Below are 114,208 nucleotides of genomic sequence, written 5' to 3'. Positions count from 1 at the left end.
TGTTAAAAAAAAATTTTGTTGGAGTGTAGTTGATTTACAATGCTGTGTTAGTTTCAAGTGTACAGCAAAAACATCAAGTTATACATATACATATACCCACTCTTCTTTAGATTCTTTTCCCATATAGGTCATTACAGGGTATTGAGTAGAGTTCCCTGTGCTACACAGTAGCTCCTTACTAATTATCTATTTTATACATAGTAGTGTGTATATATCAATCCCAATCTCCCAGTTTATCCCTCCCCCCCATTACCCCCTGGTAACCGTAAGTTTGTTTTCTACATCTGTGACTCTATTTCTGTTTTGTAGATAAGTTCATTTGTACCTTTTTCTTAGATTCCACATATAAGCCATATCATATGATGTCTTTCTCTGTCTGACTTACTTCACTCAGTATGACAGTCTTTAGGTCCATCCATGTCAACAGCATATTTTTATGGCACAAAAAGTGGGGAAAAAAAGGCCCAGCTCAAACCTCATCCTTTTATTGGTTGGCAAAATCTCCACAAACTCCAAAGGGAGTTTCATAGAGAATAGGAAAGCCTGACCAAAAGTACCTGGGTTTGGTCAGTTCCCCAAACAGGACAGGTACCCCAGGGATTATGATGTTTGTTTTTTTTTAATTGAAATATAGTTGACATAGAATATTATGTTAGTTTCAGGTATACTACATAGTGGTTTGACATTTGCATATATTATGAAATGGGGGTTGTGTTCTTTTATGGAATTATTCACTTGGCTTAGTTATTTGTTTCCCAAATACAGATTTTATGAAAGTCATTTTAAGTGTAAAAAAACAAAGCCTTCAAATTATACATTTGAGAAATGAAATAACAAAGGACTCAAAATGCTGTGCAAATGTGTGAGGCTCAGATTTAATGCTGGAGGCCTAGACACTTCCTCCTCACATATGTCTCACTTAGCGATTTTGTCACCCATTTTGGCGGCATCAGGTGTCCTTCCAGAAATGAGCATAAGTAGCCCTTAAGAGGGCACAGAAATGTGTTAAAGGAACGTGAACTACTCCAGGAGCGGGAAAAGAGTGAAGGTGAGCCTTTCCCAACATGAGGAGAAGAGCCACCTTCTGAGAAGAGAGGATTTAACCAGGGACCAGAATTTCTCCTCTGGCGAGAACCCGGGTGCTCTTAGGTCACACGCCTTGAACTCCATCCCCTGGAGTGGGCCAAGCGGGCTCACAAAGCACGTCCCATGAACATCCTTCTCTGATAGGCCACCAAGAAGAACCGGACTCAGAGAAAAGTTCTTTCAGTGAAGGAGAACTTTCTCCTAAGATGTTTGAACCATCGTTAATGAATAGCATTCAAGCTCAAATACACCATCCTCACAGCGACTGCGGTAGTAGCTTTATGTGGTACTTTCTGTGTTACAGCCAGGGTTCACTGTAACATAAGCACAGGCCTCATACCTTGGTAGCTTGAGAATTTCAAATCATACTTGCAAACTTTGTCAAACTGTAAAATTTTTTCTCTGTCATCTTCCTGTTTCACAGGTTTGCTCCATTTCCAGGTGTGGATTTGGGAGAGGCAAAAATCAGATCTGATGTCCCCTGAGCCCTAAATCATACCCTGTGTGGGCTTTAGTATCAGACTATTCCAGAAAACTTCAAACGTTAGTGGACATGCCACATTGCACCAGGGAAATGCCATACATTCTGAAGAGTAATGAATGGTTCCATATGGCCTTGATTTCTTTAAGTACCACATCAATGTTTTATAGTAATTTGTATTTAAAATTCCAATCACTAGGCATTTAAAATAGATTTTCTGGGGCTTCCCTGGTGGCGCATTGGTGGAGAGTCCACCTGCCGATGCAGGGGACATGGGTTCGTGCCCCGGTCCGGGAAGATCCCACGTGCCACACAGCGGCTGGGCCCGTGAGCCATGGCCGCTGAGCCTGCGCGTCTGGAGCCTGTGCTCCGCAACGGGAGAGGCCGCAACAGTGACAGGCCCGTGTACTGCTAAATAAATAAATAAATAAATAAAATTTAAAAAAATTAAAAACAAATAATAAATAGATTTTCTACCAAGTGGACATGGACACATGCTCACTTCACAAGTTTTCCCAAGATGAGAAGTGGAGTAGATGGACCACTTACCAAGCCCAATGCCATCTGCTGCAGGCCGGTCACTGGCAGCATTGCACTAAGTCTGCTTTCATGTCTTCCTTTCCCTTAGAAGTGATTTGTTGGATCTTACAATAGAATATTGAAAAAGTAATCACAAACTGAGTTCTTACTGCTGACTTTCAAAAGCAGAGTTGAGTACTACTTTCCTTCGTTCAGTAAGCAATAACCTATGAAGTGTTCAGCCTGGACCCTGTGTCTTCAAGGGGCTTGTGCCTCAACATCTAGTTGGGGAGAAAAAATTAAAAATAAGAAAGAAGTACTTTGATTTCAAATCCACTCAGCTTTTTAAACTTTTAACCTAAATTGCAATACTCAGGTTTTTTTTTTTAGTAGACTCTTTTTCCTTGTTTATATTTTCAAACTTCTCTTTTATTTCTTGAAATACATTAAGCACACTTATTTTCTGCATCTGCTTATTCCCAATACCCCAAATCTCCGTGTGTCTGACGCTACTTTTTGTCTCTGTCTGCTCTTACTCATGGGGGCTTTTGCTTTCGTGTGTGTTTTGTGTTTTCTGATTGTGAGCTTTTGTTCCTGCAACTTTATCTGCATCCTTAGCAGTGTAGGTTCAAGATATTCCTTCAGAGAGGTGTTGTGTTTGTTTCTGCCGGTTGTTGGGAGCACCCAAAACTTGAACTCATTAAGATTTTTAAATTCTGTGGTATCATGAATTTGGGTCACAATCTTACATGTAGACCACACCATAGTTATGAGCTCTCAAGGAAGGTTTAGACATTTTTTCTAAATTCATCCAGCACCAGGATCAAGACAACCAAACTGTAGGGGGTCCTCTTCTGCATAGCAGGTCAGTTTCACATTCATCTTCACTTTGGCTCTCTGGAGTCCCAGTTTTATGGAGAGTTTCTTTTTTTAATACATAAATTTTTAGTTTGTATGAAATTATTATTTTTTCCCAGCTTTACTGAGATATAATTGACCTACAAGATTGTGTAAGTTTAAGGTATATATGGTTTGATATACATATATATTGTGAAATGATTGCCACAATAAGGTTAATTAACATATACGTTACCTCACATAGTTACTTGTTTTTTGTATGTGGTGAGAATATTTAAGATCTACTCTCTTAGCAACTTTCACGTATACAACAGTATTGTTAACTATAGTCACCAAAACTTATTCATTTTATAATTAAAGTTTATACCCTTTGACCAACGTCTTCCCATTTCCCCCATTCTCCAGCCTATGGCAACCACCAATCTACTTTCAGTTTCTGTGAGTTTGGCTTTCTTAGTTTACACTTGTAAGTGAGATCATACAGCCTTTTTCTGTCTGACTTATTTCACTTAGCATAATACCCTCAAGGTACATCCATGTTTTCACAAATGGCAGGATTTCCTTTTTTATGGCTGAGGAATATTCCATTACATATATACACCACATCTTCTTTCCCCATGACAGATACTTGGGTTGTTTCCATGTCTTGGCTATTATGAATGGATGTGGGGGTACAGATATCTTTTTGAGATGATTTCATTTCTCTTGGATATATACCCAGAAGTGAGATTGCTGGATCCTATGGTAATTCTGTTTTTAATTTTTTGAGGAACTTCCATACTCTTTTTCCGTAGTGGTTGTATCAGTTTACATTGGGACAGATTCTTATTTTGCTCATGATCTTGTGCAGGCGTGAGGCTTTATCTTCTGTCTCTCAGCCCCTGCACCTTGGCAGTGTGAAAACTCATGATACTATTGTTTGACAGATTTTCTATGAGCTTGCTCACTTCCCAGGGGTCCCACTTTAACTTTGTTTTTGGTTTCCGTGGTTTTCTTGCCAGCTCAATGATTCATTTAAAAAAATATTTTAAAATCTTATCCAGCTTTAGTTTTCATCAAGAGGTTTGTTCTGGGTATCTACCCACCATGTTAAATTGAAGTACTATAAAAACAAGGTTAGCAATGTATAATCAATTGCTAAGCAGAGCTGAGGTACAGTTTCTCAAGTGTTTCTGTTGCCTTCACTTTTTATTCAGAACCCATCTCTGTCCTCAGAATACTAGACAGTGGCTGAGAAGAGTAGAGATAATGGTGTGCTGGCAAACTGGCTCTCAGAAAGAAAAACAGAAGACTTGGTTATTAGCATTTGCCATTTCTGGGGGCTGAATATTTCCACAGCAGTCTACTTCAAGCTACCAGTTTGATTCACTAAACAAAGAGTTGGGAAGAGATGTACACAGTTGTTTCTCACACACTGGAATGAACCACCTCTAGCAGAGGTAGAAGATGCAAGACAGGGTGGCTGAATCAAGTGCCTAGAGATCAGTCAGGACTCATAAGTGAGGGAGGAGGGCCTGATAAGGAAAAGGGGAACTGGAGAGCATGTACCAGCTCATTGTTGCCCTGTGAGTATGGTGTCAGTGTTACCAGATCTGATTTTTCAAGGAGAGTTAGAAATCTAGCATTTAGGTGACATCTCCTTTCTAAATGTTGGCAATTGACTCAGAAACTTTAAAAACATATGAGAGAGCCCAAAAACAACCTGAGGGGGGCAGGTTTGGCCAGATAACCACCAGCTATTGTCTGGTTGGGTTAGTGCTTGGGGTTATGCTTGCTTGTCTAGTTCTGTCCTCTCTAGGCCAAATGGCCCACATAAAGAACTGCTGTTGGAGAGGCAGTGCAGGGTTGGGGGAAGTGCACATGCCATGGATTCAGACAGACCTCAGTTCAAGTCCTGGGCCTGCTGCTTACTGTGTGATCTCAGGGAAAATCCTGTAAAATGAGGGGGATGGTCCCTGCTTGAGTAGGTTGTTCTAAAGATAAACTGAGATGTTACATGTAGGAAACCTACCCAATTAGTCATAGCTGAGGGCAAACACTGGAGTGTGCAGAAGAAAGACCTCTAGCTCACTCTTCTCAACCTTCCCTGCCTTGGAATCACACGGCAAACATTTAAAAAAATATCAGTGCTGGAACCTACTCTTAAAGATTCTCATTTGGTTGGTCCAAGAAGGAGCCTGGGCATCATTATTTTAAAAAGTGCCCCCTCCTCCTCAGAGTCTAATCCTAAATGCTTTAGATTCATAATTTCATTTCACCCAACCCTTCCAACAATCCTAGATGGTATTCTTCTCATTTTATGAATGAAGAACTGAGGCTCAATGGTTAAATAACAGCCCAAGGTCATATAGCTTGTAGGTGAGGGGATCAGACTTAACCTCAGAGCTTCAATTCTTAAACCCCATTCCATTTAGCACTACTCTATTACATATAGTCTTTGTGAGGATTAAATTAAACACTGCCAATAAAACGCTTAGTTCAGGACCTGGAGCATATTAAGTGACAAAGGTTAGCTGTCATCATTACCTCCTAACACCGAAACAGAGAATACTTCCCACGTTCTCTGGTCTATGCAATTCCATCTCAGGTAAATCTTCACCCGTTTTTGGATCCTCCACCTTTTTTTCTCCCTGAAAGCACACATACTTGCCCTCCAGATGAACCACAGGACAGTCACTGTAATGACCTGGGGGAGGCTCTGCCAGGGTATGTCACATCTGAAGGGGGAAAAGGGAGGGGGAGAGGACAGGAGCTCCAGACTCTTGGAGAGGGTGGTGATGAAACCTGCCTGGGTTGATGCCCCAGAGGACAAGACAAAGCTCAGGCTCTTTGATACATAGTGTTCAATAAATATGTTTTCCAGGGGAGTAGTTTGCTGAGGAGTGGGGGAGCAGAAGAAGGACTAATGAGGGTGTCAGACAAAGGATGGGGAGCATCTATAGACCTGAATATTGGGGATCCTTCTCTCCTTTCAGCTAGGTCATACATTTGCTTGGAGGCTATATTGTGTTTGTGTTTCCTGTCTTCATTAGTGAGATGGACATAGAAGCCAATCCAAGAGGGACATGAGCGCCTTGCTCACAGGCAGCGTGCTCAGTCCCTGGTGTTTGGGCTGGGTCAGAGGGAGTATCCAGCTGACCTAGGTGCAAGGAGGACTGTGCAAGGACCCAGATGCTAGTGGTGACCCCTCAGAGGAAAGCCTTGGCATCTACCACCAATACCACCACAATTCGATGTTTGAATTGGTGACTTTACTTAGCTTATATTTTTTTGAATTTTATTTTATTTTATTTTTATACAGCAGGTTCTTATTAGTTATCTATTTTATACATATTAGTGTATACATGTCAATCCCAATCTCCTAATTCATCCCACCACCTGCCCCCACCCCGCTTTCCCCACTTGGTGTCCATACATTTATTCTCTACATCCTTGTCTCTATTTCTGCCTTGCAAACTGGTTCATCTATACCATTTTTCAAGATTCCACACATGTGTTAATATATGATATTTGTTTTTCTCTTTCTGACTTACTTCACTCTGTATGACAGTCTCTAGGTTCATCCACATCTCTACAAATGACCTAATATCGTTCCTTTTTATGGCTGGGTGTATTGCATTGTATATATGTATCTTCTTCTTTTTCCATTCGTCTGTCGATGGGCATTTAGGTTGCTTCCATGACCTAACTATTGTAAATAGTGCTGCAACATTGGGTGTAGGTGTCTTTTTGAATTATGGTTTTCTCTGGGTATATGCCCAGTAGTGGTATTGCTGGGTCATATGGTAGTTCTATTTTTGGTTTTTTAAGGAACCTCCATACTGATCTCCATAGTAGCTGTAGCAATTTACATTCCCACCAACAGTGCAAGAGGGTTCCCTTTTCTCCACACCCTCTCCAGGATTTATTGTTTGTAGATTTTCTGATGATGCCCATTGTAACCAGTGTGAGGTGATACCTCACTGTAGTTTTGAGTTGCATTTCTCTAATGATTAATGATGTTGAACATTCTTCCATGTGTTTGTTGGCAATCTGTATATCTTCTTTGGAGAAATGTCTATTTAGGTCTTCTGCCCATTTTTGGATTGGGTTGTTTGGTTTTTTGATATTGAGCTGCATGAGCTGCTTGTAAATCTTGGAGATTAATCCTTTGTCAGTTACTTCATTTGTAAATATTTTCTCCCATTCTGAGGGTTCTCTTTTCATCATGTTTATGGTTTCCTTTGCTGTGCAAAAGCTTTTGGTTTCATTAGGTCCCATTTGTTTATTTTTGTTTTTATTTCCATTTCTCTAGGAGGTGGATCAAAAAGGATCTTGCTGTGATGTATGTCATAGAGTGTTCTGCCTATGTTTTCCTCTAAGAGTTTGATAGTGTCTGGCCTTACATCTAGGTCTTTAAACCATTTTGAGTTTATTTTTGTGTATGGTGTTAGGGAGTGTTGTAATTTCATTCTTTTACATGTAGCTGTCCAGTTTTCCCAGCACCACTTATTGAAGAGGCTGTCTTTTCTCCATTGTATATTCTTGCCTCCTTTATCAAATATAAAGTGACCATAGGTGCGTGGGTTTACCTCTGGGCTTTCTATCCTGTTCCATTGATCTATATTTCTGTTTTTGTGCCAATACCATATTGGCAAAAAAGTCTCTTTCAGACTTTTTGTTGTTGGTATATAGGAATGCCAGAGACTTCTGTGCATTAAGTTTGTATCCTGCAACCTTACCATATTCATTGATTAGTTCTAGTAGTTTTCTGGTGGCATCTTTAGGATTTTCTATGTATAGTATCATGTCATCGGCGAACAGTGACAGTTTTACTTCTTTTCCAATTTGTATTCCTTTTTTTCTTTTTCTTCTCTGATTGCTGTGGCTAGGTCTTCCAAAATTATGTTGAAAAAGAGTGGCGAGAGTGGACATCCTTGTCTTGTTCCTGATCTTAGTGGAAATGCTTTCAGTTTTTCACCATTGAGTATGATGCTTGCTGTGGGTTTGTCATAGAGGGAACCTACCTCAACATAATAAAGGCCATATCTGCTCTTAACTTTATGATTTCTTTCCTTCTACTAACTTTGGGTTTTGTTTGTTCTTCTTTCTCTAGTTCCTGTAGGTGTAAGGTTAGATTGTTTATTTGAGATTTTTCTTGTTTCTTGAGGTAGGATTGCATTGCTACAAACTTCCCTCTTAGAACTGCTTTTGCTGCATCCCATAGGTTTTGGATCGTCATGTTTCATTGTCGTTTGTCTCTAGGTATTTTTTGATTTCCTCTTTGATTTCTTCAGTGATCTCTTGGCTATTTAGTAATGTATTGTTTAGCCTCCATGTGTTTGTGTTTTTTACGTTTTTTTCCTTGTAATTTATTTCTAGTCTCATAGCATTGTGGTCAGAAAAGATGCTTGATATGATTTCAATTTTCTTTAATTTACCGAGACTTGATTTGTGATCCAAAATGTGATCTATCCTGGAGAATGTTCCGTGTGCACTTGAGAAGAAAGTGTAATCTGCTCTTTTTGGATTGAATGTCCTATAAATATCAATTAAATCTATCTGGTCTATTGTGTCATTTAAAGCTTGTGTTTCCTTATTAATTTTCTCTCTGGATGATCTGTCCATTGGTGTAAGTGAGGTGTTAAAGTCCTCCACTATTATTGTGTTACTGTCGATTTCCTCTTTTATAGCTGTTAGCAGTTGCCTTATGTATTGAGGTGCTCCTATGTTGGGTGCATATATATTTATAATTGTTATATCTTCTTCTTGGATTGATCCCTTGATCATTATGTAGTGTCCTTCCTTGTCTCTTGTAATATTCTTTATTTTAAAGTCTATTTTATCTGATATGAGTATTGCTGCTCAAGCTTTCTTTGATTTCCATATGCATGGAATATCATTTTCCATCCTCTCATTTTCAGTCTGTATGTGTCCCTAGGTCAGAATTGGGTCTCTTGTAGACAGCATATATATGGGTCTTGTTTTTGTATCCATTCAGCAAGCCTGTGTCTTTTGGTTTGAGCATTTTATCCATTTACATTTAAGGTAATTATCAATATGTATGTTCTTAATACCGTTTTCTTAATTTTGGGGGTTTGTTTTTGTAGGTCCTTTTCTTCTCTTGTGTTTACCACTTAGAAAAGTTCCTTTAGCATTTGTTGTAGAGCTGGTTTGGTGGTGAATTCTTTTAGCTTTTGCTTGTCTGTAAAGCTTTTGATTTTTCCGTCAAATCTGAATGAGATCCTTGCCGGATAGAGTAATCTTGGTTGTAGGTTCTTCCCTTTCATCACTTTAAATATATCATGGCACTCCCTTGTGGCTTGTAGAGTTTCTGCTGAGAAATCATCTGTTAACCTTATGGGAGTTCCCTTGTATGTTATTTGTCATTTTTCCATTGTTGTGTTTAATAATTTTTCTTTGTCTTGAATTTTTGTCAGTTTGATTACTATGTGTCTCGGCCTTTTTCTCCTTGCATTTATCCTGCCTGGGTCTCTCTGTGCTTCCTGGACTTGGGTGGCTAATTCCTTTCTCATGTTAGGGAAGTTTTCGACTATAATCTCTTCAAATATTTTCCTCGGGTCCTTCCTCTCTCTCTTCTCCTTGTGGGACCCCTATAATGCGAATGTTGGTGCATTTAATGTTGTCTCAGAGGTCTCTTAGGCTATCTTCATTTCTTTTCATTCTTTTTTCTTTGTCTGTTCCATGGCAGTGAATTCCACCATTCTGTCTTCCAGGTCACTTATCCATTCTTCTGCCTCAGTTATTCTGGTATTGATTCCTTCTAGTGTAGTTTTCATTTCAGTTATTGTATGGTTCATCTCTGTTTGTTTGTTCTTTAATTCTTCTAGGTGTTTGTTCTTTAATTCTTCTAGGTGTTTGGTTTTTTTTTTTTAAAGGAGGAGGCCATTTATTTATTTATTTTTGACTGTGTTGGGTCTTCGTTGCTGTGCGCTGGCTTTGTCTAGTTACGACGAGCTGGGGCTACTCTTCGTTGAGGTGCGTGGGCTTCTCATTGCGGTGCCTTCTTTCATTGCGGAGCACAGGCACTAGGTACAAGGGCTTCAGTAGTTGTGGTGTGCGGGCTCAGTAGTTATGGCACATGGGCTTTGTTGCTCCGTGACATATGGGATCTTCCTGGACCAAGGCTCGAACTCATGTTCCCTGCATTGGCAGGCGGATTCTTAACTACTGCGCCACCAGGGAAGTCCCTAGGTCTTTGTTAAAGATTTCTTGCATCTTCTCGAACTCTGGCTCCATTCTTTTTCTGAGGTCCTGGATCATCTTCACTATCATTATTCTGAATTCTTTTTCTGGAAGGTTGCCTATCTCCACTTCATTTAGTTGTTTTTCTGGGGTTTAAGCTTGTTCCTTCACCTGGTGCATAGTCCTCTGCCTTTTCATTCTGTCTATCTTTCTGTGAATGTGGGTTTCGTTCCACTGGCTGCAGGATTGTAGTTCTTCTTTTTCTGCTGTCTGCCCTCTGGTGGATGAAGCTCTCTGAGAGGCTTGTGCAAGCTTCTGGATGGGAGGGACTGGTGGTGGGTAGAGCTGGGTGTTGCTCTGGTGGGCAGAGCTCAGTAAAACTTTGTTTGTCTGCTGATGGGTGGGGCTGAGTTCCCTCGAGTTGGTTGTTTGGCCTGAGGCAACCCAGCAGTGGAGGCTACAGGCTCTTTGGTGGGGCTAATGGCAGACTCCAGGAGGACTCACACCAAGGGGTACTTCCCAGAACTTCTGCTGCCAGTGTTGTTTTCCCCGCGGTGAGCCACAGCCACCACCCACCTCTGCAGGAGACCCTCCAACACTAGTAGGTAGGTCTGGTTCAGTCTCCTACAGGGTCACTGCTCCTTCCCCTGGGTCCCGATGTGCACACTACTTTGTGTGTGCCCTCCAAGAGTGGAGTCTCTGTTTCACCCAGTCCTGTCAAAGTCCTGCAATCAAATCCCGCTAGCCTTCAAAGTCTGATTCTCTGGGAATTCCTCCTCCTGTTGCCAGACCCCCAGGTTGGGAAGCCTGACGTGGGGCTCAGAATCTTCACTCCAGTGGGTGGATTTCTGTGCTATAAGTGTTCTCCAGTTTGTGAGTCACCCACCCAGCGGTTATGGGATTTGATTTTATTGTGATTGTGCCCCTCCTGCTGTCTCATTGCAGCTTCTCGTTTGTCTTTGGATGTTGGGTATCTTTTTTTGGTGAGTTCCAGTGTCTTCCTGTCAATGATTGTTCAGCATCTAGTTGTGATTCCAGTGCTCTAACATGGCACTGCTTCTGATCAAAGAAATAATTTCATATTCCAGAGGCTGGGAAGTCCAAGATCAAGTTTCCAATAGGATTTGGTTTCTGGTGAGAGCTCTTTTCCTGGCTTGCAGATAGCCACCTTCTCACTGTGTCCTCACATAGTGGAGAGAAAGATATCTAATGTCTCTTCCTGTTTTATAAGGATAACAGTTTTAGCAGATTACTTAGCTTATTCAAGTAAAAATTTTAAAAAAATGTTTGTTCCTCCAGTGATTGAATTTACAAAATGGAGTGGACAGTTGCCACCTTAAATCATTGTAGAAATAAACACGGTATGATAAGTAGGGAAAATTTTGTTAAAAAATTCTACTGCAAAGGTAATGCTGGCACTCTTTCCTAATCAACAACCATAACTTATTCAGATTTCCTATACTAAACACTTGGGTGAAGAAATGAAGGACCAAGGAAGCCTTCAAGAAGAAAGCAAAGGTCAAAGCATTTTCAGGCTAAAAGGAAACAATCACTCTGAGTTTTCAAAGGCTTGCTTATAGGGACACATTACAAGTGTTAATTCTTTGGGTAAGATTCACATTTACCAGACTGAATGTTTATAGTCACTGCCATTTGAAGTTTTGATCCTCAACTCATTAGAAAATTACCCAACACTGTATGTATGACCTCTTGTATTTGTCTTGTACTGCTTTTAAGCTCTTGAAATACTGAACTCTTAAACGTTTCATCCCCCTAAGACTGTAAAGCTTTTGGAGGGAAAGAGCTTTATTATGTCCCTACCCCTGTTAATCACCAAGAGGGTCACAATGAGCTCAATTAATCTACTGAATCTTTTAACTCTTCCATTTTTTTTGGAATGCCCTTGGGATATGCATTCTGTAAATGGACACTCAACATGTTTATAGTGAAAATATAATGGCTGAGAGCCTGGCCAGTGTAAACACATTCTTTCTATGTCTTAATGACAAAGGATTGCTTAGATTTAGAGAAGAAAAAGGGTGATTTCTTTTACAGTGTGTTAAAGTATTAAAAAGAAGCAACTGAAAGTTCTTTGGATTTTATGCTCTACCACAGTGCAAAGCCCTGGGTAATCTGGCCTCCTGTTTCTTCGTGCAAAGCAGAAAACCAGACTCAGGGTAATTAATTCTACCCAGCCTTGGGCACTTGAAGCTGAGCGCTGCGATCGTACATCATCTTCCACACTGCCACCTTATAAACGAAATGCAAACTCTGGGCTTCTCAGTGGGACAGGCACACAACGAGAGGAGAGGGGCCGCACGCAGAGGGGTCAAGCCCAGGAAGCAAAGACCTCTACCCCAGACCTCCCCTTCCGCAGACAACCGAAGTAGAAAGGCAGATGTACGTGGGCAGAGATGTGTGCCCAAGAGACGGGCACAGATGGACCGGGGACATTCGTAGCAAGGGAGCTGGGACACAAACCACGAAGGGTGATGAGAATCCACCTCGTGGACGGTATTTTGTGCCAATGAGTGTGTGAACGTGTGAACTCTACTCCGGAACGGGTGGCCGCGGAGCCCGGCCTGGCGCGGCCTCCAGGGCGAAAAGAAAGAGGTGGCTTTGTTCCCGGGATGTGAATAAGGGAGCCGAGGCCGAGCTTACAAAAGGCAGCGTTCCGCGGCGAGAACACTTGTCTCGGTAGGGGCTTGGACAGCGCGCGAAACTCGCAATCAGGCTCCCAGCCGGAGCGGCCGGCTGCACAAGTGCCCGCAGTGGGGACAGCCTTGTTGGCCCCTGAGCTTCGCTCGTAGAGGCCGTGGCGCGGGCCCCGCCGCGTCCCCCAGCCGGCGCGGGCGGCCCCACGCGCCCGCCACTCCGCTGAGCTGCCAGCACAACATTCCGTTTAAAAATAACACCCACGTGCGCTGGTAAACAAGCGCGCGCTGCTGCTGGTGCCGCGCGCCCAGGGCGAGCCTGTGAGGCGCGCCCGCGCGCGCGCGCCCGCCCTCCTCCCGCACGTGTCTGCCGGCTCCGCCCGAGTTGCGCTAGCGCGGCCCAGTCTCCGCCCCTTCGGCGGGCCGCTCACCGCCCAGGAGCCCCGAGACCAGCCGCTGCCGGGCCCTAGCGCCCCCCGTATTACCAGGCGTGCCCCGCAGAATGCTCTCCAACTTTCCTCCCCTGATGCCACCTCATCGCGGCTGGACACATCGTCTCAGGTCTGCTCCTTCCCTCCCCTCCCCGGTCTTCTCACGTCCCTCTCCTTTTAACTCTCCCTCCCATCAGCGTGCGGAGGATTGCCTTCTGGTTCGCCCTCTCTCTATCCTCTCCTCCTTCCTTCCTTCGAATTTTACTCGATTGTTTATTATTTGTTGGGGGGCGGAGGCGGGGGGCGGAGAGGGGCGTCTGGGGCCTGGTGACGGGTGGCCGCGGCCAGTCAGCGCGCGGTGTGGCTTGACGAGTAAGCGGCGCGGCTTGACGAGTAAGCGGCGCAGCGAATGGCGACGCGGCGCAGAGATCCCGGGTCACGCGCTTGTGGATACAATGACATCATCTGTTTGTACGCGTCGAACTAGCTTGGTGCAGGGGCGGGGCCTCGCGTCACTTGAGTGACGGGTCCTACGCAAAGCCCGGAGCCTGGATTCGGCCGGGTGGGCGGATTCCTGGGTACGCTGGGTTGGACCTTTTTGTGTACAGGGTTGTTGCGGAGTCCGCTTTGGACTCCAAGATATTTCCAGTGACTTGGAAGGATTTGGGGGGTGGGGGCGGGGAAAGATATTTATAAACCAAAGCGGATAGAATTTTGGTGTGCGTGTCGCATGTCTTGCATTCTTAGTGCACAAATGAACGACTTTGGGTACTGATCGTAGGATAAGGACTTGTGAAGATATTTTTCTAAACCTAAAGGAGTAGCTTTCTTTTAAAAAGTAAAAAATGCACAATTAGGTGTTTCGCCGTCATTTTAAAATTAGACTCATTATTTCCCATTCATAGTTGTTCAGAATTTGTTCTTGCATTTAGGAATGTGGAATAATCTGCTTTTCTCCCGAGTTACACTTCTCCCCTCGTTTGCCGTGAAATTCACGAAAAGTGAAACACGATTGCGGTCAAGCGTCCTAGGTTAGTGCAAACCTCTTGGTGCCTGATCAAATCTGAGGGCATCGGTTTATCGAAGTCCTGAGGGCACCAACATCTTCGCTTGCCAGTATTTTCACGCTGAGGTAACCCTTGCCATCTACGGTCAGCATCTTATCTCGGGTGTTACCTGGGTGTCGGGTTCTAATGGGGAACCGGACACCAGGGCGGGCGCAGAGCCTGGCGAAGCGACGCGCTAGCTGGGGACCCCCGGTGCCAGGCGCCCTGCTCCGAGTCAGGGAGGCCACGCGACTGCGCTGGTGGAGGGTTTGGGGCTCTGCGGCCCCCCCACTTCTCCTGGGCCAGCGCCGCGCTTTGTTGTCGTTGAGGCTCGCGGGAGAGAGAGGAGGAGCCCGGCGGGGACCGCTGCTGGAGCCTGCGGAGTCCCGGCCCCCGGCGCGCGGCCTCACACCCAAGCCAGCGGCTCCGCGGGGCCGGGTCGCGCAGGCGCGCGCGCGCACACACACACACGCGCGCACACACACGCACACCAGCACACCCGGGCCCGCCGCCCAGCCCTCCCCCTGGGCGGGGACCCGCCCGCCCGCCGTCAGCTTAGGTTGAGGCACCCTGCGTGTGTCTATAACTTTGTGCTGCTGCCGCGGCCGCCCTGCTCGTGGAAGGGAGGAGGAGGAATGTGGAAGGCAGCAGCGCGCAGGCTGACAGGCGGTTCTTCAGGCGGGCTGCGGCGGCTGCTGGAGCGCCTCTTCTTGGCCGAGGTTGCGCGCCCCCTCCTCGCCCTGCCCCGGCCCCGCGCGGGATTGTGAGTCCTCCCCCCTCGTTCCTGAAGAGAAGGAACCCAGGTAGGCGCCGGAGCTGTGCAGCGGGTCGGCCGCCTTCCCGGTGACTCCGGATCTGCTTCTGAGCTGGGCCAGGCGCTTCCCTTTTCCCTCCCCGTGACTCGGTGTGCGCGCCGCTCTTCTCTCCCGCTAGTGTTTTTAAAGGACTTGAGTGAAGGGGGAAACTGTCAAGATGGCAGCAGCGGGAGCCAGGAGGTGATGAACGTGCTGGTCCGGGTTTTCTGGCGGCCCGGGAGACTTGGTGCTTCCCGACCTGTTGGAAGATTGACGTTCCGACTTGCCCCCTCCTCTCGCTCTTACAGGGAAGGGGGTGGAGTACACGACGCCCGCGGGAAAATAAACCACACAAACCCCCAAAGTGGCCGTTGCTGCTCGGCTCGACCCTTTGCAAATACCCGCTGAGCTGCTTGCCCCCCTTCTTCTCTCTTTCCTTTTTTTCTGGAAGTGACAAGAGCCCGTTTGCTCTCGGACCCACGTTCACCCTCTCAGCCCGCGGGCGAAGAGGGGAGAAGGGAGCTGCCCGCGCCTTCCCCGGGCTTGGGCCCTCCGTTAGGAGGGGGGGTGGCAGGGGGGCGCGGAGGCGGCAGGGCCAGGGACTGGGAGAAGAGCCGAAGACGCCACAGACTTTGGCGGCGTCGCCGCGGGAAGCACTTGAGCGGGCTGGAGCGAAACATAAACAAACGCACGCCCGCCCAGACTCGGGCTCTGACCACGGCTGGGCTGCGCCCGCTCGGGCTGCTGCCCGCTTTAAAGGCGCGGCCCGCGCCCCTCCCCCTTCTTCCCCGCCCCTCCCCCTTCTTCCCCGCCCCGCCACCTAGCCCAGGAGAGACCTGCAGCTTCCGCGGCGGCGGCGGGGGGAGTGGGGAGTGCCCCGTGAGAGCCCGTCCATTCGCTCCAGTCTCCCCAGCGGCCTGGTAGGGGGGCCGCGTCTGCTGCGCCAGGTCCGCGGGACGCACGTCTCCAGGTCTGCCTGTTCCTGGGAGGCGGGCGCGGTGCGATCGGGAAGCGGTGGCCGCGGCGGCGGCGGGCGAGGACTGGGCTGCAGCCCGGGATAACCAACTCTCCTTCTCTCTTCTCTCGTGCTTCCCCAGGCGGCGGCAGTAGCGGCGACGGCGGCGCCCGGGAGCCCGAGTCTTCGCGGCGCCCCCGTCCCTCCCCCGCCGCACCCCGCCCCGGCGCGAGAGGAGAGCGCGAGAGCCCGAGCCGCGGGCGGGCGGGCGGCGAAGATGGCAGAGGCGCCGGCCTCCCCGGCCCCGCTCTCTCCGCTCGAAGTGGAGCTGGACCCGGAGTTCGAGCCCCAAAGCCGGCCGCGCTCCTGTACGTGGCCCCTGCAGAGGCCGGAGCTCCAGGGGAGCCCGGCCAAGCCCTCGGGGGAGGCGGCCGCTGACTCCATGATCCCCGAGGAGGAGGACGATGAAGACGACGAGGACGGCGGCGGTAGGGCCGGCTCGGCCATGGCGATCGGCGGCGGCGCGGGCGGCCCGCTGGGCTCAGGGCTGCTCCTGGAGGACTCGGCTCGGCTGCTAGCTCCGGGAGGGCAGGACCCCGGGTCCGGGCCAGCCCCCGCGGCGGGCGCGCTGAGCGGGGGGACGCAGACGCCGCTGCAGCCTCAGCAGACACTGCCACCGCCGCAGCCGGGGGCGGCTGGGGGCTCCGGGCAGCCGAGGAAATGCTCGTCGCGACGGAACGCCTGGGGGAACCTGTCATACGCTGACCTGATCACTCGCGCCATCGAGAGCTCCCCGGACAAACGTCTCACTCTGTCCCAGATCTACGAGTGGATGGTGCGCTGCGTGCCCTACTTCAAGGATAAGGGCGACAGCAACAGCTCTGCCGGCTGGAAGGTGCGTACTCACCTGGGGCGGGCGGCCAGACCCGCCGGGCCTCCTGCGCATTGCGAGATGTGCCTTCGATTCGTCGGAGCGCGCCTGCGGGCGCCGGGGAAAGGGGTTGGCAGGGAGAGCCTCCGCTGTGAGGCTTTGGGGGTTCTGTGTGACCCGGGAGGAGGGGAACCTGGGGATGGCTGCGCAGGCGGCGGGAGGGGGAGAGGAGGCTCCTGGGGAAGCCTCGGGCATGGCCAGGTGAGGAGAGGGCGCGAGGGACGCTGGCGAGGGAAGGACAGACGAACAGGAGTGCATTTGCCGGATTCCTGGGTCATCGCAGAGGAGGTAGGTCCTCGGCCAACTTTGGAGTCGATTTCCCGGTAGTGGGTGCACGCGAGGCCGCTGCGGGTGGAGTGAGGGGACGTGTTTGGGAATCGGTGCCCGGAGGTGAGGTTGGATGTGTGGTTTCCAGTAGGTCGCAGGAGCGTGGTGTGTTGTGACTAGCTGGATGAGAACCCTTGTGTCCAAGTTTCGGGGTTGTGGGTGTTAATTAATTCCCACAGGCACATCGATCCCATGACAAAAAGCAGTGGTTGTAAACCTTTTCTTGGCCGGTTCTCTTTCCTTGCCTGTGTTGACACCTTTATTCCTCAGAGATGTCTCAACAGCAAACCTGCCTCGGAGTAGCCTCTGAGATGATTTGGGACCTGGAACGGGCCAGCCCTGCCACCTCGACAGGGACTAGCTGCACCTGCTGCTTCCCCTCTGAGGCCTGGACTCTGGCCCTGTCTGAGGCAGGGGATCCAGGTGTGGAGGACCGGGGCCTGGCGCTTTACTTAAGCCTTTGGGAGGGAGGTTTGCTGGCAGGGCTGGACTGTAATGGCTTCTACCTATTATTATAAGTGAACCCGAAGAGAGGCTCTCTACTGCTCCTTTTCTGCCTCTTGGGGCACTGGACACGTGGTAGGGAGAGAGGTGTGGAAAGGCCTATGATGTAATGACTTCCTGCAGTTGGGCATCCAAAGAGATTAACTCCTGTCCCCCTGCGGGGCTGCTGATACCCAGCTGCTTTGCTCTTGCACCTCATCTTCCTGGTCCCGTCTGCTAAGATATGAATGTGTACCAGGCAAAAGAGAGCCCTGTGCCTTGTGCAGTTGGAGATACATATATCGTTTGTCAGTTGCTTCTATTAACAAGTTAGCTTTTTTTAAATTTTATTTTAATTAAAGAGGTAGTTGCTTTCTCCTTCTGTCCTTTCCTTCGTTGTCTTTGGGGAGCCCTGTACTTCCTGGGTTCCAGTGGGTGTGTAAAATAAGAATAACTTGACCTTAGGCGGAGAACTGAAACACTGTAGAAGACTCAGTGTACGAAAAAGCTAAAGAATTTAGTGTTATTAACTTTTAATTTGCTTTAAAAAAATCTTGCAAAGTGCCTTTAAAAATTATTTTTATGGCTAGTATTGGGAAGGGCTTGTTTAGATACTTTAAAAGCAAAATGTGTGCTTTGATATTATTCCACAGATGTAGCTCATCCTTGAACAAATGCTGATATTATGAATCTTACATTTGATTTAATTTTATTGCTTTGCCAAGGGATATGAGTTGTGTGATATGAGAGATATTTATGAAACAGATGAGAGTTCTGTTTCAAAACAGTGCTAATGTGATACCTTTAAAAATTGAGTTTCCAAGTGGATGGTGAGGGTTAATCTCAAGGTTCAGTGTTAGGAAAGGGTGAATTTATGGGATCTAAGAAGATGGATTTTGGGGGGTGGTGGGATATTTTCCAAATTTCTCACACTTGAAATTTAGTTCTGCATATTTTGAATTTGGCAGAAAATCTGTTAGTTAAAAGTTAGCTTTAAGTTAGTTTAAAACTTAACATAGGAAGGGTTTTTACCTTTCTTATTATTTTTAAGATTATGAAAGTAATTTAAACTCCACAAATAATGTTTCTTGCATTGTGTTTATAGTTGAAGATAATACCAGTTTATAGTATTTGAATTTTTTATAGTATCTGAATTTAAGATTTATGTGAGAAAGTGGTATTACCAAAAGTAGCCATGAGTTGAGACTGGATTAATTATGTTTTCATGTAGCTTGCAAGATTTGCAATAGAGATTTTGGACCTAGTCATAAACTTTGTGGTTTTCTGTCCTATTTTTGGTCTCATGGTTTCTTTTTTCCTTCTCTGTTATCTCATCTTTCTTTAACTAAAATTCTATTAAATATTGTGAATTGAAACTGCCCAGCCCTAATATGTTTAATACAGGGCACATATTCTATGAGTATTTTTACTTGAAAATTTTACACCAATTCTGTTTCGGAGTATCACACAAAAACTAATCCTTGAAGACTATAGGGATATAATTTAGTTGAAGAATTTTTGTAAGATGACCTTTATCAAAAGATGCAGCCATGCAGGAACTTCCAAATCTTTGATGATGGAGAATGCCCTTTGAAACTGGGGCTGCTGGTTTCACATTCCGATTATGACTAATAGCCAAGCTTTTTTGTGCTTGTGGTTTAGTGGGGGGTGGAAGAAGAGGGACAAGGGAGAAGTCAGGAGCTAATTGTGACCCATTTCCATGCATCCGAGTTTCAGGAGTTGATTTCTATCATGATTATTCATTTTGGAAGCATGCATGTGCATTTAAACCACACTACTTTCATTCTGAGTTATGCATGCAGGTTTCTAACTTCTAAAAATGTCTAGAATTCAGGTTAACCTCTCCTAGTCATGTGTGCACATAGGCATAATATGCAGGGTCTAGGCCTTACTTCTTTTGTAGCTTTTTGGGCTATTGTATTATGGGATCTTTTATCCAGAATTATCACTCTTAAGATCGTAGACTGAATTAGAAAAGAGGCCTTAGCGATCAGAATTGAGACCAGTGGCTCAAAATCCTGGTTGCATGTTAGAATTACCTGGGAGCTTTTAAAAAATACCGGTGCCCAGAGAACCTGATTTAACTGGGCTGATGTGTGGGCATTGGTTGGTGGGGTTGTTTTATTTTTATTTTGAAGTTTCTCAGGTGATGTTAATGTACAGCCAGGATGAGGTTTGCAGATCTCCTTCAACCCCCTTATTTTATAGGTGAAGAACTTGATTCTTCAAGTTAACGACTTTTCTAAGGTCACACAGCTAGTTAGTACGGAGGTAGTTAGTAGCCGTGGTTCTAGAGATTTTTCACACTGTTTTTCTCTTTAAATTGATCCTTTTTAAAGGTTATTTATTAAATACTGAGTAGTCTTATGTAATTAGAAGTTGTTTTCCTGAAAAGCATATTTGCCTCTCAATCTAAAAAATCTTGGTTATTGTTTCAACATCGGAAGATGGATGATGATTGATGGAGGCTGAGTGAGTGCACAGTGTTTTGAAAGCTGTCTGGTGCCTATCAGGATGGGTACTTAGGAACTATGAAGTGACAAAGGAGGCAAAAAAGAGAGCATTTTAACAAAAGGAGGAAGCTCTTGGTTAACTGAAGTTTGTCGGATGCAAACTGTGCCAGGGAGAAAGGTGATGGCTATCTTGCAGGTTCCCTTACTTCGGGCATGAAAGTAGAAATGAATAATCAGATGTGGTTAAGAGGGGAAAAGGTTACCTTTCCTTTAATTCAGATTCAGCTTACTTGCATGGCACCTGTAATTGAGCTGGTGAGTTATCTGTTTCCACCTGTCTCAGGCAGACCTCTAGGACTCCAGGGTTTACCTGGTAAGGCCCATTTATTACTGATTCTCCTACACACGTCCACACATCTGTGGTTCCCGTGGGTCAGGGCACAGTCACGTTAGGCAGCCATGAGTTTCTGTGGTGGTTCCTACAATTTCATAAACGTAAGATACTGTGTGAGGACTTCGGCTGCTGCTGCAGAGGATGGTTCTTCAAGAGACCGAGTCTTCCTTCATGTGAGAATGTGTCCTCTCACCAATACTTCCCAAGGTTGAAAGATGAGGGCTGACCTGCCACATAAAGCTTGCTCACGTCCTCACTGTTCTAGCTTTTTAGATGAACGCACCCAGTTCCTTTTCAACATACTGTGTTTAAAAAATGTTATTTTAACTGCAACTTTGACGTTTAAAAATATTTTTAACAATTTCAAAATGACAGACTCATAATAATTCCATTTTGGCCTCTAATTTTGACCTCAGTCACCTTTTGGAGTAAAGGGCCAGTTACGATCATGCCATGTATGAGGCATCTGTCTTCAGCTTGGCCCCTGTTGCTAAAATGCTGTTTTGTAATTTCCTTTGGCAGTACTGTCTTCGTCAGTGATTCTCAACTAACATACTTCCTCTTTCTACAGCAGCAGTACACCAGGGGGACTGTTTTTCTTCTTTTTCAAAGCTGTGTCATCGACCTGTGAGGTGAAGAAATTGGCCCTTTTAGACTTTGATCGGTGAGCCCCGTGTAGCAGAGAGACTCTTTTAAAAAGAAGCTGTTTGTTTTGATATGTTTATCTCCTTCTTCGAAAATGAAATGAAACTATGCAGACTTATTTTTAGGAGTTTTTAGGAGGGTTCTATTTTAAGAGAGTGACACCGTAGAAGAACATCTTGTAGTTAAACTTTTTAATACTCGTGATGCTTACTTAAAACCTGCAAGGTACTTTTATTTGGAAAATTAATGAAGAAGCCCTTGTCCCACTAAAAAGTCATTTACTTGGTTTGCAAAAAGTTTAGCAGATACCATTCATCCAAGGATCTTTATAAAAATGCAAAGATAAGACTTTCTAGGCCAGTGCCTTCTGGGGAGGTACCCAAATTACCCATTGCTGATCAGATTCCAGATTCCCTGGGCTGGAGAGAATATGGGAATTTGTTTTGTTTTCGTGCTCATTCATCTTGTCTGTGAGGAACAGACTTGCTCCTATTTTTGACTCCTCATTTTTCTCCTCACCGTTTCCTGTATCACAAATGGAGGAGCCCTGAAGACCACTTTGGCTTTTTGCTGCTATAGAAGGAGCTGGCGATGACACATATGTAGGTGGGTTAGTATCAGTGGATGATACAGCTGGCGTACAGTAAGCGAGTGAAAGATTGGAAAGAGAAAACCTTTTTACCCGTTTGCATTTCATGCCGTTTGATTCATTCAGCAAGTATGTATCAACGGCATACAGTGTGCAGGGCGTTCTGCCCGGCCCAGGGATGTAGTGGTAGCACAAGGCAGATAAGGTTCCAGTTCATAGGAGTTTGTGTTCTCTTGGGGGAAGACAGAAAATAAACATGCAAATCTGTGCTCTGTAGACTTGTCCCTTCTCTTTGCCTTTTTTCCCCTCTGTACTTCTACTTTCCTTAGTGCTTCGGCTCTCTGCAGAGAAGTTACCAGCAAACAGAAAAGTCGAGGTTGAGATCTGGCTTGGAGCCGGCTGCTCGCTCTCTGCAGATCATCTTCAGCGTGCTTTGGAGATGCAAGACCGCTGCCATGTGGCTCCTGCAGTTTGGGTCTGTTTGGGAGAAGCTGGGGCCTTCCCAGGCCCACCCGGATTAGAGCATGCCTGTGGCCCTGGGCTAATCTGGGGTCCCCAATTCTGTCTCGTGGGGCTGTGGTATAGGACCGGCCTCTCGGAGTGGATGTGGAGCCTTGATGTAGTCGAATCATCTGTATTGCTTCTTGCCTCCAATTCAGAACTAAACGAAGTCTTAAAAATCATGTAACTACTTCATTTTGCAAGTGAGGAAACAGGCCAGGAGCATGTGAGGGACTGCCTCAGGGACCCACAGCTAGCAGGGGTGGAGTTAAGAGTGTCTGTGTGAGCTGAACCCAGGGCACTAGCGTTCTGTAATATCTGTTACTAACCATTGTGGTTTCACAGCTGTTCTAGTCATCTCCATTTCTGCAAACTCTTACTTCATTTTCTCTCGTCTGCTTCCCCTCCCCCATCCTCTAGGCTGGCTGGCAGGACCGTAGCTGTGTTTCTCTTTTTGCATTCTGCATCAGCACTCTCCGCTCACCTTTCTGGAAAAACCTACTCTCTCAACCCCACCCTACCCTGCCCACCCTCTGACTCCTGTCTGTTCCTTTTGCCATTTTTCTGTGACTCCTGTGTATTCTCAACTACAGTGTAAAAGCCTTGAAAGCAAGGAAGGTGTCTAACAGACAAAAGCATTTCTGATGCTGGGATCTGCTCTTGGGATCATTTTGCCCTCAGCCCATGAGCCTAGCCTTGCTCTGGGATAGTAACATTGAAAGGGGATGACGTGACTCAGGAGTGGGGTGACGTCATGTGTAGAATCTTTTGGATACTTGTAGCTATGAAGGTGGCCCAGACCTCCTAGCGTTGGTGTCGATATGATGTAGTGTAATTATGAAATGATGCTCTGCTATCTAAGGCATTTCTTGTAGTGTCTTATTTCTGCAGTTCTAGCGTAGAGGTCCTTGAAAACTTCATCAGTGGCAGTCACTACCCATCACAGAAACTGAGGGAAACCTGATCTTCGGATGACTTTTCCTTAAGAGAAGGTTGAAATCAAGTCTTCCCTCTGTGTGTGGACCCCGCTTTATGCGGCATCAATATGACTGTCTAGAAAGAGTCACCATGGCATTGTTCAGCCTAAAATGTACATACTTGCCCACTACAGGAGCAGAGCTGTGGTGTAAAACTAAGTTGTCCATAATGTTCTGCATTTGGGGGTATAAATCCTAGATGTACTTGAAGTTTTTTATTTATGGATTGGAAAACAGAAGTCACATATGAAGGAAGAAGAGATACCGAGCAGTCTGAGCTGGACCTTTCCAGGGCTAGTCTGCAGCTCTTCCGAAGTAGTTTTCTGAATAGGTGGTTCAGATAGTGATTATCATAGAAGATCCCAATTCTGATCGCATCACTGCCCAGACAGGCTCAGCATCTAACCATTTTATTCTTGACTGAACAACTTTCATTTCCCAGTATTGCAGTTTCCCCAGTTGGAAAAAGAAGTATAATAGCAAGCATCTGTAGAATATTGTGTTGTATCACTCCTTCCTGGTAAAACACAAATGTATAATTAGAGTATGTTTCAAGCTGGGCCTTTTTCTTTTCACCCAAGAGTGTGCATTTTCACTTGGACCTTTTTTTTTGTGGTTTAATCTTGAGGCTTTTTCTCTGGAGTGTGTTAGTCCCTACTATGGGATAACATTGCAGAGTGAAGTAGGCTAAGTTCTCTGGTGGCCTGTGGTACCTGCACTCATTTGCTACTTCTATAATTGTCTGTGGTGAAGAAGCCAGGTTATCTTCTGGGGGCTCACTACGCCGGGGTGTCCAGATGCACCCCTGGCCTGCAGTGGAGAGGTGAGCTTAGAGCAAGGCAAGCTGTGGCGTGCTTGTGGGGCAAAGCCAAGGTCGGAGGTGGCCCCTGCCACACGCAGATAAGCGACTGCCTTAGCTTTCCTCTGGAGTGAACCCGTAATAAACCCAACAGATGCCTTTGGCAGTTTTCAGTATGTGTTTTGTAATTTCTTATTTATTTCTTTGAAGACTTCTGTGTGTGTATGTGTGGGAGAATCCACATCATATTTTTCCTTGTGTTTGGATGTCTAGTGAAATTAATAACTTGGCTCCTGAAACCATTGAGAATTTTCTTTAAATTTAGAGCCAGCAGAGGGAGTACCCAAGTCTTCAAACTGATCTCAAGGTTTTTTCCCCCCACATAGCTAAAATAATACCTTGGTTAAAAACAACAAAAAAAAGAACTCTAAAGTGCTTCCGTGTAGGCTTATGTCATTGTTAGAAAAGGATAATTTGGAGGAGGGAGTGTTTAAAAACCCAAGGTAACTTTTTTAAAAGGAAACTTTGGTCTTCTAAGACCCATGGTCCAATTCTCATCCCCAAATAGTTAAATGAAAGCGTTTTTAACTGAAAAATGTCTTCCCCTGGCTTACATCTTTTTGCTGCTCCACTCTTGATAATATATGTGAATGTTCATCTGTACCTGATACCAAACTTCCCAGTATGTCAAGTGTCTGGGTCAGTGGATGGTTCTGTGTTTTAGTGCTCTTTTGATTGAGACTTTTGATATTTTCCGAGATTTCATTTTCCTGTGGGTGAGAGAAAGGCAAAAGCTACATTATTCCCAGTTCATATTTAGTAGTTATGGATCCACTGGAGATGATAACTTTGACATTTTTATCATCTAAAGTTCTGTAGTTCTGTGAAGCTGTAATTTGTCATCTCCCTCCACTTTGCCCCGTATTTTGGTGGTGGTGGTTTATTTTCATTTGGCAGCTGTACTGGGTTGAATAATATCCGCCCCCCCCAATTCATGTCCACCTGGAACCTCAGAATGTAACCTTGTTTGGAAATAGCGTCTTTCCGGGGGTAGTTAGTTAAATTAAGATGAGGTCATATTGGATTAGTGTGGGCCCTGAATCCAATGACTTGTATCCTTATGAGGAGAAGAGAGGACGTGGTAGATGCAGAGAAGGCTGCACGAAGGCTGAGGCAAAGGTTGGAGCAATGCAGTTACAAGCCAGGGAGCATCAGACTGCTGGGAGATACCAGACGCTAGGCAGAGGCCAGGAAGGATCCTCGCCTGGAGTCTTCAGAGGGAGCACGGTGCCGCCCATACCTTGATTTTGGACTTCTAACCTCCAGCACTGTAAGAGAATAAGTTTTTGTTGTTTGAAGCCGCTCGCTCTAGGAAACAAACATAGGAGCACAGGGGTGGAAGAGAGGGACAGGAAGGGTTGTAGATAGAAGAGAAGAATAAAAACGTTTTATTTTATTTTTTTAAATTGAGATGTAACTGACATACAATATTATTAGGGTCAGGTGTACAACATAACGATTTGGTATTTATATGTGTTGCAAAATGATCATCACCGTAAGTCTAGTTAACATTTCTTTTTCTTGTAATGAAAACTTTTAAGATTTACTATCTTAGCAACTTTCAGGTATACAAATATTAACTACAGTCACCATGCTGTATATTAAATCCCCAGGACTTACTTATTTTATAACTGGAAATTTGTATCTTTTGACCCCCTTCACATATTTTGCCCACCCCCCCAAAAAAAAGGTTTTATTGAGATTAAAATTAAAATGTTAATCATTGATAGGCTACTTTCTGGTAATTTAAATTTCTTCTTTCTTCATCCTGCTTTGAGGCACAGAAGGGAGGCATGAATTTCCCTGATTTCCCAGTGAGAACTGCTACAACTCGTCCCTCCCTCCCTCCCGCTTAGCCTGTACTCTGGGCTCCCTCCCTAACCCTCCCACTCTCCTTACTCAATTTCTACTTTTTGGCCTCTTTCGTGAAGCTGGTGGAATGGCTGTGCTTGTGGAGTATGGACTTGAGGTTTACTCTAAGGCCCTGAGGTCTGGCTGAGCCATTTGGTCTAGGACCGTCAGTCTTTAAGGGCAGGGAGCAGCCTGGGTCCTCAGCGAAAGGAGAGTGAGTTTTGAAGAATTCTCTCTTCCCTGTCCCAGTCAGGCTTGAGAAGATGGAGCCCCATCAGTTTCACTGCCATCCATGGTGGCAGTAAGGCCAATCCAGAATCCCTCTGGAGTCCCCTCAGCTCCTCCTATGCTTGGTTCAAGGCCTTTCAGAGTCTCAACACACTTGAGCCTTAAGGCTCTCGTCCCCTCTGTATACATTTATGTCCACAAAACCCAACAATTCCGGTGGAGCCTAGAACATAGAGTGGTTGTCCTCATCCAAGTAGCAGCAGGTATTTTCTAGGTACCTTGTAGGTGTTTGGGCTGAATTATTCAGAAGTATTTAAGAATCAGAATTGCATCTGTTTTTTTCTCATATTTCAAAATGATAATTTTGGGAAAGGGAGCCAGGGTTATAAGTCAACTGGAAGCACAGTTTTGTTTTTACAGTAAAAAGAGGAGTTGACACAAGATATTCTGAAGCCTAGTTATAATAATAATAGTAGTAGTAACTGTGATTTATTGAACACTTACTATGTGCCAGTCAGCTAGGTTTTTTACATTGAATATTGATCCTACGTGATAGTCATTTAAATATAAATCCCAATTTAAAGGCAAGAAAATGGTTCAGAGAGGTTTCAGTAAATTGCTTGGGATTCAAACCCAGGTTTCTTTGAACTTGTGCCTTTTCTAGTATGTTCTGCTGCCTCCTGAGTGTGGGTGGGACTTTCGGTAGGGGTGAGACAGCAGTAAAATTAAATAGCTCCCATTTTGTAAGTTGCTGCTGTGTGCCACATTCTTTATATATATTACCATCAATCCCATTATTAATCTTTCAGAATACTGTCTTGAATGTTTATCTTCCGAACTGTGGCTGACTCAGGGTAACTAGCACGTCTCTGTGTTGTTGGGGGAGTGGACGGAGACCCATGATTTAGGCTCCTGCCTCTGATTTTGCATGAGCTAATAATTTTAAGAATCCAGACAGTGCCTGGGCTTTTAGTGGGGGAGTTTGATTTGGGGATTCTCATTTCTGTTTGGACACTGCCTTGTGTAACCATGGTTTTCTGTGGGTCAGATAAATAGTGTATTAGTATTGAGAACTAACAGAGTGATACATGGTGTGTGGAAATCCTTTGGGTTGGGCTTTTGTCTCTGAGAAATTTCTGCCTTGGTAGAACAGAATATCTCTGTTTCTGTAGGCTTTGGGTAGGTAGGTGGATGGAGGTAATACCACCAAGAAAAATGGATTTCAGGAGAAAAAAAGAAAACATTTATAAGAAGTTTCTGGCAGAAGTGTGGTTGCTGAGTCAGATCTCATAATTAAAGGTATTAAGCATATTTTGTGAGGTGGTCGACCCTTTGCAATGCAGTTACTAACGGGTTTAAAGGCAGGTACTAAGACAGAAACAGAAAATGCTGCATAATGCAAGTGGCTGGCCAGGTTAAAGCGTTTATCTTATTAAGGAGCTTACTGCTTTTGTCTTCAAGGTAAAATATGTATGAGTAGGACCTAAAATGATGCTTTTAATTGGCCGTAGGAATGTAGCACCCATGCCCCCTGAGATAAAATATGGCTTGCAGAACACTAATCCCATGTGTGTGTTGGAAAAAATTTTAGAACTCTCAGTTTCACAGTAAAGATAGGTGAGTAGTGTCTGGACAGTGTCCAGAAGATAGACTGAAAACCCGTGATAAACGTGGAGCAGGCAGAATGGCTCTGCCTGATAGCTGAGCACAGCCAGGGTGTGGGGGAGGGTGACAGGGCCAGAGGCAGCTGCGCAGAAGGCGGCCTTGGCCTCTGTGGACTTTTAAAGGCACAACTCTGGATATAGGCCTGAAGTTGAAGCAGGGCATAAAATTATATCCAGTACAACTTGTTAGATGTCTCCTTGAAAATTGGTACTACATTAAAAAGATCAAGTGGAGAGTTAAGCCATTGATTCGCATAAATCAGATCTCAAAACTGCCTTTTTTCCTAAAGTGTCCTAATAATTAATTTCAAAAATGATAGTTCTTTCATCATAAATTATCTAGATAATTGCCTTGGTTCCATATTTCACATTAAGCTTGTCTGAGTGATGTTTAAGGCCTCCTGCTCACCTTCCTGTCCTTTCTCTTTTCATTTTTAGTTTACTTAATATTTTTTTTAAAAACTCAGTATAGTTTTTTTTCTAATGCTGTAAGGTTTTCATAAAGTAAAAACACTTTCTCTAGATCTCTCTATTAGAACTTCTTGTTGGTAAATTCCTTAAAAAAATTCTACTTATGGGGATATATGTATTTCACTTCGTTATAAAGCAGAAACTAACACACCATTGTAAAGCAATTATACTCCAATAAAGATGTTAAAAAAATTCTACCTAATTTAAAAACTCCGTTTTGCTGCATATTTCTTCTAGAATTTTTACCTTATATGATCGCTGTTCTGGGGCTTCGTGGCAGCCTTCATTTCCAAATCAAGGACTTGTTAATCGCACCCTTCATACTTTTTGTTTTTTTCTTCTTTCCCCAGGCGGTAGGATGAGAAGGGACATACCATTATTCACTAGTTATTTGTCAGAATAGTCCCATTAACAGCATCAGTTTGCCAGTTATGAATATACCTATCATTGTAAATGAACAGTGGCCTATAGAGTACATTTTAAGCAAGGTAATTTTTTTTAAAAAGTAAAATATTGAAACTCTGAGTCCAAGCATTCTCCTGAATTTCTTTAAAAGAACAGTGATCATATATATACACTACTATGTATAAAATAGCTAACTAATGAGAACCTGCTGTATAGCACAGAGAATTGTACTCAATGCTCTGTGGTGACCTAAATGGGAAGGAAATCCAAAAAAGAGGTGATATATGTATACATATAGCTGATTCACTTTGCTGTGCAGCAGAAACTAACACAACATTGTAAAGCAACTATACTCCAATAGAAATTAATTAATTAAAAAAAAAGAACAATGATCAGTTACTTGGGGTGCATCATTTGTGTAACCCTGAGAAACCCGGAGAAACCCTTGGAAATGCTGTGGGCCTGATTCTTTTAAAGTTGTCTTCCAGCTGACATGGGTGTGAGCCTGCTTGCTTTAGCACACTCGGGCTCTTTAGCTCCTGATAGATAGCTTCCTAGGTGAGCTAGTATACTGTTTCTTGAAATTAGTGACCTCGATCAGGCCTTCTATCTACAACCCTGTCCAATACAGATAAGCTTACAGCCTTCTGTTTGAATAGATGCATGTCCTCCGCTGAACTGCATTATCTAAATCAGTCCTATTTAGTGCCCTTCCTTTCCAAGAAAGATCCTTTTTTTTCCAGGCTGAGAGTCTAGGTGATCTGGGCCATATGTTAGGCTTTACCACATTCAACCTTCATGTTAGTTGCCAAGGTGAAATTTAGCATCCGATACATTTTGGCCGCGCTGCATGGCTTGCTGGGTCTTAGTTCCCCAACCAGGGATTGAACCCGGGCCCTCGGCAGTGGAAGTGTGGAGTCCTAACCATTGGACTGCCAGGGGAATTCCCTGGCATCCGATTGTAGGCATCTTTTAGTAGGTGTTCTTTGGGAGAAGGGTGAGGTTTATTCTGATAGTCTCATAAAATCAGGGAAAGCTTCAAGTTAATTTGTGGGCAGTCAGTACTGAATTAAGTGAAGTACCATGTGTCAAATTAGGAAAGTTAACTTAAGGTGTTAGTGAAAGCTACCATCTTCCAAATTGATTTTAACAAGTGAATGTTTTTATCAAAAATTACTATTCTCATTTTTAAGATGCAGATTTTCCCACATCTTGGTTTTCTAATCACATCAAAGTCTTTAAATTGATGGATAGTTTTAACTGCTAGCGCAGTGGGATAACATCTGGTTTTTCTCTCTGGGCTCCCAGTGTTTGTCCTGTTGTGAGCAAAGATAATTTTCACCTGACGTCTGTCTGCGTTACCTGCGCTGAGGTTCCCTGCTCTGTCCACTGACCACCAACACTGCATTCTTCTACTGTCTGTTTTGTGTTCATCATTCTGCCCTAAAAAGGATCATAAAGCTTTCAGATATCTTTTCCGGCTTGTTACCTCATGCATCTGTGCTTAGTCAAGAAGGAAGAGAAGAAAATAACTCTATCTTGGTTTTATCATCTGCATCACATGATTTTACAACTTTGAAAACTCACTTGTCAGTGTGGTTACTGGGGAGATAAGTTCAATTACCAAGGGCTCTGAGAGTTACTGCTGCAGTCTCTTCCCTCTTGCCTCCCCTTTGGAAAAGAAAAACATTTAACTTTGCTCAAGGATACATTTTATTGTTTTTCCGGAGCATGATTTCAAAGTTGAACGTTTAGAGGATTTGTTTGTGAGACATTAAAAGCTCTTTGCCTCAAGTTCCTAGTTATTAACTCTTCTGAAAAAAATAGTACCGTTTTAAAAAAGGTTTCCTGATATGTCCTTTGGACTGTTGCCATGTCTTTGGCAGTTGAGGGTACTTCCTTGATTATCTAGCTGTTTCTGATTTTTGAACCTAAGACTGCCAGTGTTGGGTTGATCCTTAGATAGTCTCAGAATCTAAGAGCCTCAGTTTTACTTGTCCTAGTCGTTCCCAGCTACTTTCCCATTCTTTCTTGTTTTGTCTCATTAGACATTATCTAAAGAGGTCTTACTGCCCTTCTTCTCTCTTTCCCGTCACCCATTATTTCTCTGTGAACTTCCTCCTGCATCAGTGGTTTTCAATCTTGGCCGTATTTGAGAATCACGGGGAAGCTTTGGAAAACATCAGTGTCGAGGTCCCATCCAAAACCAATTAGGTCAGAACCTCTAGGTATGGAGCCTGGGCTTCTATATTTTTTAAAGCTGCCACGTAGTTACAATGTAGTTAGGGTTGAGAACACTGTCTTAGAAAAGCGAGAGATTTTGGCTGTGGAAGTTATCAACCAATTTAGTAATGACTTTTAGGCCTATTTCCACCCTATTCTCCATAGGGAGATTACAAGGTAGACTTTGCTCCCTGGAAGCTCCATATAAAAAGGAAGGAGCACTATGAAATTGGGATCTAAGAGAACAGTTGGCTTCTAAGACACGGGCATCGTTATTTAATAAACTGTGTTTAACTAGGATTTCCTCTCTACTTTCTTTTGTGTAAATGAATGTGGTGTCTTTAAAATTTTCCAGCCCCCACTCATTTTTCTAGTCTCCACTGGACCTTAGTTAACTAATTTTGAAGTTTTCAGGCATTCCTAAGAAGAGACAGTGCTATTTCGAGTCATTGTACGTTTCTTGAAATCTGAGACACAGAAACTCACTCTTTTGTGCCACCTAATCTGATATAATAGAGGGTTCTACCATGTTCTGATCCATTAAGCTAGTGCTTCTCAAAGCATGGTCTCCACACCAGCAGCATCACCTAGGAACCTGTTGGAAATTCAGATTCTTGGGCTCACCCCAAACATATTGAATCAGAAAGTCTGGACCCAGCAATCTGTACTGTCACAAGGTCTCCGGGTAATTCTGCCGCAAGCTGAAGTTTGAGAACCACTGCTTTTAGTCATTTGCTAAGTCCAGAATTCTGCTGGGTGCAGATTAGGAGTCAAAAATCAAATTTTTCATGCCATCTTGACTTCAGAGGCCTGATAAGAGTAGGAAGAGATGAACAGAGAGCTTGCAGTGGTATCTGTGGAGATGTAACAGAGTTCTCAGCCCTAGAATAGACTTTGCACAGATCCTTGTTGCTGTGTAGCTTTCTGTGCAGTCAAGGGCACCGACGTCCCCCCTCCCCCAGACAACAATAATAGACGATGCACTCAGGTGCACAGAGGAAGCCACGTGTTCATCCTGGTGTGTGTACTGTGTTCAGAGGACTCGTGTTTAGGTTGGATTCTTATTGTTTTGTGATCTTTTCCCCGTACTTGTTTGTTTTGGTCTTTGGGGAATGTTCCTAGTTTAAGACCAGCGTCGGACAGGGGGAGTAGTCAGTCGCCTGACTCACCCACAGACAGACGTGGGACATGTGGGAGAGAGATAAGATTAAAATGTGCTGGGTGTAATCAGTGTGAGAGGGCGAGTGAAGTGAAGGGGAAGGTGATGCTGCTTTCGTGCCGAGGGCGAGGCGAGGCACTGGTGAGGAGGTGCCAGAGTCTTGGCCCAGAGTCCTGCAGGACACACGGCCTCTCCCACCACGAGGTGAAGCCCGGTAAAGAGCAAAAAACGACTTACTGTAGCTTGTCAGTATCCCCGGATTCTGGAGTCCATTAAACAGGGCCTCATGATCACCCATATCAAACACAGCTGATGGCTTTAGGAATATAAATAGTGCGAAGAACAGTTGGTTGGCCGGGTCTTGGAAGTTCATTTCAGGACCTCCTAGCAGCTGCTTCAGAATGTTGCCTGAGATTCATAAATGCTCTTATATCTGACCCTTAAGTTTGGATTACGAATTCTTCTGCTGTTAGCAATACCTTTTCCTCCATGAAGCTCTATCCGAGATGACGTAGCTTGGGTGCTGAACTTCAGAGGGACAGGAATCTGGGTTTTCTTCTTGGGAATGGGGAGGGCAGGCAAGTTAGTCTCCTCAGATTCACCAAGAGTCTTGGGAAGGAGCAAGAAGGCAGGCCCAGGTGCTGGAACATCAGAAGGTTCGCGCAGTGGTGGGGAAAGCTGCATTGGGAGACTTCACGTCTGGAGCCAGAGTTTGGAGGAGAGTCCGAAATACGGTGACCTTAACGCTGTGAGCAGAATTCGAAACTGGGCTCCGGGAGGGCGCAGGCCTTTCAAAGAAGTCAGAGGTCAGTCAGCTGGTGGGAACTTCAGCGCTTGCGACGGTGGGATGCTTCCCAAAGCAGCCACTGCTCACAGAGGAAATGCACACATGTTAGTTCACTTCCATTTTGGTTTTCCTAAAGGATGGGCTGCTGCTTGCATGTTTGGGGGATGGGGTGGTGGTGGTGTATGTTGGAAAAAATTCTGCCATTAAGGATGCATTTACAGAGGAGTAAAGGGCCTTAAGGAACAATCTGGCTCATAAGAAAAAGCTTGCCTGGCAGCCGTGTAGAAGGCTTGGCTCCCAGCCCAAGGATCAGAGGGATCTGAGTCCTCAGCTCCTATGGCCCAGAACTGAAGATGGAAATCAGGGACATGAATCTGCTCGACCTCTCTTCAGAAATCCCCTCTGGGAGGCTGTAGAGGAGGCCTTTGGTTTTGAGGATAAGGTCCCCGAGCCCTGACTTCTACGGGGAAGGTTGTAGTTGAAGTTAGAAAGCTTTTATCCCCTCCCCACAAAAAGGGCAAAAACAGTTGTATGTTAAAGCTGCATTGGTGCGAATGGGTGTGCTGTGTGCAGTCACAACCTTAGGTTGACCTATCATTTTCATGGCTGTAACTAAAAGCTACTGTTAATTGAACAGTTATTATGGGCCACGCACTGCTGTGGGCTTTATGCTTAATCAGCTCTTCTTTACAGATGGGGAGACTGAGGTACGGGGTGGCTTTGTAACTTAGCCAAGGCCATACACTTGGAAAGTGATAGAGGTGGGATACCTCTATCAGCATGCCTCTACTTTGACTAAATAAACTCCAAAATCAATAATTAATCCCAGCTTTAGGGATTTTGATTTCATAAAACTGCCTGAGACCTCACCGGGCTCTTCTTTCCTACCATATCTCTTATTTTGGTTTAAGAGAGGAAGGAGGGGAGTTTGCATGATCTCTGATAAAGATGAGGCAGTTGCGTTATACCTGGCTGGTCGCTCTTTCGGAACCCAGGAAGAACAGACTTGAGTGTGTGGTTGTAGACAAGCACCCACAGTGAATGCAGAAGCCTTTTAAGACTTGCACTCCTGTGAAGTGTAATTATTCTTCGGGATGGGACTCTCTGAACTGCCTGTTCTCTCCAGGCTGCAAAGCAGACGTAAGTGATGTTCCTTGCACTCTTCACTCCCGGAGGAAAAAGGAGATACCGCCTTTCTTTCTTTCTTTGTTGGTTTGGCGTACGCCGTTTATTCCCTAGCCACGGAAGCGAGTGCCTACCAGCTTCATTTAGGTTAAATATAGGGCTCATCCTAAACACCTTGTTTTCCAGATGTGAGGGGCAGGCCCAGCAGGCTGTGACGTGTCCTGGTGAGTGGAAGTGATGGGGAAGCATGTGCTAAGAAGGCCACAGCACCCAGCCCCGTGTGCTGGTGGGAGATGCTTTTTCATCCCAGAAGTCATGTGGAAGTCTTTGTATCTAGTTGGAAGAACTCAGAAACATCTCTTTTCTTAGTCGTTTGACTAGTAATATTTTTGAAAGAGGTTGGAATTTTTAAAAATGAAAATTTTGCATTCTGCATGTAAACAGAGATGTCCTAAGAGACCTAAAAGAAAATACATGAGGTGTTCGTGAGATAATGCATTTATCCTATTTAACTTCATACCTTCCAGTTAGGTTTTTGTTGTGCAGATGATGAGTGACTCCTTCAGAAGATGTTAAGGAGTGGGGTTATTTCTTTTCTGAAGAGACAGTTTTCAGGGCAGACTTTTGATATTCTCTTTTTCCCTTCTTCCTGGATGTTAAGATAGGAAAGCCACGTCTGATCCCCAAAAAGCAGTGCAGTAGATCAAACCACCCCTCGAACTGTTATTCACCACCTGTGTGAGGTGTATCTGCCAGCCCAGTACTCCTGACTCTTAGTAGCGAGCCCACCCTTCTTGGCAGCCCCACTGTAGGTACCTAACATTCCCCCGTTCATCTCACCCGGGCCCTGTTTCCTTAGGGATTTTCTAGGGGAGGACTAATCCGAGAAGCAAATTAATGCTGAATTGATGACGGAACCTCTAAGTTCCGGAACTGAATGCCTTGGATGTCGTCTGACTTATCCCTTTATTTTCTGGGTGAGGAAATTGAGGATGAGAGATGTGAAGCACACAGGTAGGCTACCCTTAGTCGTGCGCTGCCTCAGTAGTCACCACAGTCACTTTTCCAGAGGACAGCCCTCTGCACCGTCTCACGAGGGTCTGTGCACCTGCCGGTACCTGCCTGGACAGGTTCCTCAGTTCAGACAGCCCTGCATTACTCTCTAGGGAGGAACAAGGTGTTTTATTTCACTGTGGCCAGTGTGAAGGCATTCTGTGGAAATGCACCTGTGGGAGACCTGCAGGCAGCCCAAATGCTGCCTTATAAACCTCCGCACCTTGAAGAATGACTGCCTGGTGGCAGCCCTATAATCAGGAGTTACGGGGCCTGAGTTTTCTTAAGCGGTTGTAACTTGGAGGCCTGTGACTTTGGGAGAGAGTTCCACTGCATGCAGTGTTTCCAAGAATTCGTTACTTTGTGCCAGAGGAGTGGGCACAGTTAGCTGGAACAGTGGCTTTAACTGGCAGCGGTTTGCTGCAAGGGAAGCTCACGGTTCCATCAGTCTTAATGCTGAGCGGCCCATACGTTGCATGCTACTGAGTAGACTTGGATATCTTTTATTGAGAATTAAGCCCCCAAAGCAGCTTTCTGTAACTATTAAAGTCTGATGGATAATGTTAAGCTCCATTGTAGGCATTGGAGAAATTTGGTAGTCTTTGGAACAAGCAGTTTCTTTGGCTTTGGCCTTGAGAGCAAAAGTGCCACTTCTAGTCACTTTTAATGTTACCAGGAACTTTCAGACTCAGTACTGATTATTGACAGGTTTGTAGCAAATGGGATTTCTAATGTGGTGGTGAATTAATCTACATGTGCCTTAAAGGTGAACTAAAAATACAGCAAATTATCTGAATAAAACTTACGTGAACATAATTTTTTTTAGTCACACAAATTGTTGGAAGCTCTGGTCCCTCCCCAGCAGGTTGCTGGCAGTGGTGCTAGCTTCTATAGCTTGGGCCAGGGTCTGGGTCTTACCCCAGGGCTCACGTGACATGGTCATTTAGGGGCAGGACAATGGGAATGTGCTGCCTAGGTCACAGCCACGATTATTCATCTGCTTTCACTCAGCCAACGTGGTGATGCGTGGAAGACCAAGAAGTGGGCATTGCCTTTAGGAGTATACAGTGTACTGAATGATAGGGATGTGCACAGAATGTTGCCCCTTTTCTTCGGAGGCTGCACTGAGGAAGCCCCCTGTGGGCCCAGCGTCTATCTTGCCTGGAAAGAAGGGAGGTCTTGCTGAGCTGTGCATCCTGGCATGTATTTCTGCCCATCCTTCATTATTTTCACCTCTGATAATGACACTTCTGACAGTACAGTGTGTTGCTGGAGTTCACTTTCTTCTGTTGATGAAAGTATTACAGTAATCAAAGAATTCCTTGCAGAACTTTTGCAACCCTCAAGGAAAAGTGATAAAACGCAGACCCCGCTTGATAGATTGCAGGGTATGGGGAGGAGGGAGTTGTCCTTCCTTTCATTTTGGCTTGGCTGTTTGTGTAGCTGTGAAAAAACACTGAGTCTGCTTTTTGTAAAGGAGATAGCTTGGCTCATCCCTACCATGCAGAGTGTCGGGTGAATTAATGAGTGGAAGGCACATAATAATATGTGGCACTTATGTAGTCTTTTGATGATTTCACCTAGAATCTTGCCATCTGGAAACTTGCATTTACTAGGACGCAGAGCCAATTTTGGCTGATACTGAGTCCAATGTGTACTTAAAAGTGGTTTAGATTTTCATTTGGCTAAAACCTAGGAGGCTGTAGACTAATAGAATAATAATAATGATAGCTTTTCCTGAGAAGCCCTGAATAGCCTCAGAAGCACTCTAATGGGAGGTAAAAGGCAGGAATCTTACTCTGTTTCATAGCAATGAAATAGAAACTTGGTAGCCTGCACAGGGTCATAGAGCTGTCCCTTTTGAAATGAGACGTTGAATTCACGATCCCGATGGCTTTGACTCTTGGCTTTGCCCCCAAGCATTGCTGTCTCCAGAGTTTCCAGACCATGAAGAATCTTTGCCGTTTTATTTTCCCAGTCCTCTGGAGTGAAGGTTTCCCACCTGGAGTTTGAATTCTGCTGAAGGTGCCTACATCCAAGCCTGATAGATCTCACAGTGGGTCGGGGTTCACGGGTCACTTGGCCTGGGGACCAGCTGCTGACTGTTGAGTTTGGAGCCCAGCTGGCAGTGCATCCATGTCTCCCTCATTCTCCCGGAGGGCCCTCTGCACTTCTCAGCACTTCAGCAGTGTATGGCTGCGCTCTTTTTCCCAAGTCAGCTGAGAGCCTCTGCAAGGTGTGCTACCTGTTCTCCCCCGATTTAGAGATGCCTTTCACCTCCCATTAGAGTGCTTCTAAGGGCGACTTAGGAAAAGCTATCGTTATTGTTTATTATTCTGTTAGTCTACAGTCTCCTTGGTTTTAGCCAAATGAAAATCTAAACTGCTTTAAATACGCATTTGATTTGGTATCATCCCGAGTAGGCTTGCACAGAGTGATGGAGTGTGCTGCCCCAGGCATCCGTGTCCCTTATTCTGGCCGCTGCCCTCATGCATCCTTTAGGGGTACATGGGAGAGAACTGAGGGGCACAGGCCTAAGTTTGCTTCCACCTCATTCCCATCCCACATTCTCAGCAGGCTCCTTGCCTTATTATTGTCGGTCTAAAAACCAACATAGATCTGCCATTTCCCGGGTGGACTCAAGCCTACGGAAAAGCAAAGACCACGTTTCCCTAAAGGTGTTAATTTCAAATTTAAGTTTGTTTATGCTCCTCTTATTCCACAGTGGCAACTTAGAAAGACATATGCAGTGTGAAAGGCTGAAACCTGAGGGCAAAGGACGAGATAGTAGTTGACAGGTGCCGAAGTTAGGCCACACATGTGGCTCTTGAGTTTCACAGCAGCTGAAAAGAAAAGGGACTTAAGATCAGCTTCCAAATTTGTAGTTGCCTTTAAATAAAAACAGATCCGTTTCACAGAAGAAGCATGGCTTTTTCTGTTACTGAGGAACTTTTTTCCTTAAGGACGTCATAAAGAGAACACTGATCTAATAGGTGACATTCTCCTATTTGAAACTTAGTTCTCAAAGGTAGTGAGCCAGTCCGTTTGTTTTGAGTGTTCTCTCCTCACTGGTGTATTTGTGTGTCTGTCTGTCTAGCCTGGTAAATCCATTTCTGACATACCAGGAGTTTGGTTGGGTGTGTGTGGATCCAGACTTCAGGAGTGACTAGGACTTACAGACGAAGCCGTATGGTTCAGGTTCTTTGGGAAAGTCCTTGGAGTAGCCCAGGACGGGAAACTGAGGCTGGTGGGAAGACTGAGGAGTGAGAAGAGGCGGGCTGAAGGCAGATGTCTCAGTACAGGGGATTGCATCGACCGAGAAGAAGTCCAGGGACTTAGCAGAAGGGGAATGCCAGGGAACAGTTGGTGGAGTCTAGCCTCTGGCAGGACCTGGACTGTGAGACCAGACTGGTTGTCAGGACGCAGGCCTCAGGGAAGGGACCAGGGAATCGGCAAGGAAAGCATGTTCAAGTTCATTGAGGACTGTCCTCGTGATGAACCTGAAGAGAAGATGATTCCTTTTTTAGTTGCTGAAGAAACTGAAGCTCAGAGCTGGGTCTGGCCCCAGATTTGTTCAGTGTGCGTCTGGTGCACCCAGTCTGGCTCCTGAGCGGCAGTGAGCGCAGGCCCAGTCTGCCCCCTCCGCCTCCTGGCTCTCCCTTCTCTGTCAGAGGTCCCTGTTATTTAGAACAGTTGCTCAGGGCTGGAATGAGCCTCTGGGTGACAGATGAAGGGATCCTGAGACTGCTTCTCTCTGGGCAAAGTTGGTCCCAAAACTGCTCAAGGGAGTGAGGTAGTTCCAGGGAAAGGCGGCAGATACAGGGGTTGAGGGGGGTGGGGCGCCAGGCGGCACCCGGGGCTTTGTGTGCCCACTGGTGGTGCACGTATCATGCTGATTCTTACAAAAATGTATACGTGTGTACACACAGACACACACACACACAAGTTCCGCAGCTTGCCTTTGAAGTGAAAGCTGGGGCTCGGTGCTGTCCTTGTTTTTCCTCCCCTCCATTTTGGGCCAATCCATGTTCCTGCGAACAGACAAGGCATTGTTGAAAGTACAGTGTGCTGTCCTGCTTTTGCATTGTCATCAGAAACCCTTGACGAAACGTTTAATTTCTCTCTGAGGTTATCTGAACTTAGTCGACTTGCCTGATGGTACATTGGGTTCTGGAACCTGGAACTTTCTTTTTGCCCACCCCTGTTTCATTCAGTCATAGAACACAGAGATATTTTTATAGAAAACTTAAGGATTCCTGCACTAGGAGATGACTCAGACCAGTGTTTCCAAACTAGTAATATTAACTGGGATACATGCTGGAGAAGGGCTTCGCCTTCTCTTCCCTCCTCTAGCTTTTCACTGGTCTAGCTGTCTGTCCTGTTACCCTGTTTGCAGTAGGGCCAAAGGGACCTGTCTCCTAAGTGTAAGGTTCCATTTAAAAGTGAAGATACTTTTTAAGGCTACTTTAACAGAGTTAAAAGCTTTTAAGTTCTTGTGACAATCTGCTAACCAGCTGCATTGCCTGTGACCTCATTTAAGAACGTTTTGTGTCATCATCTTTTGATAAATTCAACAAAGGTAGAGATGATAGGTGTGAGTTAAGTAGTTAAATTGTTTTTGAACTGTACATTTTAAAAAAATTCCATTCACTTTTTCCCCTCATTTGGGCTTACTCTTTTTGCAAGTGTGCTGATTCATCGGCATGGACCATGGACTGGATATCATAGTATTTTTTTAAGCTGGACTGTATGAAAACTTAAGATTTACCAAAAAAAAAAATTAAAACTCCACGTAACTGAGGTTGTTGTACAATTACATTTATTTAATCAGCTGTTACATTAAAAAAAAATCAGATTTCAGAAATGCAGTTAGAGTCAACTTTACAAGAATGCATTTGTTATACAAAATGAGATATGCATGCACAGACCCAGACCCAGTTTTCCCTTCTTGCCTGTGGTCAGCACTGCTGCTGCTTTATACCCCCCAGCCTCCCGCTTTCCCCCGCCCTAAGAGGCAGAGGCGAAGAAGAGACTAGAACGTCAGGGCACACGGAGACTGTCCTTGTGGTGGGTGGAGATGAAGCGTCCTGCTGGCGGGGAGGCAGCGGTCTGGGCTGGGGAAACAAGCCAGCTCCATGGCGCCTTGTGCTTGCGCTCGAAGCCTCCGCGGGGTGCTTTCTGCCCGGCTGGGGTGATTTTCTGCACCTAGGTGGAAGAAAGAAAGGGAGTTTGCTCTGGTGTGACTGGAAAATGAAAAAGCTTGAAGGGATGCTGACAGTTTTTGATGGGAAGTCATGACAGTATCTTAGTTCCTTAACATTTTTTAGGTAAACATAGTGTTGTAGGTTCCGCAGTAGAATAGTTAAAACTTGAAATCCCTGAGGATCATTCCTAAGACAAAAGAGCCAACAATGTTTTTGGTCCCGTGGGGTGGGGTGGTTTGATCGGGGCGCGTTTTGAGGAGAAGGAGGGGGTGGCACCGTGTGCAGTGCCTGGCACCATTCCTGTGGGCCACTCCACATGTAGCCGCTTGCCATGTTCCCGCTTTGCTGAACTTCTTCAGAAAATTACTGTTTTTGAAGAAAGAAAATCTGAGTGGTGGAGAGAAATATAGGCTGTATTTAAGCTGGCCTTTGTAATTTTTCCTGGGCACACACAGCCCATATTTTGGAGCTCCGTGATGTCAGCGCCCCTGCCTGGGGGTCGGGAGTCTTGACCAGTCAGGCCTTGGCCGCCCTGGGCCACACAGACGCATGCCTGAGCCGGGTCCTTGTTTACTTCCTCTTGGTGCTGGGACATGGAGTACTAAGAAGGACCGCACGCCTGCACAAAAGCTCCTGCCAGCACGCTCAGCCCTGCCATTCCTGACTGTCTTGGAAAGCGCTCCATCCTCGAGGCAGGCTTTTGTTCTTCGAGTGCAGGCTTTTGTCCCCAGCTACATACCCTTTTCCAGATTCCAGAGCAGACCCCACGCCCACTCCCCTGCAGTCTAGCCCCCGCGCAGGATCCTCAGCTTCAGCGGCTGTGAACTTTCAGAGCAGGAGGAGGACAGGGTAATAACTTTCTCGGTGCTCTGTGGTGACCTAAATGGGAAGGAAATCCAAAAAAGAGGGGATACACGTATACGTATAGCTGAGTCACTTTGCTGTACAGTAGAAACTAACACAACATTGTAAAGCAGCTATACTCCAATAAAGATTTAAAAAAAATACTTTAATTAGAGGAAAGGAAAGAGGTAATGGATAGACAAAATAAAAGTACTTATTTACAGACTATATTGGCCAAGGATTATGGATAGAGAATTGAGGCTGATGTTTCTGTCAAAATTTTGGATGCCATGTTCACAAATTCTATCATGGTTCAAAAAATGTGCAGCCTTTTCTCATTTTACTCTTGGCATTATTTTGGCTCTTTTATGAGACTCACATTACTGCTTTCAGACTGGAGAGAGTATTAGCGCTCATTCTAGGCCGGCCTCCTCATTCGATAGAATAAACTGAGGCCTGCGACTTGGGGTGGGCACAGAGCACCCAGCTAGTGGGTTAGGCAGAGCCGGCGGGAAACTGAATTCTCACTCCAGGCCTTTCCTTTAGAATAAGTTGCTGCTTGCCTTTGTGACTGTTATAAAGACCTGCCTGGGGCATGGGTGGGGACTGGGGCCTGGGGGCAGGAGAGTTCCTTTTGCCTCTGGAGCATTTAGAGTTTCTCATTCACAGCCCAGGTGTAGCTGGGACTCACTGGGAGCTCTTTCAGAACCTCTGTTTTTCTATTTAACTTTGCACCCAGTAGTGAGGGGCAAAGGGTGGTCCATTTACATTCAGGATAACCATACCCATTACAGCTGGGCAGCCCTCCTGAAGCTAAGTACCACGTGAGGGATGTTCTTTATATCTGTTAGAACAGTGTTTCCCAAACTGTATTCCCCTGAAAATAGTAGTAGGCTTCATGATTTGGGCAGTTAGGTTGAACAAAATTTAAGTGATACATTTTATTTTCTTTTCCTCATAGGACTTCTTGAGGCAGTCTCATCACACCCTTTTGGTGGTAAAGTCACTCGGGAGTCAGCTTGAAACCCCAAATTCTGAGTAATCAGAAGGATGAGAACCAAATATAACGTAGCCCTGAAGTTCACTTTTGGGTCAGGCATTCAGGAAGCAGCACATAAAAATTTGCTTGGATACAGTTTCCTCATAGTTCTTTCCTCATAGTTCTTCAGCAGCTTGAAATAACATCTCGAGGTGGCAGTAAACAAAAATCTCAGGTTATCATTTTTCTTTCCATCTGATTGAACAAGTTATTGTCGTAGGGAGGTGAAACAAAACAAAACTTTGTGTTCCTGAAGCCGAGATCTGCATTTCAGTTACTTGTACGTTCCAGTTACTTTGAAAGAAAGAAATAGTGGTATTCTTAAAGAGTTTTATGTACATGTTTTAAAGTTCACCATTGCTGCCTTTTTATTTAGAAAAAAGTTTGGAAAATAGTGGTATCTTGATTCAAAGGAAATACTGCTCAGCAATAAAAAGGAACAGCCGCTGATACAAAACATGGATGACTGTCAAACATGCAGAAGGACATGCTGTTTGATTTCATTTATATGAAGTTCTAGAAAAGGCAAAACTAGCCCATGGCGACAAAAAGCAGATCAGTGATTACCAGGGGCCATGGGGGTAGAGGACTGACTGCAAAAAGGGCATAAGGGAACTTTCTAGGGACATGAAAACGTTCTGTATAGTTATGGTGGTGGTCACATTGGTGTATACATTTGCCACAATTCATCTATCTAGCTGTGTGCTGAAAATGGGTGCATCTTTTGGTGTGCAAATTATATGTCAGTAAAGTTGATTTAAAAAGAAGAGAAAGTTTAGAAAGACTATGATTGGAATTTGTGTAGCTCGAAGAACAAATCGTGCATTTCGGCCAGTTTTTCAGCACTGTAATGTAAGCCTGGCCCTTTGCTTTCACATGTCTTCAGTTATTCCTGTGTTCACGAGGCTGCCCATCTCTTCTGCTTTCCCACTCTTTTTGTGATTTGAGCTTTAGAAATTCTTTCCTTTCAGGAACTTACAGTCCTTGTTAGTAGTCAGCAAAAATGCGTTTTAAATTCACCTGAAATTATTTTTCACCTAGGAGGTCGTGTAAGCATTAGTGGTTTTCTGGAATGGAGGTGTGGTGGAAGCATGAGTGTTTGCGTGTGGGAAGAGGGTATGTGTCCTCAGATAATTGTGCCATGGTTCCTCACACCTGTCTAAGCTTCTGCGTGAATAGTAAAAGAAGGTGGCATGAACTTTGCTTCTGGCATTTGTCTGCCACAGCTGGGGCCTAGGGTTGCACATTTGTTGTGGTTTCTGAGTCTCTGAGAAGCCATTTGTTGAGAATGGTCATGCGGCTGGTAATTCAGCGGGTGAGGGGCGAAGGATGGTTCTCAGCGCTTTCCCCATTCTCCAGTCTTGAATCTCAATCCCATTAGAAATGAGGGCGTTTTCCTAGTGTGTTCACAGAGGAGTGGATGCATGCCTAGGAATGTATGATTTAGTGGGTAATTTGAACATCTAGGTATCAGGAATACTGTTGAGTGTTTTTAAAGTTCAAGTCCTCCATGTATCATCAAACCGGGCTCTAAGAAAGAATGAACTTGTTCTTAATGGATCATGTTAGCTGGATTTGGTTCAAGTGTTTTTTCTTAGAAGGGAGGATTACGCATTATAGTAACAAGATGTTCTTTTATTTCCTAGTTTATCAAAAGGTGTTGATTGTGAAATAGGGTGTGCAGATATTTTAGGTCTTACTGTTTTTAAATAGATGAGTTCAAAAGAGCGAGAAAATGTTGTGTCAGAAGGTGAACCGTGCCAGAGGAGACCTAAAGAATTGGGGTTGGGGGAGGGAAAAGTCAATATTCTTTTCCCTTGTTGTGTCTTTCTCTTGGACATCTGTTGGTTGTGTGCTTGTGTTGTGTTTTTGTTAACTGGCTTTCTTAAGACTGCGAGGGCAGAGTGGAGAGGTGGTGCAGAGCTGTATGCAGATGTTCTTCCCTCTTTCTGGTTTTTCCCTCCCCAAAAAGTTGTTGGCAAATTAATTTCAAGGGAGCGGGGAGGGAAATGGGCCACTTGAGCTTTTTAGATTGGTGTGAGCTCTGTATTTGTTTACAAAATGAAAGCAGGTGAAGTTTGCGCAACTTTAGAGAAGAAAGGAGAGTCCCCTTTCTCCTCCTTCCCCTCCTCAGGAGAGTTGTTAGAAAATCGAAAGCTTATTTTATGCCCCTGTGGTTTAGAAGCCAAATAGAGAAAACTGCAGGCGAATGAGTGGAGTTTTGGCTTCTTATTAATAGAATCAAGATGTGAACCGGCCTCCTGACCCCCGGCAGCGCCGTGCAGGTTCCTGGGGCTCCTGTAAGGTGAGCGGCCTCAGCCCCATTTCCCTCCGTGGGCTCGCCTCCCTCTCACGGCCCTTCTTCCCTGGGCTTGGCCCGGCTGCTTTTGTACTCCTGCCCCAGACTCTAAGAATGTGCGTGGCAGACCGGGGCTCTGCGTCCTTGGTGGTGGCCCCGGGAGCCTCAGGGCCTGGCTGTCCTGTCGCAGTGACCGGGTGGGGGTAGTTCAGCACAGCCAGGCCCTGTCCCGAATCTGGCTTTGTTGGCGCTGGCAGAGACCCAGCTCTTTCCCAACCGCCTCCTGCCTCCCTTGTGCTGCGAGATAAGAACTAAGAACGGGCTTCACCTGAGCGGTTTTGTGCTTGTAGAAACCATTTCGGAACGTGGGTTAGTGGTCTGCACTGTCAGGGAAAGTGTGTGATTTTGGTGGAGACATTTGTGATCCAGAGTATTTTCATGGTGGTTTCCCAAACAACACTAGCAAGAACTAAGAGTTCAGTTTATCCTCTTGGTAATTTAATGTTGTTCTCAAGGAGAATTTTTTTTTTTTTTTTGAGGCGTGACTTCCATCCCTCCCCCTCCCCTCTGCCCCAAGCAGCTGGGTTTTGCAAACCTTTGTTAAGCCACACATTGTTGAGGTCAAAAGCCTGCTGCTTATTTTTGCTGAATTTATGAGAGGTGTGAGCATGTAGTGTTTTTAGGTAGTGCTGTGGAATGCAAATTGAGTTGTCAAGAATACTGGAAGTATTTCTGAAGAAGGAGATAGGGTGAAAATACTTTTCATTATAACTGTCACCTCTCTATCTCTTCAACTTGACCTGAATTTAACAATATAGAAAAACTTTGGTGCTTATTATATTGAATTCATTTCCTAAGCACTGTCATTGTTTTATATGAAATACAGCGTAAGTTTCGTTATTAAAAAACTCAACAAATGCTGTTGGGTACGGGGGACGCTTTTGCTCTTTCATTATTTGATGTTTTCTCCGTCTCAGAAACATGTCTTTCTAGAGGGGAGGGCAAGTTTGTTAATGCAATTCCCAAAGATTGGCTATTTACTCTAGGACAGAAAGGCATAGTGAGAGCAGAAACGTCATAGAAATCAGCCTTCTTATGTTCTCCATTCCTAGGACTTCAGGATAAAACCTGCTTTTATGTTTACAGTAACTGCTGTCTAAGGGAGTTTTTGTACACATGTGAAATCATAATGACCTCTGTAAGACCACATGTTATGAGTGCCTTGCTGGTGTTACCATGCCAAGCTGCCATTTTATCTTGTTAGTGATAAGCTTCATAGTTCTGCTGGAAATAGATTTTGTGTTAAGGCAAAATATAGGGTCAAGTATAGGATATTTCAAGATTCCAGTAAAATAAATATTTTATTTTACTTTTTAAATTTTTATTTATTTCTTGCCTGTGCTGCGTGGCTTGCGGGATCTTCGTTCCCCAACCACGGCTTGAACCTGGGACACAGCAGTGGAAGCGCCAAGTCCTAACCACTGGACCGCCAGGGAACTCCCTAAAATAAATATTTTAATGGTGGCAGCCTGGTTCTCTGTCATTCTGTCAGACTCTGCCGAGACCCTGGTTCCTTCCTCCTGTCCTTTTTGTTTAAGCTAACCTTTTTGGTTTTTTCCCCCTGCAATGTTCTCTTTTTTTAGAATGCTCCCCAAACTTATAATCTGTCAGTATGTATTATTTTACCGTAAAGGTCAAATGCTTTATTTTCTACATGTCTCCTCTCCATTCCATTATCCCATAGCATTGAAAACATTTTTATAATACCATTTTTGCTATTTTTTATGTATTATTAACAGAACCCTTTGAGAAAGTTGTACTGCCTACTCCAGAAAAATGTGATTACATAAGACATTTTGCATGCAATTTGCATATAATTTCAGGGGTTTATGAATGCTCTAAGTCCCATCCGTGGACCTTCTGGTTAATACCCTGATTTAAAAAAATACATTGCTCAAAGTAAAAGTAGGAATGTGGACTTGGAGATATAGGGGAAAAAAACCATGTCCAGATTACTTGAGAGTTATGGGTTGATGAACGATGAACATCTCGAGTATGTTTTGTAAGCAGGGAAGCAAAATGTTTGTTTGTGAAGGGGTGGGAAAATTTAAGCAGGAAATGGAAATCTCAGATAGGAGCACTGAGCAGGGCCATTCAGGGGAAAGAGGAGGTCACTGTGCACCTATCTAGAGGCAAAATTATAGGGTGTTTGGGAGAATCTAGAACCCTAGCCTAATCACACATTTTATTTTTTAAAGGATTTGTGGTTAGATGAGTTTGGAATATAATACACTGTCACCCTTCAGGATCTTCAAGATGCATACATATCAGCAGGTTGAAGTCCCGGAGGACTCCTGCAGTAAAGAACCCTGTTCTACATGGTTTAATCCACCATCTCCCAGACAGTTTTAGGTCCACGGGATGCTTTCTGCAGAAAACAGTTATCAGCAGAACACATGTTGGAAAGTGAAATACCGGACTAGATAAACGTGTCCTTTCTAAGTTTTAGAGTCTGAGGTGTGGACAGTATCCTGAACCACAATAAGCAGAGAAAATCCCAAAAGATTAGAGAGAAAGTGTCACTGTGGAGGTGGCAGCACCTAAGTGAGAACATAACTAGGCCATGCAGTTGTCTCTTCACGTTGGCCCAAAGGGGACGTGCTAGAATGTGGGTGATGCCGTCGGACTGTGTTGAGAGGCACACGGCCCAGAGGTTGTGCGAGTTCCCACCATGGCTCCCTGAGAAAGGGAGAGCAGACCTGAGAGTGTCCAGTTCCTTTAGAAACGATGTCACCCATTAAATCCAGAGTCCACCAGGCTGAGACTAGGTAACACACTTAGGTAGAAGAAAATTGCTTGTGACTCTGAGTGTAAAAGGCATTTTTCTTTTCAGCTGTGTGGATGCTCACGTAAGAGAAATTGCTTTCTTATTGAACAGAATGATTGTGCTGTGTTTAATGGGATCAGACATCTCCGTGCTGCCTTGTGGTGTTCATACTATTCTGGATAATGATTATGTGAAATTATGGATTCCGTGGGCTAAATTTAAGCCAAGCAGTACAGGACAAAGGGGTGCTTTGATTCTACTATGCCTTGTTATCAGTCTCCTGGTTAGGTAACCCACGTTTTAATATGTTTCAAGGATTTTTTTTTTTAACACAGATATTCTGCAGTATTAATAGGCTTTGGTGGCTCATACTGTACACCTGTATGTGGCTGAGTTCAGCCATACCATGGGTGGTAGCTGGAGAGCTTTTTTGGGAACAAACCTCATGTTTCCTCTAATTTTTAATAAGCACATAGGTCTGCCTGGCTCTTGAGATGTGTCACAGAGTCCATCACATGCCACCTACTACAGTTCTAAAGAGGTACTAAAATTAGAATTCATGCTTTTTTTTTTTTTTTTTAAGTTAGTGATTCTTCTTCCTTTGCTGAAACTACTCCTGGTCAGCAATATTTGTTAAATAACCTCTTCTAAACCCATAAATTCCGAGCTAGAGTTTGTGAACCTTCAACCTAAAGCAAGAAAGAAAAAACTTAATATAAACAATAGAAACATAATTCCTCTCATAGAGTTTTGAGGTTCCCAATTATTTGGTGAGGCTTGTATTTTCCTTTAAGGATCTGGTTCCCAAGCAGTTGATAATAATTCAGTATTGTGGGTTCTCTCTGCTTTAATTCTTGCCTTCCTCTGGATCCTCCTTTCTTCTATCTCCCCCAGTTTAGTGAGGGACCCCACCACCACCTTGCTTCTCTCAGTTTGAAGCAGTCTTTTCGCCCCAGAATTGTGTTCTTCAGTGGATTCTTCATCTTCACTTGATGTGACTCTAATCTTAGTCCAGAGGAGGAAGGGATTGGCTGAATTCTGCTGACTCTTTGCTCCCCAACTCTGTTGATACGGACACTCGTAGGGTGGGGATGACAGGGGATTACCAAGCAGTTGCTGAGTGATAAACTGAAACTGAGGCAACCACAAGCAGGATGTGCAAAAAAGAGCCCCTGAGACACACTGATCCATTGCTCTGAACCAGCTCTCTGTGCTGGGCCTGCTGGGAAACAGGAGGAAAAATCTAGAGCTTTCTCTTGAGCAAAGTTGTTAAGTACAACATGAGTCAGAAGCGTAATTCCAAAAGGTTTGGGGCCATCCGGATTTGGGGGTGGGGTGGGGGAGGAGTGTTACACATTTTCTGGCGACTGACTTACTGGAAATTCACCATCATGGAAACAGAAATTTAGGGAAGGAATTCTGAATATTTTCTGGGAAGGCTCCCATTCATGGAATTGGTTTGGCAGGCAAATGGCTTCCAGGAATGCCAACCAGATTTATATAGCAAGATGAAGATGGTTGATAGTATCTTTTCCTTTTATTGCAACCTGGTGGTGGCTGGAAACCTCCAGCCTAGGACAAGGGCCCTCTCTCTCCATCCATGAACCTCCACTTCTTTATTCTTGGCTTTTCACTATGGCCAGGGAGAGATTTCTCAGAGTCTCATCTGTGCACATTCTTTTTCTCTCCCTTTTCTTTTTAGATGCAATTAATAGAAAGATTAGTAACAGTTATTATATAAGAAACTTGAGATGTAAACTCGAGATGTAATAAACTCTAATAAATTTGAGTTTATTAGAAAAATTGAATGAGACCTGTTTGCATATTCCTAGATCAGAATAACTTTGCAAGAGTAGGTTGTTTTTTATTTCCTGTCCACCATCTTCCTTTTACCCTGATATTATTCCGGTTAATAAGTAAATGACCCTTCTGAATTGCAACAGGTTTGGGAATGTTCTTTAAAAGCATAACCTTTTTAAATGGGGATTTTCTTTTAAGCAGGGCAGTTTTATATAAAAAGTATAATCCTGCTAGGTACTAACTTTATTGCTTATTTTAGGACCCCCAAATATTTAATTTGTATATATCTGTATGCTCTCAGCTATGTCTAGAATTGTGTGTGTGTGTGTGTTCTAGAATTTGTGTGTGTGTGTAGATATCACAACTAGAGTTTGTGGATTTAAGTTTTGAATTCAGTTATTTTTCCTTTTTTGAATGGTGTTTACTATTTTGTTTAGGAAGTAGCATAAATATTTTAAGATTATAGGCTTTTCATAATGCTTCTCATAATGATCTTTTATGCAGTATGTGCCTTGCCCTGGAACTCGATGGGAATTTTGTGTTTCTACAAAGATGCTTCTGGTCTTTTCTCTTGGTGATCTGGAACAGAAGCCTTTCCCAAGTTTAATACATTTTTGACTGTATTTCAGTGGGTTTAGTTTTGTAAAACCCTTCTCCCACCCTCGAAAAATAAGTATCTGGGAAGCAAGCTCGCTCCACATCCACCATATGAATTGTTTCTGTTAAGGGCTGTCCCATTTCTTCAGACAGATTCCATCCTCTTCTTTCATCCCATTTATTCTTGACTGTGGTTGTGGATTGTCCCATTTCAAGTTTCCTTTCAGAGTGTAGCCACATTCCAGCAAGATGTTGGGTAGCTGGTTCTTTCCTAAAAGACCCACCTGGCTATACCAGCCCTCTGTTTGGGCAAAAGATTGAGTTGCTGCCTAGCACCACTTGCCCCTAGATATAGCTGTCTTTCCAGGCTTCTGAGGGGTAAGCCATTTACTTATTTACATAATTTTTTTCTTTCTTTCTTTCTTATTGAGATATAATGGACATATAACATTGTAGTTTTAGGTGTACAACATACTGATCTGATATATGTATATCATTTTGAAGTACTACCACAATAAGTTTAGTTAACTTCCATCACCATACATAGTTGCACTTGTTTTTTAAAGCCATTCACTTATTTAAGAGACTACTGACAAAACCTTATTACCTGGGAGGATTAGCTTAACACAAATTGGTACTGCAAAGATGTAAGCCTTTTAAAAGTTTATTCTCTTTCACTATTAAAATATATGTGTTCGTTGAAGAAAATGTGAAAGCCATAGATTGCAAAAATGAAGAAAATAAAAATCACCTGTAATACTGCAGTTTATTGTTAGCATTTTAGTGCACTTATTTTCTGGTTGTTTGGTTGGCTAGTATTACGTATTATACCTATGGCCTTGAAACCTGGTTTTTCCTGGAAGCCTCAGGGACTTCGTGGTTTGATGTCTTGGTTAATTTTCATAAAAGGGGTGGAATTATTGATACTTTTCCGTGTCATTAACAATCGTTAATGACTTCATTTAAAAAATTAAACATCTTATTTTGAGATAATTGTAGACTCACATGCAGTTGTAAGAAATAATACAGAGAGATCCCATGTGCCATTCCTGGATTCCCCAATGGCAATGTCTTGCAAAACTGTAGTGCACACAGCCAAGTTAGTGACAGTGATAAGTCATGCTATAGAACATTTCTATCACAAGGATTCCTCCTGTTACTCTTTCTTTTATAGCCATACCCACCTACTTTTATCGTCTCCACCCTGACCCCTGGCAACCACTCATCTGTTCTCCCTTTTTATAATTTAGTCATTTCAAGAATGTTATCTTAGTGTATATAAGAACATATGTGTGAACATAAATTTTCATTTTACTGGGCTAACTGTCCAATGACTTCATTTTAATGATGGCATAATATTTCATTATCTCACATTGTTTTTCATTGTATGTTTTCACTTAGCATAATGCCCTCCAAATCTATCCATGTTGCTGCAAATGGCAAAATTTCGTTCTTTTTTTTAATGGCTGAGTAGTATTCCGTTGTGTATATATACCACATCTTCTTTATCCACTCATCTGTGATGGACACTTAGGTTATTTCCATATCTTGGAAATTGTAAATAATGCTGCTGTTAACATTGGGGTGCAAGTATCTTTTAGAGTTATAGTTAAGTCTTTATGCACATCTCCTTTTATTTCTAAAAGTGGGATTGATGCATCAGACTATGCATAATTTTAAAGCTTTGCTTTTCTTCCTAGTATCTCTCTTTTTTTCTTTCATAAAAACCTGCTAGACTGTTACCAGCAATGCCCATTTCTCATGCCCTTGCCAACACAGAGCATTATTACTTTAAAAAAATCTTCGTAAATTTCTACCTTACCCCGATAGCAGCGTAAACACAGCTTGACTGTTGGCTTTCCAGTCCCACTTGCCTAAGAAAGTTTTTTAGAATAACCAAGTCGCCACCAAGACCTTGTTCTGTGTGAGGTTTGGGAATCGGCTAAAGTGGTTTTGGAGAGCTTCAGAAGACTTGGTCTAAGATAGGTACAAAGAATTATAAGAAATCACTCTGAGTCCACCTGTTTCTATATGTTGTCTTCTGTTGTACCTCATATTCACCCAGAAGAACTAGACAGGACCTTAAGAAAAGAAAAACCTTTGAGATGTGAAGCACTGTTTATAAAAGCTGATAAACAATATAGGAGTATGTGTGTGTGTCTATGTGTGTTATGCCCATTTGAAGCTCTTAGAGATGAGATGAGATTTAAGTATAGACTTAAGGGAGCTGTTAAGTATATAGAGAGGTGAGATGCTTTTCTTTCTCCTTCTTACACTAAAGTATTTTTGTGTTTCTCTCAGTGTGACTAGGCGGTGATTTTCAGGGAATAAGATAAGGTTAAGGATATATATCTACTAAAACCCAGGAAATGTATTTGTGTCTTCTGAGATAAATGACATCTTTGGTTTGAAGATTACTTTCTGGTTGGAATGTGGCAAACTGACGTTCCTTCCAGTGTAAGACTTTTTTCCTTTTTGTGTTTCAAGCTCTATAGTTATTTGTTTTCTTCTTTACCGGTGGTACCGTATATAAGATGAATCAGACTGATTTCAGTAAAAATTGTTTACTCTTAGAATGGCAGATCACTCTTACAGAAGGTTGGGTGATTTCAGAAGAGATTGTGCCCACTAACTCACTTGGTGCTAAATTAATGTGACGAAGACAGACCCCATTCTTACAAATGAATAAAGGAGGCTGGCAGAATCTGCCATTTCTCTTTTTAAAGTTATAAGAAGTTACTCATTTTGCCATTTAAATACCTTATACAGATTCATAGCTGAAGACTAGTAACGAGTGTAACGAAATGAGTAGATCAAGTAAAGTGACATCCATGAAAACTATTCACTTTTTCAGGGATGATAAAGAAAATGTTCTCTTTCTTGTCATATTTTTCCAATTTATCATGATTCTTAACAGCATTGGTGATCTTAAAATTAAGTACCTAGAACATTCACATGCACTGTGGCCTAGGAAAGAAAATAGAGTATTAAACATCACGTGGTTTGTTCTTATCTCTAGGTGTATATAACCTGAGAATGCAGGAAGGGGGCTCTGCTTAATGGGGGAGAGAGGGGTGATCCCTTGGGGAGTTTTGGGTAAAGTACAGCCTTTCCCAAATTGAGTGTGTATCGTCATTTTCCTTCACGGCAGTAGGAGGAATCTGGAATCTATCAACTTAATTGAAGCTCAGAGCTTAGTTCTATTTTTGAAATTAAAATTTTTCTCTACATGGTACATTATAGGCAGTTTAAAAATTTTAACAGAATGTTTTGTAATGATCATGAAAATATCTACAGGTCTGAGAACTCCTAGAAGAATCTTTGACTATGAAATTGACTAGGAATGGTGACTTAAGCTACCCTGAAAGAGTATGATTTGCTTTTGATCAAATGCAAACAGCAGTATCAGACTCTCAGACCATTTTGACTAAAATGATGATGTTTGATTCTAATCTGAGTGGTTATTAGGAGATGATTCAGCGTCATGCAGAATTAGTTTATTGAGGAGGTCAGAAGGTGCTAGAGGAGATGTATTATATAGATATTTCAGGAAAGTTTTGCTTATGAAAATCTAGAATTATGGTGGATGTAATAAGTAATAAAGAGGAATGGAAAGACAGCAGTACATATCTTGCTGACTAAATGAGGTGAAAATTTTTGGTTTCCTTTGACCTCTTCAGTGAGAGGTTAAATTGTTGTGGATTTTTGTACCTTTGGATGACTGTGTGGAAGACTTCCTGACATATTTTTTTGTTCTTGAATTTAGGTAGCATTTAACAGCATCGTGCCTTTGCCTGAAGTGAGTGAATGAATAGTCCTGTTTTAAACTGTATTGGAGTGTGGAGGTTTCCATGATTTATTAGTACATCATGTTTGACATTGACCTATTTGTGAACAAGGAATATTCAGTTCACATTCATTGTTCATTATTGTGTTCGAACAACAAATAAATGTTACAGTTTTAGGGTCTGTGCTTGAACTGAAGTTGAACAACAGCCTGCGACTTCAGCCAGAGAAAACAGTATGTAGTATGAGGTTGAGGTAGGACAGAAAATTATGTTCAAAGGAGAAGTCACAAGATGCAATTATTTTGTAAAATGTGGTACTTTCATATCACTCAAAAGACCGGAGGACTTCCCTGGTGGCGCAGTGGCTAAGAATCCACCTGCCAATGCAGGGGACATGGGTTCGAGCCCTGGTCCGGGAAGATCCCACGTGCCACGGAGCAGCTAAGCCCGTGCGCCACAACTACTGAGCCTGCGCTCTAGGGCCCGCGAGCCACAACTACTGAGCCCACGTGCCACAACTGCTGAAGCCCGCACGCCTAGAGCCCGTGCTCTGTAACAAGAGAAGCCACCGCAATGAGAAGCCCACGCACCGCAACAGAGTAGCCCCCGCTCTCCGCAACTAGAGACAAGTCCGTGCGCAGCAACAAAGACCCAATGCAGTCCAAAAAAAAGACCAGAAAAAAAGTTTTTTTAAATCTTATAATGTGAACATGTGATGCTTGACAATTAATTTGCTTTGCAGATTGTCTTTGGTAAAATGTTTTGGATTTTTTAAATATAAGAATTACAAGTAAATTAAGACAGTTTGTGTCTTAACAAACTTTGGTCCAGGCAAGTTTGGTCTGAAACGGAACAATATAAATTTAAGAGAGGTGGGGCAGGATGGGAACACAGCTAATTTGGTATTAAGGATTTGAGGACCAGAATTCTGTGATCAAAGCCTCTTTCTTGGTTGTCAATGATGTTCTTCTCAGTTAATGACTAATTGCTGCTCTTGCCTAGAAATCCAGAAACTCTGGAGATGAGGAATTCTTTCTGAAACTAATTCCACAGTACATCACCCCTTTTGTTCACTGCCACGGACTGTACCCTGGCTTCTCTTCCCAAGGGCAGTTTGTTGTTGGCACGTCTGTCTGGGAGGGTGGTGTTTTCTGCATAGTAATCAGGCTTCTGCAATTGTGACCTTCCTCCCCCTCGCCTTAAACTCTTTGGGTTCTTGACACACACCTTATAAACTCTTCTGTTCTTGCCACGGGTAGAACAAAAATCAAAAGGAGAACAGGAGAAAAAAAGTTTTCTCAAATTTGATGTGTCTGCATAGTTCTGCCATGCTGTGATTAAGGAAACCCCATTAAAAACTTTCTTCTTCTTCTTCCCAGGAAGCAGCCTTGTGAACAGGCAGGTTCAGAAAGCCAGGGAGCCACAACTTTTTCCAGTGCTTTTACCAGCCAGTCCTACTTCTACCAAGGGTTTAGTGCTCGTTCTGCATGTTTTAAGTAGTTAAAATGTGTATTTTGATCACCATTAGCACCTGCTGATTTGCACAGCTGGCTACTTGGCCACTGTTGTGTGTGATTTTCATTTTTGTTACCCTCTGTGACACCAGGGGGTCAGGATGAGGGTCCGATAAAGATAGCTCAACAGGAGTTTATTGAAGAGGCAATGGTAATTCAACCAGCAAGTGTTCATGTTGGGCTTTGTTTTTTGTTTTGCTATGTTTAAAAAACAAATGAACCCCCCCCCAAGATACTAGAATATTGAGGGGCAAGGTATTGTCATCGGTTTTCAGACTCATGGAATTTAGAACTGGACTTTTTTTTTTTTATAATTTTTTTTTTTTAAAAGAAGATGTTGGGGGGTAGGAGTTTATTAATTAATTTATTTATTTTTGCTGTGTTGGGTCTTCGTTTCTGTGCGAGGGCTTCCTCTAGGTGTGGCAAGCGGGGGCCACTCTTCATCGCGGTGCGCGGGCCTCTCACTATCGCGGCCTCTTCTGTTGCGGAGCACAGGCTCCAGATGCGCAGGCTCAGCAGCTGTGGCTCACGGGCCCAGTTGCTCCACGGCATGTGGGATCTTCCCAGACCAGGGCTCGAACCCATGTCCCCTGCATTAGCAGGCAAATTCTCAACCGCTGCGCCGCCAGGGAAGCCCTAGAACCGGACTTTAATTTATAGTATGTTTTGTCTTTCCTACCCAAAAGGACATACTTAGGAGATGAAAGGTTTGTTGTTGTTGTTGTTTTTTTAAATCACTAGTTGAAATACTGTAGGAGAATAATATTTCCTACCTTCCTTTATCAGAAACTTGTTTCGGCTAATACCGTGTTTTCTGATCCTGGTAAGGTTTTATGTCTTGAAGATTGGATTGTAAGATGCTTTTGTTTCAAACCCTGTTTGTCTTGCTCTATTCAGATGCCCAGGTGACTGTGGATGAATTCTGCTCAGTCTCCAAAGCCTAAGGGAGGCTCCATATTCTTGTTTGTCTGCCATCCTGACATGTAGTAATATATAAGCATCCTTTAACGGCTCACAGACTAAGTTCTCTGGATGCTTTACTTCAGATGTTAAGGGAGAAATTTATTCATTCACTCAATAAATGTTTATTGATGCCTACTATGTGGCAGGCACTGAAATGTGTATTCTTTGACAGTGGGTTATCCTGGAAGAACTAATCTTGATCATTACCAGTTCATGACAACAGCAGTTTGAGAGTTGATGGCAGGTCTGGCCTTCAGTACTGTTTATCCTATTTGCTGCCATTTTCCAAGGACCTTAGTATCATAGAATGTCAGAGTTGAAAGATATGTAGAAATTCTAATCTAGTTCCCTCATTTTATTCATCAGGGGTAATGTAGAATTTCAAATGCGTGGTCCCAGTTGGCCTCAAGATCACCTTAAGTTTCACTGTTTTAAGCATGTCTCTTTTATACTCAGAATCATCCTTAAAATGCTTCAGTTGAGTGAAATCTCTAGTTCAGCCTCTTGGAAAACTTGATGCGTGGATAAATGGGCACTCCTACTTAAACATGATTTAGAATTGGCTATCACAGACCTATTTTCTAGTATTACAAGTAGTTCTACCAAAGAGGCTTATTCTAACTGGGAATTATCTTTTTTCCTCCAGAGGGAGATGGAACATGGACTGGATTAGGAACACAGTCTGAACAAAGTAGGAGGCTACTCAAAGAACTTTTCAGAACTTGGGTAAAGAAAAGAAAAGCCAGCCATTTTCTGATGCTCCTGCAGTTCTCCATCAAAAACACAATCCAGAAACAAAAATACCCTGACAGAAATCAGGAAACCGAATATCCTACCTGCTAGCCAACTCTAGAGGTTCTGAACAGAGTGTACCATTGAGGATCCCTTTTAGCTGTCTTTGGGTTTATTTGAAAACCACTCCAGTGTGTGTTTATAAGAGGAAAACAATTTAAAAGCTCTTCTTTTGGCCTTGATACTTTTATAGGGTTTAGCATTGCTAATCGTCAGTTCTTCAACGTTTGAAGAGAAGCATGCTATTCTCAGAGCAAAAAAAATAAGAAGCTTAACTTTTCCTTTACTTCTATCCTCCCAGGGTCAGAAAACTGGCCCTGAATTCCCTGGACAGATTTGTTTCAACCTCAGGGTAGTAGCTTCGGCAGTTAATGCTCAGCAGTATAGTGTGTTTCCTTTTGTTAACACTGAAGTAGCCAGAGTGCTTCCTCCAGCTGTGAGTGTCTGTTTGCTGGACCTCAAGATTTTGCCTTAATCCAAATGGACAGTTACCAGAGGACATGATGCAGAAGAGGTTCTTGCAGGTTTGTTCTTAAATGTCTTTAAGATCAGCCTACCGTAATTCATATTCAGTAAAGTGGTGGTTTATAACTGGTAAGCTGAGTAAATGGATTATCTCTGAGCCTTATTATTTTTAGCTTTTCCCCCAAAATGAATTGTGAATCATCATGTCCCTTCCAAAAGGTTTTGTTTCAGTGGGGGCTTAGAGACAAGACCAGGTCCCTGGAGTTGTTCTGGAAGAAGGCGATGGGTAGGATTGGTTGTGCTGACTGGGGGTAGTGTCCACCATTCATGGAGAGTACCCCGGTGTCCACAGGGCTGGGTTCTAGGCCAGGCACAGCTGCTTGGTAGCTGAATGATCTCGGGCAGAGTTGTAAAGCGCTGGGTCTTGATCTCTTTAGGGTTTTTTTAGGGGTTTTTTTTTTGGTAATTTTATTTATTTATTTATTTATTGGTTGCATTGGGTCTTTGTTGCTGTGCGCGGCTTTCTCTCTAGTTGCACCGAGCGGGGGCTGCTCTTGGTTGCAGTGCGTGGGCTTCTCATTGCAGTGCCTTCTCTTGTTGCGGAGCATGGGCTCTAGGCACACGGGCTTCAGTAGCTGCAGCACGCAGGCTCAGTAGTTGTGGCTCACAGGCTCTAGAGCGCAGGCTCAGTAGTTGTGGCGCACAGGCTTAGTTGCTCCATGGCATGTGGGATCTTCCTGGACCAGGGATCAAACCCATGTCCCCTGCACTGGCAGGCGGATTCTTAACCACTGTGCCACCAGGGAAGTCCGTCTTTAGTTTTAACATTAGCCCAAACACTGTCCTGTCTACTTCTTTCAAGGTGGTGATGAGCATAGAGTATTGAGATTGAAGGTGGTTTTGTTAAGAAGGGAAGCAGAGGTACCAGATAGGCAAGTGAATTTGTTCTCACTGTATCTCTCTCTAAATAACTTTATGGATCACTTTTAGGGTGGAGGTATTTGTGTTTCTGGGTCAGCCACATGGACCAACAAAGTGACCTCTTAATTTGGAAGCAGTGTTGTTCTCACCTGTTTCTTCATGTCAAACCCCTTTAGCAGTACACATCATCGCAGGTCCTTCAGTTGTAGCTTAGGGCTGACAACATACGTACATGCCGGTAACATGCCTAGAGGACTTGACTGTTGACCACAGGGTTGCTTGTTGCCTAGGCTAGAGTCCTTTCGTTAAGCTCAGGAAACGTGCACCTTGGATTTAAAAAATATACGCACAGTCAGACAAAGACAAATACTGTATGATGTAATATATGGAATCTAAAAAATAAACTAGTGAATATAACAAAAAGGAAACGGATATAGAGATATAGATATAGAGATATAGATATAGAGATATATATACAGATATAGAGAACAAACTAGTGGTCACCAGTGGAGAGAGGGATGGGGACCTGATGGGGGGAGGGGATTAAGAGGTACAAACTACTATGTATAAAAAATATATATATATACATACACACATATGTACTGTACACTTTTGAGAAGAAAGATGTTGGGGTGGGGAACCTTTTATAACCCTCCTATTTTATGTGAGTTCCTTGCAGATCATATGCATATTAAATATTTACTTAGCTACATTAAGAGAGTTTGTTCTTTGTTTTATGTGTTTTGTTTATATCTGTACGTGGGCATCATAATGACTTTTTTTTTTTTTTTTTTTTTTTTGCGGTAAGCGGGCCTCTCACTGTTGTGGCCTCTCCCGTTGCGGAGCACAGGCTCCGGACGCGCAGGCTCAGCGGCCATGGCTCACGGGCCCAGCCGCTCCGCGGCATGTGGGATCTTCCCGGACCGGGGCACGAACCCGTGTCCCCTGCATTGGCAGGCAGACTCTCAACCACTGCACCACCTGGGAAGCCCCACAATATATATTTTTTTAAAATTTTTATTGGAGTATAGTTCCTTTACAATGTTGTGTTAGTTTCTACTGTACGGCACAGTGAATCGGCTATACATATACATATATCCCCTTTGTTGGATTTCCTTCCCATTTAGGTCACCACAGAGCATTGATTAGAGTTCCCTATGCTATATACAGTAGGTTCTCATTAGTTTTCTATTTTATACATAGTATCAATAGTGTATATATGTCAACCCCAATCTCCCAGTTCATCCCACCCCAATATTTTTTGAGCTGGTATTAATACAGTTACTTCAGCTTTCTTTTGATTAGTGTTTGTGTGATATAGCTTTTTTCACTCCTTATACTTTTAGCCTATCTGTGTCTTTGTATTTAATCTTTCTATATGTATGTAGGTAGCATGTAGTTGGGTCTTGTTTTTGTTATTGCTGTTGTTTGATCCAATCTGACAATCTTTGTCTTTTATTTAGAGAGTTTTTTAAAAAGACCATTTCATATAATGTAATTATTGACTTGTCTGGGTTTAAAGCTACCATGCTGTAATTAGTTTTCTATTTTCCTCTATGTTCTTTGTGTCCTTTCCCCTCTTGCCTGCCTTCTTTAGAGTTAAGTTGTTGTTGTTGTTTAAATGAATCCCTATTATCTCTACTCTTGGCTTTTTAGCTGTACCTCATTGTTATTTTATAACGGTTGCTGTAGGGTTTGTACATCTTTAACTGATTACAGTCAATCTTCAAATATACCACTTTACATAGAGTGTAAGATCCTTGAAACAATAAAGTGCCTTTCTCCCTTCCTGTTTAGTCCTACTTTACTTCTATGTATGTTGTAAACCCCATAATATATTATTGTTATTCTGCTTTAAATAGTCATTACCTTTTAAAAAGATTGAAAATGAGAAAAAAATCCTTCGTATTTACCCAAGTATTGATAATTTTTGCCTCTTCATTCCTTTGTTTAAATTCAAATGTCCATCTATATGGTGTCATTTTCTTTTTGCTTGATGAACTTTCTTTTAACATTTCTCACAGTGCAGCTCTGCTGGCAGTGAACTCCCCCAGCTTCTGTTTGTCTGAATAAGTCTTATATTATCTTCATTTTTACTAGGTATAGAATTCTAGGATGACAGCTTTTCTCCCTCCTTTGTTAAGGATGTTCATTCATTGTCTCCTGTCTTAAAATAGTTTCTGAAAAGCAGTTTGCTCTTGTTCTTTCTTTATTCTTTTTAATGTGTCTTTTTTTCTGTTTTTAATTTTTTTCTTTATTGCTAGTTCTGATATGGTGTACTTTTGTGTGGTTTCCCTTATATTTATTCTATTTAGGGCTTGTTAAATTTTCTTGGATCTGTGGGATTATAGTTTTTAATCAAAATTTTTAAAAATTTAGCCATTATTTTAAAATTATTTTTCCTGCCCTTTCCCTCTCTCCTCTTTTCGACCCCGATTTCATGTATCGACAGCTTAATATTGTCCCACAGGTCACTGATACTCTGTTCACTGATACTCTGTTAATTTGTTTTTCAGTCTTTTTCTCTCTCTCCGCTTCATTTTGGATAGTTTCTATTGTTATGTCTTAAAGTTTACTGATCTTCTGCAATGTCTAATCTGCTGTTAGTCCCAACCAGTATATTTTTTATTTGAGATCTTATATTTTTCTTCACTGGAAGTGCCACTGGATTTGTTTGCTTTGTATCTATCATTTCTCCACTTCCTTTTGCTCTGCCTTCCTACTACATGGAGTATGTTTATAATAACTTTTTAACAGCTTTGTTGAGGCATAATGCACACTGGTATATAATTTATCCACTTAAAGTGTAGAAATCAGTGGATTTTCGTAGATAAACAGAGTTGTGCAACCATTGCCACAATCAAGTTTTACAAAATTTTCCTCACCCCGCAAAGAAATTCTGTACCCATTAGCAGTCCCTCCCCATGTTGTCCTACTCCTCTCCGGTCAACCACTAATCTACATTCTGCCTCTGTACATTTGATTATTCAGGACACTTCATGTAAATGGAGTTGTATAATATATGGTCTTTTATGACTGTTTTCTTTCACTTAGCATAATGGTTTCACGTTCATCCATGTTGTAGCATGTATCAGTACTTCATTCTTTTTATTGCTGAATAACATTCCATTGTATGGACAATTCCACATTTTACTCATTCATCAGTTGATGGACATTCGGATTGTTTCTACTTTTTAACTATTATTTATAATGCTGCTATGAGCACTTGTGTACAAGTTTTTGTGTGGACATACATTTTTATTTCTCTTGAGTATATGCCTAGGAGTGGAATTGCTGGGTCATATTGTAACTCTATGTTTAACCTTTTAAGAAACTGCCGAACTATTTTCTAGAGAAGCTCTGCCAGTATAATAACTTGCTTAATGCTCTTATCTGCTAATTCCATCATCTCCTGTCATTTCTGGGTCTGTTTCTATTGATTGATTTTTGTGCTGGTTATGGGTCATAATTTCTTCTTCCTTTGCCTGCCTGATGGTTTTTGCTGGGATATCAGACATATATTGTTTGGGTGATAGATTTTGTTGTACTTCTTTAAGTAGTGCTGGACTTTGTTCTGGCTGCAGTTAAGTTACTGGGACTTAGTCGTATCATTTTGAAGCCATCTTTTAGGCTTCGTTAGGGTGGGTCTGGAGCAGTTGTTAGATTAGGGATGATTTAGCGCCAGTACTAAGGTGATACTCTAATGAGGATTTTTTTCTGATGCCATGTGTATTATTAATGAATTACTGCCATTTTTGTTGGTGGAAACATGAACTATCCCTAGCCCTGTAGAGCTCTGGGGCTTCTTAGACCAACTGCTTTCTGGTGCTTCTCTTCCCAACTTCAGGTAGTCTGCTGTCACACAGATCAGAACTCAACCTGGCTCTAGGGGACCTCTGTGCTGCCCCTTCCTCCCAGGTGTGCTGCCCCCTCCTCCCAGGTGTGCTGCCCCTTCCTCCCAGATGTGCTGCCCCACCAAATCTAGCCATCTTGGCCTCCCTGAATACTGATCTCTACCCTTTGACTCAATGTGACTACCATCTTCTGAGTTCCCCCTTCTCTGTGCTGTGGCTTGGAAACTGCCTCCTAGCAATAAGTTCAGGCAATCATAGGGCTTGCCTCACTTGTTTCAGTCTTCTCAGGAATTAAGTACTGTGCTGCCTGTTGTCCAGTGTCTGAAAACAGTTGTTTCATATATTCTGTCTGGTTTTCTAGGTTACTCCCTCATGGCTGGAATCCATGATAAATGTGATGTCTGTGCCAAAATCTTTTACTACATTAACTGTTCAGAGCGGAGCCTGTTATAGGGAATAAAAAAAGGAGTCAGTATCACTGTGGGCCCAAGGCAGAAAGCATTCCACCTATATACAGAAGTGGTACCATCGCTTTCCAACTTAGGGCATTTGTGATTTAAAGAAGAGATACCTGGATCTTCAGTGTGCTAGTCATTGTTTGAGTAATGGCCCCTTCTAGTCATCCAACTAATATTTAATTTATTAAATACCCACTGAGTACTTGGTGCTCTGCTAGGCATTACTTCTCATTATTCCTATTTCTTAACAGTTAGAGTATAGCAAACAAATGAAATAAAAATAATTTTCCTATTCTGGTTACCAGTTGTATTCTTGGATTTATCTCTCAAGCTTTGACATTCAGAAACTAGAAGTGGAATATAGTATATTCTCAGCTGTAAAACTGATCTTATTTCTTCACTGGCCATCTGTTTATTTGTGTTCAAGAATAGCAAAAATTTCATAGCCACATCTGTACTATTTAATTACTTAGAACAATGAATGGGCTGGACCATGATTGCCCCACTTTTGAAACAATTCCTCCTATAGACTGTTGAAGTAGGATGCTAATACCTCTGATGAAGAATAAAGACCAGACCTACATAAGCATATGTTGTATGACTGTATCTGAAGTCATGACGGTGTGATTAATGGTCCTTAAGAGGGTTCTTTTTTCTCTTCAGTTCCTTTTTTTAAAATTTTTTTTAACATCTTTATTGGAGTATAATTGCTTTACAATGGTGTGTTAGTTTCTGCTTTATAACAAAGTGATTTAAGAGTTTTACTTTGACATGTCTTACTCTTAAATCTCACTTAGGCTTGGTTGCAAAGCCTGACAGATGAGTCTTCCATACATGCCAAGCTAAGACATGTCACTGCCTTCTTGGGATCCCATTTCCTAAACCCCCCTGGGTTTCTCACAGGTTAAATTTTAGGACCAAACTTGCACGGAGTCATAGGGAATCTCCACAGATCATTCTTAGAGCAGAATAGTTAAATAACATTCTTTGCACGAGAGCACGGTTTATTTCCCAAACCAATTCTAACAGTGTCCTCTGTTAGATCTTTAAGTTAATTAAATCCTTTCATTATATTTTTGAGTTAGAAAACAGACCATGCTTGTATTTAGGAGCCCAGAGATACACAGCATCATTGACTGATTCCTGTCTTAGAAGTCTTGCATGGTTTCATGTTGCCTTTTTTATTTGTTTTTGTGTGTGAAACATTTTCCTTAACACATTTAACAGTACTTAGTTATTTTGCCTGTCCTTTTCCTTAAGTAGGAGGAAAATATTTGATGGTAAGTAGCCTCAGTTTATTCCATCTGGAATCTAGATGTTTCCCGTAGAAACTAAAGTTACCTGCTTTTTGCAGACAGGGCCCCTGTATTTCTTTACAGATGGAAGTACTTTATAGTGTTTTATAGGCGGAAGGGGCTGTGTGTGTTTGAAGGCATGCCGCTTTTCTGGTGGAACTGGAATCATTTGTATTATGAAGCCATGTTTCTGAGTCTGAGGATGAGGACACCAAGTTATTTATCTTGGACAGAACTAGTAATTTGTTTATAGTAAGAGTCTTTTATTTTTCAATAGCAGCTGTCGTTGGCAGCTTATTACTAAAGATTTCAAGTTGTAGTCTTTAATTTGGGGTTGGAGTAGGAGAGAACAAAATTAAAATTATTAATGTCTTTACTTGATAAAAGTTGTTTTATTTGATACAGGGCCTGGCTGGTGTCTTTGTCACATAGTGTTTTATTACTGACACTCAGCAAATGATTCTATCTGTGCCTGTGACCTGCCCCAGTATCCCAGATGTAGGCATTTCTTAAATGTTTGAATGAATGATACAACCAAAACGATTAAAATGCTTATTAAAATCATGTCTTATTTATATCTCCACTTCCAAAGAAAATTTTGGGGATAACTAGTATTTCAGTTGTTCACTTAGGATAATTTTGTTTGGATGGAGAATCTATGTTCTTATGAAATTGGAATTTATGAAATAAGATTGGGAAGAAATAGAGTGTATAGCTGGGCACATCCTGTACTGCTTAGTGAATCAGCAGACTGGTGTAATTGCCATTAAGCATTTTGGAAGCCAAGCTTGTATGTCCTTGCTCTGCCTGAATAGCTAGGAAGTTACCCATGAGGAGCAGCAGTTCATCCAGGATGTAGTTATCAGGGTGACGGAGTGGAGCTTCTGTTCATGTAAGCAAGTGGCTGCCTTACCCACTAACTGCTTGTGTGAGTCCCAGAGACATCAGATGCCATCACAACCAAATCGGGGCCCTTCCTTGGTCATTTTTAAGGCCCTGTCAGGAGTCACATTCAAAATACAATTTGCAAGGCAACACCCAGAAGAAAGAATTACGTATATGTGTAGTGCATGATACACCTCAGCTACTACAGGGGAAAAAAATCACTAGAATGGATCTCTCACCTCATTGGCCAAATTTAGTCCAGTACAGACCCGCTTTGGAAGGAGTAGATGGATCATTAGGAAGAAAATGCCTGAAAAAAGTGAAATCCAAACCTAGGGCCAAATTAGGGATTCATGTCCTCCTGCCCTTGTAAAGCGTAAAGCCTTTTAAGTGTTCTTAAATGGTATGCAGAAGACTGTGTACATGGACATTTTTCTGGGAAGTGGCGGTGTAGCCTTCACCAGACTCTCAGAAGAGTCCATAACTCCGCAGGATGAGGATCCACTGACCTAGAGCAATGGTGTGGTTGTGAGAAGAAAGTTAAAGCTTTGAGTCCATCAGAAAAATTTTGATTTCTTCCATTTATCCCTGGAAGAAAACCCAGCATTTATTGGCCTTCAGCTGTGCCTGCCTGCAGAAGCCCCTCATTCCAGCCTCTAAATCCTTTGAAGGAAAGACTATGATTTCCCTTGTGGGCAGTAACGTTTCCAATAGCTGATCAGGCTGCTGTGAGACAGGGAGCTAATTTTTAAAGAACTTTTTGCTTTGGAAGCACTTTTTCTTCTCCTTTGCCAACCCCAGTTCTTGGCTTTCCTTGAGAATCCTGGCAGTCTGCCAGTCCTCAGCACTCTGGCCCTTTTGCACTCCTGCGGTGCTGTGGCCTTTAGCACAGCATTCATTGTACATTGGTTACATAGGAGTCTGGAATTAAAGGGATCCATATTCGAGACTCAGCTCCATCACTTATCAGCTCTGTGACTTTGGGCAGGTAGTCACTTTGAACCTCAAGTTTTCAGCTATAGAATGGAGATAGTAATACTCCCTATATTATAGTGATGTTGTAAGGATTGAAAGAGATAATGGACATAAAGTGACTTGCACAGAGCTTGGGATTATAAGCTTCCAATAAACCTTAGCTGTTGCTGTTAGATGGTGATGACGATGAATGTGTAATTACCCTTTTCTTTTCTCAACTTGTCAGCAACTTGAGGGCAGGAACCATGTTTTATCCTTTTGGATATCATGTGGAACTCCTAGAATAAGTTGCTTGTTGCTTATTCAGTGTGATTTTGCATCCCTGTGAGTCCACCATCAGAGTCATTCCACATCGTAGGCTTCCGTCTCACCTGTTCCAGCTTTCTCTGTGGGCACCAGGACGCTTGTCCAGGGCTCCTAGAGACAGTCCTCAGGCAGAATGTTGGAATTGTTGGCTTCGTTTCAGTGGCCAGGTCCAGTTTCACCCTTTGGTCATGGGTGTTTGGTGAGGTTCAGACTTTCTGTAGTCCTGGAGCTTCTTACAGTGCCAAGCCTGTATTCCTTGGGTAAGACAGAGAGGTGGATTCCATTCTGTTCCCTTATAAATAGGGAGATAGGGAGAGTGGGAGGGAGGGAGACACGAGAGGGAAGAGATATGGAGATATATGTATATGTATAGCTGATACACTTTGTTATAAAGCAGAAACTAACACACCATTGTAAAGCAATTATACTTCAATGAAGATGTTAAAAAAATTTTTTTAAATAAAAAATATCAGAAAGCCCAATTAAAAGTTGATAAACTCACATAACAAAAAACTGAGAAAGGCAACCTGGGATTACTTACAATAAATAAATGAATGAATGAATGGAAAGCAGCGTCAAGTCCCTGCTGCTAATGGGGAGTCAGCTGTTTCTTTTTATACCGTGTTTCCTACTGGTGGCATCTCCATTCCCACCTCCCCCCCTCAGCCCTGCCACAAAGGCCGAGCCCTCAGTGTAATTATGTCTTTGTCAGGCTGTACTCCTCTCAACAAAGATTAATTCACACTGAAGTCTTAGTCACTTGTAGCAGTTCATGTCTTACTTCTCCCCCTAAGAAAACAGGAATTTACAAAGAGAATACGCAGAAGTGATATCTTAAGCCGGTAGTTCTCAGCATGAGCAGGGGACCTGTGTGTGTTTGTCAGGGGAAGAGGTTTACCCCCAGGGGACATTTAGACACCTTTGATTGTCACAACTGAGGGACTGCTCCTGGAGTCTGTGGGTAGAGGCGGGGGGGTGGGGGGGGTGGGGGGGTGGGGGGGTGGGGGTGGGGCTAAACATACTCAAGTGCACAGGACCACACCCTCACAACAGAGAATCCTCTAGCTCAAAGTATCAGTAGAGGGCTTCCCTGGTGGCGCAGTGGTTGAGAGTCCGCCTGCCGATGCAGGGGACACGGGTTCGTGCCCCGGTCCGGGAGGATCCCACATGCCGCGGAGCGGCTGGGCCCGTGAGCCATGGCCGCTGAGCCTGCGCGTCCGGAGCCTGTGCTCCGCAGCGGGAGAGGCCACAACAGTGAGAGGCCCGCGTACTGCAAAAAAAAAAAAAAAAAAATAGTAGTGCCAAGGCTGAGAAGCCTTGCGCTACACCTGACAGGGGTCCAGGCTCTTGCACAACTTGTGGGGGAGAAAATTGGAGGCGAGAGGGCCTTAGCTCCCCACGGTCAGGCCACCAGTGCTTGCCAGCCAGGCGATGCCTAATGGCAGGGCGTGCGAGGAGGGCTTCTCCTGAATTTGGCCTCAGGCTCATGCAGTCAGGTTTATATGACATTAGGGATGGTTGTGGGTCTGATGCCACTGAGGAGTCAATCGCAAGTTCTGTCTGCAGAGTTGGGAAGAAGGAAGCAGAGGCATCTGAAGCTTTGAGGAGTGGTCGGGACAGCTCTCCTTAATTTCCTCTTGGAGGGCAGGAGAGCTGGGGAGAGTGGAAACTTTCTGTCTTGAGGTTTGCTCTGTTCCTGAGAGTCCACTTGAAGCAGCCAGGAGAAGGCAGAGGAGAGAAGAAGGCAGATGGATCTCTGTCCAGTGTAATTTCTGCTTGGGATCAAATCAGAGGAAAGAGTCCCGGCCCCTTGGAGAGTTATGAGAATATGGTTGAGTTGAGATTATTTTCCCCACGAATATATTTTTTTTTGGTGTTTTTTGTTTTTCAGTATCTCTCTCTCCTTCCCTTTCCTGGTATTTCCCCTGTTCCCCCTTCTCCCCACAGCTACACAGGCATTGAGGGGAGCCTTTCTGCCCCTCTGGGGAAGGAACCAGCATGTGTGGAAGCAGCAGCAGGCATTCTTCCTGGACCACTCCTTCCCCGTTGCTGTGGTGATCAGTTTCCACGGATGCTGTGTGGGTCCATTTGCCTTACTCGTTTACTCAGAGCAGGGGTGTCAGCAGCAGACGTAGATGAAGTGACTCACTTTGCAGATGTCTGTGGGAGAGCTGGGGCCTCCCGTGTGCTATGTCTCCCATTCAGGCATTCTTTCAGAAACGTGCTTCTCTGGAGTCCTAGAATCATGCGGGCCTTAAACTGGAAGTGTTTCCCCTTCCGGAGTGGCAGTGGAGGCAGCAGGATCATCGGCCGCTTCCCAGGTCTGAGAGGCCACAGAAGGAGTCTGAGACGGGCAGGTGCCACGTGCCCATCTCTGCTCTGTGGCGTGGTTCCCTTTCTCATTGTGGGCCCATCATAGGACCGAAGCATGCCTCAGAAGCCTACCAGAATCTGCGGATGCTTTCCACTGTCCAGGCTGGGGAGGATTCTGTGTGCTTCTGGGCTAGCCCTCAGGAGGGGTCAGGGCAGACATCCTGAGCCCTAGATGTCTCTGGAGTCTTCCTGACGAGCTTACAAGCTGTTTCTTGTCATGGTTTCTGGGTCATTGGTGAGTGTGGATAGGAGTTGTAGGACATTCTGTGGGTGAGTAGAAGATACTTGTGGTAAGTAGGTTTTCGTGAACCCACCTGCACATGCAAAGCTTTCCTTAATGTCTCTCCACCTCACTTTGGGTGGAGACGCTTGCTACCTCCAGGCCCCTCCCTAAGGACAACTCAGCCCTGTCTCAGGCACCGAACTGACAGACACTGGCTCAGCCCCATTGTGGCCGCCGGGCCTGGCCCTTCAGTTGTGGAAAAGCCTGTTTTCACCCTGGGTAGGCCTTGTTAGACTTCTTACTTCTGGATATTTGCTTTTTTGATGTCATTAACAATAAGAAATCACAAAACCTTTTTCCAGGAAGGCAAAGGAATATACCCCTGTCAATCTTCTGACCTTTGTAGAAAACACAGTTGTAACAAATCAGGTATTTATACGAGGTCGTGCTGATTCATTAAGGAGTAAAGAATATTGGCTAATAAAATTCAGATCTTAGGCTGTGGGTTCCTATACTGGTCTAAACAAGAAAAATCTTCCTCCTTTCATGATATTGACTATTCTTAATGTTTCCTCTTTGGGGATCAGTTGATACAAGAGTTTCCCCCTTTCACCAAAAAAAAAAAAAAAAAGAGAGAGAGAACGACCTGCAAGTTGCATTGGTTCGTTTGTGAAATGAATTTTGAAGTAATGGAGAAATCTGTATTCCTCAGTAAAGATAGGTACCAAGTTAATGGGTAGGTAGGAGCCATCATGCCACCGAGGTTTTGATGTCCGGATTGCATACAAATGACAAAGACATCAGAGGCTAGTTAGTGTTGGAGCAGGGAAATTTCCTTCTTCTAGTGAGAACCTGTTTGGTATTTTGGGAATGCTGTGGGGAAAAGTTCTCTCACTTGCTTGGAGAGCAAGATCCGGATCAGATCGTACCCGTGCTTCCCAGGCACTTGTGTCTGAGCTTGGAAGCCCATGGATGGTGGAATTTAGGGTGTGTACCTCCTTTCCTTGTTTTGAAGAGACATTTTTTTAGGGTGGACTAGTGGTAAAAAAAAAAATCTCTTGGTTTACTCTAGAAAGATTTACAGCTCTTTGGGCACAAATCCAAGGAAGTTCAAGTAAAAGGGTTAGGTTTTATAATTATATTTCAAGATGTGAAGGGGGAAATTATCAAGTTTACCAGACCAGTAGGTTGCTTGCTTAATAAATAGTGGCAAGAATGAAGCTATGGGTCTAGGATGAGTGCACTTTTTAGGAAAGATTTGTAGTTGCAGGGTAAATACGGTATGTGGACTTGGAAAGAAGATTTACATCGCCACTTTATTTTGGCAGGAAATAATCAAAATGTAAAAAGTTAAAGTTGGTGTTGCATTTTGGTAAAGCTTTAGATGTGTGTTGATTTCATAAAAAACTTTTTTTCTTTGTGTAAAAGTGAGGATCAAAGAAATCACAAGTGCGTCCTCAGCTGAGTGGAAATGGGTGCTGGTGTTTCTCATGTTTATCGTATTTTTTGCAGTTCCTTAACATTTTTATAAGACCCCGACTAAAGAGTATTAACTGAACACATGCCGTGTGTAGAGGATTAAATATTTTGTCTGGTATTTGTTACAATTTAAGCAAGAGTATTGATAAAACTATCTATAATGAACTGGCATGTATGTGCAGTTATGCTTTTCTTAATTCTTATTTAGTTTCCTGCGAAAAATTTAATTTCTAAATATTTTCATGCTTCTTGGTGAGTTTGCTCAATCTTAAAATAATGATTGAAGTAATAATTTTGTTAGGTTGTTAGGTGAGTGGTCTCCCCTTTTGTATAGTCATAGCAATTAGTTTCTTCCTTTAGGTTTATTGATGAAAACTACAGTGAAGATCCTAGGTTGTTCACAGCACCCCAGTTAAAGGTGCCTTCTTGTGTCTGGTCTGAGATACTTGTCTTCACTGTATTAATCATTGGTACTAGCCAATAACTTTTAACTTCTAAAAGATACAATGATAAAAGGAATTCTTTCTCTAAAACTAAAGAAATCCTTACTCTGGGAGGTTGTGGTGAGAAGACTTCGAAGCTCTACAGCCTTTGTCAGGATCTTCCGGTGAGATCATCCCTCCCCCGTGACTCACCTTTGGTGTAATAGAGGGGTGATGTGACTTGGAGTCAGAGCTGGGACCCAGCCCCACCCTGCCACCTACCAGCTGTGAGAGCTGGGGTGAGCTACCCACTTTGCCAGGACTCATTCATCTTCTCTCTAAAGTGGAATAGTATTGCTATGTGCTGGGTTGTTTAAATGGGGTTATGGAACGCTGAGATGGTGCCTCCCCTGCACGGGCGCTTCGTACATGATGGCTTCTTTCCCTGCCTCTTGCCTCCTTGTAAGGGAGATCAGAGCAGGTTGACTTAGAACTGTGTCCAGATTCAGCCGGTGTGTTGCATAAGCTTAGTTATCTGCTTTTCCTTTCAGTTCTTCCTAGGTAGACAGCTGGTGTGGGGGAGGTTGGCCGTGGGGGGAGGAAGCCGCTTGAAGCAGGATCTGAGGAGGGGACATCATATGAGGCTGTTCAGTGTAGGTGCACGCTTCAGTATGATCCTGGACATCCAGAAAGTGTTAATTTATGTCCAGTACATATGTCCTCTTAAATTGGCTAACATTTTAATGTTTTGGCATTGAGAAGTAAACGTTAGTTTATGAAAATTTCACTTATGCGTGATCCCTGTATTTTCCTGTGGTATGAGATAGGTAAGGTATATCAGTTGGCCTGGGTAGAGTTTAAATCACTGTTAACTCCAAGGAGGTGATCTCCGAGGATGCTAGCTTTCTTTCCTGGGGTGTCAGAACTCATTGGTCGCGTTGCCAGCTCAGATACCCGTGGCACCTTGTCCTCCTAGCAAGTGGTCGCTGTTTTCTGGAATATCTGTCACTACCTTAAGGCACAAGCCCCATTATTTTAATCCATGTTCCTAGGTTACTTAATGACCTGAGCACATATATCAGAGATGCACAGGCAGGCCATTGATTTTTTTTTTCCTAATTAATTAATTAATTTATTTATTTTTGGCTGTGTTGAGTCTTCGTTTCTGTGCAAGGGCTTTCTCCAGTTGCAGCGAGCGGGGGCCACTCTTCATCGCCGTGCGCGGGCCTCTCACTGTCGTGGCCTCTCCCGTTGTGGAGTGCAGGCTCAGTAGTTGTGGCTCACGGGCTTTGTTGCTCCGCGGCCTGTGGGATCTTCCCAGATCAGAGCTCGAACCCGTGTCCCCTGCACTGGCAGGCAGATTCTCAACCACTGCGCCACCAGGGAAGTCCCGAGCCTTGAGTTTCTTTAGGTGAAGAGGATGGATAAGCTCCGTGAGGGCAAAGACTTTGCGTCTCTAGTTCACCCTGTATTTCCAGCCCCTTACAGACAGCCTAGTGTATGGTGGGTGCTCCAGAAACAGTTGTCAAGGAGTAACAACCACAGACAAGTGGGAAGGAAGGGAACAGGTCCGCCCAAAGGTCAGGACAAAGGGTGTGTTCTTTATGCAATAGGGCAGGAATGGTCAGTAGATGCCCTCTTGCATGCTGACCTACTTATTAATGGTGGCTTCTGAGGTCACTCCTGGACCTGGCGGGAGGGAGGGCTTCAAACTCTTGTGGACCTTGGGTGGGAGATGGAGCGGGATGGAGCAGATGTCCAGTTGCTGTGCATTGCTTCCCAGTGGATTAGAAACTGGGAGTAAAGGAATCTGACCTTTATGTTAGGCCATTTGCAGTCTGTACCAGTCATCCTTCGCCTATCCCCAGAATGGGCCCAGGCAGGTCAGGAGGCTTTGGGGACTGCTGAGGTGGGAGGAGCCAGAGGCCTGGACCCAGGCAGTGGAGCTGAGTGAGGCACTCTCAGCAGTCAGATCCATCCCTCTGTTGCACCAGAGTCGATTACAGTTGACCCTTGAACAAGGCGGGCTTGCACTGCATGGGTCCACTTATATGCAGATATTTTTCGACAGTAAATATTGCAGTACTGTGTGGTCTGTGGTTGGTTGAATCCGAGAATTTGGAGGAACCATGGATTCAGAGAGCCAACTGTAAATTATACATGGATTAAACCACCCACCCCGCACGTTGTTCAAGGGTTAACTGTATTTACAGATGACTCTGCCTTAACCGGTTCATAATACTGATTGCTGAGTAGGATGTGTAGAGTGGTCCCTGTTCTCCAAGAGTTTGCAGTCTCATTGGAGAAATAACAGCAAAAAAAGAAAAAAGAAAGGTAAAACAAAAACCCAGGTAGTATGTTTTGCAGTATAGTTCAGCAACGAGAGCACAGATGGTGGGGCCATGAGTGCCTAGGTTTAAATCCTTTTATTTATCAGCTGTGTAACCTTGGTCAAGTGACTCCCTCAGTAAGTTTGCTCATCTCTTAATAGTATCACCTACTCCTTTAGTCCTTACAGCAGGATTAAAGGAGTCAGTATATGCATATTTAAAGTGCCTGGCACACAGTAAGTGCTGTATAATTATGTTGGCAGTAGAGTCCCTAAGCCTCAGTTTCCTTTTTATAATAAGAACTTCACAGGGTTATGAAGGTTGAGTGAAAAATTGTCTATAAAGCATCTAGCACAGAGCTTGGAAGAGACCGAGTGCTCAGTCACCAGTAACCATTATCAGTCTTTGATACTTGCCCCTTGGTCCAAGTTTGTTTGGTTCTTCCTCCACAGAGATATGGGAAGATGCCATGCATTTTAGTTCTCTGTTTTTGCTTTCAGTTTCAGAATCTACTTTTCAGTACAAAATATGTGTCTTCGTGCTAAGAAAAACGACAAGATTACCTCTGTGTACTCTTCTCCCCTCCTCCAAAAGCCCTGTATGAACTTGAAGTCTCTGACTTGCATATTTAAGCATTAACTAAGATAAAGCATGAGCTCAGCAGGAGCTTTCTAATGGCTAATCCACAGTAACTCATTTCCTCAATCTTTTTCTCCTATACAAGAGAAGCGCTAGCGCTAGCGGGGGAGAGGACATTTGTGTGGTCCTTTGAAAGGAATGTCACTCAGAGGGCTTGGGTGGGAGGAAGTGTGGCGTTTCACCATGGAGTGTTGTCACTTGGTACATGACTCTTCTCTGGTCCATTTGCTTCATCCAGGACATGAGGTGGGACAGGGAGGAGGAAGGAGGCTCTATCAAAGTTCCAAGTAGGTGCCATGGCGTTGAAAGCATTTAAACCCACACTCTCCGCCAGCTGTAACTAGGAAGAGGTGGGACAGTCCTCTGTCCTGAGAGGGGGTGGGGAAGACGCCTCCTTCCACCCACACTGGGCATGGCAGGCAGAGGCAGAAGGTGGGAGGACCCAGGGTGGGTGAAAAAGTTTTCACACAATGAGTCTTCTGATCTTTAGGGGGCTTTGAACTTCTGCAGTTGGGATGGGGTCTTGGAGGATCCTTTTTGCCTAAGGTTGTGTCATGGTTTAGATTTTGGCCTTTAGGACATACCTGGGTTCCAGTCTGAACTCCTTGACTTGCTGGTAAGACCTTGAGCAAGTTCTATAACCTCTCTGTGCCCCCATTTCTCATAGCTAAAATCCCAGTTGAGGATTACATTCAGGCTATGCATATTAAGTGCTTAGCACAGTTCCTAGCAAAAAGTACTTCTTTACTCTTGGTGGTGAATAATAGTAATCACCAACAGCAGTCAGAGGTGCCAAGGAGGGCAGATAGATCAGAAGAATCAAGCAGCATTTTCAAGGACGAGGGACCAGAGTTACCTTCTATCTAGATTGTGAAGGGCCCCTCTAAGACCTCCCAGTTCAGTTCTGTAGGAAAGGCTAAGTAAGGCTGAGGATGAGGGTTGTGTAGTTTTCTGGCGCCATCTTACTGTGGTGTCTTAAGATCCGAGACACAGTGGAGTCATGTGGTAAAGTGGTGACGGGGTGGGGGGCTTGCAGGGGAGGACTGCCCATAGGTAGAGGTTTGCGGTATCAGTTTACAGGGAGGTTTTTTATTTTTTTCTCTCCTTTTACTGCCTTACCAGCGTATTGTACTTTGATGGCATTGCGAAGTCAAAGGATGATAATGTTACAAACAAATATTCTATCTTTTCAGAAGGGATTAGGAGGAGGTAGAACATTTGCTTCATAGTAAAACCTCTCTTTCAGCGGTATTATTCTATGATCTTAAAAAACACCTATTTTGGGCTTCCCTGGTGGCGCAGTGGTTGAGAGTCCGCCTGCCGATGCAGGGGACACGGGTTCGTGCCCCCGTCCGGGAGGATCCCACATGCCGCGGAGCGGCTGGGCCCGTGAGCCATGGCCGCTGAGCCTGCGCGTCCGGAGCCTGTGCTCCGCAACGGGAGAGGCCACAGCAGTGAGAGGCCCGCGTACCGCAAAAAAAAAAAACACCTTTTTTTTTTTTCTAACAGGAGATGTTAAGTAAGTGAGGTAACTGCTCTTTCTGTGCTTTTCTCAGGCTTCCTTATGAATAAAGTAGCACTTGTCTTTAAGCACCTTTGAACGGAATTTATCAATAAACCAGTGAAGAGAGATCTTTTCGTCTATAAATCCCTGTGGCCTTGATGGTGAACCCGTGATAAATGGGTTAGAAATGCAGACCAGGATATTAATTTGGATACATTTGCCTGGTTATATAAATTCTCCACTTCAGGCCCTAAAATTGGAAAAGCCCACCTGAAGCTTTGGGGGCCTTCTTACTACATCCAGGTCATCCTTGAAGATGTTTAAAACAATCTTTAACGTGACCAATTTTTAAATATTATATTGGTTTAAACCTCATGTTGGCCCTTTCTAGGAGAAGATTATTTCCTCTGGTTTAGTCAGATGACAAGTGGCTTCAGAACTGGCTTCTAGGTATAGAATGGAGAAGAGGAGGAAGTGGCAGGGACAGAAAGTTCAAGTGGGAAACAGGAGTGGGAACCGTTGTAACACAAAGCATGAGAAAGATCTGAAGAGGAGGGGACAGAGAAGAGGGGAGGAGAGGAGAGCAGGTTGGAAGGGAAAGGGAGAAAGAGGGCAAAATGGTGAAAATAGGGAATACCGAACAACCCCGAGAGGATGGCCAGAGATGAGGTTGAGACGAAAGGGGTAGAGGTGGATAAATGCGGGGAGGGCAGGGGGAGGAGAATGCGTTAGATTTGAGGGAGATGGAGCCTGAGGGATGCCTTTGTGGCTGTGAGAGTTTCAAGAGAATTTGAACATTTTGGTGGGTGCCAGGGTGACATTCAGAACCTGGTTGAACTAGGAAGTGGTGGGGCCTCTGTGCCTGATGGTATCACCTGCACTGCGCTTTGGAGTGGGGAGGAAACAGAAGAAGGCAGCTCTGCCTATCCTTTTATGTTAATTTTCTTGTGATCTTGTGACTCAGGCCTATCTTGTTGGGTCAGCTAGCTCTACATTTCCACCTCCTAAGTTAGATCGATTTGTGCATAGGTCTTGCCACTTTTCTCTCTAACTCTTGCTGACTTGTTTCACTTTAAAAAGAAGAAAAAGCTTTATTAGACTTTCTCAAACTCTGCTATTCTTCCTTCTTTCTCACCTGTTACTATCAAGGAACTATTCCTCATATTCCTTCTCAGGGAGGCATTAGAAAAAGACTGCATTTGTTAATTAATTGATTAGAATGCATAAAAGAATCATGAGCGTTAGGGTCTTTTATTGCTTTTCATTGGATAGAGGTTTTTGTATGTGTGTATGTGTTTTAAAAGTATGTATAAGTGCCTAAGCCCATTTATTTTATACATTTTCACAGTCTTTCTAAAATATATTAAATTGTACAGCTTTCTTAAACTAAATCTGTGGAACTTAGTTTATCATCATGGACATCAATATTTTCTAAGTCTTCTGGTTTTGAGAGGACAGAAGACTGAGGTAGTTTGAACTGTAGCTATATTTACTCACATTCCTTTGAGGGTGTTATCTGCTGAGCACCTGGGGATATGTTGGTGAGTCTGTAAATTCTGAATGATGATGCAGACCAGTAAGGATGGAAACTATTGGTTTTACTTGTTAGGCTGTTTCCAGATAAATGCGGTATTTCTCTTTTTAGGGACCTGACTTACACATGTGGTCATTTCCACCTCTCTTCTGCAAATATCTAGCCTAGCTGACTTTCACATACCTGTACTCCCACTTTCTCCTTCCCTGAAGTCTTAGGGGTGAGGATCTATGAACAGTATGCCAGTTTAAGCTACTTCCCTGATAGGCATGAAGATGCAGTCAGAGAGGTTTGGAAATATTTGCTTCATTTAGGCATAAAATTTTAAGTTACTGCTTTTGAGCCTCCTTAATTTAAAAAATCATGAAAAAGTTCAAACATGTTAAAAAATATGGAATATATATTCAGCAGTTATCAAGATTTTGCCTCATTTGCTTAATCTACCCTTTTTCTTTTTTCCTTTCTTGAGAATTTTAAAGCAGCTCCTAGGCCAGTTATTTCACGTCTGCATACTTCAGGGTGCCTCTTGGAAAGACACAGACATTCTTACATAGCCACGGTGCCATTATCACAATTATATTTATTGTATTCTTTGGTATCATCTAATACCCAGTTTATAAAAAAATTTTTTGTGTGTGTTAACAAAACGTTTTTTTGGTTTTTTTCCTTTCTTTTTCTTTCTTTTTTCTCAAAGTTATTTTGTTAGACTCAGAATTCACACAAGGTCCGCACATGGCATTTGGATGTTATGTCTCATAATCAAGACAGCCTCCACCTCCCCGCCCCCTTTCTTTTTTCAGGCCGTTGACTCATTGCAGAAACTGGGTCAGTTGTCCTGCACAGTGTCCCACATTTTGGATATATCAGTTTTCTTGTGGTGTCATTATCTTGTTCCTCTATCGCCTGAATTTCCTGAAATTGGAAATTAGCTCTTGCTCTAGAGGCTGGATTCAGGTTCAGCCTTCTTAGTAGTGCTGTGTCCTTCATGTTGCTTCACAGCAGGGAAAGCCTTCTTAATTTAATTAAAGATAAATTTTTATTAGTGAGCCCTGAGTTTGGTTTAGACACAGTACTAGGCACTCTGGGGACTGCAGAGATGCCTCACATTTTTTTTTGGAAGCAGACCCTGACCAGCAGCATGACACAGGATAAGTAAAGTGTAGCCAGGGACCAGGAAGTCAAGAGTTAGACAGACGGTGAAACCTTGTATCAAGAGAAGCCTTAGAAGCCTTTGAAATTTTAGCACTCTGAAACAGTTAATACAGAAACGTAATACTTTCTCCCATACAATAGCACCTACACTCTTTTCTACTGCTAGTTTTATTCCCTGTAAGTCTTTCTGAAGTAACTTTTATCTCTCCCTAACCCGCTGTGTATTGCATTATTCAAGGTACTGTTACTTTGCTGTCGCTGCCTTTTAGTGCATCTGGGACAGGCATCCCTATAACTCTGTGTATCTGGTCAGTGAGACACACAAAAGGCAAGTGAAGTTCACAGTAAAAGAGAAAGCTGGTGCCATGTTGTTGTTTTTTTTTTTTTTGCGGTACGCGGGCCTCTCACTGTTGTGGCCTCTCCCGTTGCGGAGACACAGGTTCCGGACGCGCAGGCTCAGCGGCCATGGCTCACGGGCCCAGCCGCTCCGCGGCATGTGGGATCCTCCCAGACCGGGGCATGAACCCGTGTCCCCTGCATCGGCAGGAGGACTCTCAACCACTGCGCCACCAGGGAAGCCCGTGGCGCCATGTTCGAACTGGAGATCCACCGGTGTCAACTGCCTCTGTTTCTCCACCTTGTCCTGCCCGACCCATGTAAATTCAGAGCACAGAAGCAGTACAGCATAAAAAACTTCCAGCTTTCTAGTGAACACCCTCCTATTTCTTTTCCTTCTTTCTCTTTTTTTGGAGGGATATTATGGAGAGGCTTACACTTTATCAAGAATGAAGCTGGAGGGGACTTCCCTGGCGGTCCAGTGGTTGAGAGTTAACCTTACAACGCAGGGGGTGCGGGTTTGACCCCTGGTCGGGGAGCTGTCCCATATGCCTCGTGGCCAAAAAACCAAAAACATAAAACAGAAGCAATATTGTAACAAATTCAATAAAGACTTTAAAAAATGGTCCACATCAAAAAAAACTTAAAAAAACCTTAAAAAAAGAATGAAGCTAGAGCTTTGAAACTCTTTATGTGGCCTTTATAGAACTGTTCTTTTAAACCCTATGAAAAAGTATCTGTTACCATATTATGATCTTTTTACCTGTCTCTACCCAATCTCCACCTCTTGTAAATTTTTCTTTCCCATGAGAAAGTAAAATTTCAACTGGAAGATGTCCTCTCAGCTGAGCTTTGTCAAGTCAAGAACTTAAGCAAAAGAGCAAATTTCTCTATATATTCAAACTAAAAGCTCTCAAGGAGTATCTTGTTCACTGCTGTGTTTCAGCATTTAACATAGTGGTCAATAAATGTTCATTGAATAAATAAAATGAGACATTGGGACAGTGCTGTGTACTCTTGTTTAGAAATTTCAAGTAAACAATATGACCACAGTGAAAAATCGTAGTCCATTTTGGATAAGGGACTTTGGCTTGGACACTAGGGGGTGGATAGGGAGGAGTGTGTGTGTGTGTGTGTGTGTGTGTGTGTGTGTGTGTGTTTTGTATTGGCAAATAGAAGGATTTATCTGCTAACTGATTTTTTAAAAAAGATTGTATGTTTATAAACAACGCAGCATTATATATATATAAAAGCAGAAGCAATATTGTAACAAATTTTATGTTCCTAAAAAGCTGCTGAGTGAAATTCTGTATTTTGTTCTTAAAAGAAAAATGGCATTTTTCCCTTACAAACCAATTTCTGTTATGAATGACCAAAAATTGTTAGGGACCAAACTCGATGCATTTACTGCATGAAGGTCAAGTACTTAGATCATTATAATTCTGCCTCCTTTTGTGCCTGCAATACAGTGAGCTCTTTGATATGGCGATGCCCCATTCTCAAGATGAAGAAGGTCACGTGTTTTCAGGCATTAAGAGCATGATCTACTCTTTTTTCAGTTCCCTGTTATAAGTGGCTGTTGAGGGTAGAGTTGAAGGGGGAGGCTGGCCTCATGAATGGCTTTTGTCTACCTATGTACTGTTTTTTAGTTTTCTTTCACGGAAGTCAATTTGACTGCAACCTCTTAAAAGAAAAAGTTGAGTGTCGTGGAGCTGAGAAGTCCACAGATAGCCTTCAGTCTGGCTCAGTTACTCCAATTTTTATCACATACTTGCTAGTGGAGTTTTGATTGCCTCCAAATGTTCAAGCATGTGGCTTCTTTATATTGCACTGGGAACTGGTCCTTCTGCTAAGGAGGCCATGGGGGTTGTTATGTGGGCCCTGGAGCCATTCCACCTCGGTTCAGTACATGGCTCCACTTGTTAGCTATTTGGCCACGGGGAGATTATTTAACTCCTCTGCTCAGTTTTCTCATCTGTAAAATGGGTTTAGTGCAACCTCAGGCATGAAAAAAATGCCTGGCACAAAGAAAGCACTTGGTAAACGCTAACAGCTATTGTTACATGTGTATGTGTAAATTTATTTAGAGATGCAGTTCAGACATTGAGCATGAGAAGGAGGGTGAGGATGGGGTTTCTCTCTAGGTGACAAGAGGATACTATCTTGAGCAGTTCAAGTATTCAGAGATAAGACTGAGCTGGGGTTGAAGGCAGTAGCACTGGAAAGGTTCAGGGATGACCTCCTCCCAACCTCACAGCCAATGGGAAGGGAGAAGCTTATGCTTTGACTGCTGGGCATTCTTTTTTGCCCTGTCAGAAGCATTTGCTAATGATTTAAGCTATACAGTTGTCCCTCGGAATCCATGGGGGATAGGTTCCAGGACCCCCAAAGTTTCCAAAATCCACAGTTCCCAAAGTCTGTGGATGCTCAAGTTCCTCATATAAAATGGCGTGCTGTTTGCACGTAACCGTGGCACATCCTCCTGTAAACTTTAAATCATCTCTGGATTACTTATAATACCTAATACCATGTAAACGCTATATAAATAGTTGTAAATACCATATAAACCTTGTATAAATAGATGCTGGTGTGCAGCAAATACAAGTTTTGCTTTTTGGAACTTTCTGGAATTTTTTACTCCAAATATTTTTGATTCAAGGTTAGTTGAATCTGTAGATGCAGAATTGCACAGGTAGGGAGGGTTGACTATAATTCCTAGAGTGGTTGAAACCAGGTTGTGTATTTCGATTTTTTTCCCCTTCTGCTTTGGCTTCTCTTTGGAACAAAAGCCAGCTCCAATAGAAACTAGACCGTTAAAAGTTTTGCATGTATGGGATTTGTTTCAGAGTAATTGGGGGTAGGGGATAGATATAATATATGTATACAGTATAATAAGATTGCTCATGAGGCTGGATGATGAGTAGGTAGGGGTTTATCATAACATTCTTTCTACTTTTGCATATGTTTGAAACTTTCCATAAGAGTTTTTTAAAAACTTGAGCAAAAAGTGCAAGTTGCATAACAATACAGACAGTGAGATACCATTTATATGAAGTTTTAAAATATGCAAAGAATATTATGTAATATTTATACATATATACTTATATAGTAAAAATTTAAACTTTTATAAAAAATAGTAAATACTAACTTTAGGATAGTGGTTAGCTCCAAGGGAGGTGGAAGAGAAGTGAAATGAGTAGGGGATACATGGTGTTTCACCTGTATCTGTAATGTTTTATTTATTTAAAAAGAAAAGTTACTTGAAGCAAGTATGGCAAAATATTAAGATTTGTTAAAGTTGAGCAGTGGGCACATGGGTGTTTGTTATATTCTGTGTAGCTTTTTTTTCCTGTTGAAAATATATCACAATAAAAAGAATAATAATGCTATGATTCTGTATCAAGAAGTGTTCTTAGACATGTCAGGAACCAAGCTTCAACGGGGCTGAGCGGCGCTTTCCGTTCTATTAGAGACACACGGCCTGACACAGCATTTCATGTTGTGGCGGACATGGCCCCTCATATGGCTGCACAGGGGAGAAGCCCTCATGAGTCAGGAGAGACAGAGGTAGGGGATCGGAGTGAAAGGCCGTCCGCTATGGCACTGTTTTCTGGAACATGCTGACTTGTTGCCTTCATCAGAAAGTTTGGGCCAAGTCATGGGGGATGAGTTAGTTACAATGACTTGAGTGTTTAGAAGCAACAAAGAAAAGGGAGATTTTTTTAAAAAGCATATCTTTTGTGTATAATTTAATAACTGGTTCCCTTGATAAGACTTCTTAGTAAAAAAGAAAGCTGCTTCTACTACTGATTGGTTGTCTGAGTGGTAATCCTGTCAGCCTTTCCACACAAGGCAGGATCAAGCTGTGTCACTCCCTTGGCCTGGCAGGCAAGCCCTCAGTTTGGAGAGTAAGATCGATTGTTCTGAGGCCTGGGTTCATGGCCTACTTCCAAAATGTGACCCGCACCTCCATGCCTCCCCACCTGCTTCTGGGAAGGAAGGCTCGGAGATGGGAGCGATCCCTGTGCCCAGGTCTCATTCTGTGTGTGACTTAATGTATTTGTAGATGTTGGGGGTAGTGACTGTGCAGTGTAAGCACGTAAAATGTTAACTTGGTCTCGAGGGGAATACAGATGTAAGATGTTAATTGCTGTGGTATCAAGAGAGGAAAGGATAACCCAACATGCCCTACAGGTTAAACTTTCTGCTAATAGAGCAAACGCTGTGTTGAGGCTGCATGGAGGTGGGGAAGGGGTGCGTAGTCAGGGGACCAAGCATCTCAGAGACCCTGCTTTGAGCCCCGTGGGCTGGTATCCTGGAGTCTGAGGAAGGAGGTGACGAGAAGACCAGAACAGCCCTTCACCACCCGTCTCGGGGAATAGCCTCCTCTAAATAGAGATGGAGGTCTCTAGTGTGTGTTCTGGAAGTTTGTGACGATGAACATAGTTGTGAAGGGACCTCCCTTTGGTGTATTCCTGGTGAGAAAGCACAGGAAGCAAAGACCACCAGACTATCAGCCACCGATGAGATCTGTGTTCCCAGAGAGGACTCACTTTATGTGCCGTACCTGTGCAGGCTTATTTGCATTCCCTGGAAGAATTTGAGAGGTTATGAGACCCAGGTGACATGGGCAGCTCTGCAACTTCCTCCCAGTCAGACCCAACGACCTGCCTCTGTTTAAATCCCAGCTGTTCCAAACGAACCGCCCTGTGGATGGATCTGAAGATCTGATGAGCAGAAATGGATGGGGTAGACTTCTGCAGAGTGAGGGGTCCCTTAGTGCTGGGCAGTGTTCTGCTACACTGCCTTTGTCCTTTATTTTAGTTTCCAACTTTGTTGTCCTTTAATAAAGTTTTCCTCAAAGCTGGCAAAAAATAAAATAAAATAAATTGCAGTATTAAAAGAACATACATATAATTGAGAGGTTATTTTGTGTTACCTATTTTTGTCTTCTGTAACTGTTTGGCCAGTAGTTTAGCACCACTTGGGAAAAAAGTATATTTAAGTTTGATGAGTCCGTGTGAGCATGCGAATCAGTAGCTTCCTGAGGTGCTGCTGGGTCCAGCGGCAACATCTAGAACACAGTTAGAAAGCCAGAAGCCGCCTAGCACGAGGCAGCGGGCTTTGTCTTAGAGTCCTGCTCCTCTTGTACCTTGTTATGGATTTCCTGCTCCTCTTGTACCTTGTTATGGATTTTACCTTGTTATGGATTTATGGATTTTAAATCCAGCTGTTGGTTCTCTTCCAGAATAGTGGGGGCCGTAACAGAACGGTGTAATTCACCTCTGAGTGTTTTCAGGGATGTATAAAAGTGGTATTAGATGAGTTAAGCCTGTAGGGTTTACTATACATATCAGACTCTCGATAAAGTTGGAAATAGTTCATTTTCCTGGAGGTGCGGTTCTCTAAGGCTGCCTTTCCACCAAGATTTTCCTAGCGCCGCTCTTTCTTTCCCGCTGAGTTTTTCTGTGAAAGTCGACAGTGTGTCCTGTCCTCTAGTCCTGGTCTTTTCCGCCTCCTCTTCAGTAACTTTTTGGTCGTGTGCTCCTTAGCTAATATTATCTCTGTTAAAAAATATCTTTTCCTCACTTCAGTTGAATGATTATAATGTCCAAGTTTTCTGACGTATTTCCAAAGGTAGGCACTTAATCAAAAACATTCTGAAATTCTCGTGTGTTCATAAAAATTTAATTTGTTAAGCAAATATATGTCCAATGCCAAGTCAGTAAAACAGGACAGAAAATTATGTTTTCAAATTTGTTAAACAAATATACTTAGAAGAAAACAATGAAAATAAAATACGTCAAACTGTCAGCAATGGTTATAAGTTAGCGTGGTTGGACTATGAGTAACCTACTTCCCCTGTTTTCTGCATGTTCAGGAATCTCGTCGTTTGTGTGCTTATATTTGCCACCAGTCCATCTGGCATTTTCCCGTGTGTGGGACAGTGGAGTGTAAGAGCAGTCTTTTTCAAATGCAGTCCCAGGAGACCCCAGGGCTACTCAGAGGGGCTGCAGGCCCGGAGAGAAGGTCAGGGCTTGTGGGTAGGGCCTCCGGATCTTCTAGCCCCACTTTATCCAGAGGGTTGCCACTTCGATTTGCTCTGTGAATCAATGTTTGCCTAAGGTTTCATTTGGGGAAAGGATTCTGTTGCTGAGCATAAGGTTTGAAAACCACTGCTGTAGAGAGAAGAGCAAACCCTGGCATCGGAGCCAGGAACCCTGGGTGTGGGCCCTGGCCAGCTCTAACCAGCAGCGGGTGGCCTTCTGTGTCCCTTCAGTTCTCTTCACTCTGGTGTTCCCATCTCTGAGTTGAGGCGTTAGGGTGAGGTGGTGTCTGGAAGTCCCTACGGCTCTGGCACCTCGGAACGTTCCGCGCAGGTGATGTAAAAAAGGAAAAGGGAGGGCTTCCCTGGTGGCGCAGTGGTTGAGAGTCCGCCTGCCGATGCAGGGGACACGGGTTCGTGCCCCGGTCTGGGAAGATCCCACATGCTGCGGAGCGGCTGGGCCCGTGAGCCATGGCCGCTGAGCCTGCGCGTCCGGAGCCTATGCTCTGCAATGGGAGAGGCTACAACAGTGAGAGGCCCGCGTACGGCAAAAAAAAAAGGAAAAGGGAAAGAGAGCCGTGATTCCCAGCCTCCTCCTGCTGCCCACACCTGGAGGACCAGAGACCCCTTTAGCAAGCGCCACGTTTGGGCGTTTGGGTTTTAGCTTGTGATTTGTTTTCTGATAGGAGTGTGTGGCTAAGACGAGGGACAAGAGGAGCCAGCGCAGTGATGTGCGTTGCTGTGTTTAGATTAGAGGTCTGGGCTCTTCAGAGAAAGTGGATGGTGATTACTCTCAGCTTAAAGTTATTCCAAATTGACAGTAGGAAAAAGGCCAGGAACATGCACCTTGTCCTGGCTGACTGGTCTGGGGTGTTCATTTTCAGAATTCCTTCCTGCTGCTATGTCCATACTATCTAGATGGTCTCAGATGGGTGTGAGGAAGCTGCAGTCCCTCTGACATGTGGGCTGTGACAGGAGACCTTTCACATTAATGGACCGAGAGGAAAGGTCACCTCAGGATCTGTCCTTTCTTGCTGGAGAGGCCTGGAGCCCGGGCACCAGTTTGCTCCTCTGACCTGAAGGTAGGGCACCCTCCTTCAGACCACCTCTCACAGCCACCTCAGGTGAGGCCCAGACCCTGCTTCCTTTCGCAGGCAAGGCATAATCTCTTCACCAGGAGCCCTCTGGGGAAGGAAGAAGGACCTCCATTGGTGGCTACGCTACTTATGCATTAGCTTTTTGACTTTTGGAAAAGCTTTCATCTCCATGGTGTTGTAAATTCTAAAGTTCAGCTTGTTGGTCAGAAGTGCATTGGACTGAAATGTGAGAAAGCCAGGTGAGGCTGCCTTGTTTCTTACTGTACTGTGCTCAGAAAGCATTCCCTGGGACAGAAAACCCTGCTTAAGCGTGGGTGCAGCGACCCCCGGTGACAGCAATGACAGGGGCCCTTCAGAAAGGAGCAAGTGAACCTGGACCCTGTTTCATGCACGTTTGGGTTTGCTCCCAGGTTAATTAACACTCCCTCCTATCCCTATCCCGTCCCCCCAGAAATCCAGCTACTGCAATTACCTAGGCACCGTTTTAAAAAATTTAATTTGAATAAATTAAGTAGGGACTAACTCTCCCCTAAAAGTACAATGAATTTTAAGAGGACGAAACTTGGATCATCAATACATTGTGGTCTCCGTCCTATAGCACAGAATTTTACTGTAGATTTTACTTTCTAAATATTGCTCGAACACCACACCGCATTCATCAAACCATTGTCAGTCACTCTGAGGTACAGGAAGAGTAGAAAACTCACTTCTTGGCTCTCGGAGTTTACAATCCACTCAAAGAGGCAGCAGCAAACAGAAAACCACAGTTCAAAACTGCAAAGCACTGAGTATAAGATAGTTGTACTTTTAAATATGGAGTATCTGTCCTTGCAGGCCCACAGCAGTGATGTGAATGGGGTGGAGCCAGCCTTGCTGCGGGCAGTGAGCTCTGAGCTGGAATTTGAAGGAAGGATGAGTGTGAGGGGGCGGCGAGGCAGTGCTCCTGGAGAGATTTGTGGAGGGAAGCAAGCAGATTGCTTTCATTGGAGGAGGAAAGTAGAGGTGAGGTTGTGTGTTAATAAAAAAGGTTGAGGGTTTGAAAGCATGTGCACAACAGCTGAAAAGCTTAGCTGCACCACAGTACACATTATGGTCACCTTTGGCAGGAGAATTTTTCAGGTGCCGTAATTTGGGCAGCAATACATATAGGCTGAACTGAAATGGAGATACCCCTTGGCCCTCAGGTTGGCAATGTGCTTCCCCATGTAGGCCTCTTATGTTAGATCACCAAGTGCTTTAACAGCGACACACTGTACTTTTATGCACCTTGAGCACATATTAAATAAATTCACAAAGATATGCTTCATCAGTAACAAAAAAGGACAGAATTTCATGTGGATGTAGTTCCGTTTATCCTGATGTTTAATTTTTTTCTATCATTTTCAGCTGTGTGAATTTCTTAGCATCCACTATGTAGCCTGTTTAAGATACTTAATCAATTTGAGTTTTTTGGTCCTTCACAATTTCATATGTACAATTAGTAGATATGAAATTAGTTATTAATTATACAGCTCATGAATGCCTTCCAGACTTCCTTCCTACTTACTGCCTTGAATGATTTTACTCTTATGTGTTTGGTTTTTCTACAGAGTTGATGGATCCCATTCATTCATAAAAGTTCATCCAACAAATATCTATTAGGCCCTACTATGTGCTGAGCACTGCTCTAGGTATTGAGCTCCCAGTTGTTACTGATTAGAAACAAAACTCAGTATTTCAGTGTGATAGGATTGTTTTAGCTCATGTTGGTTTCCTTATGATGCCCTTGAATTTAAGCCATTGATTTATTTTGAAATATTTCATCAATAGCAAAAAACAAGCAGTCTTACTAATGCTGTTAAAACATTTCTGAAAATGCTTTAGAAAGTAATCAATTTTGGTAAATTCGCCACATTGAGTGTTGGTGGGTTGGTCTGCTTCTCCCACCTAAGGCCCTAAAGAACCAGAACCTCCACGAATCCACTAAACAGTTTGGACACAACTGGGTTAGCTGATCTCTGAAGTCCCTTCCCATTCTAAAATTCCATCTTAACTTCTTTGTGCCATTTTTCTCCTGTATTTAATAGGATAGGAATAACATTTAACTTACCAAGTAGACAGAGTTGTGATGACTACTTGATACAGACGTAAGGTGTCATTCCCCCTAATCCATTTTTGGGTCTTTTCCTCCGTATAGTGGCTTGGTTGCCCCCATAGCAGCAGGATGGGACCTGAGGACTGGGGAGTGCAGAAGCAGCCATGGAAACACGAGGATGTGGGGTGGAGGAGATGCTCAGGTGTGCTGTGTGCGGTGGGTCTCGAGCAGTCCCCCAAAAGACAGAACAAGTAGTACCCTACAACCAAAATCCCTCATGTGCTTTGCTTGTAAAGGGTAAACTTTTCATTATACCTTGAATACAGATGCCATTCCTTGTATTAAGACCTGTCTAGGGCTTCCCTGGTGATGCAGTGGATAAGAATCCGCCTGCCAATGCAGGGGACACGGGTTCGATCCCTGGTCCAGGAAGATCCCACATGCCACGGAGCAACTAAGCCCACACACCACAACTACTGAGCCTGTACTCTAGAGCCCGGGAGCCACAACCACTGAGCCTGCGGGCCTAGAGCCCGTGCTCCGCAACAAGAGAAGCCACCGCAATGAGAAGCCCACGCACCGCAACGAAGAGTAGCCCCCGCTCGCCCCAACTAGAGAAAGCCTGCGTGCAGCAACGAAGACCCAGTGCAGCCAAAAAAAAAAGACCTGTCTATACAAGCGGGCCAACTGGAAGAGCATCCTGCATGCTTACGTTCTGCATTCTGCATGGAATTTGGGGAGAAGAATGCAAGAGTATATGAAACTTGAAATAAAAAGCCTTGATTCAGACCTTGAGAGCAGTACCCAAACTCAATAATGAATGATACAGGTCATTGAAGTTTTAAGAAATACATTTAAGAGGGCTTATTGACAAGAGGCCCTGCTTATTATAAATATAACATCAATTTGGGGAAAACGTCAGGATAGCGTGCAGGATGTTCACATTCATGTAAACAAATATAGAAAATAATAGCAAAATCTACAAAGGTTGTGTCTGGAGGGCCGATTATGAGATTTTTTCTCTGCTTCACACTTTCCTAATCTTCTTAGTTTTTTAGAATAAGCACATATGACTTTGGTAATCAGAGAAAAGTTGAAAACAAAACGGCTCAACAGCTTTTACCCAGTTCAAGGCTAGCAAATAACCAAGATCTTGGAAAATGAGAATAATTTGCATATGGCAGGAGTTGCAGTCTAAGTTACGTTAGTCCTTTCGCTGAGACTAGAATTTTAACTCTTAACTTGCCTTGTTTTAGACAGTTGCTGCAAGAGTCACAGGTAGGATGATCTGATCCCTGTCTGAGTAGCAGGACGTCCAGTTACTGGTCCCACGGCTCATTCATCCCCAGCTAATGCAGCTTCAGTCTTCGTTATTGTTGCAGGCTGTTTTTAGTCCTTTGCATACAGGTGGAGCTCATTTGTAAGACTCCAGAACATAATGCATGTTTCACATGATCCAATAAGTGCATTTAAACTTCCTAACTAAAGAATTTCTACATGTTCTTCACGTCCTGATCTAGAGACGAACTCATACAATGTTAAACAGGCTTCTAGACTCTAGTTTCCCCCTACCCTTTGGTAATCTCTATGAAAACTTTACTGTAGGAGGGATTTTATTTCACCTCGGTTCTTGCGTAGTGCTATTCCACAGAGGATGACTTCGTTTTTATTTCTTTCTTGTCATTTTACTGTGGAAACAACAGGTACCTTCTTTATCCAGGGCCAGCTTGATGTTTTCAGACTTAGTCTACATTAAACTGTCTAGGGCAGAAGGGACCAGGAAGGGGCCAGGGGACAGGAAGGCTTGGGGAGGCCACCCAAGGACCCTAACTTACTTAAATTACTGTTTTTGACCATTTAGGTCGCCTCAGAACTAGCATGCACCCTCCCAAGTACCTAAAAACGGTGCTAGGTGGAGGTAAAGGCGGTGGGAATGCCAGGTCCTGAAAACAAGATGAGCAGACCTCAGAAGAAATCCATGGCTGCTCTATTTTGCTTACGTCCGTATGTTTATTTTCCTGGTTATGGATTGAAAGGGCCGCTCGACAGCAGTCTAGCAGTTTCTCCTCGTTGCTCAACTTTCCTTTCTGGCTAAACTGTAGGGGAGAGGATACATCCAGTGTGCTCTGCTTTGCTTTGCCCCTGCCCAGCCTGTGGCGGTGGGGCCTGTTACTGGAAAGCGTGTGGTCCAGAGCTGAGGTGCTGAGTTATGGTGTGGAGCAGGGGCAGTAAGGCCTGACATCAGCATGGACTCCAGCTCTGTTTGCCCCTCAGGGCGTCTCTAAGTGGAAATACTTGCCGGGGGTCTCACGGATGAATAGTGGAAAAGCAAGTGGGAAATTGCAAAGTGCTTACTCTGGGATATACCCTTCCTTAGATAGTCATTATTTTCCCAAGGTTAGAAGGATGGTCCTGTGGCCACTGTACCCAGTAGAGCCTGCCCAGCCATGTCCTCTGCTGGGAAAGGCCTGCATTAGACTCAAGGGCCAGGACATTGCCAGCCTCTTCCCACAGGCCCTGGGTCTTGTTCCCTTTCACCCCTTCGATGCATAGTGTTTGGACTCGAGCCAGACGCCTTGAGATCTGATCTTGGACCCTCCATGCACAGCATGCAGTCTTGAGCAGATTTCCTCAGGCTTCAGTCTTCTCATTTGCAAGATGGGGGATAATATGACCGCCATTGTTAGAACAGTGCTTAGTACATAATGAGCGCTCAGTAAATGTTACCTCTTTAATTATGATTATGACTTGTGATTGTGATTTATTATCTATTATCCCTTGCTGGCATCTTCCCTAGCTTCTTCCCCAAGCACTCCCAGTACAGCTGTTACCAAGGCCACCAGGGATACCTCTTTCTTGCCAATGCTCCTGGACAGTCTTCACCTCCTCCTCTTTCTGCACCTTTCAGCGGTGCCTGCTGTCTCCTTCTGGAAGATTCTCACAGTCATGACCACCACACTCCCTCCTGTCTGGTGGCTCCTGTTCATTTGGGTCCTCATTCTCTACCTGACCCCATGTTGCATGACTTCAAGGAGAACATCTCAGATTCTTTCTTCCTTTTTCTCTCTAGGTAAACGCGTCCACCCGGATGACTTGCACTGCTTGGTTGCTCATCCTCCAGTTCATAGGTCTTTCTTGACTTTTCAGTCTAAATCTTAGGTCCATCCAACCCACCCCATTATTTTCTCTCATGGTACCTTGTTGCTTTCCTTCAGAGCACTTTTCACAGTTTGTAATTATGTAGGTATTTGTTTTAATTACTGTCTATCCCTTGTCTCCCCCTCACCCCACAAAATTGTAAAATCCATGACTGAGACCAGGGACTGTCTTGTTCACCTGGTACATGGAAGGACCTCGGTAAATACCTGTTTGAATGACTGTGTGTTATGTGAGGCCCCTCTATTTCTTCCTCCACTGCTCCAGCCCTGACAATTCAGATGAGGCTGGTGGGAGAGGCTGCCCCTTTGTTGTTATTCCTTCCACTCCCTGCCATCCTAGATCCGCCCTCTGTGTCAGGGGGAGTCTTATGGGATTGTGCCATTTCCCTTTTACCTCTAGCCACGGTCATCTTCAAGTGATAGCATCCTCAAAGTTAACCATCAGAAGACTAACATCAGCACCAGTGGCTAGTGCTGGGGAAGCCATCAGGATGGGACGTCCTGGGGGGTTGCGCAAATCCCTAAGCCAGAGGAAATTGGGACGGAGTAGGACATTCATACCTAAGGACAAAATGTTAGTAAACTAAAATCACTTTCCAAAACAGCTGTCAGTCCATTAAACATTTATTGTGATTAGGAGGGGTTTTCTTCCCTTTTAAAATCACGATGGTTGCAGTTTAATGACAAAGAGTGCCCAGCCCTGTGCTAGGAGTTTCAAGGGAGACACCAGAGAAGTTGGTGGTCCTGGCCCAATGGCATTGCCCTCTAGTAGGATATTGATGCCACAAACCGCCCTTCCAGAGCCAAGACTTCATGAGTTTGTTTATGAAGTGCCAGGAGTGAACTCAGTAGCATATCACGAAGAGGTTAAAAGATGTTGAACGGGACAGTTTAAACTCTGAAATAACCCTTTGCATCCCACACAGGCTTGGAGAGTAGCTGTGTAGTATTTATCAGTGAGATGTATGTAAGATGTCGGTTACTAAGTAAGCTCCTTTCCTCTGAGTAAATCGCCCATCTTTTCTTCTCCTGGGGATGGCTCCCTTTTCACCAACAGTCAAAGACTACCAACCGTAGTGCATACCTAACTGGGAATATTCAAGACTCTTTCCCCAGCATGTTTTTTCTCACATATTGGTGAAATTAGGCAGCATAATTAAACATTTGTAATGCTGTCCTGTCTATTAGGCCTTCATAGATGCAATTTTTAATATCCAGCCTTTAGACATGAAAAATTGAGACAGTCATGTGGTATCTTAATGCAGTAAAGTTTCTATTCTTGTGTAGCATTCATTATTCAGAATATTGGAATAGCTTTGTGACAGATTTCTTCATTTACTCATTCCCTGATTTTTGAAAATTCATTTTAGGGATAACTGACCACAATTTGGTTCAGTGGGAATAGAGAGTTGTTGTTGTTTTTTTTTAATGCTCGTACTGGATGCTATCCCGCACTGTCCAGATGTGAGACCGCTGGTTTTTTATTAGATAGCATTTTTACTTTTTGGATTTAATGCTCTGGGCTTAAGTGGAGAGTGGTATATCACTATGTCTGCCTTACTTTACACTCATTTCACGTTGCTCCAAAGTCAGGAGAGCAAGCCTTTGTCCAAGTTAGAACATTTTGGCGTGTTGTAGATATTCTTTGCTTACTAGCTGTTGATGTTGTTTCTGATAGGTTTGTAAAAATCATCGCTAAGGTGTGACCCTGCATAATTCCCACGTTTGGTAGCAATAGCTTTATATATCACTGTGAAAGTAATTCCTAGAAGCTAAGACCATATATCTCTCTGAGCCATAATTCCCACAATTCATTTTTATGTCTTGAAACTGCAAAAGTGCTCTTTCTCTTGAAATACAGGTGTACCCAAAACAAGCAGTGTTAAGAGCCTCACCATAATACAGCCTCCTCACTTGCGAATGTGCTGACTTCCTCTCCGTAGTGGGCTCCGTATCAGAACTTCTAAAACTTCAGAAGAGGCCGTGAGGTTTACTGTTTCCTCTGCCAGCCTTGTACCACTGAAGGATGACAGTGTCCAGCATGTACACAATCATTCATTGAAAAGCACTTTCAAAGTGCCTGATGACACGTACATCAAGGTGGATGGGAGACAGGCACAGAATGGCCTTTCTTGCTAGGTATTTCTATTGCATTGTTTACCTGATGTGATTAGAAACCTCTCATTACCATTATTAATAATTGTAATTTTGTAATCAACTATTTTTTTCCAACTATTTTTTGTTATCAATCTAATATATGCAAAAGTTGAGGGAGAGAGAGAGTGTGTGTGTAGAAGGGTGTATCAGTAAGATTAATTCTTAAAAATAGAGTTTCTGGGTCTATCAGTTAGGATTAGGTTTGCCTATGTATAACAGGAAACCCAAAATTAATAGTGAACTATTTTCATGTAAAAGAAGTCTAGGGGTGATATGGTCACTCTAAGAACTGACTGACGATCAGTCTCCTCTTATATCCTGTCCCACCTTAGCAGGTGGTTTTCATCCTCAAGGTTCCCCCTATGGTCGGTCCATCTAGATGTAGGCCAACAGGAAGAAGAAAGGCAGAACAAAAAGGTCTCTCATCTGAGTCAGCTGCTTTTAATCTTGCTGGAAGTTCCACAGAACTCCCACTTCCATATCGTCACCCAGAACTAAGTCACACGACCACATCCAACTTCAAGGAAGGCTGGAGTATTTTGTCTCTTTTTGTTCTGGGCAGCCATGTGCTTAGCTAAAAATCAGTGTTCTGTGGTAAGGAAGAAGAGGAGAACGGAGTGGTCTGTTCTACTAAGTCAAAGGTTATTTACATTTTTAATATCAATAGATACTGATTTTTTAAGTTTGTACCCACTTAATACTTTTGCCAATCAGTCCAAAGGTTTATTTTCCCAGTTACAAAAAAAAAAAAAATTCCATGAATCTTAACTAAAAGCAAAATGTTCTCTCCTACTATATTTGAATTGTGTAGTTCACTTGAAGCATGAGTATGATTTCTAATAAAATGAGTAATATCCACGTTTTGAATTTCTAAGTGCTTCTGAAGTTTACGGCAGATGTCTTAACTTTATTTAAATCTGATACTTTATTTACTGTGATTTTCAATGCTAAGGGTAGACTTCCTTGGAGATGGAGAACCTGGGAAAAGAGTCTCTACCTCTGTAATGCTGGGCTTCCTGGATTGTGTTACAGATGCTAACCTCACTCAGCATGGTTTACTTCAGAAGAGAAAATAAAGGGGGAGTTCATTTTTCCTTTCAAGAAGATGTATTGACAGTCTTCCATGTGTCAGGATAGAAAAAGGGACGTAGTTGTGCTTTCTTTTGCTATTTAACGCTTCCCAGTTTTTCTTCTATTAAAAGCTTATGTAACTTCTTCATATTTTTATGCACCTTTTCCCCCCAAGAAATATTTTAATAATTATCACCAAACATAGTGCCACATAAGAGAGAGCTGTAAGGAGGAAGGACAGAAAAGCTATAGGACTTTTTAAATGTCCAAGTGGTATCTAAATCTTAAACCGTTATTTTTTTTTTATATTTTTAGACCTCCTATATGGATGCAGAGAGACAAAATAAAACCTATTTCCTATGGTAAGAATACCTTACTGTAGCTTAAATTGGTGTTTTTAAAATGGTGGTTTTCGCCGTATTCTTTGGGCAGCTACTCTAGACTGAAAAGCACTAAAAATTGATTACTTGCAAGTTGTTGCTAATAGTTCCTTATTTGTGTAGCCCTTGCCGGAGCCCAGGTTGGGGGCCCGGTATAATGTTAGTATCTGGAGTGTCTGTGTGGGAACCTGCTGCCCAAGTGGAGTGAGTTGACTCTAATTTACTCCTGGATGTCGCATTCTTTCCACATAGGTCCACAGATAGCGTCAGAGCAAATTAACTTAATTTTCTGATTGATGTAAAGAGAACCAAAGAAAGCTTGTTGTGTTTGGTAGCCAAACTACTACACAGTGTGAGCAGAGTAGAACTGCCGGCCCACTTTATAGCACTCTAACTGATAAGTATTTCTCAAAGGGCACGTTATTTGGCCGGGTGGCAACAATCCACCCGGCACTGGACGTGTAGGTGCATGTGGACACTATAGTAAATATATGCCTCCTTTTGCCAAGAGTGGAAGTAGGTTATCCAAGAGGAAAGGGAAGGGAAAAGAAAATACCAATTTCGTATGTCCCAGAACACGTCTGGCTTAAATCAGTAGTTGAAAACTGTAGAGCATGAAATCTTGTAAGGTTTTTATATTTCATAGTAGAGGCTCCTGGTTCATAGTTAATAAGCTAGAAAACTAACTCTCTTTTGAAAACTTGGAGTGTATAAACGTGTGTGCGTGTGCTTGCTCTTGGTTCATGGGAACTGCCTAGTCCGTCTTCCTTTCCACAGGTCTGAAGCTGCTAAATACTGTCTGAAGAATGAAGAAAATGCATGTGGGAGAGCTAGCATGGAAGGAGGAGGGAACCCTGGGCTTCTGCCTACGTGACAGGTGGCAACAACAGTCACTGGGGCAAGGAGAAAGACCTTGAAAGCATTTCCATCAGGATTAGATTTGGGGCAGCCCCTAGGCAAGTCAGGGGGACGAGGGAGAAATTCTTCCCTCTGAGAATGGCCCAGGGCTCCCTGATGGAGATCGGGCCCCTGCAGAAACTCGGCACATGTTCCCTGGAGGACATAAATGTGGTTTGCTCTTGTGTTTGGTAGAGGAGGAAGGCAGAAGCGACAAACCCAGACCTGCGGCTCGCTCCGCTCTGCTCTTACGAGCAAACCGCAGCGTTGAGCAACCACTGAAAAAGATGGTGACGGATGCAGACAAAACACTGCAGAGTGACTGTATCAGGAGCTTCTCCGTTCCCCCTTCCCCTCTCCCTTTATTAGTGGTTTGCTTTCATAAAGGCTGTGGGTCCTCAGCAGAGCCAGGTCAGAACATTCAAAATGCTGGAGCCATGTGCCTCTGCCTCGTACTTGTGACCTCATTTTCCTCCATCCCATTGCCTTGTGTTCTTTCTTATTCATGTAGGGGTAGAGAAGAAGGTTAGCTAGAGATGAATCGCCCAGTTTTATCTGGTGCAGTTAAGGAAGTGTCAGCAGTTCATAAACTAAAGCAGTAGACTGTCAAGAACTGGAAGGATCTGAGATTTGACCCTACTAGCCATGAGATTCTTGGGTCGGAGGCAAAGGAATTTATTACTCACTGGTGACCCAGCAAGCAGCATGAGCAGCATATTTTCCAGGTCCGTCCTTGCTCCCGAGTGTCCCATGGGAATGAGTGACACAGATGAGCCTAGGTTGATGCATGCACGTGCCGTGGGTTCTGTTAATGGGAGAGGAACCCTGAGTTTGGGGATCCTAAGTCTCTTGTAATGAGCAGTCAGCATATCTCCCCTTTGCTCTGGAGGGTGATGCTGTCGCTGTCTTTCAAGGCTGTTTACTATGCAAATGCAGACATCCTTGAAAGATAACCCAGCACTAAAGGCTGTTAGTATTTTGCTTGCAAGATGTGCAGATACATCAGAGACCGGTGTAGAATTGTCTCCCAACTTGAATTTGTTAACCTTATAAGAAGCTTAATGTGATTTCCTGTTCTATCCACAAATTAACGTCAGGACTTGGCTATCTCTTTCACTTGGGAAGACTGCTGAGGTCATGGCTGTTTGAAAGAACCCAATGAACTTGTTCCTGGAGAAACAGGTATATTGGGTGATATTATTCCACGTAATGCCGCAGAGAGTCTGAAGTGCGTTACTTGAAGCTACCTTTGCACCTAAGAATGGCTCAGCAACATCTGTCCTGGGGTGTTTTTCCTCCCTTGTCTTGATGTGAGGGGATTAGTTTCAGTGGGCCCCGTACGTACGACGATTTGTCAAGTCTTAGGGAAAGACCTAGCACCTGGTTGTGCTATGAGCTCACACACATTTCTTATTAGCAAATGAACAACCTAAGGGGGAAGAGTTAGAAACTTCAGGAAGTCCAGATGATGAGCCCCAGGAAGTTGGGGGAGAGAATCTGCCAAGTCAGACTCCACCAGGGAGGAAGTTGTAGAGCCCAGGGGTCCTGCATCCTCAGAAGTGGCTTTGGAATCACTGACAGTGAGTGTAGGGGAACCAGGAGCCCTGGAGCACTCTGACACCTGCTGGGTGAGGCATGGGCTCACCCCCCCCGACTCTCCACCACACACTTAGAGTCTCGTGTCTTACAGACTCTTAGTCTCCTGTGTGACTGTCCTTGCCAATGAATATTATCCCTCCTGCCCTTTGGGTGATAGATTAATATCACCACTGATGCTGGTGCTTCCAGTTTCTTAAGTGCTTTCAAGCTTACCTAGCAGTGTACGTGAAGAAGATTATAGCCTGGTACATAGTAGTATTAACATACTGCATTCTTGTCGTGGTTTTTAGAAACACTGAGATTTATCCCATGCATACTGAACCCACTTCATCATAATTTGGGGAACAGTGCTAATATTAACTTGCACATTTGAGAACATCCTAGATTATAAATTAAAATGCATCCTAGATGATAAATTAAAATACGAATGGCTCAATCAATGTTTACTTCAGAAAACTGGAATGAATTCCTGGCTCTTTGGTGAGTGGAAATGTCCTCTCCTTTCTTTGATCATTTCATGTGGAATTTCAAGCTGGCTGGTGCTCATCTGTGCATGTAATTGGCACCCAGGAGTGTCCTGGAATAAATGGTTGATTCACTCAGCATTTAGCAACATCATTATATTGGTCATCAGTCACTTTTGCATCATGTGGTTTTAAACAAGAAGAAATCTTGCAAAACCAGTACCGTGAAATGCTGCACATGCAGGTGAGGTTTTCAGGTAGAGGGAGCAGTTCCTTAGACTCCTTGTTAACTGAATTTCCCTGGGGTGTGGAGCGGAAAGAGGGTACTGTAGGCCGGAGTCATTTTGCAGAATTGACTGTTGTACTCTTTATTCCCATAAAGAAAAAGTCCGTCAGTGGTGTGTTTGCAGTAGCCAACATGAAATACTCTGTTATGTGGCATTTATTTTCTTTTTCTGCTTATTTCACCAGTAACACCTTGATTTTTGATGACTATTAGAATAATGAACACTGACACTTGGAAGGCAGCCTGCTTCCAGATGCATATACACGTGTCTGTTTTGTAAATACTAGCCCCTACTTTTTCCTGCCCTAGCTGAAAAATATGCCTCCACCCCTACCAGTCTTTCCAGGGTGTGGGCCCATGTGTAACTGTGTGACTGTGCCCACACACTGGCATATATTTCAGAGCTACCAAAAAGAGATTCGTTGCTCTTGAAATAACAAGACAAAAAAGAACCATTTTTTCTGAACCATAACATCTGAAGAGCTGGAAACAGTCAGTGTTTGTATGTGTGACGCTAAAGCCAGTGAATTCCATGTGAAGGGAGGGATTGTAAACTAAGAACAGAAAGGCAGTTTTCCTGGATTTCAGATGTCAAACTCTCAAGCTGTTTAACTCACCCACTCAGCACTTCCACATCCACCCTTTTAATGTGCTTGCATTTTCAATGATTTCTGTTTCTGCAGGATTTGATGCCAGAAGACAAATAATAAAATAGCATGCATATGAAGCCTTAGAGCAGTTTTCTACCAGAGTTTTTGATTGAGGCTAAACAGAAGTAACCTGATTGTGCTGTCAGTTGGCAGGCAAAAGGCATCGTATTTTTAAATTCACATAGTTTGAAAGCAAGCTAATCTTTTCTGGCTCAATAATAAACTAATTACATGTTTTAAATAGTATAGAGCCGAGTCCCTGTTTCACATTAAGCCTTGAAATAGCAAGGTCCAGGCCAAAGCAGACGTTTGCCTGATGTCTCTGGCTTCAGGACCTGTAGCAGGGTACCAGCTACTGGGGGCTTGAATAGGCCTGCCAGGGACAACCAGGTAAACTGGCTTGACTCAGTTATGGGGTGATGGTCCCTGAGCACAGAGGCCACCAGATGTGCCTCTGAGGAAGGCCTGGACACTCAAAAGTTTCGGGCAGTGATCTTGTTCGGTCGTTCCCTAAAATAGTGATCCCAGGTCAAGGTAGGACATGTCCATAGTGTCCCTTTTGGGGAGTGTCTGAGAAGGAAAGGCTCATTTCTAAAAATGATCCAGTTCCAACAAGGCTTGTTTCACAGCTAGTGCTTTTCCCACCTTCCCCCCTACCCTCCTTTCACAGTCCTAGGGACCACGTACAGAAACTTAGAGCTGGGAACACTTAATTCAGTGGCTGGTTTGGGTAGTCTTGAAAGCTTCATGTTCCTTGGTCACTTGTGAATGGTGCCTCTCTCCTTGGGCACTTCAGTGACTTTAGAGGGACACACAGTGCAGTGGTGAGAGCTTTGCTGTAGGAGTTAGCCTTGGGCTGGATTTCAGGCACGACCGCCTATAGACAGTTACTGTTTTGCCCCTCAGTTTCCTCCTGACAGGCGTGCCATGAAAGTAAAATGAGATTAGATTTGTCAAGCACAGGGTTTTGGCTCTGGTTGGCACCAAACACAGTAAGTTCCTCCAGATTGCAGGTGAAGTAGACTCTGTTTTGGATTTCTCTTGTTGCCCCTGTGCCTGCTTGGAGGAGACTTAGAACCAGATGTGTTATCTGTGGTTTCAAGGATGCCTCTGAGCGCTCTGGGCCCACCGCATTACCAAGTAACGGGGCCTCCATAACATCCTGAGACAGATGGAGAGTCATCTCTACACCCGGGACAGACCTGAGACCATTCTGTCGAGCCCTTGCTCCCCCGAGTAGCCCACTTACCATCCTTCTGCCCATCTGTAGAATATTATTACAGAGAACCTTAAGCCTACTTACTAGACTGTATCATCTTGGTTTTGGAAATTCAGTTGTATAATTGAAGTTAATACCTAAGGCTGAGACTTGTCAACTTTAGAACAACCTAGATGCTCTTTCACATTTTACAGTGGAAGCTTACTTCCATCTTTTCATGTTGAGGATCATTCACTGGTGTCATGTTTTATAACATTTCATTTTAAAGTATAATTCGGGCCTGTTTTGTGGCTGCTGCCCCCTCCCATTAATTCATTGATTAGAGAAATATTTTTGAGCACCTACTCTGCCAGCCGCATGCTAGGTGATAAAGCTCTAAGAAGACATGGCGTCTGGTTGTAAAGAGTTCAGCATGTGTTAGAGGTGACAGACTTCTATTCCTCAAGTTGTAAAGCAAGGCAGACTGAAGTTGGATGGGTGGATGGGTGGATGGGTGGATGGGTGGATGGGTGGGTGAGTGGATGGTAGATCTTACCATCCTCCGTGCTCCCTGCACTTCACCACTTCAGTTGTCATGGTAATCCAGACACTGGGACTAATGGTGTTTCTGGATGGTATTACTATAACATGTCAAGGCCAGGAGATCTGAGTTGTCTCAGCTTGGCTGTCACCTCCTAGCTGATTGAATTTAGGTATGCCTCGTATCTCTTTGGTCTTCCGTTTCTTTCACTGTAAAGTTAAGGCTGCTTGTTACTAGATGGGTTTCACAGCCCTCTCCATTTTCCACAGTATTAACTTTTTACTGAACTTCCTGCCCTGACGATCACTTATATAATGCCATGAAAGTGATTAGACTCTAATGTATTCCTGAATTCTGGATGTGTATTCCCAGTGCCCTTTTATTCTCTCCATTTCCACCCACAATACAGTTTCAAACTGGAAAAACTTGCAGCTTTATTTTTTTTTTAAATCTAAGTGAAAAGTATGTTAATAATAAAACTATTTCTGTTCCACTTTGCTCTACTTTGCAGAGTCAGTTTCAGGAAGGTGCTGAAACTTCATGGTTTTAACCCTTTGACACATCCATTTGGTGTGGCTAGTCCTGCATGGTCTTAAAGGGGAGTTTAAGGTGTGTGTTTGCTGAGCTCCTTGTGGGAAGGGGAAAGGATTCAGTCACACCAGGGTTCAAGCCTGGAGCAAGAGGGCAGGGGTGGCCCAATGCTGCAGCTTTGACCTGCTTTCTGGAGACTGTCTTTCTGTTGATTGCACATGCCCTTAGTTGCTGCTTCCTCGGGTGGTGGGGAGGAGGACACGGGTCTGGAAGCAGGGGGTTCGGGTGGTGGGGAGGGTGCTGCAGGGAGTGGGTGTGGGCAGAGGGCGCAAGGCTGCCAGGGTTCTCTGTGTGCCGGAAGTGCAGGTTTGGCTGGGAGGAATGGAATGTTCCCTCTTGCCCTCCAAGAGCAGAAACAGCTGTGGAAGGGCTTGAAAAGATCGCTAAATGAAAAAAATTTAAAAGTTAATATGAAAATAAAACAAACCCACCCTGGAAAACCCAACAAAACTCTCTGTAATAGTGTGGTAGCTCTTTAAGAGAACTTTCTTCCCATCTAGGATTTCTTTTTCAATTGGGGACAGAAAAAATTGTCTGCCTAGTCCTTCCTCCCCTAAGAAAGCTTCACGTATCTTGGCTTGGGTAGGAAATGGGTTCATTTTGTTGATCACCAGGTTATTATTATTTTATTCCTCCAAAGGAGGGGCCAGAACCTGCTGCTTACTGCATGAAAACGTGAAACAAATGTGAGTTTTCCAAGGAGACCTCTGCAGGTAGAGGATAGTTGTCAGCAAATGTAACAGAAATCTTGTTTCCAGCTGGAAATTTAATCCTTCAGGCAAATTCCCGACACTATTTATTTTAGAACGTCGTATTTTTAAATAAGTCCCTTAATGGTTTGAACTTTTAGTGTTTTAGACAAAAGTAAGACTGGAGCTAGCCTGGACCTTGTCTTACACATCAGGGTTGATTATGCAATCCTGTATGTGAATGTGTAAGTTTTCTTCTCTGTCTGAAGACAGGGAAGCTGGGATTCCATATAGTCGGAAATAGTAACTCACAAGTCTGTTTTATGCTATCATACTTCGCATACTTGCTTTCGAACAAGTTAGTCCCGGAGTAGATAAAGTGTAGAGGAAGAGGATAAGCCAGCTAAATGTCTAATGTCTAGTAAGAAGGACCAGCCCTGCACACTCCTCCCTCGGATGGTGGCACTACCTGGCCCTTTGCAGTATTCCCTCCCCCTACCCCACCCAGGGTCTTTGCAGTGAGTGCGGTGATGTAGTGTTTTGTACAGTCGAGGAAGGAGAAACTGTGTGATTGTTACTGAGGCGATCTGCATGTGTACTTTGCTTCTCAGGGAAGTTCATTAAGTAATACTTAATTAAGTATTCTTAACAATGGAAGCTAATAAGTACCTCAGGATTGGGGTATGGCTTTTTCAGTGGTTATTTTTATGCAGTCTATCTTTTTGGCATTTTGTTTGAAGGACAGTCTGTTATAAAAGAGATTATGTGAGGTTTCATGCTAATTTGGGGAAGATTCTGAAAATTACAGGGATCAATTATGGTCCCAGCCCATTCCTTCTTCAGCCTATATCATCAGTTCCTACTTTTGGAAAGTCCACTTACCCTCTTTTCTGTCCATGTCTATCCATGCTGGGTAGAGAAGTGGCACAGAGCAGAATGGGTGACCATCTACAAGGCAGTGCAAGGTCAAGGACCCTTCCCCTTACCTTTTTTTTTTTAAAGAAAAAAGATATCTGGACCCCAGTTATTTGATAAATTACTCTAACTCTCCATTTTACTCTGTACATATAAACACAGCTTAAATCTGTGAGCCCGATTCTCATCCTTATCTTCTGAATGGTGGAAACTTGGACTTAAAGAACATCTGCTGTGCACCAGACCTGGGAAGACTGGGAATCATTATCTTAGCGTCTCAGCCGGTAGAAATGTAAGGGGGAAATTCCAGTGATTCTCAGCTCTAATTGCACATTAGAATAATCTGGGGAGCTTTAAAGATGTACCTCCCCAGACCTTACCCACACCAGTCTCTATGAGTGAGGTACTTAAAGTCTCCCCAGGTGATTCGAAGAGGCAGCCAGGACAGAAAACTGATGCGTAAGAGAAATCAGGGCATCATCCAGAGAACTGCCTTTGAAAGAGCCTGTCGTTATAAATCAGAGGCATCTTCCCAGGCCCTCTCCTGAAGCTGTGTCTCTGTGTTGTTCTGCTGTGGCACACGGTCCCCTGGGTCTCCCCAGGACGCACGGATTCCACTGGGCTCTTCACGTGACCTTTATCATCTCCTGTTCAGCAGTTGCATATATTAGGATTCAGGCCTTTGGCAGCCTCATTTTGAACTGTCGGTGCCAACAAGTCAAAGCAAGGAGACCTACTTGAAATGCTGGTCCTGTGTGCAAGGTAGATGAGTCCTGGATTTAAAAGCAGTGCCTTATAGATCGTCCCCACTGAAATCCCTCGTGAGGACCAGGGCAATGCCTGCAGTCTGCTTGGTGGGAAGCAATGGGTCTGGCTTGGGAGTTGACAACCATAATTCATTTTGAGACAGCAAAAAGAGCGAGAGAGAGGGAAAGGTGGAGGCCTTTAAGAGTTAAATTACACAACTCCCTTTTTATTTTTAAAGTCAGTGGATTCCTTGTTGCCTGTTGCTGAGAAAGATAAATAGATACCACATGTTGCTTCCAGACAAAACCCTCTCTGTGTTCCAGGGGAAGCACATGCAGCTGGTGTCTGGGTTAGTGGGCAGTCTTTACAAGGTAAACATGGGTTGGAAGGGGCTGGAGCGGACATAGGGTAGCAACAGTTGGGAAATTACCAGCTACTCTTGAGTGGCACAGCACCTTTGAAATACTTTTAAGAGTTTGAAATCTCTTCCTGGAAGGAGCCCACCCTCTCCCCTTCTGGCTTCAAGTATATGATGTACGGAAAACAGTAAGTGAACATTTGTGATGTCACTGCTTCCGTACGTGGGATCTGACAGTTGAGAGCCTCTTTTGTGCTTGGCACTCGATGAGTAATTTGCATGCGTACTTTCATTTAATCTTCCCAAAGATCCTAGAGTTAGACAGAGAGGGTGTTTTATCCCCGTTTTATGAAAGGGGCAACTGAGGTTAAGTCAATTGCCCAGGGTCACAGGACACATGCCAGGGCCACGACTCCAGCTCCGACCTGGCTGACATTGAAGCCTGCCTCCCTCCACTGGCCACATTAAATTGCATGTGTGAATTAGCCACTTTGTAAATATTGGTGGAATACTTATTCATTTCAGGCAGCTTCCCTCTGACACTTAATCTAATCTAATCTGTTTGGGGTCCATCTGTCTTCACAACCAGTTGGCATAACTGTAGTGACTGTGCACTTTAGCATTAGGGATAAAGGTATCTTGCATTAGGAGACTGTCTTCATTATAGCAAGAAAAAGAATTACCGGATTCTGATGAAGACAGTCATCTTTTATGCTGATTTCTTCAAGGAGAGCCAAGCAAAGGGATCTCCAGGCTCTGACCCGCACGGCCGCAGTCAGCCCAGCTGTGAAATGTGAGTTCCATCAGGCGGCCTCCTTCGCGTACCTGCACATCCCTCCTCGAAGGATTAGGCCACTGATGGCAGCTGCAGTCACACAGGACAGGTTTGACAGCTGTTACTAATTACACCTAAAGTGTTTACTGCCCCAGTGCAGGCCTTGCTTCAGTGTAAATCTTTTTGTTAAAGAGAAGATTGACATAAGAATACTCTTCGTCTCATTTTTATCTCTGCTCTCTCTTCAGAGACATTGTGTTACAGTTGCTTGCGGGGTTTTCTACATCTTTGGGCCCAAGTTGGAAAAAAACTGGCATATTTGTCTCTGACAAAAGTTTCTTCCTAGAGATGTTTGGTTTGCTGTAATTCATCAATCTCTGGATTTCTTAGTAGTGGATTTAAATAACCAGAACTATTTACAGGGTTTTGGGTTGGGATTAGAGTAATTTATTGACTCCTTTAGTAACCAAATGTGATGACAGAATGGCCTGAGCTCTAGCAATGGGAGTCTTGGTTGGTTATATTTACCTTATCACCTTAGCCTTAAGGAAAGCACACCCGGCCAATTAACAATGGTCTGCCTCACAATGTATTTCAAAATGTGTATGTAGATGTGATTAGAAAAATCACTCTAGTCCTATCAAACCATTCCTCCTTTACTGTCAGCTCTCAACCCCCAAACTAATGTTACATCTTACAAACTTAGACTATTTGGTATGACAGATGAATTAGTGGAAAACCATAGAATATTTTTGATGGTAGTTTTATAGTTTAAAATGCACACAGTACATTGGAAACTAATTTAGAGCCTCCAGTGGAGAGGTCTTTAGAGAACTTAAACTACAGATCATAAGATTTTATAATTGGCTTGTCTCGTTTTATAAATTCCATGTCTTCATTCCTGGGATTGAGGTGAGGGAGGGGCGGTTTGAAATCTTAACAGAAATCATATCACCATTAACTTCCGTTATCAGGGAAGGTGCTGGGGAAACGTTGTAGTTCTGATATTTTCTCTGGCATTTATTCACCTTCTCCTGTTTCACCGAAATTTAGTTAGAGAACCTCGTAATTAGAATCGTGACCTATGAGGCAAAAAGGCAGAATACATTTCTGGTATCTGACCATATTAGGGTGAGGGGCATTTGAGCTAGAAATAGACGGAGAGGCCACACTGAATGCCCTTTGTCAATGCCCCCCGTCCCCTTCAGATTATGGATTTTATAAACGGAAGGCTGGGGACTGTGAGGATGGTGGTGACACAGGTTTTTGTTTGCGTGGTCTTAGTAATGGAACTGGAAAAACCTGTCGGAGTGTTGGGTTGTAGGTAATATGTCTTAGGGAGATGTATTCTGCCACGAGTAACCTCTAAAACAAGAATTGAGCGAAGATTGGACACTGAAGCTAATCACCCATTTAATAAGTTGGGTTTTGTTTCAGAATCTAAGGGTAGTTTATATTGGTTTGTATGGTAACCACTGTCCTCTCTTTAGGATGAATGCTACGATGGCCACCTTAGTAAAGAAACACAAATGCGGGCTATAGGATGAGCCTTTACTTTCAGGCTTGCTCTTCTAAAGACTTTCTTTTAAAAACATTTTTAGGAAAGACCTACCAAATTATTACCCTTAACTATTTCACAAACAAAATTATAGTCATAGTGCCTTTGTATCCTTCTTCTTTCTTAAAAGTTTCTTTTTTTAGATGTCAGCACAGATAGCACGATGACTTCTGTCTAATTTGGTGACAGACCTGGGAAAGGTTGCAGAGGAAGCATTGGAGTGGAGTTGGGAAAACAAGTTTGTTTTGGTTCTTATAGACACTAGCTGTGTGACCTTCTGTAAGTTATTTAATTTCTCTCAGTCTGAGCCTTCATATATATGATGAGGGCACCAACTTTGCAGGTTTACTAGGAGGATTAGAGTCGAGGAATCTAAAACCTCTGGCCCGGTAACTGATGGTGCTGTAGTCAGGCAGGCTCTCACTCTTCCCTCTTGCAATTAGGGACCTGGGCCCTGACAGGCTGTGGTTCTGGTCCCCTTGTGGGTATTCCAGCCCCTTTACCACAAACCCCTACAGAAGCTTAATTTCTCTCTCCAAATTGCTAACCAACGGTAGCTTGTAATTTTATAAAATTACACACATACATTGTTGGGGTTTAGAGTCGTAGAAATAGATGACCATTAGAAAATCCATAGAGAACATTTTGGAGGTCTCTAAAGTGTTTCATTTTCTTTCTTACTTGGTTTGGAATTGTGAGACTAAAAATGCATTAAAAAAAAATCTCCAGATGCTTTTTAAAGGGGGGGTGGATAACTGGGTACTTACGATTGGTCATTGTTAATTCTGGGTGTTGGTATGAACTCTTTCCAAAATCTAGAGCAAAGGGGGCTGGCCAGGGGAGGGGTAATTCGGCTAGCGTCTACATTGCCCCCACAGAGCTTCAGGACCACCCTGTTTTTTCAATGACAAGCTTGAGTTTAAGTTTTTAGTTAATATAGCTAGTTGTCTGAGTACTCAGTAATAGAACCACCTCGCACTTGCCTGCTTGTTGAACCCTGCAGAGTGAGTTTTAAGAGCATGCTTCATATCTTTATTGAGAAGGTGTTTTACTTTTTAAAGAAATGTGATTTCTGAACCATTCATAGAGATGCCATTATTCTTTTAAAAACCATAAGAGTAAAAGGGAAGCAGGATATATAGTCTCATGGGCAACATTTGTCTCACCAGATACTCAGCACGTTGCCTGTTTTCTTCTCTCAAATGCGTCTTTGTGGCTGTCGTAGAAATGCCGAATTATGACCCATGGTTGCTGATGCTCATTGCCCAGCCAGAGCTGCTGGGCATCCTTGCATGGGAACCTGTACACGGGAAACACTCTGAGTATTTTGGGTTATTTACGTATGGTGAAATCCTGCTCACTTTCTATGTTTTAAAAACATTCTGGTAGAACACATGTGTTTGTATCTTCTACATAAATACAGTTGGTGATTGCCAATTTTTTTTTTAAACTACGGTAGCTTTTAGAATGGTTTGTATTTAATAGACAGCAGCAGGCAATATCTTCTGTCTTTTTAACTTGCAAATAAAAACTCATCTGGCCTGCAGGTGCTATTCCAGGTGTGGCAGATACCATCAACTCCTCTCTTTTACTGCACATGAGGCATTTTCAGATTAGAATGAGCCCTCCCCAGGCGATGACCCTGTGCTTTATAATAGCAGTAAGAGTACCCTGACTTGGTAGCGTGACTGGCTCCTGAAGTATATTATCATATATCATCCTTATGTCATCCCTGTCAGGGAGGGACGGTCTGGATGTTATGGCTGTAGTGAAGAAGAACTGAAGTTGTTGCAGACAGATTAAACGATTTGCTCAGGTCACATGGTTGGTCGGTGGCAGAGATAGGACTGGATCTGGGTCATCCCTGTTAACTGGGCTTGTCTACCAAGCCAGGAGGATTCTTGCAAGATGGGTGCAGTTGTGAGGTTTTCGAGGGTATTTTGCCCTTTTTCTTTTCTTTTTTTAAATAAACCTTTCAGTATAGAATTGTTTTAGATTTACAGAAAAGTTACAAACCTAGTACAGAGAGTTCTTGATGTTGGGTATCCACGTCAAGTCTCCCCTGTTGTTAACATCCAATCTTAGTTTGGTACATTTGTCACAACTAATAAACCAATGTCGATACGTTATTATTATTAACTAAGATGTGTGCTTTATTCCGATTTCCTTAGCTTTTGCCTAATATCCGTTTTCTGTTCCAGCATCCCATCCAGGATACCACATTATATGTAGTCATCATGCTTCCTTAGGCTCCCTGTGGACCTACTGGACAGGCATTTTAAAATGTTCCTTATCTGGGATTTGTCTGCAGTTTTTCTCATGATTAGACTGGCGTGATGGGTTTTGGAAGGAAGACCACTGAGGAAGGTGCTGTTTTCACCACATTATAGCGAGTGCCTGTTATCAACCTGACTTTGCCCTGTTGATGTTGATGTTGATCACCTGGCTGAGATGTCAGGTTTCTTCACTGTAAAGTTACTCTCCCCCACCTCCTCTTTCTATACTCTTCGGAAGGAAGGAAGTGTGCTCGGACCACATTGCCTTGAGGAGGGAGTGTCTGTATAAATTATTTGGAATTTTTTTGAATGGGAAACTTGCCTACTTCTGTCGACTCAGCAAATCCTACTTTGCCATTTTTTTCTTATGCTTGTGAGGCAGGTGTGAAATTGTGGCAGGAGGAGATGGAGTCGTAGAAAGGATCGGTAACAATTCACACCAGTTCTGGGTTCATAGAAGTGGTTAAGAAAAGGTAGATGCTGCCTCTGTACTAGAGGAGGAGGGGACCAAAATAGAATAAAATAGCCCCCTAAGTGATTAATTATCCTTAGAGAGCCAGGGAGGTTTATTGCAAAGTGCAGGGAGAAATGGTGTGGTAATACATTATAAGTGTGAACTTCAGTATAGGAAGTACAATTACAGAAAGGACAATAAAACTTGGGAATTTAAGAAGAACAATGCCAGTGAGCTCCTACATCCCCAGCATTTCCTGGAGATGAAACTGTCTCCCACCCTCTAAATACGGAGCTTGCCATTTTCAATACTGTCATTTAATACCAAGCCAAGGAGGGTCATGCAAAGCCTTTTTTTTTTTTTCCTTAGCCTCTGAGGTTGCTTTAAAAAATGAGTCTGGTTAGTAACTGTTTCTTCTGAGTGCTCAGTTTGGACCATTCTGGCTTATCTGCATTGTCCCTTCTCTCTCTGCAGAACTCCATCCGGCACAACCTGTCGCTGCACAGCCGGTTCATGCGGGTTCAGAATGAGGGGACCGGCAAGAGCTCATGGTGGATCATCAACCCCGACGGGGGGAAGAGCGGGAAGGCGCCCCGGCGGCGGGCCGTCTCCATGGACAACAGCAACAAGTACACCAAGAGCCGGGGCCGTGCGGCCAAGAAGAAGGCAGCCCTGCAGACCGCCACCGAGTCAGCAGACGACAGTCCCTCCCAGCTCTCCAAGTGGCCCGGCAGCCCCACGTCTCGCAGCAGTGATGAGCTGGATGCGTGGACCGACTTCCGCTCACGCACCAATTCCAATGCCAGCACGGTCAGTGGCCGCCTGTCCCCTATCCTGGCTAGCACGGAGTTGGACGACGTTCAGGATGATGACGCGCCACTCTCCCCCATGCTCTACAGCAGCTCGGCCAGCCTGTCCCCCTCCGTCAGCAAGCCGTGCACCGTGGAGCTGCCCCGGCTGACCGACATGGCGGGCACCATGAATCTGAACGACGGGCTGGCCGACAACCTCATGGACGACCTGCTGGACAACATCGCGCTCCCTGCGTCCCAGCCATCGCCCCCCGGAGGGCTCATGCAGCGCAGCTCCAGCTTCCCATACACCACCAAGGGCTCCGGCCTGGGCTCCCCCACCAGCTCCTTCAGCAGCACGGTGTTTGGCCCCTCGTCTCTGAACTCCCTGCGTCAGTCTCCCATGCAGACCATCCAAGAGAACAAGCCAGCCACCTTCTCTTCCATGTCGCACTACGGCAACCAGACACTCCAGGACCTGCTCACGTCGGACTCACTCAGCCACAGCGATGTCATGATGACCCAGTCGGACCCCTTGATGTCTCAGGCCAGCACCGCTGTGTCCGCCCAGAACTCCCGCCGGAGCGTGATGCTTCGCAGCGATCCAATGATGTCCTTTGCCGCCCAGCCTAACCAGGGGAGTTTGGTCAATCAGAACTTGCTCCACCACCAGCACCAAACCCAGGGCGCTCTCGGTGGCAGCCGTGCCTTGTCAAGTTCCGTCAGCAACATGGGCTTGAGCGATTCCAGCAGCCTCGGGTCAGCCAAACACCAGCAGCAGTCTCCTGTCAGCCAGTCTATGCAAACCCTCTCGGACTCTCTCTCAGGCTCCTCCTTGTACTCAGCTAGTGCACACCTTCCCGTCATGGGCCACGAGAAGTTCCCCAGCGACTTGGACCTGGACATGTTCAATGGGAGCTTGGAATGTGACATGGAGTCCATTATCCGTAGCGAACTCATGGATGCTGATGGGTTGGATTTTAACTTTGATTCACTCATCTCCACACAGAACGTTGTTGGTTTGAATGTGGGGAGCTTCACTGGTGCTAAGCAGGCCTCATCTCAGAGCTGGGTGCCAGGCTGAAGGCTCACTGAGGAAAGGGGAAGTGGGCAGAGCAGGTCAGTGCCCAGGGCTACGGCATAGCAATAACAGGGGCGGTGGGGGACAATGGCTTTCATTTACGTGGTGCGCAGTAACCTGGCTCCCAGCCAGTTCATTCTGAGTGGTACCAGCAAAACAAGTAGGGCTGTCAGGTGCCCCTCCCCACAGTTTGCTGACAGCTCAGGAGTTTTACTGCCAGTAAAAAGAATACACATTCAGAGGTTTCATTTTTCTTTGTATCCAGTCACCCTCGCTGACCTATGACACAGGTCCCCCTACTGGATGGATGGATGAGGATAGAAGGGATGGGAGGAAGGGGACCTTAGGCCACACAAACATCAAGGTTAAGGACGCAGCCAAAGGGCTTTCTTAGGCTCTCAGGTCCAGCACTGCCATTGTCCATCTTCGATGCTACAGTTTCTATATCTTTTTTATCCAGCAAAGTAACAATTTTTAGGTGCTTCTAATTTGACAGTAGACTATGCTTTCTGGACTCTTTCATACAGGAGTATTTCCACCAGAAGCCAGATCTGTTAGATTCTTCACCATTAGTACTAAGCAATCTTTATTAGCACTCAGCATCTAAACATTTAAAAGAGCAAGAAGAATTAAATAGAAAACAGAAGTTTTTAATGTGAGAGAGCACTTACTCACGTGCTTCTTTTTCCCAACGTATAAATGGTGTCCGGTTCCAAACGGTGACAAGAGTTGTGAATGGCGACAGAGATTGTTTAAATTGTGGCATTTTAATTCTGTTGGAACCAGAGAGATCATGCAACATGATGTGGCAAGAAAAGAGAAGCATTTGACTGGAATCGGAAGTTGAGGATTCAGTTCCACTTCTACTGCTTTCTGGTTGCTATTGGGAGTGTGTCACTTAGCCTTTGAACCTCAATTTCCAGTTTTATAAAATGAGGATAATAGCCCCTGTTACTCCACAGGGTTATTGCAAGAATCAAATGCACTGAAGTGTGTGAACGTGCTTTGTAAAACTGCAGTGGGCTGAAGTATGTGCGGTGTTATTAGGTACACATACCGACTGACACATGAGGAAGCAGGGAGCCCAGAGAGGTTAAGTGGTCTGCCCAGGCTCACACAGCTGGACCCAGAATCCCTATTTCTGGAATGGCTTGAACCATAATCGTTCTTCCTAATTATCTCTAGATGGTAAAAATGAGAAGTGCTCTGAACCGGAGCCAGAATCAGTAGGTAACATACAAGCTTGCCCCAGAACTCTCCTCTTCAATTAGTAAGATGAGCACTGGGGTCTTCTGCTATAACACATTTGTACCCCCAGACCCTCCCATGTTCAGGGGCTCTTTTTATGCCCCAGTTCCTTTTTTTTTTTAATATCAGCAAGCTACTTCCACTCTTCTTTATTAAGTGGTGTGAAAGAGAAATGGGATTCAAAGCCATAAAAGGCTGAACCTTGTTTAACCCTCTGCCCTGGTGAAGGAATTATAAGGGTCTCCTGTGATGAGCTCATCCCGTTCATGGGTAGTTGTCGAAAGTGGAATGTCGAGAGTGTTGTGATGCTCAGCTTCTCCGCTTTCCCAGGCAGAAGCAGGTCCCTAATGGCACTCAGACATCTGTTTCGAGTCATTTAATAGCCCTTGAGACGGTAAAAAGACTGCAGCAGAAGCTAAGAAGGGTGACACACTTCCGTACTGCCAGAACTCGGACTGGTGGAGACTTGCCTTGAGAAATTTAGATATTTGGCTTTTAGAAGAACAGTTTGTCTTCCTTTAAGAAGAGGAATATGATTGTGGCTTCTGAAGACACAGTAGGTTTTAATTTTGGTTTGGTTGTAAGGAATCCACTTTCTAGTTCATTGAGAAGAAAATGTGCCATCAATTTTTGTCTTATTTTTCAAGTGTAGGTTTTCCTTTTAATTCAGTAGCAGACTTCTCTTGTGTGTGTGTGTAATTCTAAAAGGTGGTATAAAAATATTTTAAGGGAGGGCTTCCCTGGTGGCACAGTGGTTGAGAGTCCGCCTGCCGATGCAGGGGACACGGGTTCGTGCCCCGGTCCAGGAAGATCCCACATGCCGCAGAGTGGCTGGGCCTGCGAGCCATGGCCGCTGAGCCTGCGCATCCAGAGCCTGTGCTCCGCAACGGGAGAGGCCACAACAGTGAGAGGCCCGCGTACCGCAAAAAATATATATATATATATTTTAAGGGAGATTTAAATACTTATGTTTAAAAAAATATATTTAGTGAATTATTATTTTGATAATAAGTAACTACTTTTAAGAGTACGCATTTTATTATTATGCCCTTTTGGAATCTTCGGGTCATTTAGTCACCTTTTTCTCAAAATATTTTGGGTAAAGTGTTTTTGAGGAGATATTTCTTGAGTAAAATATATGAAAAGTCACCAAAATTTCCTGAAAGTAAACCAGCTCAGTATGACCAGAGCAAGAGAAAGAAACATCCTGAAGACTGTGAAGGGCTTTGAGGGAGTCTGGTTTCTGGCTCTAGGATTTCCATTTTGCTTTGGAATAAATTGCTCCACTATATAGCCAGGAGCATGTGTGGCCTAATGTATATTCTTACTTTTACAGTAAACTTGTGGCTATCGCTTTATTGAAGATTCTCCTGAATTCACAAAACAGGACTTGGGTCACAGTCTCAGAATTCACTTCTCCCAAATTAAGCACCTCAGCTTCCCAAGATTTGTTCTATAATGACTTTCTTGGTTTGACTTTTTTTTTTTTTTCAAGCCAGTAGTTGTGGTATTCTCTAGACTCACTTCCTGCCTTGCTAACTGAAGGTCATGTGACCCCGAGTGGGCGCCGGAGCAGTTCTGTCCAGTTGACAGACAGTCTTGCTGGAGAGCTGTGGTGAGATGCTTCTCTGGAGGGGTGGGTGTTTCACACATGTCATTCATTTTATAGATCACGTGTGAAATCCTTTGACCTACAGGTCTATCTGGAAAAGGAAAGAATAATTGTACCTCTTTGTGAGTGCCAGCTACTGGGGTATGACGGGCACTTGCTTCTCTCAGGCACTGGGGAAGCTTGGTGTGCATGTGTACAGATTGGCAGCAGGCATGGCTGTGAGCAAGTGTGATGGTTTCAGGGCTGTGCCTCCGGTAAGCCCTCCTGAGATTGACATGTGTCTGTTCTTGCAGGAAAGCAACGTCAGTTTCACTGTAGTTTTGATGTCAGAAGGTGCCTAAGTTCACATGCTTTTTCGTTCATCTTCATCTTTTGGCATTTAGAGACCCCATTAGGGAGCAGCCCCATACTTAGTTGCGTTTTAAACAACTTTATGATAAGGATTGGAAAATACTAACTAGGAAAACCCCAGGTGGAGAGGAGAGAGGTAGTTCTCTTCCTGTCTGTGCCACTGGCCATGTCACTGATGAATCTCTTAGAATAGTAGGTTTCTCATCTGTCAAAAGAGGACAGAATCGTAGAGTTGTTTTTTTTGTTTGTTTTTGGGTTTTTTTGTTTGTTTAACCAATAAGATTTATTTAGTTTTTTAAATTGAATTGTAGTTGCCATACAATATAGTGATTCACAGTTTTTAAAGGTTATACTCCACTTATAGTTATTATAAAATACTGGCTTTATTCCCTGTGTTGTTCAACATAATCCTTGTAGCTTATTTTATACCTAATAGTTTGTAACTCTCAATGCCCTACCTCCATCTGGCCCTTCCCCTCTTCTTTCTCCCCACTGGTAACCACTAGCTGTGAGTCTGCTTCTTTTTTATTATATTCACTAGTTGTTGTATTTTTTAGCAAAGTCATAGAATTTTAAGGGTGCATAGTATGTATACTTTTAAACCTGAAACCTAACACTCTGTCTGTGAAATTGCCACCGTAAGGGATATGCGATGATACGGAACTGTAAAGGAACAGTGGTATACTAGTGTGGCAACAGCAGGTCCTGGTGTTGGAAGCCGTCGAGAATTTAAATTTAGGCTACTTCCCAAAAGGAACAAATCTTTGATACTTGTTGGACTGATGTTTAAATGCTGTGATTCCATTATGTCTTTAAATATTCATGTTGGGGGATAGGACTGATTCTAACCAAATACAGACAATATCATAGGCTACTCATGTGATGTTTTTTCTTGATGTACTGATAGATATTTCCATTAGGGAATATAACGTGCAGTACGTACTGCGTGGAGAACGTACTCTGTTACTTGCACTTGTGAACTGTTGTCTAGTCTTTGGTTATAGTGTGCTAGCCTCAAGAATTCTGTACCTGCAGGGATCTTTATTCTTACTTTTTAAAAAACCCAAAGTCTGAACTGTCATTCATGGAGAGAATGGCTGTCTGGATGTTCCTAGTGTTGACAACAGTGAAAGAAAATTGACAAGAGCCCCGAAAAGACGTTTTCTGTGCAG

The 114,208-nt window shown here is 43.8% G+C and overlaps 1 protein-coding gene across 1 annotated transcript; it reads left to right on the top strand.

The window, feature by feature from the left end:
- Positions 1–13,214: 13,214 nt before the first annotated feature.
- On the top strand, positions 13,215–110,064 carry FOXO3 (forkhead box O3). The gene is given in 4 exon segments (XM_060167201.1): positions 13,215–13,344; positions 16,152–16,904; positions 108,428–109,654; positions 109,656–110,064. Coding segments are annotated over 3 exon segments (1,959 nt in total). The 5' UTR covers positions 13,215–13,344; positions 16,152–16,286; the 3' UTR covers positions 109,770–110,064.
- Positions 110,065–114,208: the final 4,144 nt, after the last annotated feature.

Source organism: Lagenorhynchus albirostris, chromosome 12 (assembly GCF_949774975.1).
Source record: "Lagenorhynchus albirostris chromosome 12, mLagAlb1.1, whole genome shotgun sequence".
NCBI classification, from domain to species: domain Eukaryota; kingdom Metazoa; phylum Chordata; class Mammalia; order Artiodactyla; family Delphinidae; genus Lagenorhynchus; species Lagenorhynchus albirostris.
Note: the sequence above shows the minus strand (reverse complement) of the source record. Positions and strands in the feature narration are given on the sequence as shown.